This window comes from Elephas maximus, chromosome 3 (assembly GCF_024166365.1).
Source record: "Elephas maximus indicus isolate mEleMax1 chromosome 3, mEleMax1 primary haplotype, whole genome shotgun sequence".
Taxonomy (NCBI): Eukaryota; Metazoa; Chordata; class Mammalia; order Proboscidea; family Elephantidae; genus Elephas; species Elephas maximus.
In genome coordinates, this window is record NC_064821.1 from 81,339,324 (window position 1) to 81,483,502 (window position 144,179).

At 45.5% G+C, this 144,179-nt stretch overlaps 2 protein-coding genes and 1 pseudogene across 2 annotated transcripts; 1 reads left to right on the top strand and 2 right to left on the bottom strand.

Moving 5' to 3' along the window:
* The first annotated feature begins 35,626 nt into the window (after positions 1 to 35,626).
* Positions 35,627 to 42,571, top strand: LOC126071303 (peptidyl-prolyl cis-trans isomerase E-like; annotated as a pseudogene).
* Positions 42,572 to 44,912: 2,341 nt separating this feature from the next.
* Positions 44,913 to 82,088, bottom strand: LOC126071709 (bone morphogenetic protein 8A). The gene is made up of 7 exons (XM_049875942.1): positions 81,755 to 82,088; positions 63,672 to 63,861; positions 63,077 to 63,225; positions 51,584 to 51,778; positions 50,659 to 50,738; positions 50,038 to 50,148; positions 44,913 to 45,062 (listed from the first exon to the last, which is right to left on the bottom strand). The coding sequence occupies exons 1-7, from the start codon at positions 82,086 to 82,088 to the stop codon at positions 44,913 to 44,915; spliced, it is 1,209 nt and encodes a 402-aa protein (XP_049731899.1).
* Positions 57,350 to 58,918, bottom strand: OXCT2 (3-oxoacid CoA-transferase 2). The gene has a single exon (XM_049875941.1). The coding sequence runs from the start codon at positions 58,916 to 58,918 to the stop codon at positions 57,350 to 57,352; it is 1,569 nt and encodes a 522-aa protein (XP_049731898.1).
* Positions 82,089 to 144,179: the final 62,091 nt, after the last annotated feature.

A 144,179-nucleotide genomic window follows, 5' to 3' on the forward strand; every position in this document is an offset into this window, starting at 1 on the left:
CATGAAAATTTGAAATTGTGTTCTGCATTTTCCCCCTTTTGATTAGGATTCTTCTATAGAATCTTTGGTCAAAATGTTTAATAATTGTAGCCGGGCACTATCCAGTTCTTCTGGTCTCATGGCAAAGGGAGCAGTTGTTCATGGAGACAATGAGCCACACATTCCATTTCCTCCTCCTATTCCTGACTCTCCTTCTTCCTGTATTTCTCCGGTGAATAGAGACTAATTGTTGTACCTTGGATGGCCGCTTGCAAACTTTTAAGACACCAGGCACTAAGTATTGGCTTCATTCTTAAAAAAAAAAAGTTGTCAGAGAGTCAGTTATGACTTACAGCAGCCCCATGTGCATCAGAGTAGAGCCGTGCTCTATAGGGTTTTCACGGCTGTGACATTTTGGAAGCAGATTGCTAGGCCTTTTTTCCAAGGCACCTCTGGGTAGGTTCAAACTGCCAACCTTTTGGTTAGTAGCCAAGTGCTTAAACGTTTGCACCACCTGGACGCTCCTTTATTCCTGTCGTTGTTGTTGTTAGGTGCTGTTGAGTTGGTTCCAACTCACAGCGACACTATGTACTACAGAAGGAAAGAATGCCCAGTCCTTCCTTCGTCATCCTCACAATCATTGTTATGATTGAGCCCCTTGTTGCAGCCAATGTGTCAGTCCATCTCGTTGAGAGTCTTCCTCTTTTTTGCTGATCTTCTACTTTACCAAGTAAGATGTCCTTCTCCAGGGACTGATCCCTCCTGATAACATGTCCAAAGGATGTGAGATGAAGTCTCACCATCCTCACTTCTAAGGAGCATCTTGGCTGTACTTCTTCCAAAAAAGATTTGTTTGTTCTTTTGGCACTCCACAGAACATTCAATATTCTTCACCAACACCACAATTCAAAGGCATCAATTCTTCTTTGGTCTTCCTTATTCATTGTCCAGCTTTCCCATGCTATAAGGTGACTGAAAACACCATGGCTTGGGTCAGGCGGACCTTAGTCTTCAGGATGACATCTTTAAAGAGGTCTTTTGCAGCAGACTTGGCCGATGCAATGAGTCTTGATTTCTTGACTGCTGCTTCCATGGGCATTGGTTGTGAATCCAAGTAAAACAAAATCCTTGACAACATTAATTTTTTCTCTGTTTATCATAATGTTGCTTATTGGTCCAGTTGTGAGGATTTTTGTTTTCTTTATGTTGAGGTGTAATCCATACTGAAGGCTGTGGTCTTTTATCTTCATTAGTAAGTGCTTCAAGTCCTCTTGACTTTCAGCAAGCAAGGTTGTGTCATCTGCATATCACAGATTGTTAATGAGTCTTCCTCCAATTCTGATGCCCCACTCTTCTTCTTATAGTCCAGCTTCTTGGATTATTTGCTCAGCATACAAATTGAATAAATATGGTGAAAAGATACAACCTGGACACACACCTTTCCTGGCTTTAAACCACGCAGTATCCCCTTGTTCTGTTTGAATAACTGCCTCTTGATCTATGTACAGGCTCCTCATGAGCACAATTCAGTGTTCTGGGATTCCCATTCTTCGCAATGTTATCCATAATTTGTTGTGATCCACACAATTGAATGCCTTAGCATAGTTAATAAAACACAGGGAAACCTCTTTCTGGTATTCTCTGGGTTCAGCCAGGATCCATCTGACATCAGCGATAATATTTCTCCTTCCACATTCTCTTCTGAATCTGGCTTGAATTTCTGGCACTTCTCTGTCCATGTACTGCTGCAGCTGCTTTTGAATTATCTTCAGCAAAATTTTACTTGCATGTGATGTTATTGACGTTGTTCAATAATTTCTGCATTCTGTTGGATCACCTTTCTTGGGAATAAGTATGGATCTATTCCAGTCCGTTGGCCTGGTAACTGTCTTACAAATTTCTTGGCATAGACAAGTGAGCACTTCCAGTGCTGCATCTGTTTGTTGAAACATCTCAATTAGTATTCTGTCAATTCCTGGAGCCTTGTTTTTTGCCAATGCCTTCAGTGCAGCTTGGACCTCTTCCTTCAGTACCATCGGTTCCTGATCATATGCTATTTCTTGAAATGGTTGAATGTCAACCAACTCTTTTTTATATAGTGCCTCTGTGTATTCCTTTCAACTTCTTTTGATGCTTCCTGTGTCTTTTAATATTTTCCCTATAGAACCCTTCGATATTGCAACTCGAGGCTTGAACTTTTTCTTCGGTTCTTTTAGCTTGAGAAATGCCAAGCATATTCTTCCTTTTTGGTTTTCTAACTTCAGGTCTTTGCACATGTCATTATAATAATACTTTACTTTGTCTTCTGGAGCTGCCCTTTGAAATCTTCTGTTCAGCTTTTACTTCATAAATTTTTTCATTTGCTTTAGCTACTAGACATTCAAGAACAAGTTTCAGAGTCTCTTCTGACATCCATTTTGGCCTTTTCTTTCTTTCCTGTCTTTTTAATGACCTCTTGCTTTCTTCATGAATGATGTCCCTGAATAACTCGTCTGGTCTTCAGTTATTAGTGCTCAACCCGTCAAGTCTATTCTTGAGATGGTCTCCAAATTCAGGTGGGATATACTCAAGGTCATACTTTCGTTCTCTTGGACCTGTTCTAATTTTCTTCTACTTCAACTTCAACTTGCATATGAGCAATTGATGGTCTGTTCTGTGGTTGGCCCCTGCCTTGTTCTGACTGATGATATCAAGCTTTTCCATTGTCTCTTTCCACAGATGTAGTTGATTTGATTCCTTTGTATTCCATCTGGCAAGGTCCACATGTATAGTCACCATTTATGTTGTTGAAAAAAGGTATTTGCAATGAAGATGTTGTTGGCCTTGTAAAATTCTGTCATAGGATCTCCGGCATTGTTTCTATCATCAAGGCCATATTTTCCAGCTACAAATTCTTCTTCTTTGTTTCCAACTTTTGCATTCCAATCACCAGTAATTATCAATGTATTCTGATTGCATGTTCAATCAATTTCAGGCTGCAGAAGTTGGTAAAAATCTTCGATTTCTTCATTTTTGGCCCTAGTGGTTGGTGGGTAAATTTAAATAATAGTCATATTAACTGGTCTTCCTTGTAGGCGTATGGATACTATCCTATCACTGACAGCATTGTACTGCAGGATAGATCTTGAAATGTTCTTTTTGGTGAGGAATGCAACGCCATACCTCTTCAAGTTGTCATTCCCAGCATAGTAGACCATATGACTGTCCGATTCAAAATGGCCAAAACCAGTCCATTTCGGCTCACTAATGCCTAGGATATTGATGTTTATGTGTTCCATTTCATTTTTTACGATTTCCAATTTTCCTAGATTCATACTTTGTACAATTCCAAGTTCCTTTTATTAATGGATATTTGCATCTGTTTTTTCTCATTTTGAGTAGTGCCACATCAGCGAATGAAGGTCCTGAAAGCTTGACTCCATCCACGTTATTAAGGTAGACTCTCCTTTGAGGAGGCAGTTCTTCCCCAGTAGCTTTTTGAGTGCCTTCCAACCTGAGGGGCTCGTCTTCCAGCACTAAAAAAAAAACCCCACTATATCAGACAATGTTCCACTGGTATTCATAAGGTTTTCACTGGCTAATGCTTTTCAGCAGTAGACCACTAGGCCCTTCTTCCTAGTCTATCTTAATCTGGAAGTTCTGCTGAAACCTGTCTGCCATGGGTGACCCTGCCAATATTTGAATACAGATGGCATAGCTTCCAGCATCACAGCAACACGCAAGCTCCCACAGTACGACAAAATGACAGACGTGTGGGGGACTTTATTCTAGGATCCGCAGGAAGGTAAAATGTCTGCCAACACCTCTAGGCCAACACACTCTTAGGTTGGAATCCTGCAGAGAAGAACTTCTCTTCCCCAGTGTAGCCCGCCAAGATTCCTGGGCTGGCTCTCATTGACCTTGTTTAGAACCCATGCTAACCTCAGAATAAATCGCTGAAGACAGAGGATGCAGGGGTCTGTTTGGCCAGGGTTGAGTCATTTGCCTACCCCTAGAACGGGATGATAAAGTCAGCTCTTCCCAAAGCATGTGCACCCAAAGTCAGGTAGATGCTCCTACCAAGAAAGGAGTGAATAGATGCTGGGTAGCAAAACATCAGAGGTTCCAAAAGTTTATAAAAACACACAGAAGGTTTTACTATTGGGAGCTTATAGGAAACAGATAGCACATTCAAAAGGATGATTGAAGAAAGTTCAACCAGGGGGCTATTTACATAAGTATGGAGAGTGTTGAGGGAAATCAACAAGGTATTTTTAATCACCCAGGGACTAGCAACAGTGGAGAGCCAACACTGCCCCTGGCCTCAAGGCAGAGCTGTGGTTGTAGGAGATGGCCTTCCAACAGGCGCCGTGGCGTTTTGTAAAGCAACACAGCCATTACCAACGCATGGCCTCATAAAGACTGGGAGTGGGTGGACTAAATACCTTGACTTCTTTCTATTTCCAAGTGCCATTCTCTTACTTGTGTCTCCCATTGGACAAACTCAACTGGAAGACAGAGGCCAAGGAAGTCTAATTGATGAAATTCACAGGTAAGCCTCCTGGGACACAGAGCTGAGTAAATTAGGGTAGAGAACGGAGGGCAAATAGAGAACATATTGTCGTTGTTGCATGCCATCAAGTCAATTCCGACTCAGAGCGACCCTATAGGACAAAATAGAATGGCCCCATAGAGTTTTCAAGGCTGAAATCTAAGGAAGCAGACTGCCACACCTTTCTCTGGTGGAGCAGCTGGGGGGTAAGAACCACACTTAATCACAGTGCCGCCAGGGCATATAGTATATAACACACACACACACATATATATATGCATATAGGCTTTCAAGTTATACAAACCTTAGACAAGTTACTTAACCTCTCTGCAATTAGTTTCCTAGTCTGTAAATGGGAATGATAATAGGAACTACTTGTTGTGTGAGAATTCAAGAGGATAAAGTGCGTGGCAGAGTGCCTGGCACAAGTAAACAGTATATTCACATAACAATGTAAATTATGGTTGTTAAGGTGCTCTTTTAGTTTTTTTGTAAGGCTAAGATGCTGTAACAAATAGACCCAAATATACAATGACTCAAATGCAACTCATTTATTTATTGTTTACCTAACAGTCTGGAGTGGGTGTCGGGTTGATGGATGGCTCCCCTCTTTCTGGGGATTTGGAAATTCAGGCTTCTTCTTACCTTGTGGCTCTACCGTCTCCTACAGTCCCCAGCCAGTGAAAAGAAAAAGAGGGAATGGAGGAGGCACTACTGCTTCTCAAAGGCTTTGCTCTGGAAGTGGCACACATCACTTTCTCTCACATTCCAGGGAAAACAGAAACCATTCCAATACCTTAAGGAAGGAATTCAATACAAGAGATTGGATACAAAAGTATTAAAAGGGCTGGAGGAGCAAAACACAGAAGTTGAGGTTACCCAGAGATTTCTAATTGATGGAAACCAATGCCGCCCTTAAGCTGGAGGAGCAAAAGGGAAAATGGTGCTCTCCAGAGCCTGTGTTCATTGCAGGCAGAGCACCTGCTTTCTGCTGCCACTGGGACCACCACCACCACTGCACTGGAGGAAGCTAGGAGCTCACACTCTTGCTAATGCGGCAGTCAGGAAATCTGAAGTCACTTGTTGTTGTTGTTGCAGTCACTGCCAGAGCTAGAATTCCTGAGCACCACATTGCTGAGGCTGCTGGAGTGCCCGCTGCCCACCATCACCACGGGAACAGAAAGGAAGGAGTCTGTACCCACCTTACTGTTTTTGCTGCTGCAGCTGCTGCTACTTCTACCACTGTTGGAAAAAGGAAAAAGGCTTCCCTCGTTTCTTCCTCCCAAACTCCCATCCATGCCATTCATTAGTAAAACCGAATGGAAAAACTAGTTGGTAAAAGAATCTGAGAAATGTAGTTTGCAGGCTTCCAGGCCCTTGCAATACAGAGGAGAGGATAGTAGAGTGGGGGTAGAATTGAGAAGGAACAAACAAGTGACTGATACAGTAAATTCAGAGGACTGAAGGCTGTAGTTCCAGCCACCTTCCTGCAGTGTTTGCTGAGAGATGCCACTTCAGAACTAGTTCAAGAACCTCTCTACCCCCACCACTAGATTTCCATAAAGAGGGCTGGGGCTGGAGTGCTGTGATTGTAAAGGAAGGTAGACTGTCTTCACTCCTCATTCCTTGTAGGTGTACTTAGATGATTCCCTTCCCTAAAGCACTAGATGGGGGAGTACCCAAAAGAATTGACTGATAAAGTTTTGGGATATCCTCATAAAGAGGAGTCTGACTCTTATTTCCCAGGTGTATTGATCTTCCCTCAGTACTGCAGTAGCAGGGGTGGGATGAGGTGGAAAAAGGCCTTGAGGAGAGAGGATATGGTAGTAATATGGAAGGTAAGAACTATGTCCTCGAATTGTCAATTCCTGAGTTACAGAAGAGAGATCCTATAGCTCAGTGCTGACCGATAGAACCTTCTGTGATGATGGAAATGTTCTCTATCCATGTAGTCTAATACAGTAGCCACTAGTCACTTGTGGAGCACTGGTAATGCAGTGGTTAAGAGCTACAGCTGCAAACCAAAAGGTCAGCAGTTTGAATCCACCAGGCGCTCCTTGGAAACTCTATGGGGCCATTCTACTTTGTCCTATAGAGTCTCTATGAGTCAGAATTGACTCGACAGCAGTGGGTTTGGTTTTGGTTTTTATAGGGCCACCAATAACACGTGAGGGTCGTGCTTCATAGTTCAATCATATATACAAGATTAATGGGCACACCAGCCCCAAAGCAAAGACAAGAAGGCAGGAAGGGACAGGAAAACTGGTCAAATGGAAAAAGGGAAACTGGGGTGGAGAAGGTGGGGGAGTGATGACATATTGCGGGGTTGGCAACCAATGTCAAAAACAATTTGTGTATTAACTGTTTAATGATAAACTAATTTGCTCTGTAAACTTTCACCTAAATCACAAAAATTATGGGCTCAAGATTGAGGTAGGGATGGACGGAAGGGCCACAGGAGTCACCGCCCTTGACTCAAATGTCAGCCTCCTTATTGACCTCCCTCTCCTGTCTGCCATTGCCAATCCCTGGAACAGTCCCTTCTTTCACCCTGGCTCTGGGTTACTCGGCCACTCAGCCCATTGCTTGCCCCTTCCTCTGGCCACTTACACACACACACACACACACACACACACACATATCCTGGCATTTCTGGTGAGCCCTTAAGACCTCCAAGCCTCTTTGAGAATACAGGAACAGGAAAAGACAAAGGCATTCAGGGACCTACTCAGCCATTAAAGAAGTGAGCTACCCTGGAAGCCCCACACCCTGAGGCTGCACTTGTGGAAAATATCTGGCTCAAGCTGGGCTAATCAGATGATGTCTTCTGGGAATATGGAATTTTGAATGGAGAGGCATGTAAATCTCAGTGCTGTTACAGCAAAATCACACCGATAGCATCACTCTGGGAAGAAAGTCCTACCATCTCTTGCTGTGGGGGGTTCTCAGCCTGCCCTTCTGCCAACGATTTCTTGGTTGTTCACCCCTTTCTTTGAGTCCGTGAGATACTTCATGACGCTTCTAAAGTGTCATCCCCCCATCCTCTTTTTTCTCCCCAGCCCCTTGCCCTTTTTTTCCCCTTAAGTTAGCCAGAGCTGGTTTCTATGGCTTGCTGCCAAATGGCTCTTAACTAACAGAGGCCATTCAAGGACATTCAGGAGGTACAGTGAGAGGCACATGCCAGCAGAGGGGGCTGTGGGGTCACTGTGAAGGGGCCTTTGAGTGACCCCAGCCCCACCCCTGCAAAGGTTGTGAAGGCCTTTGAAGGGAAGATTCCAGGCAGTTGGGGGGGGAGGGGGAAGGCTCTTCTTTACAGTATTTTATTTTAACAAGGGCAGGGACAGTGTGCAAGGAGATGGTGCGATGAAGAGTAGGCCTTCTTTTCAATCACAGCTACAACAGACACCTTACTCACTTGTGGCCTTGGGCAAGTCTTACCTAACTTCTCTGGTTTGCTCATTTGCAAAACCGGGCTAAAATCAAAAGAGACCAAGCCCGTTGCCGTTGAGTCGAGTTCAACTCATAACAACCCCATGTGTTACAGAGTAGAACCACTCCACAGAGTTCTCTTGGTTGTAATCTTTATAGAAGCAGATCACCTAGCCTTTCTTCTGAGGTGCGTCTGGATGGGTTTGAACTGCCAAACTTTAGGTTAGAAGATTGCAAACCATTTGGGCCACCCAACCAAAGCCAAAAAACCCGTTGGCCGTTGAGTTCATCCCAACTCATAGCAACCCTATACTGGGATAAGACGAGAAGTATCTGGGGCACCTGGGTGCTGGCTGGAAAGGTGCCTGCGCATTGAGGTACTGGGGAGGGGAACTGTGCAGGTAGACAGCTGATGAAAAGGGAAGACTTAAGATTATTCTCCTCTTCCTGGTGGATAACAGGTGATAAGACTGAATTCTGGGGTCAGTTTCCACTCCATGTTCCAGCGCCTGCTCTTGAGTAGGCACATAGGAAGGGAAGGAACGGGGCTCAGAACAAGCCTGATTCAAATCCCAACTCTGCCTTGCTTTCCCTGCAAAGACTTCACTTTGCTAACACTTGTTTTCCTCCTCTCTGAAGCAGGATTAATAATGGTCCTGGCTCAAAGAATTTCTTGTCAGCATTAAATGAGGTAATGCATGAAAAAAGGCATGGCTGGTATCAGGCACATAGTAGGGGCTCAACAATAGAAGCTGCTTCCCAGTGTCTACAGTTAAGCTCTAGCTCCCTGATGAGACTAGATGGCAACCTGGGGCACTGTGGTCTGACTGGGACTGATGCCTCACACAGCCCCCCTTATTTGGAGACAGAGCCCGGTTGTTACTTTGGGAGTCTAGCCCTATTGAGTGGGGCTGGAGAGCGGGGAGCTAGAACGTGGAGAGGTAGCCTGGGGGCAGGGTGGGGTGGGGCTGGAAGTGACCTGAAGAGTATCTTCGGTGTTTCTGATACTTGCTCAAAATCGGAAATTTTCGGGGTGGCTCCTAGGAATCTGCACTTTGTGAACACTGAAGTTAGAGAACTCCTGACTCATCCATCTTATTTATCGTAAGTTCAGGGAAACAGGTGACCCAAAGCAGGTTAGTGAATGAGCTTGGGTGAGGCCTGTGGTGTGAGGTGAGCTTTGGGTGGTGAAGGACGGGCCCCCAGGATAAAACAAATGGGAAAGGGTGAGGACACAGGGTTTGGCTGAATCAGGGAATGTCTTTCCTGTGGAAAAAGAACAGTAGCAGCAGCAACAACGCCATCCTTCCATAATCTGAGTGGTGAAAGGAGCAGTTGTAGGTGGGGAGAGACCTCTAAATAGACCCAGTTCTCCTCCCCCTTCCCTCACAGCGGCTAAACTGGGCTGCTAAGCTGGTGTGCACCCTTAAGACTGTGCCAGTGGATAAAATATTGACATACTAACAGGTTAGTTGGCACATGGTAAATCGTAACTGCAATAAATAGTAAAATTAATCATTTATAAATATGAATTATAATATAAACTCATTACTTCAGAAGATACCGTCATTGATAAACGGGCCTCCTAAAATAGCTCCTTCTGAGAAACTTTAGTAGCACTGTCTGCTCATTCGCCCACGTCACGGCAGACAACGCACACTGCCCCGTTCATCCTTTATGAAGCGCTCTGCTTTAGGGGAATCATCAGGTTCTCTTTGTTCTCCAATTACTCACTTGCTAGTGCTTCTAAATAGGTTAGCCTTTATCGTGATTTTGTTGTTGGTACACTGTAATAGTTGTATAAATAGTAAGTGTTCAAGGTTTTGTTTTCTTTAAAAATCCAAAACATATAAAGTTTTAAAAAATAAACACCCAAGATAAAGAGACAATTATGTTTGGATAAGTGTTCTTTTTAACCATCATAAGTAAAAATCTTCTGAATTTTGGGGAAAAAATTTAAAAAAGATGTTAGTAAAGAATGGCAGCCGTTGATACTATGTAAAATCATAACAGCCTGGAAAAACCTTTGACACTATAGAAAATAAGTTCAAAATGAAAAAAAAAATTGAATTTTGGGAATAAAAACAGATTTATTATTTTAACAAAATTATGCATAGATTATTATTGCTTAGAGGAGGATGTGGAATGAAGGGTATCATTCCTGATGTCAGATGGACCTTGGCTGAAAGCAGAGAGTACCGGAAAGATGTTTACTTGTGTTTTGTAACTATACACATTTATTCAACTGTGTGGATCATAACAAATTATGGATAACATTGGGAAGAATGGGAATTCCAGAACACTTAATTGTGCTGATGAGGAACTTGAACATAGATCAAGAGGCAGTTTTTTGAATAGAGCAAGGGGATACTGCGTGGCTTAAAGTCAGGAAAGGTATGCATTAGTACTGTATCCTTTCACTGTACTTATTCAATCTGTATGCTGAGCAAATAATTCGAGAAGCTGGACTATATGAGGAAGAACGGGGCATCAGGATCAGAGGAAGACTCATCAACAACCTGCAATACGCAGATGACACAACCTCGCTTGCTGCCAAGTGAAGAGGACTTGAAGCACTTTCTGATGAAGATCAAAGACCACAGCCTTCAGTATGGATTACACCTCAACATAAAGAAAACAAAAATCCTCACAACTGGACCAATAAAAAACATTATGATAAAGAGAGAAAAGATCGAATTTGTCAAGGATTTCGTTTTCCTTGGATCCACAATCAAAGCCCATAGAAGAAGCAGTCAAGAAATCAAATGACATATTTATTGCAGTGGGCAAGTCTGCTGCAAAACACTTCTTTAAAGTGTTAGGAAGCAAAGATGTCACTTTCAGGACTTAAGTGCACCTGACCCAAACCATGGTATTTTCAACCGCCTCATATTCACGTGAAAGGTGAACAATGAATAACGAAGACCAAAGAAGAATTGATGCCTTTGAATTACGGCATTGGCAAGAATATTGAATATATGATGGATGGCCAGAAGAACGAAAAGATCTGTCTTGGAAGGAGTACAGCCAGAATGTTCCTTAGAAGCAAGGTTGGTGATGCTTTGTTTCACATACTTTGGACATGTTATCAGGAAGGACCAGTCCCTGGTGAAGGACATGATGCTTGGTAAAGTAGAGGGTCAGCGTAAAGAGGAAGACCCTCAACAAGATGGATTGACACAGTGGCTGCAACAAGGGGTCAAGCATAACAATGATTGTGAGGATGGCAAAGGGCCAGGCAGTGTTTCATTCTGTTGTACATGGGGTCCCCATAAGTCGGACCCAACATGATGGCACCTAACAACAATAGCAACAGTGAAGTAAATGTGAGATCCAAAGGTGCTTACAAGTTACTATAGCACCTTGTGCTCATCTTGTGTGGCACTTGTGCTATTCGGAATGGCAACAATGATACAGATTAAGGAATTTATTATATGTATTAGTTAGACCTTATGTAATTGTGGGGATTCGTTTAGGGCACAGTGGAGCCAGCTCATCTCTGCTCCTCAAAGCCTGGGGCCTCAGCTGGGGAAACTTGAGAGCTGAGGGTGGAAATCATTGGGAGGCATCTTCACTCACATGTCCAGTGCTTGATGCTGATGTCGGCCAAACCTCACCCGAGGCTGTTGAGGTACGGACATGTGTTTGAGATTTGGCCAGTGGAATGTGAGTGGAATTGTTGTGTATCTCTTCCAGGCCTGGCCCATACAAACCTCCCCTGCGTGATCCTTTTTCTTCTCCATCAATCGGCTGAAAGGAGAGGGCTTCGAGGACCTAGAAGAGAGTGAAACTTAAGGTGGGAGAAGCCTGGGTCTCTGAATCACTGTATGGAGCAAAGTCCTCACCAACCTGCATCAGGCAGTGACATGAATAATCTTCTATTTAAGTTAAGCCATAGAAATTTTGGAGTTTTTTATTATAGCAGGTAATGTGAATTTCCTTAACTAATAACCATCCTGGTTTATTTAAGTTACACATGACCAGAGATTTTGACTTGGTGTGAGATCTGGAGCTGTAAACATTCATGGTGATTCTTTTCACCATTACAACTGTTTTTGGGTGTGTGAGGGAGAGGGAGGTGAAAAGAATGATTCCTAGGCAGCTGCCATGAGCTGTTCGGTGGATGGTGGTGCCATTTACTGATGAGCCCTTTTTATAGTCACTATGTCAGGGGTTGATTTTGAATGTGTTTGACGGAATTTTGGTTATCGTGATGGTTAAGATTGTGTGTCAACTTGGTTGGGCCATGATTCTCAGTGTTTTGGTAGTCGTGTGATGTTGTGGTCACTTCCTTGTTGAGATTTGATATGTGATCACTCCCGTAATGGGATCTGCTGTGAGTAACCAATCGGTTGAAGGGGACTTTCTTTGGGCATGTAGCCTGTATCGAGTGTGGGTAGATGTTCTGGCAGGGGCTTGGGGGCTTTTGCTCATTCTGGATCCTGCAGCTGCCTCCTGTTCGTCTGACCTCGGGTTCTTGGGACTTCAGCTAGCAGCTTACCTGCAGTCTTGCCTGCTGATCTTTGGATTAGTAGATTTTCACAGCCTGTGACCAACAGCCTTATTCCCCGACCTGTGGATCTTGGGTTTGCCAGCCTCTGTGGCTACGTGAATCAGGAGAAGCCTCAATTCTGATCCACAGACTTGGGATGTTACAGCATCTACAAGAGTGAGCCATTCACTTGATGTAAATCTCTCTCTCTAGTATTTATACACTTTACTGGTTTTGCTTTTCTAGAGGACCCAGCCTAAGACAGTTATCTCACATGGCTTTTTCTGACTAATGGTTACAACTCAAGAGGTCATTCTATTGACATTTCATTAAGAAAAAAGATGAACTCCATTGTCTTTCTATCACCAGATTTACAAACCACTCACATCTGGATTCACCTGCCTGCACCCATGATAATGGAGAAGTATTCCCCTCCTATCTAAAGCATGTCTCTTCTGTGTTTGTTCTCAAATTCTTCCTTCCCAAAGATTTCGTTCTTGTTATCTTCTCTCTTCATCATTAATCTTTCTCTACTAAATCATTACCGTTAGCACATAAACATGCTCTGGTATGCCTCATTTCAAAAAATAAAACAAAACCGTCACCCCCAGTTCCTATATCTCCATCTAGCCATCAACCCATTTCTCGGCTTCCCTTATAGCAAAACTTTTAGAATGAGTCTTCATGTTTGATGTCTCAATTTCCTCACCACCTATTCACTTTTCACTCCACTCCAATTTGGCTCTGTCCTCACACTCCATTAAAACTTCTCTTGTCCAGTATGCAAATGTCCTCCACTTTACCAAACCCAATAACAATTTTCTATTCTTGTTCCTTTTAATCCCCTCCACAGCATTCAACTCCTCCTTTGTTCATTTGGCTTCTATACTACATCTTTTCTAACCCACTGGCCACAGCTTGGATCCTTTTGTAGACTCTCCATCTGGATATGTAATAGACTTCTCAAATTGAACAAGTCCACATTAGAACTCTTATGAACCCCTCTAAATCCGTTCTTCCTACAGGCATCCACATATCAACAAACAGCACCACTGTCCATTCAACAGCTCATGACAGTCACCTAGGAATCATTCTTTTCACCTCCCTCTCCCTCACACATCCAAAAGCTAATTAATCAACAAATCATATCAAGTATAGCTTTAAATCATATATAGGCAGTCCCCAGCTTGCGACATATTCGAGTTATGATGATTGCACTTATGACCATCTTTTTTTTTTTTTTTTTACATCTTATGGTTACTAATATGTAATACACACAATGTTAAAATATATCTATCAGTTTATATGTAATGTTTCTGACCCCCAAAACAAATAAAGATACTGATAATAAAAGTCAATAATAATGAAAACTGAAAAAAAAAAAAGGTATCTGATTTACATCAGAACCAACTTACAATGAAGTCATCAGAATGGAATCCGGTTGTAAGTCAGTGACTACTTGTGTATTAGAATCAATCAATTTCTCTCCATTTCTGTTTTCACCACTCTAGCTCAAACCACCATCATCTTTTGCCTGGATGACTGCAATAGTCTTGGAATTGGGTTGTCCTCCTCTACTTTTGTTCCTATATAGTCTATTCTCCACACAAACCAGGGTGATATTTTAAAAGCAAAAATCCTCCTTTCAGTTCCTCAAATATACCAAGTTCTTTCATACCCCAGGGCCTTTGCACTTGTGTTCCCATTTTCCTGGGGTACTCTTCTCCCTGCTCATTACATGGTTGAACATTTCTTATCCTTCAGGTCCAAACCTATACGTTACCCTCTCAGAGAGCACTTATCAGCCTGTCTAAACTAGGTTTTCCCTCTCTACTATGCTCTATCATAACATTGTTTATTTTTTAATAAGACTTATAATTATATTTTTGTTTACTTGTTTACATCATTAAATTGTTAATCTTCCTGAGACCATAGTCTCCATAAAGATAGGTTTACAGAGTCTGTTTCTACTTTTTTAACCACTTGCATTTAGCCTAGTGATCGGAACATAGTAAGCACGAAAAAAATTTTTTTGCTGAATAAATGAATGGATGCCGTACAAGCTTCTCCCACTTGCAGTATTGCTTCAGCTGTCTCTACTACCTCCACCTCAACCTGCAGATTCCCTACCTAGGCTGCTTAGAGGGAAGGACAGATCTAAATGACAGGCCCATGTCACAGGGATTTGAAATGAGGTTAAGAATGATAAATATCAGGCCCAGGAGCAGCTGCTCCTTTTCCTCTGCCGCTATCGGACCATCCAGTTGCCACCTAGTTGGCTTAGACTCATGGCGACCCCGTGTGTGTGAAAGCAGAATCGTGCTCTGTAGGGTTTTCAATGGCTGGTTTTTGGAAGTAGATTGCCAGAACTTTCTTCTGAGGTGAAAGTCTAGCACATTAACATTTGCACCACCCAGGGAATCCTGCCCTTATTAGAGACATGGCTAACGATTATAACACCCCTTACCCCTTGTCTACCCAGCACTACCCAGAGCCAAGCCTGCTTAATCGAGGTTGGCACATGAGATGAAATCTGTTTGCCCTCCCTAACTGTAACCAGCTCTGGTGAGAAAATGAGGCCTGTCCACTTGGCCCTCACTCAGGATCCGGTTAATCGGTAACGGGGTTTGGGGTTTTCCTGGCATGTTCCCGTTTTCTGTGAATAACTGCGGGTCTGAGGCATGATGGCCCTGTGCCATGAACGGGGCGAGGGGGTGTGGGTATTGCCCACTCTGTCTCCGGCGAGCAGAGGGCTGCACCTTCTATTGGGGACCCCGTTGGGGAGTGCAGGGTAGCTGGGAAAGGCTCCGTGGGAGGTTCTGAGGGAAGAGCACAGGACGGAGTCCTGGGCAGAGCTCTGCTGGTCTCCCTGTGTGGTCGTGGGTGAGGCCGGCTCAGAGCTGCCAGAGTTACATCTCCAGCCCGGGCCTCAAAGTCCAGACTTGGATATACGACATCTGAGAGGCATCTGTTCACTTCTCACCACCCACACCAGTTTGCTTCCCTCCCCAAGGCCCTCACCATGTCTCCATCACTTGCCTGGACCACAACTGTGACCTCTTTACTGGGCCTCCCACTGCTGCCCTGAACCCTGTGTGTTCTCCACACAGAAGCCCAAGGGAGACTTTAAAAACATAAGTCAGAGTAGGCCACAATTTTGCTCAGAATCCTCCAATAATTTCGCAGCCCACACCAAGGTCAAAGCCCTAACAATGGCTGTAAGCCCGGCTCCAGGCCCCGACCCTCACCTCTGACCTCATTTCGTGTTACTTACCCATCATTCACTCTGTTCACACTGGCTGCCTTGCTATTCCTTGAAGATAGCAGATGCAATCTTATCTCAGGGCCTTTATCCTACTGTCTGCCCAGATGCCCTTCTCCCAGATATCCACATGGCTCTACATATCCACACAATTCGCTCCGTCGTCTCCTTGGTCACATCAGTGATGCCTTCTCTGACAGACCTATTTGAAATTATAAGTCCTCCTCCAGCCCCAGCGTGCCCTATCCCCCCTGAAGGGTCTTCTCCCTGAGGAGAGAGACAGTCATCGGGTTGTAGGTTGAATGTATTGGACTCTTTCCATCATGGAGGAGTCGGAGCTATGTTCTCACTGGAGTAGATACATATTCTAGATTCAGCTTTGCCTTCCTATCTGTACTACCATCCGTGAACTTATTCACTATCACGAGAGTTTGAGCAGATTGCTTCTAATCTAGGAACTCATTTCACAGCAAAAGAAGTATATAACAACGGGCTCATGCCCATGGGATTCCCTGAGGGTTTGTTTGTTTGTTTGTTTTGTATATCTCCATCATCCAAAGCAGCTGGCCGATAGAATGGTGGAATGACCTACCAAAGAATCAGTTATAGAGTCAGTTTTGAGATAACATCCTGAGAGAATAATGTTCTGTCTTATGTTGTTGTTGTTGTCATTAGGTGCCGTTGAGTCTGTTCCGACTCAAAGCGACCCTATGCACCACAGAACGAAACACCGCCCGGTCGTGCGCCATCCTCACAGTTGCTGTTATGCTTGAGCTCATTGTTGCAGCCGCTGTGTCAATCCACCTCGTTGAGTGTCTTTCTCTTTTCCACTGACCCTGCACTCTGCCCAGCATGACGTCCTTCTCCAGGGACTGATCCCTCCTGACAACATGTCCAAAGTATGTAACACGCAGTCTCGCCATCCTTGCTTCTAAGGAGCATTCTGGCTGCACTTCCTCCAAGACAGATTTGTTCGTTCTTTTGGCAGTCCATGGTATATTCAATATTCTTTGCCAACGCTGTAATTCAAAGGCATCAATTCTTCTTTGGTCTTCCTTATTCATTGTCCAGTTTTCACATGCATATGATGCAATTGAAAATACCATGGCTTGGGTCAGGCGCACCTTAGTCTTCAGGATGACATCTTTGCTCTTCAACACTTTCAAGAGGTCCTTTGCAGCAGACTTACCCAATGCAATGAGTCTTTTGATTTCTTGACTGCTGCTTCCGTGGGTGTTGATTGTGGATCCAAGTAAAATGAAATCCTTGACAACTTCAATCTTTTCTCTGTTTATCGTGATGTTGCTCATTGGTCCAGTTGTGAGGATTTTTGTTCTCTTTATGTTGAGGTGTAATCCATTCTGAAGGCTGTGGTCTTTGATCTTCATTAGTAAGTGCTTCAAGTCCTCTTCACTTTCTTATAATGTGTGGTAAATGCTGTGAATTGGTGATCAGCATATGGTGCTGTTTATCCTATGACCAGGATACACGGGATTAGGAATCGAGTGATGGAAGTGGGTGTCAGGAATTGAATTGTGTTCCCCCAAAATATGTGTCAACTTGGCTAGGCCATGATTCCCAGTATTGTGTGGTTAATGTAATTATCCTATATGTTGTAAATCCCAGCCTCTCTGCCTGGGGTTATGATCCTATTTGGGAGAGAACACTCTGTTACGTTAATAAAGCAGGATTAGAGGCAGTTAATAAGACAGAACACAATCTACAGGATTAGGTTGTATCTTGAATCGATCTCTTTTGAGATATAAAAGAGAGAATTGAGCAGAGAAGAGAAGGACCTATTATTACCAAGCAAGAAATGCCAGGAGCAGAGTACGTCCTTTGGACCCCAGGGTCCCTACACTGAGAAGCTCCTAAATCAGGGGAAGATTGATGAAAAGGACTTTCCTCCAGAGCTGACAGAGAGAGAAGGCCTTCCCTGGAGCTGGCACCCTGAATTCAGACTTGTAGCCTCCTAGAGTGGGAGAGAATAAATTTTTGTTTGTTAAAGCCATCCACTTGTGATATTTCTGTTATAGCAGGACTAGATGACCAAGACAGTGGAAATGGCTCTTTATTACACCTAATAACCCACTTGAAGATTTTTTTTGCTTCTCATCCCAGAAACTTTAAAGCTTTGCTGGTTTGGAGGTCTTGGTTCCCAAGGAAGAAATGCTTCAACCAAGGGACACAATGATGTTTCCATTAAATTGGAAGTTGAAACTGCCATCTGGCTGATTTGGGTTCCTCAACCCATTAAATCAACATACAAAAAAGGGGGCTATTCTGGCTAGCGTGATTGCTCCTGATTATCCAGGGGAAGTTGGAATGCCGCTTCACGAAGGGGCAGAGAGGACTGTGCCTAGAATCCAAGGAATTCTCTGGGGTGCCTCTTAGTACTTCTACATCCAACAGTAAAGTTAATGGAAAACTAACGAAATAAAAGCGGGACTACTGAGGATTTGGCTGAGGTCCTTGCTGAAAGCAAAGGAAACATGAAATGGGTAGTGGAAGAAGGAAGTTATATATATTAAAATATATATCTCCATCCCTGGTATCAGTTAAAGAAACAAGGACTGTAGCAGTTAGGAATATTTTCTGCCTTGCTCATTATGACTATATATATAGTTAATATGTAATGTTCTTGTATTAACTTTTTTTTTCTTTTTTCTCTTTCTCCCACTTATAATGTTATGCAACCTTTTTTTGGAAGTTAATTTACAGTTTATTCTTTAGGTAACCGAATACTCATTTGGGATTATGACCAAATTTGAGGAGTAAATAATGTATCTTAGAAATAGATTGGTTCATTTTCCTCATCTGTAAAATGAAAAAAATAATATAAACTTTAAGAGAGACTCGGTTTTATATATTAAAAAACAAAACAAAAAACCAAATTCCATAAAGATTATAGCCATTCCGACTCACAGCGACCGTATAGGACACAGTAGGACAGAGTAGAACTGCCTCGTAGGGTTTCCAAGGAGCGGCTGGTGTTACTGAACTGCCAAACTGCCGACCTTTTGATTAGCAGCGGAGCTCTTAACCACTGCACAACCAAGGCGCCATATCTATTTTAGATAACGAAAATAATAAATAAATAAGCGTACCAAATTATGATCCATGACAGCCCCCTAGAGGCAAAATTAAAGTACTGACTCCATAAAAAACGCAATGCCGTCCAGCAGATTCTGACTCATAGTGACCCTTTAGGACAGCGTAAAACTGCCCCCTAGGGTTTCCAAGGCTATAATCTTTACGGAAGCAGACTGACACATCTTTGTCCCGTGGAGCAGCTGCTGGGTTGGTACTGCTGACCTTTCAGTTCGCTGCGGAGCACTTAACCACTGTGCCACTGGGGCTCCTTCACTGACTCCGTATCTATGCTAAATACGATCCAGGAAAGCATTTTTCTTCTCAAACGGTACAGCCAAAAACCCAGTTGTTTCTGCAAATTAAATAACTAATGAACAAATAGTCTTCGGTGTCTCTGATCTCTTTTAATTGCAAGATCAAATTTCCTCAAAGGTAACCAGGAAGGCTTGGCCCATTTGGGTTCCAGCAGGGCAGGATGGCAAACTGATTCCCATGAAAAATAAGTAACCCACCACCAATAACATTAACAACACACACACACACACGGACATTAGGCCCTGATAGTTTCACAAGCAAATTTCCCCCACTTTAGAGAAACGATTATGCCTACTTCAAAGAACGAAAAAGAGAGAGAAAGCTGCCCAATTCATTTCCTGAGGCTAAAACAGGTTCACAATCCTTTATTTAAACCTTCGTGGGTTAAGGGATTTAGAAAACAATGAGGTACATATGCTGTGTATAACTGTCAGAAGGTCAGTTTGTGGCTTACATAATTTGCTGTCTCAGCATCCATTCATCCCTCCCCGTTGTCCTTTCCCGAGTGCCTGACATGGCTGGTCCTATTCTGTCACACAGCCTCTCAACAGCTGCAGTGTCTAACGAGTCCTCCCTGCCACACCCGGTATGGTTTCCCATGACAAAAACCCACTACTATTTTTATAACCGAAGGAGCCCTGATGGTGCAACAATTAGGCGCTCAATGGTTCAAACCCATCCCGTGGTCCCATGGGAGAAAGACCTGGGGATTTGCTCCCATAAAGATTACAGCCGAGAAAACCCTGTGGGGCAGTTCTGCTCTGCCCCATGGGGATGCTAGGAGTTGAAATTGACTGGAAGGCACCTAACGACAACAACATTTTGTAACCCAGTCTTTCATTGACCATAATTCTCCTTGCCTCTCCCAGCCATGTCCATTGACTCCCTGTGATAAAAAAGTTCCCCCTTTTCCACGCTACTGTACTAAAAACTTGTAAACTGACCAATAAAATTTCAGCATGCACTGACCTGGAGACTTCATACTGCTTGTCATACAAAGCCCCCTCCTATAGTTTGTTGCTGCTTTGTCCCAGGGCACAGCCCCCTGTGTGAGCCTGTGTGGGGGTGTGCTGTAGTTTCCTCTCTGGGATCTGTGAGTACTAAATTCTATTTGTTTTCTGGTGACTCTGTGTGAGTCTCACTTTCTTGTGCTGCACCTGACAGACCATCCAAGACACCTACAGACTCCTTTGGGTCAAAACCGAAAACTATCACATAGCACCCCAGACAGTCAACCAGCTCCCATAACCAAATATGTTAATATTTCTGCAGCAAAACATGCTTAGCAGAATAAATAAAAACTATAAATAGACTTTCGTCATTTCAATCAAGTTTGCTGCCAAAAAAAAAAAAAAAACAGAAACTGCTAGCTTTCAGAATTTTATGAATTTAGAAATTGCAGATAAGGATTGAGACTAAAACCAGTCAGAGACAGTAGGAGAAAAGAAAATTTAGCCCAAACTTGATTATGAACATTCTTGTGAAAATCCTAAAGCAAAATACTAGCAAATAGAGACTGCCAGTGTACAAAAATAATATATCATGACCATTAGAACAGAAGGTGCAGCACCACAGCTGAGGTTATGGGTTCAAGTTGGCAAACGGACCCATGAAAAACAAATGGATTTTTTAAAAAATCATGGTGAAAATATACATAACAAAACATACGCCATCTCAACAATTTCTACATGTACAGTTCAGTGACGTTAATTACATTCTTCAAGTTGTGCACCCATCCTTGCTATTCTTTTCCAAATGGTCTCAAGGTGCCTAAGCAAAAACTCCCCTCTACCCCCTCCTTCCCACCCCTGGTAACCGCTGAGAATCTTTAGTTTCTACAAATTTGCTTATTTCATATAAACGAAATCATACAGTATTTGTCTTTTTGTGACTGATTATTTCACTCAGCATAATGTTTTCAAGGTTCTCCCATGTTGTATGTAGCATGTGTCAGGACTTCATTTCTCTTTACGGCTAAGTAGTATTCCATTGTTTGCATATACCACACGTTGTTTATCCATTCTTCTGTTGATGGACATTTCGGTTGTTTCCACCTTCTGGCTATTGTGAAAAGTGCTGCAATGAACATTGGTGTACAGGTTTCCGTCTGAGCTTGCATCTTCTGGGTATATACACTGTCTTAGTTATCTAGTGTTGCTATTACAGGAATACCACAAGTAGATGCTTTAACAAAGAGAAATTTATTCTCTCACAACCTGGGAGGCTAGAAGTCCAAATTCAGCTCCAGAGGAAGGCTTTCTCTCTCTGTTGGTTTTGGAGGAAGGTCGTTGTCATCAATCTTTCCCTGGTCTAGGAGCTTCTCCACGCAGGAACCTCAGGTCCAAAGGATGCGCTCTGCTCCTGGCACTGCCTTCTTGGTAGTATGAGGTCCCCATGTCTCTCTGCTTCTCTTTTATATCTCAAAAGAGATTGGCTTAAGACACAATCAAATCTTGTAGAGCTCATCAACATAACTGCCGATAATCCGTCTCATTAGTGTCATAGTGATAGGATTTGCAACACATAGGAAAATCACATCAGATGAGAAAATGATGGACAATCACGCAATACTGGGAATCATGGCCTAGCCAAACTGATATATATATTTTTGAGGGACACAATTCAATCCATGACACACACCCAGGAATGGGATTGCTGGATAATATGGTAGTTCTATGATCAGCTTTTTGATGAAACAAATGGATTTTAACGTAAAATACAAGGCTGGAGATACGGCAGATACTGTGTCTTTATCTCACTGGAAGGTCTAGTCCCTACCCCAAATACTTAGGTAATTTTGCCACTCGCCTTTGGGACATGTACAGCTGCCACAGAACAGCCAAGGTGTGGTGGTCAACTTGATTCATAGGAGCTGCAACCCCTATTTCCCATCAATTTTTTAAAAATTTATTGTGCTTTAAGTGAAAGTTTACAAATCAAAAGAGTCTCTCGTACAAAAGCTTACGTATACCTTGCTATGTACTCCTAGCTGCTCTCCCCCTAATGAGACAGCACATTCCTCCTCTCCACCCTGTACTCCGCATGTCCATTTGCCGGCACCTATCCCCCTCTGTCTTCTCATCTTGCCTCCAGACAAGAGCCGTCCACATAGTTTCATGTGTCCATTTGAGCCAAGAAGCTCACTCCTCACCAGCATCACTTTCTGTCTTATAGTCCAGTTCAATCCCTGTCCGAAGAGTTGGCTTTGGGAATGGTTCCAGTTCTGGGCTAACAGAAGGTCTGGGAACCATGACCTCTGGGGTCCCTCCAATCTCAGTCAGACCAATAAGTCTGGTCTTTTTACAAGAATTTGAGGCCTGTATCCCACTGTTTTCCTGCACCATCAGGGATTCTCTGTTGTGTTCCCTGTCAGGGCAGTCATCGGTTGTAGCTGGGCACCATCTAGTTCTTCTGGTCTCAGGCCAATGTAGTCTCTGATTTATGTGGCCCTTTCTGTCTCTTGGGCTCATATTTACCTTGTGTCTTTGGTGTTTTTCATTCTCCTTTGCTACAGGTGGGTTGAGACCAATTGACACATCTTAGATGGCCACCTGCTAGCTTTGAAGACCACAGACGCCACTCACCAAAGTGGGATGTAGAACGTTTCCTTAATGCATTTTGTTATGCCAGTTGACTTAGATGTCCCCTGAAACCATCCCATCAGTATTTTATACCGTTCTAGTGGTGTAAACTCAAGGCCTGCATGCCAGCTCACTACTCCTCCAAACTCACACGCAGTTCCACACAACAAAGGAGGCAGACACAACATCCTTCGTTTATCGTAACTCTGTGGTTTCCAAGTAAACTGTGTTGTGGGAGACCAGGCTCATTGTAGGGCCAGGCTGCATCAGCCCAGGCCTGATACTAATTACCCTTTTACTCACAGAAGGAAAATTGAATATTAGGAAATCAATCACTGTGACTGGCAATTAACTGGTAAAGGAGAATATCATATGACCCTTTCCAAAAGGCAGAAAAATCATTCAACAAAATCAAACACTGATTCATAATAAAAACTCTTAGCAAATTAGGAATAGAAGGGAACTTCTTTATAAAAAAAAAATAAGAATAAGTTATAAGTATTAGAAGAAGGCAACACTGTCCCTATTTGTAGGTGATATGACTGTCAATTTAGAAAATTCAAGAGAATCTGGAGAAAAACTATTTGAACCAATAAGAGAAATTGGCAGGGAAAAAAGACACAGGCTCAACATACAAAAATCAATAGAATATATATCAATATACAAAAAAAACTAGAAAACGTACTAGGAAAAAAGAAATACCATTCATAATATCAACAATGCTATAAGGTATCTAGGAGAATATCTTACAAAGAAGTGACAGACCTTTAAAGACACTAAAAAACAAAAACAAAAAACAGTTGCCATCAAGTTGTTTCCATCCCATGGTGACCAATTGTGTGTCAGAGTACAGCTGTGGCGCATAGGGTTTTCAATGGCTGGTTTTTCAGAAGTAGATTGCCAGGCCTTTCTTCTGAGGTACCTCAGGGTAGACTTGAACCACAATCCTTTCAGTTAGCAGTGAGGGCATTAACAGTTTGCACAATCCAGGAACTCCTAAAGACATAAACAACTTGAGTAAATGGAGAGATACAGCATGCTTATGGATGGGAACACTTACTATGGTATCCTCCCTTCCCCAAATAAACCCACAAATTCAATTAATCCCAATAAAAACTCATCAGGATTTTTTGTGGAACTAGATAAAAGAATTCTAAAATCCACATGAAAGAATAAAGATTCAAAAATAGCCAAGATAATTCTGAAAAAAGAACAAGACACCAAGATACGAAGGTTTATTTTTAAACTATAGAAATTAAATAGCCCAAACCAAACCAAGTCTGTTGCCTTGAGTCGATTCCGACTCATAGTGACCCTATAAGACAGATTTAGAACTTCCCCATAGGGTTTCCAAATCTGTAAATCTTTACAGAAGCAGACTGCCACATCTTTCCCCCAAGGAGTGGCTGGTGGGTTTGAATCGCGGACCTTTGAGTTAGCAGTCCAGTGCTTAACTGCGCAACCAGGGCTCCTTACAGAAATTAAACAGGGTAGAATTAATGCACAGAAATCTAAAGGAGTACAGAGCCTAGATACAGGCCAAACCTACTGGAGACTTGATATATGGCAGAAAGACCACAATCAATACTATGGGATGGAGTGGGGGGATTGGATTATACTAATACAGTAAATCTAATCATGTAGACGCCACCAACCCACTGGTGACTTCTCACAGGCGGATGAAGCCGTGGCGGTTCTACAGGCTCATCCTGCCAAGAAAGAAGCTTCCCAGAAGGTGGGCGCTGCTGCTGCTGCTACCTCTTAGACAAGGAAAAGTCCTATGCTTGGCTATTTTTATTTTCTGGAATGGCTTTCTTCCTTTCTTTTTTTTTTTTCTTGGCTGTAATTTTCTGCAGCGCCGCTGGGTGGGTTCCAACCGCCAATCTTTAAATTAGTAGTCTGAGCACAAACCGTTTGTGCCACCCAGGACTTTTCTGGAATGGTTTTGATATATGAACATCATCTCCTAGAAAGGCAGTGAGGGGCAGCAGTAGAGCCCAACTGCTGTTGACATTTATCCTGACAACGTGGGCAGGCTGTCACCACCTTTGAGCCTCGTTTGTCCTCTAAAGTTAGTAAGAAAAGGAGGAAACGTGAATTATACGGCACAAACAAAAACTTCTCACATAGAGAACACTTGGTCAGATTCTTCCTGAGAGTGACGTTGTTGGTCTGGAATAGCACTGGGGACACAGGAGTTCTTGTCATCCGATCTCAAAGCCTCAATTCTATGAGCATTATCTTCCTGGGTTTGATCCGAGATTGGTGAGGTCTGCCGTGTGTGCAGCCACTTGGCTCTGGGAACGCAATGGGCACAGGCCTTGGCATCAAGGATCTCGAGCTAGTGGGAGAATCCAGTACACATGAGTACAGTGAGAGGTTGTGTTCCAAGTGACTTGTGGATTTGGGGGGCTCTGGCTTCTCCCTACAGGAGCTTGGGTGAGTGAAGTTCAACTGAGACTTCCAACAAGGACTGGAGGTTACCTTCAGAGGGTGGGTGGGCGGGGCCTGCGAGTGCTGAGATTGGGTCGCGGGAGCGTGGGGCGGGGGTGCGGGCAGATGGGGCGGGGCGGCTGGGGCGGTGCTGGCCTGTGGGGAAGGGGTGGGAAAGTGCAGGAGCAAGATGGCCGCCGCCGAGCACGTGCTGTAAGTGGGTGAGCACGCACGGGTGGGAGGTGGAGTCTGGGCGAACCTCTAGTGGGTCTGGATGTGCGTCTGGACGCGTCTGTGAGCGGGAAGGGAGGGCTGCGAGCAGCTGTCTAGGCCAGGCGTAGGGCTGTATTGCTTTGCCTCAAGGCGTGATCCCAAGATGTCTCCATCATTCCGGACCCCTTCCAAGTCCGCTATGCTTGGGTAGGCGCCCCTTCCCCCTGGGCCGGAGCGCAGAGGAGTGGTGTAGAATTTTGAGACCTGATATTATGACCCTTCAAATCCTTGCTCGTATTTATTTTACACTCAGTGCAGCGATGGCTCAGTCCCAGCTCCAGGAATTGCCAGACTAGCCGAGTCATGGATATATCCTGAATAGCGCAGGCAGATGAGCGCTGTGATGTGGACGGACCGTGATGACATGGGCCTGCGTCAGGGGAGGAATGACCCCTTCATCTGGAGAGAAGGGGGCAAGCTTCCCCGATGTGGAGAAGCCGGATCTACGTCTCAAAAGACAAGCCAAGTAGCTAAAATATGGATAAGGCTGTTTAATGAAAGGGAGCAGCAACAGCAAAAGCCCAAAGGTGTGAAGCAGCCTGACAGTTGGGAGAAAATGAGTCATATTGCGGGAAACCTAGAGAAATGACGAAGCAAAGCGAAAGGGGCTGGAGAGGTGGGCAGGGTTTGTATTGTAAAGATCCTTGGGTACACTACTAAGGAGTCTGGACTTTATCTTGAGGGCAGTAGAAACCTTTTGAAAGTGAGAATGAATGGTTTCAAATATGCACTTTCCCAAGATCATTCTAGTTGGCTGTATGGTGGACTGAGGGAAGGTCAGTTATGAAGCTGTTGCGGTAACCCAGGGACTAGATGAGAGTCTAAAAGGAGAGTGTGCTTCGTACGTATGGATGGGAGAGTAGATGAGAGAGGGGCATTTGTATACCCATGGACTGAAGTATCTGTCCTCTCTCTCCCTCCCCTTGACTAGCATGGTAACTGGACTGCAGAGACTCATGCAAGAGTATGGAGGACAGTGGCTTGGAAGGCTCTTGGCGTCTTTGCAGGTGAGCCAGCAAAGGAGGTGGCCAACAAAGTTCGTGCTGCTTTTATTCCTTTTGGAGACATCACAGATATTCAGAGTCCTCTGGATTATGAAACAGGTAAGTCCTTTCAGTGTCTCTCAGGTTTGGAATCCTTCTTGGAAAAGGACTTTAGGAAAAAAACTGAAGTCATATCACCTGTTAAAAACCAGAACCCATCTTCTTCAAGTCGCTTCCAACTTATAATGATCCTATAGGACAGAGTAGAACTGCCCCATAGGATTTCCAAGGAGCAGCTGGTGGATTTGAACTGCTGACCTTTTGGTTAGCAGCCCAATGCTTAACCACTGCACCACCAGGGATCCAAGTTCACATCATAGTGCATTCTAAATATGGTTGATTGCCTTAGGCTGGGTTCTCTAGAGAAGCAAAACCAACAAAACATATATATAAAGAGAGATTTATATCAAGGAAACGGCTCATGCGATGGTAGAGGCTGGAACGTCCCAAGTCCATGGATCAGGATAGAGGCTTCTCTGGATTCACATAGCTGCAGGGGCTGGTGAACCCGAGATCAGCAGGTCAGAGAGCAGGGCTCTCCCTCTGGCTGTGAAGACCCACAAATCCCAAGATCTGCAGATAAGCTGATAGCTCAAGTCCTAAGAGCTGGAGGTCAGACAGACAGGAGGCAGCCGCAGGATCCAAAGTAAGCAAAAAGCCAGAACATCTGCTTATATTCGAATGCAGGCCACACCCCTAAGGAAACTCCCTTTCAACTGATTGGCTACTCACAGCAGATTCCATCATGGGAGTGATCACATAAAAACACTGAGTCATGGCCCAGCCAAGTTCACACCCAGTATTAACCATCACATTGATACAGAGGGGCACAGTTCTAATCTGCATGTAACACAACAGCACCTGTTTGGTTTTTTGGTTATAGAACAGTTCAGGAGGGTGCCTCAGTAGGTTAGCATGACAGTGATCATGATGCAGAAGGAATGTTCTAAGGCCACATGGTTCTGAGCTCTAATATACTTTGCAGAGAGTCACCATCTACTGACTCTCAGATAAGATAAATTTCTCAATAGACGAGTAGGAAGGTAGGTTTTTAACTATATAGAGATCTCGGTGTTGTTTCAAACTAGCTGTGGGGAACCCCGCACCTACCTTCTTGACAGCTGTGCTATTAATATTAAACAGGGCAGCAGGAAAGCCCAGCCCAAAAGTGGGGCCTTGGCTTCTGCTCATCTGAGTTTTCCTTCAATTGCTATCACAGTTACAATTCAGTTTTCTATTTTAGCCTTTTGTCGTTTTTACGATCAGAGTTTTAGGTGTAGCTTGTGTGTGATTATTAGCAAGGTCCCTAAACTTTTTGGGCCTGGAAATCTTTATCTGCAAAACTGAGAAAGCTATATTGGTTCTTCAAGGGTCTGTCCAGTCTCTGAGGTCTATAATTTAATAAACATTGTTGTGCTTGGCCTTTTTAGTTAGATCACCATTTTCCTGAGGATAAAGACTGGGCTCCTTATCAAGATTTTTAGGGTTCATGCTTTATGCATGGTTGATGCTCAGAATGTATATTTGGAAAGAATAATTGATAGGTTAAAAGACTTTTTCTGTACCACCAGCCCTAAAGTTAGCCATGCAAAGATTAAGGTTTAAATTCTGCTTTGGTAGAAGAACTGTATGCATATTTTAAAGATTAAAAATACTATTTAGCTCTGTTCACTAAAAATCAAAGTTTAATATTGCTTGAAATGTTGTTTGAACTAAGACTAATCAGACAATGCTATTCTTTTTTCCTGAGTAAGGATTGGGTAGAAATTCCAGTGTGACTAATTTCACTCTCCTTGTGTCCATATCTGTTTCTTTCCATTGCCCACATGGTAATGACTTGTTTCTGTTTTCCTTTTTTTCAGAAAAGCACTGAGGATTTGCTTCTGTTTAATTTGAGTCGGCAGAGGTGAGAAAATTCTGCGTTACCTATGTTTAGTCTTTGACTTGTGTTATTGTTGTCGGTGATTACAAAGGAAGCTGTTTGTCTCCTTTGCTTAGATTTCTGGGCTTAATGCTGATGTTCCCAGAGAGACACGAAGTTTACTTAGACATGAACTGTGGATATCTTGGACCCTCTGCTGGGCCCTGCCTCTCTTGCTCTTCAGAGCTCCTGGAGCCCTGCTCAGTGAGCTGAGTGCCTTCTGGCCAAAGTTCACTGGCAGAGTGCAGTGCAACCAGGTACTTATTGGTAGAGCTAAAGAGCTTTGGGACACTTACCCGAGGAGAGCAGAGGTGGGCAGTGAGGCCGAGGGGCCAAGAGGCCAAGGAGCCAGGAAGCAGAAGCTGAAGAGACAAGGAACCCAGGCAGTCTCAAGGGGTAGGACCATGACCTCTGACATCTCAAAGGGTGGAGTTGCCACTAAGATGGGCTAGGAGAATGGGGCCGCCCAAATGTGAGGGAGCAGTGTTGCCATTCCAGTGGGCCTGGAAGGCAGAGTTCAAGCCTAGGGCTGAGGGGTCTCCACCCAGAGTCCAGAGAGTGTGGCCAACACCCAGAGTCTGGAGGGTGGGGCCATTGCCTAAATGGTCTCAGAAAACAGGATTATTTTCAAGCCTTGAGGGCTAATGTAATGTGTTCTCCTGACTTGCTTGGTGCCTGTTATCCCTTCTTTCCCTCCAGTTTTGCCCATTTGTAATGGAAATGTCTAGCTTGTGCCTGTTCCACAATTGTACTTTGGGAGCAGGTAACTCGTATTCTGGATTTCACAGATGAAGAGGAATTTTTGCATTTTGGACATGGAGTTGAATTAAGATTTTTGCTATGATATGATGGGGTGAATATGTTTTACATGTGGCAAAGACATGAATTTTTGAAACCCAAAGGGTGGAATGTCATGGATCAAATTGTGTCCCTAAAAAATCCAAAAAATATGCGTCAATTTGGCGAGGCCATGATTCCCAGTATTACATGATTGCCCACCATTTTGTCATCTGGTGAGATTTTCCCAAGTGTTATAAACCCTACCTCTATGATGTTAATGAGGTGGGGTTAGGGGCAGTTATGTTAGTGAGGCAGGTCTCAATCTATAGGATTAGGTTGTATTTTAAATCAATCTCTTGAGATATAAAAGAGAGAAGTGAGCAGAGAGACAAGAGGACCTCATACCACCAAGAAGGTAGTGCCAGGAGAAGAGCATGTTCTTTGAACTCGGGGTTCCTGTGCTGAGAAGCTCTGAGTTCAGGGGAAGATTGATGATGAGGACCTTCCTCCAGAGCCCACAGAGAAAGTCTTCCCCTGGAGCTGACGCCCTAAATTTGGACTTCTAGCCTACTAGACTATGAATGAATAAATTTCTGTTTGTTAATACCACTTGTGGTATTTCTGTTATAGCAGCACTAGATAGCTAAGACACTTAGCGATCTACTTCCATAAAGATTACAGCCTGATAACAAAAAGTATTAAGAAAATGTGCAGCATCCCACTTTGGTGAGTGGTGTTTGGGGTCTTAAACACTAGCAAGAGGCCATCTAAGATGCATCAATTGGTCTGAAGCCACCTGGAGCAAAGGAGAATGAAGGACACCAAAGATATGAGGTAAAGATGAGCCCAAGAGACAGGAAGGGCCACATAAACCAGAGACTACCTCAGCCTGAGACTGGAAAAACTGGATGGTCCCCAGCTACAACCGATGACTACCCTGACAGGGAACACAACAGAGAATCCCTGATGGAGCAAGAGAACAGTGGGATGCAGACCTCAAATTCTCGTAAAAAGACCAGACTTATTGGTCTGACTGAGACTAGAGGGACCGGGAGGTCATGGTCCCTGGACCCTTTGTTAAGACTGGAACCATTCCTGAAGCCAACTCTTCAGACAGGGATTGGACTGGACAAGAAGACAGAAGATGATACTGGTGAGGAGTGAGCTTCTTCGCTCAAGTAGACACATGAGACTATGTGGGCAGCTCCTGTGGAGGGGAGGCAAGAAGGCAGAGGGGGACAGGAGCTGGCAGAATGGACACGGGGAATACAAGGTGGAGAGGAGGAATGTGCTGTCTCATTAGGGGGAGAGCAGCTAGGAGTACATAGCAAGGAGTATGTAAGTTTTTGTATGAAAGACTGACTTGATTTGTAAACTTTTACTTAAAGCATGATAAATTAAAAAAAAACAATTACAGCCTAGAAAACTATGGGGCAGTTCTGCTGTGTTACACAGGGTCACTAAGTAAAAAATGAGCTCCATGGCACACAACAGCAACGACATGTTGACTGTAAAAGTCTATACTGACTTATTTTTTTTATTCACTCTTCTTTTAATCTAAATTTTATTGTTGTAAAAATACATGTTTGTATCAGTTATGGTTTTCCAGAGAAACAAAACCAATGGGGTCTAGAGAGATTGATTGATTGATTTTTGAGGAATTGTCTCTCACGATTGTGGGGGCTTACAAGTCCAAGTCCCTGGAGCAGGCCAGCAGGCTGGAAACTAGGCAGGATTTCTTTCTCTTTTAACAATATTTTATTGTGTCTTTGGTGAAAGTGTACATGGTAAATTAGGTTCCCATTTGACAATTTCTGTAGAATTGTTCAGTGACATTAGTTATATTTTTCACATTGTGTCACTCTCTTTAACTGTGTTCTGGGTGTTCCATTTCCAGTATTCTAGCTTCCCTGTCCCCTTATCTTCTTATTTTTACTTTACAGTAAATGTCCTTTTAGTCTCATATAGATGGTTTTTTAGGAGCACTGTACTTAGGGGTAGTATCCTTTATTTTGTGTGCCACTTTGATGTTTTGCTAAAAGATGATTTTGGGATAGTTTTGGTTCAAGATTTAAAGAGTATCTCAAGGCAGTAGTCTCAGAGAGTCCTCTGGTCTCTACTGGTCCAGTAAGTCTGGACTAGGCAGGATGTCTGTGTTGCAATCTTGAGGCAGAATCCCTTCCTTCCTTCCTTCCTTCTTTACTTCAGGAAACCTCAGGTTTTGGTCTTAAGGCCTTCAACTGATTGGTGAGGCCCACCCACATCATGGAGGGTAATCTTTACTTGAAAAGTCAACTGATTGTAAATGTTAATCACATCAAAAAACCTTCATAGCAATATCTAGACTAGCGTTTGACCAATACCTGGGCACCACAGTCTAGCAAAGTTGACGCGTAAAATTAACCATCACATAAAGAATCAATTTCATTAATAGGAGAGGAACAACTTGGAAAAGGAGGGTAAGAACAGTTGCAGGACTGGAAGAAGGTATCAGTGTCACGGAGTTGCACATGTAAAACCTGTTCAATTGGTGTATATTTTGCTGTGTATATTCTCAACAACAAAATTAAAGGAAAATCAATTCTACAAAGCCCGTTTTGAAACACCAGCTGTCCCCTGGTGCTGTCCCCCACCCCTAGCCCTGCCACATCATTTGCTGCTCCTCAGTGGCAGCTGATTTCAACTCTTAGATGATTTTGTTTTTTTGGTTTTTATCTCTGTATTGCTAGATAACAGGTTTATATTACTGTTTCCTAGTTTTTCCATTTTAGGCATTATCTATTGACTTCCCATTTCAGAACATAAGCAATTAGCTTTTTAAAACCACCTTCTTTGCCCCCCTCATTTTCCCGCTATAGTTACCATAGATTTGCTTAGATTATAGATGACTTTAACTAGGCAAGCATCGTATGATAATAACTTCCTTTCACACAGACCATTTTGCTTTCCTTGGAGTTAATAATTGTTTTTATATTTGCTTTTATTTCTATATACTTATTCCTGATTCTCCCAAGTTCTCTGGTGTATAAATCTCTCATTATGCTGAAACACATCAGGTATTCTGTCAGTTTATTTTCCTAAAGAAGTTCCTCCTTAGAGCTGCTCCAGCCTGGACTGGTTGCTCTCCAGGCCCACTGAACAGCTATTGTCGTGGGATATCCCATTTTCTCCTCTTGCTTTAGAATCTCTGTCATCTTATTTCTTAGCTTGTTCCCTCATTTCAACAGTACACATATTCCTGTACCTTCTGGAGAAAAGAGCTAGGGAGGTAAGGTTTTTGAGACCTATGTCTGATGATATCCACGCTCCCATTTGATTGATAGTTTGGCAGAACATAGAATTTTAGAAAAGGCTAATGTCATTTTGACTCTTGGTTCTTTGTATAAACGAACAACAACAACAAAAAACCTGCTGCCCTCAAGTCAGTTCCAACTCATAGTGACCCTATAGGACAGAGTTGAACTGCCCAGAGGATTTCCAAAGCTTTAATCTTTACGGAAGTAGGCTGCCACATCTTTGTCTCGTGGAGCGGCTAGTGGGTTCAAACCACCAACCACTCGGTGAGCAGTTGAGTTCTTTAACCATTGTGCCATCAGGGTTCCTTGGTTCTGTGTATAAAAGTTTTTTTTTTCTGTCTAGAGTTGTACTGTCTAATATGATAGCCACTATCCACTTGTTCTATTTTAATTTAAATTAAAATAAAAAATCCAGTTCCTCAGTTGCATTAGCCAAGTGTTTAAAATAGCTGTTGGACAATCCTGGCCTAGAGGCATGTCGATTCCCTTTGGTCCCAGTATTTGGAAATGATTTGCCTTTGGGATAGACCTCCTTCCATCCATTATGGTAACTGCTTCATGGGCCCTTTTTCTGTAGTTTTTCTATTGTTGCTGTGACAAATTACAACAAACTTAGCTGCTAAAAACACCACAGATTTATTATCCTTAGTTCTAGAGGTCACAAGTCCAGCACAGGTCTCACCAGGCTACGATCAAGATGTTGGCAGGGCTACTGCGTTCCTTTCTGGAAGCTCTGGGAGAGAATCTGTTTCCAAGGGTGTTCAGTTTGTTGGCAGCATTCAGTTCCATGCACTTGAAGGACTGAAGTACCCACTATTTGCTGGTTATCTGCTGAGGGCTATTCCCGGTTTCTAAACACCCCTCACATTCCTTGGTTTATGGCCCCCTTCCTCCTCCTTCAAAGCCAGCAACCATGGATTGAATCCCTCTCATGCTTTGAGTCTCTCCTGCCTGTGTTTTTCATTACATTGCTCCAGCTCTCTCTTAGATGCCAGCTGAGAAAAGTTCTTTTTTAAGGACTCGTGATTAGATTGAGCCCACTGGATAATCTCCATCTCAAGGTCCATGACTTTAATCACATATGCAAAGTCCCTTTTGCCATCAAGGGTAGATTATCCAATACGCAGGGTAAGCATGGGCTTACTTGTGCTTACTTACTAATCTGTAGTACTTACTAATCTACAAATGGCTTCAAGCACCGTGCTTACCTCACCTATTGGATAATCTGCCGGTTTACCATATATAGTGTAACATATTCTTAGGTTCCAGGGATTAGGATGTGGACATCTGTGGGGAGGCCATTACTCTGTTTACGACATCCATCTGTCAGGAAGATTTCCTTGAACTATTTCTTTGCTCTCGGCCCCTGTAATCTCTTTCTTCTTGCTTTCTGGAACCTTTCTAAACAGTCTTTTATAGTACCCTGTGCTTATTCCATGAACATAGGATTTCATCTTCCTAGAGACATTATTAAAGTTTCTTCTGATATCATTTATTTTTCTTTATGTTGAGTTTACTTTGTGTTTGATCTGTTTGTGTGTTTTGGTCATTGCTTTTCATATTTTGATGCCTTCCTGATATCTAAGAACAGGACCCTAAAAATCTGCTTGGAAACTCCATGGGTATTAGAAAGGCTTGCTAACTGAGGTGTCCACTGCAAGGTGATTGGGTTGGGCTCTCTCCTTGACAGACCCCTGATGCCTGGATCTCTAAGTTATATTCTCTTTGAAGGACTCCCCAAGTCTCCTGCTGGAGGCTATATGTCCAGCTGCCTGCCTCTAGAAGTTGAAGGAAGGGCTGAGTGCCTCAACATTCAGTATATATACTTCACTCAGTCTCCACTGATTTCATTGTACTTGGATCCACAATCAATACCCATGGAAGCAGCAGTCAAGAAATCAAACAACACATTGCATTGAGCACATCGGCTGCAAAAGACTTCTTCAAAGTGTTAAAAAGCAAAGATGTCACCTTGAAGACTAAGGTGCACCTGACCCAAGCCATGGTGTTTTCAGTCACCTCATATGCATGCGAAAGCTGGACTATAAATAAGGAAGACTGAAGAAGAATTGATGCCTTTGAATTATGGTGTTGGCGAAGACTATTGAATATACTACAGACTACCAAAAGGACAAACAAATCTGTCTTGGAAGTAGTACAGCCAGAATGCTCCTTAGAAGCAAGGATGGCGAGACTATGTCTCGCATATTTTGGACATGTTATCATGAGGGATCAGTCCCTGGAAAAGGACATGATGCTTGGTAAATTAGAGGGCTAGCTTAAAAGAGGAAGACCCTCAACGTGATGGATTGACACAGTGGTTGCAACAGTGGGCTCAAGTATAACGTGATTGTGAGGTTGGTGTGGGACCAGGCAGTGTTTCATTCTGTGGTGCATAGGGTTGCCATGAGTCGGAACCAACTCAATGGCACCTAACGACAACAACAGTCTCTATTTGTCATTATAGTACCTCAGCCTCAGATGTGTGTAGGGCTCCCCAGTCTGATGACCTTCTGCTTTAACCTACCAGAAAGTGGCCCTCTAGCCTGCTACCAGGGTGGTGGGGGGGCAGGCCCCAGCTTCAGAGAGGGGAGAGCACCTGGGGAGTTAACTACTTAATTAAACAGGCTCTTGACCAGACTTAACATTTTTTTAGACCTACCTTCTCCCTTATAGGAGCCCTGGTGGCGCAGTGGCTAAAGTGATTGGTTAGCTGAGGAAGCACTATAGGGTCACAATGAGTTGGAATCAACTTCACGGCAATGGATTTGGTTTTGGCTTTTTTTGTTTTTTGTTTTTATTTTCACATGTCTGAGCTTTTGGGGGTTCTGCAACATAAATTGAGTTGCTTCTCAGCTTTTCCCAACTTGAGATTCTGCTTTCTTGGGTCTGCTGTGTCAGTTATGACTCAATGACTTGTTTCCCAGCTTTCAGAATTTTTTGTTTGTTGTCTTTTCTCCGTTTCCTTTTTCTTTTAAAAAACCACTTCACCACCAATTTAGTATGGTTTGGGGAGGGAACAGACCTAGAATCATGTGTTCATCTGCCTTTAACCAGAATGCCCTACAGTCCTTCAAGATGTCACTTTCACAAAGGTTTATCATGAGCATCTCTTATTTTAAAATGAGAATGTTAAATAAATATAATACACAGTTTTTCAGATACTAGTTAGAGAGGTTTTATTTTTTATTTACCTCAATGCCTTTTTCATTTTTAACCCCAGAAAATTTCTGCTGCCTGTGCACCCATGAAAAGGGCCTTGGCTTCAAGGGAAGTGGCTTCCACTGCATCATCCCCCAGTTCATGTGCCACGGCGGCGATTTCATGAACCACAGTAGCACCGGGGGCAAGTCCATCTGTGGGAAGAAGTTTGATAATAAAAATTTTATCCTCAAACACATGGGACCAGGTAGGACCCAGTTGGTGTCTGTGGTGACTGAGGCTGGACTAGGGCTAATACTGTGAAGGACACAGTGACAGGTGCAGCTCTGAGGAGTCACAGCTACTGAACACATGGGCAGTGTTCAGCCTTGCTGGAGCGGAGTAAGCTTTGGGCTTATAAAGATGATTTCAAGTGGGCATATTTATATACTTAACATTCGTGTACTGTCTATTCCTCCTCTCCCCCATTTCCACACTACCTATTAGTCTAGCTTATTCTTTGGTCTGCCACTGTAAGTTTTTTCTTATTCATTTCCTTGACCTCCACTGTCCCTCTCTAACTAATAAAATCCCAGTGGTTTGTACCCAAACAGCTGGAGAAAAACAGAGAACTGTGCTGAGTGGTCCAACTTAAAATTTATGACTCATTTCTTAAGGGGCCATCAGCAGTCTTGCTAGATTTCCAGTCAGAGCTGCAGATTCCATACCTTTCTTCAGTCCTGAAACCTCTGCCACTGCCCCACCCCACCTCACCTCAGCTCATGACTTGGCTTCCTGCATCTCTCTTCACATATGCGCTCTGCCTTCCTGCCAGTTACAGAGGGTGAACTGTCTCTGTTCCCACCTAAGGCCAGCTGTCCACTCATGGACCAGATCCCATCTCCTCTCACCAACTTAGGAACTCTGCTTCTGTAGTTGTCCCCTCTGTCTTGTAACACGCATTCTCCCCTCTCTGCTGCATGCACATAAAAGCATTTGGTATTAATCTTTAAAAAAATTCTCCCTTGATTCCAGCTGCCACTCCTGTGACCCCCTTTTTTAGCAAAAGTTGAAAAAGTTGTGTAGACTCAATGCCTTCCATTCTGCCTAACCCCCGCCCACCAGACTTGTATCTCCACTGAAACCACTCTTGCCAAAGAGGCCAACAGCCTCTATCTGGCCAAGAGCCAGTTCTCAGCCTTCATTTTATTCTACCTCTCGGTAGCATTTCATATTATTAACTGCCTGCCCCTCCAGTCTTTCACTTGACTGGCAAGACTCCTTCCTCTTCTGGTTTTCTGTTTATTTGTGTGGCTGCTTTTTCTCAGTCTTCTTTGCTATCTCCTTCTTTTCCTGACCCCTAGAAATTGAAATGGCCCTGAGCTCAGTCTTTTTTTCCTATTGACCCATTGCTCCCCTTTTACAGTCATATTTTGTGAGGACCCATTTTACTGAGCTAAACTGAAGTTCATACATGATATATTCTACCTACCCACATAATAACTGAAAAATCAATGTGATTCTATAACTAATAGAAAGTAACTTCACAAGAAAGTAAGTTATACTGAAAGAGTACATATTGTGTAATATAATATTCAAGCTCAGCTATACTAAAAGACAAGGTGAATTATTCAGATGTGTATACCTGTACTTGGGTGTGCACCTGTACTCAGATGCAGCAGTTAGAAATGGAGATGGGCCTGTTGACCAGCAGCTTGGATACCACAAACTGTATTGCTGGTGGTGACATGATTTGTGAAATGGTAAATGAAATCAGTTAAATTCTGAATAAACAAAGAGCAATTTTCTCTTGATTTATATAGCAGTTCCATTCCTGGAGGATTCAGTATGAATTAAAAACAAACAACAATAATTTCAAGCTTATATTAGGCTTTAAGTTCAGGTAATTATAAACAAGGAGTCCCTGAGTGGCACACAGTTAAGTGCTCATCTAGCCAAAAGGTTGGCAGTTGGAACCCACCTGGAGGTCACAGCCTTGAAAACCCTATGGAGCAGTTCTGCTCTGTACACATGGGGTTGCCACGAGTCAGAACTGACCTGATGACAGCTAACAACACAATTATAAACAGATTTTCTACCTACACCAATATCTGGCAGAACATTTGAAAGCCCAAGAGGATATAGGACAATCCCTTCACTGCAGAACATTTAGCCTTCCTGGGCCCTATCCACTAAATGCCAGTAGCATCTTCCAATATTTCTGATAATCAAAAACATTCGTATTTTCCAAGGTTCCTTAAGGGTGAGCCAAAAAACCAAACCTGTTGCCGTTAAGTGAATTCTGACTCATAGTGACCCTATAGGACAGATTAAAACTGCCCCATAGGGTTTCCAGGGAGCAGCTGGTGGATTCAAACTGCCGACCTTTTGGTTAGCAGCTGTAGCTCTTAACCACTGTGCCACCACCCCTAATAAGTACCACTGGCCAGGGCAAATTTGTGCAGTCCCAGGGCTTTCATTGGTATCTCTGTTAATGATGCCCACGTTTAAGTCTCCATGCTGATCCCACTTTGAGTTCCAGACTTCTGTCCAGTACCTTGTTTGTTATCTTTACTTGGATACCCCATGGGTCTCTCAGACTTCACATGTCCAGAACAACTACTTGACCTTCTTCCCTAACCTCTTCCTGCCCGAGGCTTCCATATTCAGTAAATGACAGCACCATCTACTTGGTTGGTCAGAAACTTAGGAATCATCTCTCCTTTCGTCACCCATGCATCAAATCCATCTATCTTCAAATTATATCCTGGTCCACACACTCTTCACCACTTCCTCCACAACCACTGTGGTCCTCCTAACTGGTCTGCTTCCACTCTTGCCTCTTCCCCCTCCATTGTCGGATTTTCACATGGCGGTCAGAGCAATCCTTTAAAAATAAATCCTATCACATCAATCTGCCAACAACCCCTCCATGGTGCCCACCATGCATGGAATCAGGGCCTGCAAGGGTGGCCTGACCTGGGTCCTGGCCCCCCTTCCAGGCTCATCAGAGGTCCTGCTCTCTTTGCCCTCTGCACCCACACTGGCAGGCTTGCTGCTCCGCAGATACACCCAGTTCCTTCCACCCTCAGGGACTCTGCAAATGCTATGTCCTCTCCTGGAGCGTTCTTCCTCCAGCATCCAGATGGTTTCCCCTCATTTGCTCAGGTGTCTCACATGGGTCGCCTCATCTGAGAGGCCTACCCTGACCTCTTTTTAAAATAGGCTTTCCTACCATCTCATTTTTCTCTTCACTCAGCTTTGCTTTTCTTCATACACTTATTACCTGAAAATATATATTCTTTTATGTGTTTCCTGTCTCCCTTCCTAGGATGTCGGCTTCATGAAAGCAGGACTCAGTCTTGTTCACCACTGTATTCTGAAACAGTGTATACCGAGATGGACTCTGGGGATTGAGAGTGGAGTGGAGAGAGCCTGTGGTCTAGAGGCTCCGCCATGAAGGGTGGGGTTTCTCATCACCACAGACGAGTGCAGCGTCTCATGGTACACCCTCTTCAGCCCAATCCAAACCCAGGCTTTTAGACTTAAACTCAGATCCCACCTCCTCCAGAAAGCCTTACCTGACAGTGCCACACATAGTGGTGGTGACATTGTATACACTGTCTCGCTGTTGCTCTCTCTCTCTCTGCTGCCTCCTGTGCTCCCTCCCATTCCCTGCACAGACTTCCGTGTCACTGGGCTTCATTGTGTTTCAGCACAAATGAGTGACTCTTCACTGGACTGAGCTCTACCACAGGGCTGGGGACTGTGTTTTGCTCACCAGTATCCCCAAGGTTCAACAGGGGCCTGGTTATAAAATAGACACTTGTTTGTGAAATAAATGAAAGAATGAAAGAACCAGTAGACTGAAACAACCCTGCTCACCCCCTTAAAGGAATGACAAGCTGGACACGCCCAAGTGGGCTGTGCGTCCAGTTTCTGAGCCTGCCTGGCTCCAGGGCCGTAGACAGGTCTGCACAGGTGTCCTCCGAGGCTGGGAGCCAGGGGCACAGGCAGCCAGTGTGGTCATTCCCTCCCTCAGGCCTTCTCTCCGTGGCCAACTCTGGTCCAGACACCAATGGCTCCCAGTTCTTCCTGATGTGTGACAAGACAGACTGGCTGGATGGCAAGCTCGTGGTGTTTGGGGAGGTCACCGAAGGCTTGGATGTCTCACGGCAGATTGAAGTAGGTGGATGGAACGAGCCTCCTCCATCACCACCACCCCATCACCCCCACCCTTGGCGCACAGCCCGGTGCGGGAGCTTAGGGGCGCTCCCTCTGAGGGGACAGGTTCCAGGGTGGGAGTGGGCAGGTGGGGTGGGTACCTTAAGCAGCTCTTTACCTCCACCACCTCCCTCCCGTGATTCCTCCTCTCCTGTACGAAGGCCTAGGGCAGCAAGAATGGGAAGCCAAAGCAGAAAGTGATCCCAACTGTGGAGAATGTGTGTGATCCAGCACTTTCTCTGCTCTGCCCTCTCCCTGCTCCTGCCCCCTGTCCAGGGGAACCAGCAGGGAGCCCTTCCTTGGTGACAGCTTTGAGTAGCTCCTCCCGCGGGCACTGCCAGGACTTCCCCTGGGCTCCTCCCAGTGTGTGGCTGTGGGCATGGGGAGGCAGCGCAGGAGCCCACCCACCCTACTGTGGACGGTCTGTGGACAGTCACAGGTTTCACCAAGCCTTTATGCCATCGCCTCTTCTGGTAAACTAAATCCTAGTTCTTGTATTGTTACCTCCAACTAGCTCCTGGGAGTTGTCAGAAGTTGCATCTATGGCTAAGTTGTCCCACTGAGGCAGGCTTTTCTTCCTTCTGTGGGTTGATTTCCTAAGATTCCAGTCAGATATCACTGTCAGACCATTGTCATGGACATTGTCAGAGGACATCAAAGGTCGTGGGAAAGTTCCTGTCCCCTGCTGTCTCTGCTCCTGAACTCGTGCTGGCCAATCTTATAGCCAACAATCATATTTATCAACAAGTCTCCATGATCACTTGTTTTATTCATTAATTCTACAGATATTTGTATAATTCAAAGTGCCTTCTCTGTGTCAGGTACTCATTTGTTAGGAGACAGAGGAGGTTGGCAAACTACAGCCATGGGCCTAATCCAGCCCACTGCCTGTTTTTGTGAATAAAGTTTCTTTGGAACAAGCCACATCCATTTGTTTGCATATTACCTGTGGCTGCTTTCTGTGACTGTACTGGCGTTTTCCTCTCTTTACGAGCACATCTGCCTCCATGTGTACCATTTAACAGTCGTGCGACCTCACAGCAACCCTCTGAGGAAGGAGTTGTGGAACCTGCTTTTTAGTGGAGAAAGCTGCATCTCGTAGAGTTCAGGTGACAGAAACCTGGAGAGCCATGTTTTCAAAAAATAGTTAATAACTGAAATTTTTACTGTATAACAAAGAGGAAAAAGCATGTCACAAAGCAATTTATATGGTATCTAAATAATGTATAAACATGTATTTGTACATATATTTGAAAGAAAAAAGCCTAGAAATAAATTCACCAAAACATTAATAGTGTTTATCTTAGTACTAGGACTATGGTGATTTGAATTGTATTTTATCGTTTGTATTTTCCTAAATTTCCTCAAGACTGCATTATTTTTGTAACAGATAAACACATTTTTAAAAAGGCACCAAGTGATTACTTAAGGCCTTCCGTAAGTAGTCAAACCCTGGCTGGAGAGTTCCCCTGTCCAAATTGCCCTAAGAGGCACCTAGTGGGTGTTGACCCCCCAGCAGGACGTGCCCCGTGGGATGCCGGCACCTCTGAGAGCAGAGGGCAGAGTTTCAGCGGCTACGGCTGGCCTGGGTATGTTCCTCAGGCCATTAAGGCAGGTGAGAATACAAGCCCTGCCCTCCTCCCCTTGGGGATGGCTGCGTGTAGATTCCTTAGAGAAGAGCACAGCACTGAAATAAAAACCCTGCCGCCTGCAGATCACATTCAGGAGGAGGTTTAATGGGACAGCACAGAGGTGGTTCAAAGTCAGCAAATTCGTTGGTAATAAAAATGCCAACAGGTGCCCATTGTGAACCACTTACATGCTAGTCACGGTGCTGAATGTTGTATACATGTCTAATCTTCATAATAGTTCTGGGCAGAAAGAAGCAATATCTTACTCTACACAGAAAGAAGTGAAACTAGGGTTCAAATCTATTTGGCTCCAGAAACCTGTACTTTTACTACACTGCCCCTTTTCCTATTTCTTAGAAGTTTTCTAGCTTGTGGTACTTCCCTACCTTAGCTGTTAGTTGTGTTGTCAATTCTGACTCGTGGCGACCCCAGGTGTGCCTGAGTAGAACTGTGCCCCACAGGGTTTTCTTTTGGAAGTAGAACTCCGAGCCTTTCTCTCAAGGTGCCTCTGGGTAGGTTCAGACCATCGTCCCAGCACTGAACTATTTGTGCCACTCAGGGACTCCTAGTTAGAAGACAGTGGGAACACGGAAACGTGATGACCTGGCATTGAGGTCAGTGTCGCACTACAAATACCAGGACGGCCGTGCACTTCCTCTCAGCCTTTTTTTAATACGTGTCCCAGGGGCGGATTAGCCAATAAGCAAAATAAACACAGGCTTACTTGTGCTTACTTACTATAGGGAACAATTTCACATTTTTTCACCACATCAAAGATTCTTCTTCTAGGTATGGCTGGCGTCTGTCTCTCTCCCAACCTCACAGCAACTTCCTACAGAATCAAAGCATCTTTTCAAATTTATAATCCCTGACAGGAGTGGATGACTCAGTCAGTAAGGTAAGCACAGGCTTACTTGTGCTTACTTACTAATCTGTAGTGAACAATTTCACGTGGGTTTCACTCTGATGTGGTATGGCCCGTGCTTACCTTATTGGCTAATCCACCCAATTGTGTCTTCCCTTCCTGTCAACTGTCATTGATTTCTCATTGCTGTCAATCAGTCTGAACTGACCCGCCTTATTTATCTTTCCAGTCTGGTGCAACCAGATGAACAAGCCATTCCCTGAGCAAGGGAAAGGGAAATGATGGCACCTACCAGCTCGGGCCACCCACTGTAGCCACCAGACTTGGCTCATCAAAAATAACTCTCATGGAATAAAATGCATGGGCTTTGTGTCCACATTTGTTTTCTGGCTCAAAGGCTTCTTCTGTTTGATTTCTATTTGGTGACCATCTGGATGCCAAAAGTGGATGGAAGTCTGACTGCCGGGCAGATAGGTGATGACTGTTTTTCATCTGTTCTGCATGAAAAAGGAGGATTGCAACTCCTACTCATTCCTGCTGGCACAGCATGATAGGCAAGGTGTGCTCAGCATCTTCAAACCTTGGGTTAATTTGACAGACACCTAACTGCCAGGTCACTGGCTGGACACTAAAAATATCAAGTAGAAATCCAGTTTTCCAAACAATTGGCTAATTTACAGTTCTCTACTCGCCTTGATATTGGGAAAAGAGAACTGTTAGGTAAGTACTAGGATGGCAAATAGATTCCATACGTGCTAACACTGATCCATGATGGCTACCCAAGTCTGGATTCAGGGCTGTAAGGCCAAGTCAGGACTCAGTGCGAGACAGGGCTGGTAGACACAGATTCCCTGACTGGAAGCCCCTCTGGAGATAGAAAAGTCCAATGCCTTCTGTTACAGATGGAAAGCTGAGGCTCAGATGCGGAAGCCACCCGCACGTCAGGTCTCCTACATCCAGGCCAGAGCCTAGGTCTCTACGCAGGTGATGAGGAATTCATTACCTCACGGACAGGCTAGGCCCCCACCCTCTGTGCAGGAGAGGGTCTCCCAGGTCCAGGTGGAGGGGCTGCTGTCCCGCAGCACAGCCCCAGCCCTGCCAGACCTGCTCTCCTGGAGGCCCCTCCTCAGAGATGCGCATCCCTGGGCAGGGCCTGTTGACAGGGCGGGCCCAGGAGCTGCTTTTAATGAAGGTATTTCAGGGTTCTTGCAGCTGGAAGTTGTCTGCACCAGCAGGTTAATTACAGGCTCAGCAAGTCAGAAATCTAATAAACACTCCAGCTCTCAGCAGCTGCTCCAAGGAGAACGAACAGTGGTCTCCCGGAACAGAGGAGGCCGAGACAAACCTCCCCACCCACCTCAGCTTAATTACTGCCTGTCACTCCCCTGGGACAGGGACCTTTTTGGCTTACAGGCCCCAAGAACCAGGACAGGGCTCCTGGGCACACAGGTGACACAGACTGATGACCAGCCAGTTTTTGACAACTCAGATATAACGCAGGTGCTGACAGGCCCCTGCCCTCGCCCCCTGCCTGGCCACTGGCTATCCAGTGTGGTAGATACAAGGCTCTGGGTAGCATGGGTTGTGCCCTAGCTTGGCAGGAGATGGCAGGCAGTTCTCACTTCACGTGCCCACTTAGATCTCTTGGCAGTGGCTGCCTGGAGGTCTGTGTTGACCATTTTGAGATTCTGTCCAGATCTGGGAGAGAAGACGTCAAGATTGATTATTGGTGGGTGCCACAGAGAAGGGAAGGGGAAATGATGGTGTTTGTGGTGTGCCACCCACCATACTTGGCTCAGCAAACAACTTCACAGAACTCAACTCCTGATGGTTGAACACAGTCAAGGGGAGGTATGAGTTAACTGGAAGCCCCCAAAAGGTTCTTTGATTCTCCAGAGGCCAAAAGTCCAGACACTGCACATCTTCCCCAGCAGCAGAGGCAGATGGAAACGCAGAAAGCAGGAAGATAAATACCACTGGCTTTGGCCCTGAATCATGCTGTCCATTCAGCTCTTTCTTGAGTTGCCCCACCCGCCTAAATGGTCAATTCAGATCAATGAGCATACAACACTGAGGGCAAGTCCATGCTGTTTATTCTCCAGAAATGCTCCAGTGTTGCAGCTGGGAGGGACAGGCATCAGGGGTGGACCAGAACCTGTCTACACATATCTGAACACTGTAATGGGTGGAGAAGAGCCTGGATGGGCCAGTCTTGGACTCCAGGTGCCTCTCAGGTCATCCTACAGCTTGAGATGGGCCAGTGATGGTCATGGACAGGTCCTCAGACAGGACTTCTATGCCAACCCGAGATAGCCCGGTCAGCAGGTACCTCTGGGGCAGGAAGGTGAGGTGGAACCCTGCCTGATGGCTTGGACCACCAGGGCTGGAGGCAGGACAGTTTATCACAGGCCTCAGGCAGGGGAAGGAGGGGCAGACAGTCCAGGAGAGGACACAGCCTGGCATGAAGGAGGCAGGGGCATGGACAAGGTGACCTCTGAGGGTCATCCCTGCCAACCCTGCCTGAGGTTTGGGGATTTCCTGCCCCTGGAGAGAGGTGAGAAGTCCCCTCAGGGCCTGACTAGGTGGGCCAGGAGGGGTACAGCAGGCCCAGGTGGGTGTGGCCTCAGTGGCAGCCACAGGCCTTGACCACCATGTTGCGGTGCTTGCGCAGGATGACGTTGTTGCTGCTGTCGTAGTAGAGCACAGAGGTGGCACTCAGCTTGGTAGGCGCACAGCACGCCTTGGGGACGGTCTCAGGCTTCATCAGGTGCACCTGGCCAGGGAGGGCAGCAGCAGAGGCATGAGCAGGGCAGCCTCCTCTGAGGACCCACCCAGCCTCCAGCTCCTGCCTGCTCCCTGCGCAGGCCCCGGCTCACAGCTTTCCGGCCCTGCATGCTCCATCCACCCCTGCAGCCAGAGCAGGTGCTAACGGGCACGACTGACCCTGCCACTGCCCTCCTGGGGCCCTTCACCCCACCCCGGGGCTCAGCCTGCCACTGCCCTCCTGGGGCCCTTCATCCCCCCACCACCCTCAGGGCTCAGCCTACCACTGCCCTCCTGGGGCCCTTCACCAACCCCACCCCCACCCTCAGGGCTCAGCCTGAGCCCCTGGCTTGGTGGTCCAGGCCCCACACACTTGCCTCACTGCTCCCCAGACCTCCGGCCCATGCCCTGCCATGTCCACCCGCTTCAGACATAGAAAGCCCGCTGATCACCAACACACCATGCACCTGGTGCCCGAGCCCTCTGCCTGGAACTTCTCTGCAGGACCTCCTCTGGGATCCCTCCACTCTGTCTGTCTCTGTATCCCTGATCATGTCTTGATGTGTTTGTGGGTCTGTCTCCCTCTCCAGAGGGTGAGCCAGTGAATGTTCATGAAATATTCTAGAAATCTGAGGTTCACCCTTGATGTGTTCAGCGCTCAGGGGCAGATTATCCAATAAGCAAGGTAAGCATGGTACTTACCTACAAGATCACCTGTCATGAACAATTTCACATGATGTGGTGAACACATAATATGGTGAAACCCATGTGAAATTGTTCACTATAGATCAGTAAGCAAGCACAGCTAAACCTGTGCTTACCTTGCTTACTGGGTAATCCACTTCCATCAGGGATTGTAAATTTAAAGAGAGGATTTGATTCTGTAGGAGGATGCTGTGGGCTTGGGAGAGAGAAAAATGCCAGCCATACCTGGAAGCAGAATCTTTGATATGGTGAAAAAATGTGAAATTGTTCACTACAGATTATCTGGTAAACAAGGTAAGCACCGTGCTTACCTTGCCTATTGGATAATTGGCCCGTCAGCACTATTATCTCTCAAAGTATTTTCTGCTTTCATGACAACTTCTTTGGCAAGCGCTGCTGTGTGCAGATGAGGAAACTGAGGCACAGGGACCACAGGGCGCATCCAGAGTCACATGCCATTGATGGTGTGGCCAGGATGGGGCCCAGGATGTGAGATCTCCGCCATACCCCAGAGCGGCTTTCACCCACCACAATAGCCTGACTGAATGAGCCAGTCATTTTCAGCCTCCATAAAAATACTGGTGCTGAGACTTGGCTGGATGAGCTGCCGTTTACGCTGAAGGTCCGCACGGTCAGCACCACCGTCCATCAAGAGACATGGAGACAGGAGGAAACCTGCTCCTGGCAGTGCATGTGGGCTGCTGAGCTGGCCAGGACCTCCAGCCCTCACAGGTGCTGCTGCTGTGCAGGACCCAGACAAAGCTGTCTGACGGGGCCTCTCCCACAGCCCTGCCTCCTCATCCCTGTCGCCCCCATCACCTTTGTCTGGAAGCCCCAGCAAGGTCTCTCCAGGGATGCCCACCCAGACTGGGACACAGGGCCGCTGCTCCCCACTTTCCAGTCTCCCCATGTGGGGCTGGGTTCTCGGCACTTATGGGCCCATCTGAAGAGGCCAGGAGACACCACCCACCAGTGCTGGCCACGGGGCTCTAAGGCTGGGAACTGGGGAGGGTCTCTGCTGAGCTGGGACACTCGAGAGAGAAGTGAGCACCACCAGGCACTGCCATTCTGCGACCCCCCACCCGAGAGCAGAGCTCCATCAGATGAGTGACAAAAAGAGACACAGCCTTTTATATCATCCAAACAGACTGATGAAAGATTTGTGAAGTCTAATGTGTCACTTATTCCCAAACTGATGGCTCAGTGGTTAAGCACTCAGCTGCTAACAGAAAGGTCCCACCAGCCACTCCACAGGAGAAAGATGTGGCAGTCTGCTTCCTAAATATTAAAACCTGTTGTCGTCGAGTTGATTCCGACTCATAGCGACCCTACAGGACAGAGTAGAACTGCCAGATAGGGTTGCCAAGGAGCAGCTGGTAGGTTCAAAATGCCGACTTTTTGGTTAGCAGCTGAGCTCTTAACCACTTCGCCACCAGGCTCAGTCCGTAAAGGCTTCAGCCTTGGAAACCCTACAGGGCAGTTCTACTCTGCGATATAGGGTCACTATGAGTTGGAACTGACGCGACGGCAATGAGTTTTTGGTTTAACGAGTCACTTGGTTCCATTAATCTTGGGTCAAGGAGTAATGATATTTTTGCACAATTCCCATGTGCCAGGCACTATGCTAAATACATATGTTCTATTAGAAATGAGTATTGTTACCTTTTTGTATGTGAACATGTATGTGTGTACATATTGATTTACAGACCTTTCAACATACTGATGTCTCTCAAATTCATAGCTTCAGCTTGGCCCTCTCCCCTTAGCTCCAGACGTATGGATCCAACTACCCACCCAATGTCACCCTTGAAAATCTAACAGGATCTCAAACATATTGTGGCCAGAGCAGAACTACCGATTTCCACCAATCCTCCCCTCAATTCCAATGACAATTCTGCCCCATGCCAGGCCTTCCCTGTCCTTGTAAACAGGGTCCTCATCCACCCACGTTGCTTAGGCCACACACTCAGAAGGCACCTGATCCTCTCCTTCCCCACCCCCTCCATCTGCGCCTTGGGAGCATCCTGTTGGTCTACGTCCACCATCTATGCTCCTCTGACCACTTCTCACCTCCCACCCAGCTGCCCTGTCCAAGCTGTCACCAACTCTTGTCAGGAACCACAGCAGCCTCCTCACTGGCCTCACTGCATCCTCCACCCTCAACCCCCCATGGTCCATTATTCCCACAGCTGCCAGAGAGATCCTTCTAGAGAGTAAGGGAAACTATGATGCTCCTCTGCTTAAACACTCCACCAGCTTCTCGGTTCACTTGGTCGAACTTGGTCCCTACTGACTGGGGACCACAGGCCCTCCATGACCTGGCCCTGCCCAATTTCAACTTCACCTCCCTCCTCTTTGCTTACTTCATGCCAGCCCTGCCTCCCTGCTGGCCCTAAGCTCAGTCCTGTCTTAAGGTCTGTGACCTTGCGTCTCAATGGTTTGTTCAGATACTGGACCAGCTACTGTAATGTAATATAATGTAGTATAATGTAATCATCATCCATGATGTGATCTAATGTGATCAACCAATCAGTTGAAAGGGGAGTTTAGTGGGATGTGTGGTCTGCCTCCAGAATATAAGTGGATATTCTGGCAGAAGGTGCTCTCTCTCGACCCTGCACTCTTCTACTTGCCTGATCTCTGGATCTTAGGATGTAAGCCAGCAGAGGTATCCCGCCTGCTGCCTGACCTGCTTATTGTAGATTCTCCAGCCCCCACAATCCCATGAGCCAGCAGAGGTCTGCTGCCTGGCCTATGGATTTGGGACTTGTCAGGCCCCACAATTGTGTGAGCCATTTTTTTTGAAGTAAATCTCTCTATATTTATATATATACACATACACCTCACCGGTTTTGCTCCTCTAGAGAACCCAACTAAGATGAGGCTTTTGTACTGGTTCTGAGTCTCCCTGGAACATTCTCTCTCCAGCTCTTGACTTGCTCCTCCTCCTGCAGCAGCCCCGCCCAGTCTCCCTCTGCTGAGTGGCCCACACTCCTTTTCCTCACAGAAGGCATCAAGTCCCCTTTGTCTGTGAGTTCAGGGCACCAGCCCCAGGAGGCAGGAGCTGTCTGGTGTGTTGCACACACATGGGGTGCTCACATCTATGGCTGATGCCATGGGAGGGGCTGAGGGCCTGGGCCAAGGTTGTGACAGAGCGGCATGGAGGCGACAGATTCTTGGGAGTGCAGGTGAGATCGTCACACCTGGTAACCCCTGACAGGGGCCATGGGAACCACATCACATAGAGGACAGGCTGGGCAGGATTGCTCCACTCGTGTCTTAGCATCACCCGGAGCTTTTCCAAAGGAAGTCAGCTGCTGGGTGCCCGACAAACCCCATCAGACCCTTGGGAAAATAAGCATTAGCATAACATCAACGCTGCTTTTGTTAATTCATTTGCTCCTAATCTAAGTCATTGATTGAGTCTAGAAAAACATAAGGCTCTGGGGTCCTAGGAACTAGGATTCCAAGTTAAATGTTCTAGAAAGACGATTCAACACCAGAATCAACAAACACAGAAAGCACTAACAATAAGCAGGAGCAACAATGTTCCCATTAGAAAAAATTTTAATCATTTAAAGTTCCCTCAGAACCTGGGGCATCAAAAAGCATACAGTCTATAGAAACCACAAGGAGCTAGGAAAGGACTAGGGAAAAGTCTGTGAAAGGAAACTGAGGAGCTGAGAGCCACAGCCCACAGCACATTAGTGCCACACCCTAGCGTTCCCTGGCACACGCCAAGGCAGAGGCACACGCCAAGGCGGAGGCACACGCCAAGACGGAGGGTGTGCAGAGGCGCACGCCATGAGAGAGGGTGTGTAGGGGGCCCACACCATGATGCAGGCCCATGCCAATGACAAAAGGTGTGCAGAGGCACACACACACACACCACTCATGCCTTGTACTTGCGCCACAGGAGGGCAGCACACACCGGCGCACATGGGCAGACGTGTTAAAGTTCACACAGGTACCAAGTGGGTATGCGTGTCTGTTACTTATGTCTGTGCATCTGACCACATAGAAGTGTACCTGAGTAAGTCCATGAATGTCCCATGCCTGCATGTGCTGTGCATAGATTGTATGTGTGCGTGGCTTTTTAGTCGATGTCTGCGACACACGCAGGTTCCAATGAATTTAACTACACGCGCGAATTCCATGCAAGAAAACTCCAAGACACGGAGCAGGTGCTCTCACTCACCTATGGGCTGTACGAGTCCCCTCCCCCTGCCCCCGGCTCCCACCCCCACCCAGGGTGCAGGCAGGATGGGCAGAGTACTGACCAGGGACTGCAGGATGGCGTGGTTGGTGGCATTCATGCAGGAGTCTAGCGGGAAGGCGCACTCCCCCTCACAGTAATAGGCCGAGTAGCCTTGGGGGGCGATGACCCAGTCCTGGGAAGGAGGGAAACAGTGAGTCCACCATGTGCCCCTCCTGGGCCCCTAGGTCCATCCCCGTCACAGGACAACTCGGGGCTGTGCCTCTCTGAGCCACAGGGCCCATCAAACACCCTTGGGCCCCACCACCACCCCAGAGGCCTGAAAGCCCCCAAAGACCCTCAGTGGACAGGGCTAAGCACTGACCCCCCCATACCCTGTGAGCGCCCCGCCAGCCTCCCCCGCCCACCCGCCCCACGGCCACAGCTGTAGCTGCAGCAAACACACGGAGGCCCTGCCCACCCTGCCTGGGTGCCCTGTGGCAGCTCTGACATTTCAGTTGCCTGAGGATTCAGTCTTGCTCACTATAAAAGTAGCACATTCTCACTTTAGAAAACTTGGAAAATACCGAAGATAAAATACATAAAAAAGAAAAAATCACCCATAATTCTACCTCCTCTCTGGAGGCACGCTTAGGATTGCAAGGTGGGGTTTGTCAATTAAGAAAGGAGCAGAGTCAGGAGTTACCAGCCAGCCCAGATCCTGGAAGCTGACGTAGAGCTCGTGCCGCCGGCACACCTGACGCCCAACGGAGCCGTGGATGTCATCTGAGGGGACAGAGAATACAAGATCTTTTCTGGGGTCCGGCTCTGTCCAGCTATCCTGTGGGTGATCCCAGGGAAGGGGCCACCCTGACGGGCATATTTGTTAAATAAACAAATGATGGGAATCTAAAGCATCTGATCTCATAAAGCCCAACCCTGGAGCTCAGCTTATGCCACAATCCAGCTCAAGAGCCTTCGATGGCTCCCGATGACTGCTGAGTAACCCCACGCTCAGCCTGGCCCCTCCCCGTCAAAGAGGACCCTTGGCCACACCAAGGATGGAAGACAAGCACATCCTTTTGCCTCCAGAGACAGCTCCTGCACCCCACCCCCACCCTCTCCAGCCACATCCATTCCATACGTTCAAGTGTGCTCAGCTGAGGCCAGCAAAGGGCAGCACCCATGAAGCAGGGAACATGGCAGGTCAGGCCTGTCCCTGACACCAACGGGCTCTGCCCAGTGCGGCGACCTTCACATAAACAACTGCAGATCCTGCAAGTGTCCAGGGAAGAACAAAGGGCCAAAAGGGCCTGTGGCTGCCCAGAGGAAGGGGCGATTCACTCTGAGCGAGGTCTGGGGAAGGCTCCTGGAGAAGCCAGGGGAGGGCAGAGAAGTGACTTCCAGGTGGAAGCGTGGCCAGTGCAGAGGCTCAGAGCCTGAGAGAAGGGAGTGGCCAGTCACCCCGTGCATGGGGCAAAGGCTGGTGTTGGGAGAGGTGGCTGGAGGGAGACTGGTCACTTGAGCCATCCTGAGGGCCCAGAGGGCGCTGTCCCACCACCTGCCTCCTGCGCAGCCTCTCTAGGCAAACGCCTGCCAGAGCTCAGAGCCAGGCCAGCCCCGGACCTCACCAAAGATGCCGGGGAGCCTGTGTGGCTGCGGCAGCTCGTTGGTTTTCTTCAGCGGCCTCCTCTTCAGCGGCCTCACTGCCCGCGGGGCTCGGATGGGACCTGGGCTCACCCTGAAGAAAGTGACCACAAAGGGCTGTTTGGGGCGCGGCGCCCGGCTCCCCAGCAGACCGGCCAGGCCAGGGTCCACGCTGTGCCCTGAACAGAGAAAGGACAGAGGGCGGTCAGTGAGGGTGGTGTTCTTGCATGTGGACTCTCAGCTGGGGCCTGGGCAGGCCCAGGAGTACCGAGACTGAGACCTGAGGGGGACCTGCTGTGCCTCAGTTTCCCATCTGAAGACCTGAGTCCTAAGTCCAGCCAGGTCCCTGCAGGCAGGTCTGAGAGAGGCGGTGGGTGGAGGTTCCTTGGGGAACCGGGTACCCTTATGAGTGATGACCATGAAATGTGACATCTGCAGAGCATTCTTCCCATTTCAGTCATTTCACACGCTCACCTCACTCAATCTTTACAGTAATCCCGTACTTCATGTTTACAGAAGCTGCTGCAGTCAGGGGCCCTCAGCCTCAGGGTTCCCCCCTCCATCTGAGGACTCTGAGGCCCTGATCAATCTCCCACCCCATGCTTTCTGGGGATGTCTGGGTATGCTTTATGGGACCACCCAGCTCGTTATAGGAACCACTACCATTAGTGATGGCTACTCTGATCCCCACAGATGAGACACCAAGGCTCAGGGGGTGGAGACACTTGAAGGAGGTCCCAGAGCCGGGGCTCAACCCACGGAGGTCTCCTTCCAGCGACCAAGTTCTTATCCACTCAGAGGGATTTATGGTGAAAAAAGAGGAAAGGCTGTAGGAAGGGACATGGTTTGGGCCCAGCCCTGGGAATAGCAAAGCCTATAAAAATGGGGTTTTATTCCACAGTTGTTGAAAAGCTGAAGATGACAGGAAAAACCTAAGCTAATTAGCCCTGGGAATGTAAAGATGCCACCAACAAAACCACCTTCCCGCACCTTTTTTATTTCCAAGTAACTTTTTTTTTTAAATAATTTTTATTGTGCTTTAAGTGAAAGTTTACAAATCAAGTCAGTTTCTCACACAAAAACCCGTATACACCTTCCTACCCACTCCCAATTACTCTCCCCCTAATGAGACAACCTGCTCTCTCCCTCCACTCTCTCTTTTCGTGTCCTTTTCGCCAGCTTCTAACCCCCTCCACCCTCTCATCTCCCCTCCAGGCAGGAGATGCCAACATAGTCTCAAGTGTCCACCTGATCCAAGAAGTTCACTCCTCACCAGCATCCCTCTCCAACCCATTGTCCAGCCCAATCCATGTCTGAAGAGTTGGTTTCGGGAATGGTTCCTGTCCTGGGCCAACAGAAGGTCTGGGGGCCATGACCACTGGGGTCCTTCCAGTCTCTGTCAGACCATTAAGTCTGGTCTTATGAGAATTTGGGGTCTGCATCCCACTGCTCTCCTGCTCCCTCAGGGGTTCTCTGTTGTGTTCGCTGTCAGGGCAGTCATTGGTTGTAGCTGGGCACCATCTAGTTCTTCTGGTCTCAGGATGATATAATCGCTGGTTCATGAGGCCCCTTCTGTCTCTTGGGCTCGTAATCACCTTGTGTCCTTGGTGTTCTTCATTCTCCTTTGATCCAGGTGGGTTGAGACCAATTGATGCATCTTAGATGGCTGCCTGCTAGCGTTTAAGACCCCAGATACCACTCTTCAAAGTGGGATGCAGAATGTTTTGTTAATAGATTTTATTATGCCAAGTGACTTAGATGTCCCCTGAAGCCATGGTCCCCAGACCCCTGCCCTGGCTACACTGGCCTTCGAAGCATTCAGTTTATTCATCCAAATAACCTTTTTTTTTTTTAATTGTAAAAGCAATATAATAACCACAGTAAAACAATTTTTGAGAAAAACATATCATTCATATGCTTCCTCCTCAACTCCAGCACATTCATTTTGATTTTCTAGGGTATTTTCATAGGCTGGTTTTTAAGTTTCACACAGTTGTCAGCACAGTGAAGAAGTCTGCATTCCCCACCCTCCCCCCAACTTTTTCATGTATTTTCGTCGTTCTCAAAATAAGTCTCAATAACAAACATTTCAAAAGCGGAAAATTCCTTTGAGTAGCTATTAACTTACTGTTAGACATTTAGGTCATTTCGTTATAAAGATGAAAATGCAATAGATCCTCTTCAGTTTTTTTCCCATGAAATTTCTTATACGAAATTCAGGAGCAGGATTACTAACTCATTTTTTTGTCTCTTAAAACACAGTATGAATTGTTTAATTTACATGAAGGTGCACTTTGCATCAATGTTGGAAGCATTCACACATATAAGTACATGCACGAGTATGCATGTGTGCGTGTGTATACACATGTATATACAGACGTACATTTATAGACACATTATATATCTATCTATTTGTTCCATGTGATTGTTGCTGTAAGTTGCTGTCAGTTGCTGTCAGCTCTGATTCTTGGAGACCTCACGTAGAACAGAACAAAAATGTTGCCCCATCCCACACCATTGCCATGACCTTTCATATGTTTGAGCCCATTGTTGAGGCTATTATGTCAACCCATCTCATTGAGGGTTTTCCTCATTTTTGCTGACCAATTTGTTCCACAGCAGATCTAAAATAGTTCTCCATTACAGACTACAGGTCAAGGACATTGTCTGCCTGCCCCACCCATGGTCCCACTCAAAGGCCAGCCCTTAGATAGCAGTGCTTTAGACCAGGTGTCCACTGGCCACCACTGACTGAACAACAATGAATCCAGAGACCAACCTTTGACCTATGACATCACCTGCCACACACTAATGAACTGGGCTGATTGGAGGCTCACTGTCAGGAATGTGAGTAAGAGCTGCTGAGACAGGGAGAGTGTCAGCTGCAGGAGTTGACCCTAAAGAAGTACGAGAGTGAAGCCATTCAGTAGAGTTTGGGAAACGGCAAGTCAAAGTTATGAGGAGGCAGTGCTATGAGGAAACAGAAACCATGAGAAAAGTAAAATAAGTGCAGAGCACAGGGGAAAGGTGACTGAGGTCACAAAGATGATAAAGTGGAACGGACTTGAGAGGGGAGCCAACAGTCATCAATGCCAGACCCTGGAGTGGAGCTCCACTGACTCGGGGACACATGGCAGGGGAAGTGGCCGTGGAGCCAGGGTGGGCCCTCCAGGCCTATCTGTGCCACTGCTCTGTCCTTTGAGTCCCAGCAGGCCCCTGTCTACCTTGGGCCCATGGAGGTGGATCAGTCCTCTAAGGCTTTGCCCACCATTTGTCTTCCTTTTGTGCAACTGTCTGTTCAGGGATCTCACTGGGGTCTCCTGGGTGCAGAACAGAAGGACAAATAGGCTCAATGATGCCACAAAGTCTCACAGAGCCCCAAGGAACCAAGCCTTGTGTTGGGTATTGGGGAGCCGTTTGGAGGCTCTCACAGGCCTGACTAGCCTGCCTGAGGATCCTTGGAAGCATCTAATCCTAATTTCTATTTTACAGAAACAGAAACTGAGGTCCAGAGACAGCAGTCCCTGTTCAAGGTCTCAGAGCAAGCTGCAATAGAGTCAGGATATTTCTACCCTTCCCCAGCAAACTGGGTGAGGTGCGGGGTGGGGAGGGCAAAGTGCTAACATTTGGTCTCTTTCAGAAGTCCTAATCTAGCAGTCCTGGGAAAATGCCTCTGTGCCCCTCCTTCCACAGTCAGGGATCCCCCTTCCCACTGGCCCTGCTTTTTGCCCAACCCATTCTTAGGCAGGATTCCTTGTCTCCAGCTGACAGGTGGTGAGCCCCTAGGCTGCCCAGGTCTGGGCAGGCTGCTTCCCAGAAAGATAGAGGTTGGGGCTGCAGGAGCCTCTGGGGGCCCAAGGTCCGTGTCTCTAGACCTGACCTTGTGAGGGAGCTGTCAGGCATCCTCTCCCCTTTGCAGGTGACAGGCCATGCTGTTGGCATGCCTCCAGATGTGGGCCACACTGTGGTCTTCCACCTTAGGCCCAGATGGAGCTGCTGTTCCTCTGAGCCCAGGTGGGCCCAGTGAGGCCCCCAGCCTCACCCCATTTCTGAGCGGCCCCATCACACCCCAGAACATTCTGGCAGCTCACCTGCCCTGTCCTTTACCCAATGCACCCAGGCCAAATATTGCCTCTCCCCAAGGCTTCTCTCTGTTCTAGGTGCCACCTGACCCTTCCCTGCAGCCCCTGCCCCATGTCAGCCTGCAGTCAGGGAAGTAACCATGTTGTCGCCACGACGGACAATCGGGATGATTGGGTTAGAACCCTTGAAGGGAAATCCCACTGTGGACATGTTTAAGACCAGGATTATTTTTGACCCCATAGGTTAGTTCTTAAAAATTGTTCATATGAGAGACACAGCATTTCCTTCTCTCAACTATCTTAACATCCCTTCACTTGTCTGCTTCTGGAAACCTCTGTGTTCTCCACCTGCTGCTGGAAAATTCCTGATGCCCAGGGAAGATCACATTACCCTCTCCTCACAGGCCCCAAATGATGCCCTACTGTCCACTCAGTGGCATTCCATGCCTCCATCCCATGGTCAAGGTCGCTGTCCTTCCAGGCTGTCCCCTCAGTGAGCACTATCGCCGCCGCCCTGCCGCCCCTTCCTTCCAGTATCTGCTCCTTCCTTCAGGGTGAGGCTGCTTGACCTTCCTTGATCAGCTAGAATTTTCTGATCTTAACATCTCCTATCAGTTGTGCACACCCTGAGAGCTACCTGTATAAAGCCCAGAGTCCCTGCAGGCGTTTTTAACACTTTACACATACATATTGAGTTTTTCCTTTTATTTTTTGAGACTCTCGGTTCAGGATAAAATAGCTGACAGACCCTCTTGGGTTAAGACACAGTGTTACACAAGAGGCTAGTTAGAGCCCCCACACAGAGAGGAAGGATCTAAGCGTCTGGTCTGGGTAACACAGGAACACTCCGATTTAAGATGAGAAAAGCCATCCATCGAAGTCCACCAGTTAGGGTCCTAGCGCTCCTCCTCTCACAAACCACAGCCTATTACGAGCACAGGTGGATTGTGTACTCACACAGGAAGCTTCCCAGTGGAACGTCAGCGCCCAGAGTCTCTCCTCCTGCAGGCTCTCCCAGCGCCCGGTTCTCTGTCCCACCGAGATGGTCCTGCCTGCCTTCTAGGGACATCTACTGAGCTATAAGGAGGAGGAGTGTGGCGGGAGGAAGTAAGGATATAGGGAAACAAAATCAGCAACACAATGAAAGGGCCCAGAGGAAAAGTCAGAAGAGCCAAAGGAAAAGGGAAATCTTTAGGGATATTTCTGTCGACCACTAATTCACATGTTTGTATATTATTCTTGATATTAGTAAAATGGGGCCTTCAGTAGACTCTGGGTGGAGTTATTTTCTCCCTCGTTTTTGTCTCTATTTTATGATTGAACTATGAGGGAAAGCACGTCAATCAAACCCTTCCTAAGTGATCCTCTAGGCTACATATACCGGAATGTAAATATCACAGAAAGTGAGGGGGCCACCAGTGTCCTCACCGATTATCACAGAGCTTTCTCAGCACCAACAGAACATCCAGGACAAGCTTTTGTTTTTTCTCCGGTTTTTAATTAGATTCATATCCCTCTTGAGAGAACAAAGTCTATCCAGCTGTAGAAAGTCTGAGGGACCAGGAGGAAAACTAGTCAAACCGCTTGTGAAACTTGCAAATGTGATGACCAACTTCCCGTGAGGTGAAAATGAAACCCACATTCCATGGTAAAGGCCCATGTCACATCTTACATTGTAATTTGCTGCATTGGCTTGAGGTCCGGTGAGACTGCGAAGGCACACCCTGTGCACTTTTTGATGTCATCCACTGTCAGGCCTTCCCAGAGCTCAATCAGCGTCAGTCCTCTCTTGGGGTGCACGTTGAACACGGCCCTTTCTGTGATGATCCGGTTCACACAGCGCTTCCCAGTCAGCGGCATTGTACAGTTGTCCAAGATTTTGGGTTCATTTGCCTTTGAACAATGCTCCATAGTGACCACGACTCTGGTTTTGGGACTGGACACTAGATCCATGGCACCTCCCATTCCTTTCACCTTCTTCCCGGGAATCATCCAGTTGGCCAGGTCACCGTATTTGGAAACCTGCATTCCTCCCAGCATCGTCAGACCAAGGTGCCCCCCCCTAATCATTGCAAATGACTCATCACTGGAGAAGAAAGAAGCCCCGGGAAGAACAGTGACTGTCTGCTTGCCAGCATTGATGAGATCCGCATCCACCTCACTTTGTACTGGAAATGGCCCCAAGCCCAGGACCCCATTTTCACTCTGAAGATGAACAGTCATATTTGGGCTGATAAAGTTGCTGGCCAGGAGAGGGATTCCTATGCCCAAATTAGCATACATGCCATCTTCAAATTCCAGAGCCGCCCGTTTGATGATGCGAGTCCTCAGATTATCTTCGGATGTGTGTTTTCCCGCTCCCTCTTGTCGGACTGCTAGGCGCTCAATTCTTTTCTCATACTTTTCTCCCTTTATCAAGCGGTCTACATAAATGCTAGGAACATGGATGTCTTCTGGGGAAAATGATCCGACCTCCACAATTTCTTCAACCTCCACCACTGTGGTTTCTGCAGCTTTGCACATAGGCACGTTGAAATTCCTTGCACTCTTCCTGAAGATAACGTTTCCCGAGCGGTCGGCCTTCCACCCCTTCACCAAAGAAAAATCTCCTCTGATGGCTTCCTCCAGAAGATAATGGTGGCCATGAAACTCCCTCACCTCTCTGGGCTTACTGATGACGGCGAGGTGGCCATCGTCATAGTACCTGATGGGCGCACCTCCTTCCTGGACCAGGGTCCCGTAGCCCGTGCTGGTGTAGAAGGCGGGCACCCCGGCGCCCCCCGCGCGGATCCTCTCGGCCAGTGTGCCCTGGGGCGTCAGCTCCAGCTCCAGCTCCCCGGCCAAGTACTGGCGCTCGCAGAGGGCGTTCTCCCCCACATAGGAGCAGATGATGCGTCTAATCTGCTTGCTCGCCAGTAAGAGGCCCAGTCCGAAGTCGTCCAAGCCCACGGTGTTGCTGACCACGGTGAGCCCTTTCACTTGGGTCTTCAGCAGGGCCCCGATCAGGTTCTCGGGGATCCCGCAGATGCCGAAGCCTCCCATCAGGACGGTGGCGTCATGAGGGATGTCCTTGATGGCCTCCACCGCGTCTGCGTAGAACTTGACCCGGTGGCTGGCGCTGGTGGAGAAGCAGCGAGCACCACCCTCGGACAGAGCGGGGCCGATCCGGGCGCCCCCCGAGCGGCCTGCGAGGGCGCAGAGCCGCAACCCCGAGGAAAGGAGCCTCAGGGCCGCCATGTGGGTGCGCGGTCCAAGGTCCCGCAGGCGAGAGGCTGGGGGCGCGCCTCTGAGCCCCGCGTAGGGGCGCCACGGCCGCGTCACAGAGCCAGAGCGCCCGCCGCGGTGACGTCCCCGGGCCGCGAGGGTGGGAACGGCCTAGTGCCGGGGCAGCGACCCTCTCCATGTTGCACGTGAGGACACAGGCACAGAGAAGCCAAGTAGGTGCCGGCCACAGGGCAGACAGATTGGAACTTGACTGTCCCGCGCCGCGGAGCTAGCACGTGACGCTACCGCGGCCCCGCCAGAAGGGAATTGCTCACGGGGCCGCGCTCCAATGACTGCGGGTTCAGGTTTGGGGAGGCCCAGAGAGAATTCTGTGCCGGTGGCCCCCAGTCAGCTCACCGTCTCTGTCCCCAGCATCCTGACTTGCAGCCCTGGGTTCAGTCCCCGTCTCAGGCCCACAGGCCCTCACAAAGCTGAGCAGAGCTCAGGGCCTCTATTGGGACATGGACCCAAAGCCTCTCCTGACCCTGCCTGACCCTCTGGAGCCTCTGCCAGAAACTCCAAACCCTCTGGAGCTTCCAAGACACTGATAGCTACTGAACAGCTATCCTCACTGAGCACCGACTTTGTGACCTGTTTAATCCTGTTGACAACCTCAAGAGCCAGTGCCTGCCCCACTCATTTCATTGCCCTGGAGGAGCTCAAGTTCACCCCTCATCATGACAGCAGGGATGCAGGTCCTGCCCAGCCATCAGTCACAGCAAGGGTCCCTTCTCCTGAAGAGGCTGCCCCTCCTTGTGCTTCGAGTCCCCCCACTGGGAACTAGTGGAGGATTCTGCACTTCTCCTCGCTCCACTGAGTCATTCCCATCGGCACACCACATGCTCTGCTGCCTCCTAGTCTGAAAAGGCCCTCCCTGACCCCACATTTCCCTCCAGCCACCCCATTTCTTGGATCCCTCCTCTAGCATAAGTTCTACAAAGAGCTGTCTAGTGTCTCAACCACCTGCTTTGGTTGTCCCTCCAGCTCCCCAATCAGGCTACATCCCCACCCTCCACTGAGCTGCTCTGGTCAAGGATATCAGTCACCTCCATGTGACTAAGCCCTCTGGTCACTTCTCAGTCCTGGCCTTTCTCAACCTCTACAGAGGACAGGTGACACTCCCTCCTCCTGGGAAGGCTTCTTTGCTTCCTTCTTTCTTCTCTTGGCTTCTGGGTTACCTTGCTCTCCAGTTTTCTGCTTCTCCCTGGCTGGTCCCACTCAGTCTCAGTTGTGGCCCTTCCTTGGCAGGACCTCTGGATATTGGAGGCCCCAGGGCTCCAGGCCAGTCCCTTCTGCTGTATTGCTATATTACTTCCCTGGGTGCCCTTGTCCAGTTCCATGGCCTTAAATCCACTTATACCCAGTGGTTCCCACACCTGGGTCTCCGGCACTCACCTTTCCCTGGAATGGCATTTGCACGTGGATCTCTACCAGGGTCTCAATAATACCATGGCCAAAAGAGAGCTCTTGATATCCTACCTGAAGCCTGCTCCTCCTCTAGTTTTCCCTAACTCAGGCAAAACAAAAAAAACTATTAAGAAATCCGTGATTCCCCCTTTTCTCATCTACACGCCCAGCAGTAAATAACCTAAACCAAACCCCCTGCTGCCGAGTTGGCTCTGACTCATAGAGACCCTACCGGACAGAGCAGAGCTGCCCTATAGGATATCCAAGGCTGTCGTCTCTATAGGAGCAGACTGCCACATCTTCCTCCCCGAGCGCCTGGTGGGCTCCAACCACTGACCTCTCAGTTAGCAGCCGACTGCTTAGCTGCTGTACTGCCTCGGCTCCTTCTGCTAGAAATACATCCTAACGATTCTACCTCCACAACATATTTCTGATCTATTCACTTTTCTCCATCCCAGATGCTCCCAACAAGCGCTTACAGCTCTCCCCTGGACCACGGTGTGGCTCCTGACAGTTCCCTCTCACTTCAGTTTGTCCATTGTACCCACTGAGCTCAGAGGGCTTTGTTTTATACATATATTTAAATAGACTTTGTATTTTACAATAGTTCAGCGTTACAGGAAAATTGCAGAGACAGTACGGAGAGTTCCCATGTGCCTGGCACCCAGTGTCCCCTGTTAACGTCTTATGTTGCTATGGTACATTATGAACAAATATTATTACTGCTAACCAAACACCATACTTTATTCAGATTTCATTAGTTTTCCCCTAGCATTCTTTTTCTGATCTAGGATACTACATTGCATTTATTCATTATGACTCTTTAGGCTCCTCTAGGATGTGACAATTTCAAAGTCTTTACTTGTTTTTGAAGCCTTTTAAGTATTAAGAGGAAACCCTCGTAGTGTAGTGGTTAAGTGCTACAGCTCCTAACCAAAAGGCTGGCAGTTCAAATCCACCAGCCGCTCCTTGGAAACTCTATGGGGCAGTTCTACTCTGTCCTACAGTGTCACTATCAGTTGGAATTGACTTGATGGCAATGGGTTTGTTTGGTTTTTGGCTAAGTATTAAGAAGTAATCGTCAAGACTTAATGGTTTGACAGAGACTGGAGGAACCCCTGAAACTATGGCCCCCGGACTCAATATTAACCTAGAACTGGAACCATTCCTGAAGCCCACTCTTCAGACAAAGATTAGACAGGACTACAAAACAAAAAATAATACATGTCAGGAGTGTGCTTCTTAGTTGAACTGGGTACAAAAGACCAAATGAGTGGCTCCTGTCTGGAGGCAGGATGAGAAGGCAGGAAGGGACAGGAACTGGTGGAACAGACACAGGGAAGCCAGGGCAAAAGGGGGAGTGGGGATTGCAACTAAGGTCACAAAATAATATGTGTATAATTTTTTGTATGAGAAATTAACTTGAGATGTAAACTTTCACCTAAAGCATAATTTAAAAAAAAAAAAAGAACCCCCCCAAAAAAAGAATGGTCAGTTACAATAATAAGATATTTTTTAAAAATACATACAAACTAATCCAAGTTACTAAATTTAAAAATTATAAGATGAAATATAACTAATAATTCTAATTTTTAAAAAGGAAATGGCTAGGAATTCTGTAGAGCATCTTTCAATGTGAGTTTGTCTGATGCTTTTCTCATGGTTAGACTGGAGTTAGTGGGTTTTGGGAGGAAAGATCACCAAGGAAGTACCATTCTCATCACGTCATATCAAGGGTACCCACTATCAACATGACTTAACGCTGTTGATATGAACCTTGGTCACTGGGCTGAGACGGTGTTTGTCAGCTGTCTCCAGTGTAAAGTGACCTGCCCATCCCCTTTCCATACTGTGCTCTTTGGAAGCAAGTCACTAAGCAAAGCCCATGCTTAGGGGTAGTGAGTTATGCTCCAACTCCTTAAGGGAGGAGTGTACCAGAAGGTTCTTTTTTAAAAACCCACATCACTTCTTGTTATACTCCACTACCATTAAAAAAAATAATAAAATACCCTAAAAACTCCAACTTGCCCTGGTCTACCCTAACTCAAAACCACCCCTGCTGACCTCTTTCAATCTTGTCTTCCTCTCTTCCTCACCTGCTCTGCTCCAGCCATGGCAGCCATCTTGCTATTTGTCCAACACGCCGATCTTGTGCCCACCTGAGGCCTTTCTATCACCAGTGCCTTTCTCTTTCCCCCAAAATACCTACTGAAAGAATGAATGAGTGAATCCTCATTCTATAGATGAGAAAACAGAGGCTTAGAAAGGTAAGTACCTCCAACATTACCAAACTACAAAGTTACAGAGCTGGGATTCAAACCCAGGCCCCTCTGACTCAAAGCCTGAGGGTTTAACCACTTCACCCTACTGCCCCTCCCCTGGGTAGGAACTCCCAGTGTAGAGAAGGTTGCTCTGTAGAAAGAATTTCCCAGCTCTTGGGAAGAAAAACATTGACTCACTCTCTTAGCAACTCAAATGTAGGCTCTGCAGAAAGAGAAGAGGGAAAACACCATTGTGTGAGGGCCTACTATGTGTCCTGCACTGTGCCAGGAACCTTACTCACTTTACCTCATTGAGTCCTCACAGTGGGGAGGGGGTATAACCCAGTGTTACGTTTGAGAAAGCTGGGCACCGAGGGCAAAAGCGAGGCAGACCACCACTGCCCCTGACATGGCCTCAGAGGAGCCCGAGGAGAATATCCGCTGCACAGAGCCCCAGTCTTACCATCCTCCGTTTCCACATAGAGGCGGAGTCCGAGGTTCTTGTTATGGTTCAACAGCCAGCGGTCACTGGCTGCTGTGACATCCAACACCAGCCAGCCCTCGTTACCAGCTCGGAGCGTCTGAAGATCCAAAAAGAACAAGTCAGACTCCCTGTGGACATGAAAGAACAATTAACTGAGGCCAGCACAGCTGCCTTGTGTTTCTAGTGCCTGCCTGGGGGACATTTGTGGAGCATCTACCCTGCTCATGGTTCTGGGCTGGGTGCCTTAGTGTACTTTCTTGCTGTATCAAAGGCATTACTGCACCCATGTACAGATGAGGAAACTGAGGCCCAGGAGGCTCTGTGACCTGTCCACAGCCCCATAGCCAGGACTGGCAGGGCCAAGATTTGAAACCAGGACTGCTGCTGGGCTCCTTCCATAGTGCCAAGAGGCCTCTGAGGTGAAGCATATTTCCCACCTCTGAGGCTGGTCTCCCCAGGAAGTTCCTCTTTCTGTCCTCTGGGAAATGTACCCCCCTCCCCAGGGCTAGGCAGGACACACCAACAGTCACTTGTCTGTGAGGGAGGGGGAGGCACAGGGTTGAGGGTAAGGCACCTGTTGGACTGCTCCTTGACCACCTCAAACATGCTGATGTGGAGGGTCTTGTTGATCTGGTGGATGTTCGGCACCTTATAAATCCGGAACTCAGCAGCTGTAACCGCCTCCCCCACTGGGATCTGGGTCAGGTCAAACCAAAACTCCTTCCAGTGGGGTTCCTGGTGGGCCAGGGCGTGGTTGCGCTCCACTGGAAGACAGAGCAGGGCAAGGCGGTCACTCAAGGCACCCGAGCATAGCAGACGCAGGCTCAGGCTCACTGCCCACCAGCCATGTGGCAGGGCATGGCACCCAGCCTGGGTGGGGCTGTCTCCTCCTCTGTAAACAAGCTCTGCCCCCCAGGGTGTTAGGAGGGTTCCATCAGGTCATTAGTGAGGCGCTCCCTGCACAGAGCTCAGCAAGGGTAGGCTTTCATTCTTGGCCCTGTGTCTCACGCCCCAAACACTGCCTGCCCCTGCTCAGCCCCCTGCTGGCTCCTTGGCCCACAGAGGAGACAGGACAGGTCCTTTCTCTGGGACCCAAGGCTACCGGGGAGATGAACATCGGATCCTAGGGAGAAACAGGGCCATGGTCCCAGTGACAAAACCTTGTGGACAGGGACACACATGACTGTGTTTTACCAGGAAAGTGGCTGTCCCCGATCTGCCCAAAGCGGCTGGATGGGAGAAGGAGGGCAGGAGAGAACTTGGAGCTGACATTTGAGCTGGACCTTGAGGGGTGAGTGTGAATTTGTCATGATGTCATGATGCCAGGGAGAGCAAAGGGACCAGATTGCTGAAGACCTTCAGGGCACATGGGAAAGCCACCACCACAAAACAACAGCAAAAGGTGAAAGGATCAAATGGAACAAGGTGAAGGAGGAAGAAGAGCCACAGAGAGACTGGAAAGGAATAAGGAAAAACAAGGTAGGAATAACAAGCTCCTTGAGACCCAGATCAAGTCCTGGGGGGTGTGGGAGGATCCCATCGGTGTGGTGAAATCTGAGAGGGCTTCACGGAGGAGATGACATCTGAGCTAGGCCTCGAAGGATGAAACGGGGTCTTGATAGGCAGCGAAGGTGACAGGGATGGCCTTCCAGGCAAAGGGGACTCCTACGCACAGGCATGGAAGCAGCTAGGAGCCACACGGAGGTCAGCAGAGTGGGGTGCAGGCCAAGAGTGTGGTTGTGGCCTGACTGCAGAAGACCTGACTTCCGGGGTTGGCACGTGGGCTATGCTTGCCAGTGGGAGGAGCAGGGTTCCGGGCCAGCAGCGGAGTGGTGTGGTTTGAGTGGAGTGGTGTGGTCTGAGTGAAGGGAGACGTCCGGGGAGGCAAGGGTAGGACAGGCTGGAGGTGATGCGGAGCGGGTTCAGAGGTGGGGGCTGGTGTAACAGCCTGTGGGGGAGGTTGCGGTTGTGGAACAAACCCCACATTTCTCAGCTGCACAGAAATGCCCAGGACAGAGTATTTAGGGCAGTCTCACACTAACATCCTGTCACTTGCCAACACCAAAAATCTGTGACTCCAGAAAGCAAGGGCAGGAGCTGCCCAGCGCCTTCCTCAAAGCCTAACCCTGAGATTTTAATTATATGTCTGTGAGTCTTTTTAAAGATTCTCTCTGTGGCTACTGGGCTCAGTGACACAGGTTTTAAAAAGGCCCAGGATGTGTGGCCTGAGGCGGATGTGGCAGTACGTCCTGTCCTCGCAGTGGGGACTTGGTCCAGTGATAGGCAGGCAGGCAGCTGTGATGGGCGGGCGGTGGGACAGGACATGTTCGGGCAGGAAAAGAGGGACTGCACATCCCCAGGCCAGGGAGGAGAAGAGCTAGGATGTCCCTCGTCCAGCCACACCTTGGGCTGGGCATGCTGCAGTTGCCCACCTGAGAGCCAGGCCATTTCAGGTGCAGTGTGATACAGGGTAGGACCCGGTCCCTCCCAGACAGGCAGAGAGCATCCAGGGCAGCGTTCAGGATCTTTGCTGGGTGATGCCCGTGGATATCTACACACCTCTGCCCTCCTCCGACAGACACGCACTCACACGCACAGTCAGTGGACTCAGGCTGCACAGACTACCTTGTTATGGGGCTGGGCAAAATCTTGATTTGCAGGAACGTGTCCTGTGGTTAACAGGTGCGGGCTGTTGGCTGTCACAGGGTGTGGGACAGAGTGAAGGAGGGTCGCTCAGAATGTCCGTCATGGCCCACTCCTCAAAGCATCATTAAGTGCATCCGTCCCCACGGGGGGCTGACAGGTGGGTGCTGGGGGCATACTGTCTGCACGCCTGACACTGGTTGCATGCTGGATCTGGGAACCAAAGGAATAACCCATGAACCTACCAGCTCCACGCTCCCTTGTTGTCCTGCAGGTAAGGATGAAGCCCAGGGGTCACCTGGGCTGGCTCAAGACAGCCTTGCTCAAATGAACTGACCCCACTTCGAAACTTCCACCCTGTGTGTTTGTGGAACTGATAAGCTACCCAGGAATGCCAGCACAGGAAGTAGTCTATCCTGGCTGCTCTAGGCAAGTGCTAGAAAGTGCGAAATTTTCAGAATGGTGGTTTGCAACAAAAAATTGATGAAATTTTCAGGGGTGTGGATCTGGACAAAGGAAGTACCCTTTTCTCTGAAAGTCAGTGGGGAAGGTGGGCAGAGGTCACCTGTGGAGCAGCTTTTTCAGTGCATGTTCCTTTGAGTTAGAACAGATATTTCCCAAAAGCTGGTTTTGTGGAAGAGCACTATCTGGCAGCTATGTTTCCCCCTCGTTAACTGTGCAGGCTGATCCAGCTTTAGCCAGAGAGGCAGCACTGGGCAGCACAGACAGCTCTGGCTGGTGGCCGGGACTCTCACCACAGGCCTGGCTCTCCCTGCACCAACCTCCTATTGTCCCTCTTGGCCTCAGTCTACTCCTCCATGGACTGGGGATCAGGATATTGCCCAGCTTTCCTCACGGGGCTATAAAAGGGCTCTGTAAACAGTTGGGGTGATGGACTGGGAGCGGTGGCAGTCAACAGGAGTTCTGAATAGATATGACTTACAACATCCCAACTTTGTGCTAAGACAAGGTATAATCAGGAGGCCGTGTCAGAAATTCCAAAGACTCTGAATTAGTCTTTTTCTAACTAAGTGTATTCTCTCACACATTTATTTATTCACAAATTTATCATGTTCAATTTATAATCAGATGTATCAAGCTTTTACTCTGCGTAAGGCACTGTCCTGGCACTGGGATAGACAGTGAACAGTGAACACACAAACCAGGTGTCTGCACTCTGGAGTTTACAGTCTAATGGGGAAGACAGAACGGCAACAACAACAACAAAAAAGTGAAATATATGCTCCATCATTTCTACTGTGGTAAATGCTGTGATAGAAATATGGAGGGTTATGGGCTCAAGAGTAAAAGGGAAGGGGTAGGGGCTGTGTCTGAATCATCTAGTGCTGCTAAACGAAAATACCACAAGTGGATGGCTTTAACAAAGAGAAATTTATTCTCTCACAGTCTAGTAGGTTCCAAGTCCAAATTCAGGGTGTCAGCTCCAGGGGACGGCTTTCTCTCTCTGTCAGCTGTGGAGGAAGGTTCTTGTCCTCAATCTTCCCCTGGTGGAGGAGCTTCTCAGGCGCAGGGACCCCAGGTCCAAAGGACGCACTCTGCTCTTGGTGCTGCTTTCTTGGTGGTATGAGGTCCCCAACTCTATGCTTGTTTCCCTTTCATCTCTTGAGAGAGAAAAGGTGATTCAGGCCACACTCCAGGGAAACTCCCTTTACCTTGGATCAGGGAGGTGAACTGAGTAAGGGTGGTGTTACAATCCCACCCTAATCCTCTTAACATAAAATTACAATCACAAAATGGAGGACAACCACACAATACTGGGAATCATGGCCTAACCAAGCTGATGCATATGTTTTTTGGGGGACATAATGCAATCCATGACAGGATGCACCTCATAGGGTGCTCATGGCCTTTGAGAAATAAACAAGATCAGGCATGAACATTCTGCGTAGAGGAATTTGGCAACGTCCAGCAAAATTATGACTCAAAATGAGAAGAAATAGCTACAAACATCTATTAATAATCAGAATGTGCAATGTATGAAGTATGAATCTAGGAAAACTAGAGTCATCAAAAATAAAATGGAAAGCATAAAGATCAATATTCTAGGTATTAGTGAGCTGAAAGGGACTCGTACAGGCCATTTTGAATCAGACAATTATGGCCCACTATGCCAGGAATGACAAATTGAAGAAGAGTGGTGTCACATTCATCATCGAAAAGAACAGTTCAGAATCTATCCTGAAGTGCAACGCTGTCAGTGAGAGGGTAATACCCATATGCCTAACAAGGAAGACCAGTTAATACAACTATTATTCAAATTTACACATCAACCACTAAGGCCAAAGATAAAGAAACTGAAGATTTTTATCAACTTCTCCAGGCTGAAATTGATTACTGGTGACTGCAATGTGAAAACTGGAAACAAAGAAGAAGGATCAGTAGTTAGAAACTATGGCTGTGGTGATAGAAATGATGCCAGAGATCGCATGATAGAATTTTGCAAGACCAACAACTTCTTCATTGCAAATACCTTTTTTCAACAACATAAACTGCGACTATGTATATGGACCTTGCCAGATGGAATACACAGGAATCAAATCAACTACATCTGTGGAAAGAGATGATGAAACTCCGTATCATCAACCAGAACAAAGCCAGGGGCCAACTGTGGAACAGGCAATCAATTGTTCATATGCAAGTTCAAGTTGAACTTGAAGAAAACTAGAGCAAGTCCATGAGAGCTAAAATATGACCTTGAGTATATTCTACCTGAATTCAGAGACCATCTCAAGAATAGACTTCACACATTGAACACTAATGACCGAAAACCAGGCAAGTTACAGAAGGACATAATATATGAAAAAAGTAAAGGTTATTAAAAAGACAGTTAAGAGAGACAACGCCAAAATGGATATCAGAAGAGACTCTGAAAGTTGCTCTTAAATGAAGAGCAGCTAAAACAAAAGGAAGAAATGATGAAGTAAAAGAGCTGAATAGAAGATTTCAAAAGGCGGCTCAAGAAGATGAAATAAACTATTTTAATGAAATGTGCAAAGAACTAGGGTTAGAAAACCAAAAGGGAAGAACATGCTTGGCATTTTTCAAGCTGAAAGAACTGAAGAAAAAATTCAAGCCTCGAGTTGCAATACTGAAGGATTCTATGGGGAAAATATTGACAATGCAGGAAGCATCAGAAGATGGAAGGAATACACAGAGTCACTGTACCAAAAAGAACTGGTCAACATTCAGCCATTTCAGGAGGTAGCATATGACTGGGAACTGATGGTACTGAGGGAAGAAGTCCAAGCTGCACTGAAGGTATTGGTGAAAAACCAGGCTCCAGGAACTGATGGAATACCAATTGAGATGTTTCAACAAATGGATGCAATGCTGGAAGCATCCACTGGTCTATGCCAAGAAATCTGAAAGACAGCTACCTTGAAGGACAGCTATCAGGCCAACTGACTGGAAGAGAACCATATTTGTGCCCATTCCAAAGAAAGGTGATCAAACAGAATGTAGAAATTATCGAACAGTGTCACTAATATTACGTGCAAATAAAATTTTGCTGAAGATCATTCAAAAGAGGTTGCAGCGGTACATGGACAGGGAACTGCCAGAAATTTGAGCAGGATTCAGAAGAGGGCGTGGAAAAGGGGATATCATTGCTGCTGTCAGATGGATCCTGGCTGAAAGCAGTGAATACCAGAAAGATGTTTCCCTGTGTTTTATTGACAATGCAAAGGCATTTGACTGTGTGGACCGTAACAAACTACAGATAATACTGAGAAGAATGGGAACCTAGAACACTTAATTGTGCTCACAAGGAACTTGTACGTAGAACAAGAGGCGGTCATTCAAACAGAACAAGGGGATACTACATGGTTTAAAACAAGGAAAGGTGTGCATCAGGGTTGTATCCTTTCATCATACTTATTCAATCTGTATGCTGAGCAAATCATCCAAGAAGCTGGACTATATGAAGAACATGGCATTAGAACTGGAAGAAAACTCGTTAACTGCATTGTGCAGATGATATAAACATGCTTGATGAAAGTGAAGAGGACTTGAAGCACTTACTGATGAAGATCAAAGACTTCGGTATGGATTGCACCTCAACGTAAAAATCTTCACAAGTGGACCAATAAGCAACATCTGATAAATGGAGAAAAGATTGAAGTTGTCAAGGATTTCATTGTACTTGGATCTTCAATCAACACCCACGGAAGCTGCAGTCAAGAAATCAAATTACGTACTGCATTGGGCAAGTCTGCTGCAAGGCCTCTTTAAAGTGTTAAGAAGCATTTTAAGGACTAAGGTGTACCTGACCCAAGCCATGGTATTTTCAATGGCCTCATATGCATTCGAAAGCTGGACAATGAATAAGGAAGACCAAAGAAGGACTGATGCCTTTGAATTACGGTGTTGGTGAAGAATACTGAATATTCTTGGACTGCCAGAAGAGCGAACAAATCTGTCTTGGAAGGAGTCCAGCCAGAATGCTCCTTAGAAGCAAGGATGTCAAGACTTAGCCTCATGTACTTTGGACATGTTATCAGGAGGAACCAGTCCCTGGAGAAGGACATCATGCTTGGTAAAGTAGAAGGTCAGCAAAAAAGAGGAAGACCTTCAATAAGATGGATTGACACAGTGGCTCCAACAATGGGCTCATGCATAACAATGGTTGTGAAGATGGCACAGGACCAGGCAGTGTTTTGTTCTGTTATACACAGGGTCGCTGTGAGTCAGAACCAACTCAATGACACCTAACAACAGCAAAATTACATATGAATTTACCCTTTGACATTGATAATCCCAAAGACACACAGACAATATGAAAAGACATATGCCCAAAGCTTTACTGGGTACAGAGAATAGGCAAAGCTATGCCTGGTTCCATGGGTACTTCTAAATATTTTTCACAAAATTATAAAAGCTTCCAAAAATGTTCAAAAACACTGAACCAGCTTCTGTCTGGGGGAGCAGTAAATTAATTTGCTTTCTGAACCACCTTAATATGGCTCCCGGGACAATGAACAACACAGGGCCCTCGGCCTTCTCCTCCAACCTCTGGTAAAACTATCTTTGAACCCATGTTTGCAGGAAAGGTCCATTTTGGATGAGAGGATAGCTGCCATCCACACTCTGCCTGTCCATTTCTGAGGCCCTGGGCTCACCACTCAGGCTAAACCTCCAGATGCCAAGCCCTGCATCCATCAGTCTGACACCAACAAAGGCTTCAGCTATTTTTGTGCCATGGACAAAGTTTAGAGTCACCCAGACAACCTAAATCTGTCTTCTTTCTGACCAAAAAGTAAGACTTCAAAAGATACCCTCTTCCTCTAGCCTAGAGCAGCTACTAAGAGAACAGAACCTTCCTGACCTTGTCTAACCCATCATCCTTCCCCTCACACCCGTCCCCAGCCCATGAGGCCCAAGGAGAAGCCTAACCTCACTCTGTGGTCCAGGCTCTCTGTGGTATGGCCCCAGCCATCTGCCCTTCACGTCTTCCTGTGCCTTCTGGCTGCAAACACCCCCAACCCAGATTGTCTCCTCGAAGCTGCTCTCTCCTGGGTTATCCCCCACCCTGCCATGTCCTCTACTCCACCATGTCTCCCTACCACGCCATGCCCCCTACCCCAGCATGTGCCCCTTCCCACTATATTCCCCACCCCTCCATGTCCCCCACCCCGCTATGTCTCACTCCTCACCATGTCCCCTTCCCCATCATATTCTCCACCCTGCCATGTACCCCACCCTGCAACGTTCCCCTTCCCTGCCATATTCCCCTCTCTGCCATGTCTCCTTCCTCACCACATTCCCCTCTCTGCCATGTCCCCCACCCTGCCATGTCCACTCCCCACCATGTCCCCCTCCCTGCCATGTCCCCCACCCCTCCATGTCCCCCACCCTGCCATGTCCAAAGGCTACTTCCCTCTCAGTCCAGCTTTAAGAGCCTCCTCGTCCCTCCTCTGACCCCCTCACAGAGCAGGCCTGCACCAGGGGCTCCAGGAGCTTATCTGCTCCTCTGAACAGTGAGCTATTAGAGGGCAGGGACCAAGCATGGTGCGGTAGAAACAGGAGGCTCTCAGCGATCCACTCCCCAAGGCCCCTGTGTTCCAGAGGCCCAGAAGAGATGCCACGCGCATTCTTCCCAAGGGTTCCTGGTCTCCCAGATGGCAGCTCAGTATCTAGCACCCACTGTCCCTGGGCTGGCTGGTCTGAGGTGGCTTACGTGTCCCTCACAGTGTGTCTCCGTGAGAAGCTTCTCTGTGGACTTGTCTCCCTTCATGGCCCAGCCCGAGGGTGAGGGCAGACTTCCCCAGGCCCAGGCGGCAGACGGGCTGTGTGCCCTTCTAGCTGGTCCTGCCAGGAACAAAGGCTAAGGGTGGGGGTACTTCAGACCCAAAACAAGACCCGGTCTCCCCAGCCTCTACAGGTCCACAGAGCAGCCACGGAATTTACTACCTGTCAATTCTGCGTTCTGGAGGGGCATCCCCCACCCAGAAATCTCAGCACTGCCGAGAAGAGGCCCAGGCTTCATTTCTGAGGAAATTTTGGTTTTCATTACCCACTTTTGTCAAGAGTGTTTCCATAAATGGCTCTGCACTCATAATTACTGGTCTAGGCCCCAGACGACTTCAGACCCCAAATTAAAAGGGAACATCCACACACTCAACCACATCAAGCCCACCAAGGCCAAAAATACATTCACGGAGATGTGAGCAAGAAAGAAGCAATTTCTCTAGCTGAAACCTGGGGCAAGAATGGAACTGTGGGAGTTTTCCAGAAAGACGTGATCACGTTTATTCTCTCACCCTGGCAGGGAAAGAGGATCCTTTGAGGAGGATGGGCTAGGTGTACTTCCTTACCTGTTCCTCACCCCTTGAGGAGCCCCCAGCAAGGGCAGGGGGTGGGGATATCTTTTGGTCAGAGCTTTAAAGGTCTTCAAGGCAACCCTGCATAGATGGGGAAACTGAGGCCCAGAAAGGGCAGAGACCTGCAGGGGTCACAGGTTAGGTTAGGGGCCTTTGTATAGACTTTCAGATTTGGAGCCAATGTAAATGACTGGCCCTCAGATTCCTCTGGGTGGTGATACCGGGATGGGGGGTCACCAGCCAACAAGGGTCTTCTGTCAACAGGTGTCCTGTGAATGCCTAAAGCCGCTTTCCTCCAGGCAAGGCCTGCGGGGACACGGGATCCCAGGGGAGGGCCAGAGGAGATGTTGTACCTGTTGTCAGCTTCCAGCAAAGACACAGAGGGCTGGCCCTGCTTCTGTCCCACCTAAGCAGCCCAGGCTCCTTCACCTGGCTCTCAGCACTCCCCTGTCTCCTGCCACATTCCTCTTTCCTTCAACTTCACCAGTCTGCCCTGAGCACCTGCCACTCAGGAGCTGGGGTACATGGTGGGGTGCAGGCTTCCAAAAGTCAGATTTGCCCTCCATTTTCAGGTGGCTCAGAGAGTAAGGGAAAAAGGGGCCTAAACATGCACCCGCATCAGACAAGGCAGAAAATGACTAGAATCCTAGGAGAAACACACACGATGAAGGATGGGGGCTGTAATCAGGTAGAGTACCTTGGGGAAGCAGGGTCAAAGGAAACTTTTCTAGAAAGCAAATGTGAGAGTGGCGGAAGAATTCTGACATTCAGAAATAGAAGGAGGTACTCTAGCCAAAGGCAGAGAGATGGGAAATACGTGCCAGTTCCCTTTTTTATAGCACTGAACTGTGCATCAGGCACCACACTGGGCATATTTCTATTATTTCTATATTAGCCATCACTGCATAACAAACTACTCCAAAAATGTAGCAGCTTAAAACAAAGACATTTATTATCTCACATAGTTTCTGAGAGTCAGGAGTCCAGGAGCTGAGCTGGATGTGTTGGATTAGGGTCTCTCATGAGATTACAGTCAAGCTGTCAGTTGGGGCTACAGTCTCTGAAGACTTGACTAGGCTGGAAGGTCCACTTCTAAGCTCACTCGCATGGCTCTTCGCAGACAGCTTCAGTTCCTCACCATGTGTGCCTCTTCGTAGGGTTGTTCACGATATGACTTGTCCCACAAGTAATCCAAGACAGAGAATGAGATGGAAGCCACAGTCTTTTATAACCTGATCTTGGAAGTGATATATCACTACTGTCATATTCTAGTGGTCACACGGATCAGAGCTGGCACGGTGTGGGAGAGGACTACACAAGAGTGTAAATACCAGGAGGCAGGATCATTGGGGGCCATCTTACACACTGGCCACCACAAAAACCCTGTGAAGGAGGCCTTACTTGTCCCACTTTATAGAGAGAAAACTGAAGATCAGGGGAGTTAACTGATTTGCACACCAAGTAAGCATTCAGGCTGGGATTCAAGTCTAGATGTATTCACATTCTTTCCACTCATCTACGGCCTCCCCAAGTGGAAGACATGCCAAGTGTTTCTCCTGGACTATCACGTGGAACCCTGAATGCCAGGCTAGGGGAATATGACTTTTATTCTGGCATGAAAGAATACACAGAAAGAATGGTCTCCCACAAAATAAGAGAGGGAACTGTCTGTCTTTTGGACCACTGAACCCTGTGCCCATATCTGTTGACTAAGTGAATGGCCATTTCTCCTATTCCGCAAAGATTTATACTGAGTTGTCTGTGGACCTATCTTTTCCACTATAACAAGTGGCTCTGGGGCTGGGCCTATGCTTTCTATTAGGCCTCTGGGATAACCAGGAAAGGAAGAGCACACAGTAGGTTCAGAGTAGTATTTGTTAAGGAATGACTACAAACACATCTGTACCTCTTTAAAGCTCTAAAAAGCAAAGATGTCACTTTGATGACTAAGGTGTGGCTGACCCAAGCCATGATCTTTAAAACTGCCTCATATGCATGGGAAAGCTGGACAATGAAAAAGGAAGATAGAAGAAGAATGGATGCATTTGAATTGTCATGTTGGCAAAGAATACTGAATATACTGTGGATTTGCCAGAAAAGCACACAGATCAGTCTTAGAAGAAATACAACCAGAATGCTCCTTAGAAGCAAGGATGGTGAGATTCTGGCTCACTTACTTTGGACACGTCATCAGGAAAGACCAATTGCTAGTAAAGGACATCATGGTTGGTGAAGTGGAGGATTGGTGAAGGGGAGGGAGGCCCTCTGTGAGATGGACTGACACACTGGCCGAAATGAAAGACTCAAACATAGCAACAAGCATGAAGATGCTGCAGGGTTGGGCAGTATTTCGTTCTGTTAAACGTAAGGTTGCTATGAGTTGGATGGAGCCAGCTCAACAGCCATTAACAACAACAGACACATCATTCAACCTGCCTGTCAAACCCTAAACAACTCAACTTTCTCCATACCCAGGTCTTGTAGTCTTAAGCTTCCCCAGAACACTGACTGTGTTATGCAGGGTACTGGACTGTCCAGAAGGAATGGCTGCTACACAGGGGACAGGGCCAGCAGTTAAAGGAAATATACAGATAAAGGAAAACACAGGTTTTACTTCTGGTCTGCCACTAACCAACTGGCTTTGGGCTAAAAATGAACAGAGATAAAGCTGACATTTATTGAGCACTTACTTGGCACTGTTTTCAGAGCTTTACATCGATTAACTCATTTCATACTCATAGCCGTCTCGTAAGTTTTTAAAAAAATTGCTATGGAATCAATTCTGATTCATGGTGACCCCACGTGTATAAGAATAGAAATGCATTCCATAGAGTTTTCAATGGCTGATTTTTTCGAAGTAGATCGCCAGGCCTTCCGAGGAGCCTCTGGGTTGACTTGAACCTCCAACCTTTTGGTTATCAGCCAAGCGCATTAACCATTTGCACCACCCAAGGACTCCTCCTATAAGATAGAAACTATTACCTCTCTTTTTACAGATGAGGAAACCAAGGCACAAAGCATAAACTTACAGAAAATCATATAAACTGTGTCTTAGTTTGGGTTCCCTGGTCGGGGCTGAGTTGGAAAGTTTATTGGGGAGTGCTCTTTGTAAGGGAATGAAGGGAGCAGGGCTGGGCAACACTGAATAGTGATGCAGTCACAACAGAGGCCTCAGCCAATTCTGACTGTACAGGGAGCTCTGGAGTTCAAGGCCTTTCAGAGTTATCCCTCCTTGAGGCAAGGGGGGCCACCAGTCATTGGATATGAGCTGCCTCCAGGGAGGGTACCTAACCTTGGGCAAGATAGTTCCTTTGGGCCCAATCAATGCCTGGAGGACTCACCTGTGAGGCATCAGCAGCCCACAATCCAGGCACCTAGGACAATGAGTGACTAACCCTGAAGAGAAGATCTGGGTAGCCTACTCCAGCATCTACCACAAGTAGTAAGCAGTGAATGGGGATCTGAACATAGGCAGCCTGATCCCAGAGCTGTGCTCTTCACCACTACAGTAAATGATGGGTGGGGCTACAGAGAAACACAGAGGGCCTTTCCCTCATCATCAAGGCTTCCTTTTATTGAACAGTACTAAACCAAAACCAAATCCATTGCAGTTGAGTCAATTTCAACTCATAGCAACCCTAAAGGGCAGACTAGAACTGCCCCATAGAGTTTCCAAGGAGTGCCTGGTGGATTCGAACTGCAGACCTTTTGGTCAGCAGCTGTAGCACTTAACCACGACGCCATCAGTGTTTCCTGAGCAGTACTAGACACATGTTAATCTTTGCTAAGCCTTAACCTATTAGCCACCACACTATTATACAAGTATTACCATCCTAATTTTAAAAGGGAACGGATGCAGAGACTTTAAGTAACCTGTTAAACATTTCACAGCTCCCAAGTGGAAGACAAAGGGTTAAAACCCAGTGTGCCCTGGAGTGATTAACCACTTTGCCCTCCCACCTCCAGGGCCAACCTGACTCACGGCTGTGGTCCTATTTTCATATCTGCTCATGTGGATCTGAGCGCCCACAAGGATGGGCCAGTCACCTTATTCTTTGAGACTCAGCTTCCTCCTCTATGAACTGAAGATGATAATGGTCATTTGCCCCTGGAAAGTGAGAAGACACCAAGAAAGGCGAGTCAGCAGAGACCCACAGGGCACATCATGCTGATGGCCAGACAGGGTTTGGGGAAAAGAGACCCACCTTCAACCTCTGGGAAAAGAAACATTTTTGGCATGGGGTCACTTTAATAGTCAGCTAAAGTATTTGTCGTTAGATAAAAGACAAAGAAGCAAAACAGTGGGGATTTATGTCCCACTTTGTAAAAAATAATACAGATGTTAGTATCTTTGTTGATAAAATACCAGGGTTGGGGCAGGGGACCACACCAAAGGATGAAAACACTGGTTTTCTCTGAGATAGTGGGAGGATTACTAGGGACTTCTATGTTATATATTTCTAAATATATGGTCTAAATTTCCTATAATGAAATTATATGGTTTGAATTTTCTACAACAAACAAGGATTGTTTCTGAAAATCCCAAACAAAAACACTTTTTACATGGGATTCTCGATTTATACCACACATTAACGTTCAGTATAGTCCAACTCACCTGCACTTACTGCATCTAAAGATGGGCCAGGCTCTGGGCTGGGCTGACAGGTGCTGCAAGGGGAAGAACACAGGATGTGGAGGCAGGAAGACTATATGCTGTGTGACTTTGGGAAAATCACTTAGCTTCTCTGAGCCTCATTCTCTTCTTTTTAAAACAAAGAGGTAACAATAATTGGGAGATGCAAATGAAAGAAGAGACATGGAGGTTTTAGGCATGTGGTCACTACTAGGCATCATCTCCTATGATCCCTGAACAGCCCCCTGGGGTGGCTACCATATTATCCACTTTTACAAAGAGATAACTGAGGCTCCTAGAGGTGGACTAGAGAGGCCACAATCACACTGAGAGTAGGTGGTAGAATCAGGACACAAATTCTGTCTGAGTCCTAGGTCAGAAACCCCCAACCCAGGTCTATCCACCCTTATACTGTTCAGCCTCTGGTTTCCAGATTGAGGTGAGGGTGTCACTAACTGATACTTTATAATAAGCTTTGGGGTTTACATATTTATCAGTTGTCTCATCCACTTGAAGGTCAATGCATGAAGACAGGGGCTTTGGTTCATTGCTGCATCCCCAGCAACTAGAGCTGTGTCTGGCACATAGTAGGTACTCCATAACTATTTGTTGAATGAATGAATGGGAAACGAATGAACTTACTAAGAAGAACCAAAGAAACTTACCCTGGGGCTCAGAGAGGTAAAGCACCACTTCTTCAAGGTCCAATTGATATGGACAGAGAAGGACCCAGGCCAGGTCCCTAACTCCCATTCAGCCCTGCTTCTCCCAAATCCAGCAACCTCAATTCACAAACTCATCAACTACCTCGTCCTCGGCCACCCAAGATCAAGGGAACAAACTAGCCTGGTTCAGGGAAGGGTCAGAAGCAAAGTAAAGATGGCTCCGTTCTATTCTTGGCTAGACTTCTACCTGCTACTGCTTTTTCATCTCAGTTACTCAATCTGGAACATGGACATCTGCCACTTGGCTGACACAGGGTGGAGAAGGACTTGGGAAAACAATCAGAGTCGGTCCTTCATGCTTCCTTCCCTTTGCCCTCAGTTTTCCAGCCAGTCAAACCCATGCTCTGACAGAGAGGATGTGGTGGTGCTGGTGAGAACCACAGGGTCAGGGCTAGGAGGCACTTCATTTTTCTGATACTATCACTGTAGACAAGATGAGAAAGCAGAGGCCCAGGGAAAAGAAGCACTTGGCTAAGGACATACAGGAAAGTGATGGTGGGCCCAGGTGGTACAAGAACCTGGTTCTTCCCTCCCATTTCAGGGCCCTCCTCTCCGTGAGCACAGGTGAGGCCAAGGAGGGTGTGGTGCAAAGTTTCTCCACGTGCCCTTTTGTCTTGTGTCTTAGGTTGTGTTCTCTATAGAAGCAAAGCCAATGAAACCTATATATATGTATATACACACACAGAGATTTATCTCAAGGAAATGGTTCACGCAGCTGTGTAGGCTGACAAGTTTCAAGTCCATGGGTCAGGCATCAGGCTGGAGGCTTCTCATGACTCATGTAGCTGCAGGGGCTGATGAACCCAAGGTCAGCAAGTGAGATAGCAAGCCACTGGCTCACAGGCCGCAGAGGCTGAAGAATCCCAAGACTGGCAGACAATAAGGGAGGCAGCTGGCTCAAGTCCCAAGAACTGGAGGTCAGATGATGACAAGCTGGATGCAGGATCCAGAGCAAGCAAGCAAGCTTTGCAAGAACATCCATACATATTGGATACAGGCCACATCCCTGAAGAAATTCCCCTTAGAACTGACTGGCTGATCACATCAGATCACATCATTACATAATTACTAAATTACATCATTACATAACTGCCAAACCACTGAGAATCATGGCCCAGCCAAGCTCACCATAACCTTAACTGTCACACCTTGGTCCTGTGGAAAAGAGATAAAAATAAAACAACTTGGGACACTTTTTCCCTGAGCACTGAGGAGTTGTTACTTTTGCCCAGGGAAAAAGCCAATCCCAGCCAGCAGAAAATGTCAGTTACTATGTTTTTTTTTTTTTTTTTTTTTTATGCACATAGAGCCACTTACGAGGAGATTGGCCAGTTTAGCCCAGAGAGATTGGTAAGTTATATTAGGAGCCTGTCTTCAGGGGGCCTAGAGGAGGTCTGCACAGCCGAAAGAGAGAGAAGAGAACTGTCCTACACTAAACCCAAACCAAACCAAACCAAACCCATGGCTGTCAAGTCGATTACAACTCATAGCAACCCTACAGAACAGAGGAGAACTGCCCCACAAGGTTTCCAGGGAGCGGCTGGTGAATCTGAACTGCTGACCTTTTGGTTAGCAGCTGAGCTCTTAACCACTGCACCACCAGGGCTCTGTCCTAGACTAAAGAAGGGAGGGATGTGCTCTCCACTTTGGGAGTGCCTTCCAGGCCTTGCCGTGTGCTTCCTGACATTGATCCTGTTACTTCAAGTTAATCCCGATCCCATATTACTTCCCTAATAAACCATATAACTTTAAGTATGGTCTGTGAGTTCTGTGTGGCCACTTCAATGAATTATTAAATGCAGCAGAGAAGTACAGAGTGCCGTTGGGAGGACGGCTGATGTCAGAATTGGTAGAAGGGTTGGAGAATGGAGGTATGTCTGACCTCCACCTCATAGGAATCAGCTTTGGGTTGCTGCTGATGCTGATTCTTATTCTCCCTGAAGTCAGACGATGTCTGACACTACCACTACTGCTACCACATTCCAGATAGGCTGCATCTGTGTCCTGAACAAAACAGTCAAGTCTACAAGGCTGAGATTGACTGATAGACAAGCCAAGTAAGGTTGCCAGCTCAGAACACAGCCCTGGCCTCCCAATTCAGTCCCTGGAAACCACGACACCGGCTTCCTAAAGCATCTGCTCAGACACAGACGGCCTGGCTTACAGCAGGAGGCCTATGAGAAGCCCCAGGGCCTCTGAGCCCTACAGGCTGCCATTGATGGTCAGGTGACCGGCCAGCACCAGGCCTGGCTTCTCAGGAGCCAGAAGAGGTCAACAGGAGAGGTGGAGCTGGGGGCCCCAGGTGTGCGAGCCTGGGGGTGGGTGCTGATGCCGCAGTGATTCTGCTATTGGGCTTCACAGTGGTTTTCGGGCCACTGATCTTCAGGGCCCTGGGGCCTGGGCCTCCAAACATGGAAAGGTTCCTGGTATGTGTCTAATCCCCATATACCCTCCTAGGTAATTACCAGTTAAACTACTCTAACTCAAAAAGTTGTACTAGTGCAATTAGTACTTCAGAATAAAGAAGGCCCTCTGACAGCTGGCTGCGCCCGCCCACAGGCTGAGCTTCCACTCAACAAAGATCTGTTGTTAAACCCGTAGCATCGGAAGCCTTGGATCTTTAATGAGACACACAAAGATGGGGTGGGAAGCCCTAGGTTTTGGAATCCACAGCCCTGGATGATGCCCTGGACCTGCTGGGTGGCCCTGGGCAGGCCATTTAACCTCTCTGGGCCTAATCGCCTCACCCCGGAAATACAGCTGGCAAATCAGCTTCACATGCTGTTGCATGGATTGATGATGAATTATAAGCCCTGATAGTTCAAATGCTAATTTTTATTCTAAAAATAGGTACAAACACCTTTTGGTTGCCTTTTACAATCTGCCTCTGGGTTTCACATGTGCACAAAATACATGGGCAGGTTCCTGTCACATCCACACCAAGATGGGACAGCAGTTCGGAGGGATGAGGTAAGCAGAACCCCTCCCAGGCTGACCTTCCAAGGTAAACCCCTCTATCAACCAATCGCACAATAACTCTGAAGGATCAATCATTAGAAGCTCCATTTTACAAGGAGGGCTTGCCTGGGAGATCAAAGAAGGTCCAGGCTGCACACTGGGTCATTCCACAGGCCTGGACATTCATTCCATGCCAGACAATGTCCCAGGTACTGGGGCCCAGGATGACAAGATCACAGTCCCTGCCCACACTTTTCTGTGGCTCCAGCACTGGGCAATAGCCCACGGTGACCCAGGACACCCAAGTCCTCAACACTCTGATGTGACCAGTGGTTTCAGGCTGAACTTTGTCCCTGTCTTCAGCACTGCCCTTATTACAGAGACAGCATCACAGCCTGTTTAGTCATCCGTCTCCCCAGGACCAGGCTGTCATCCAGGCACTGCCCAGGTCCGCCTGCACATGACATAAGCCTTACTCTTGGGTGTGTTAGGGGCGAGGTGAATGCACGGCCCCTGGGAGTTCACGGTCCCCCCTCTGCGCGTACCCACCCACAGCTTAGACCTTGCTTCCCCACCAGGCACTTCACACTCCCCTGCGCGGTCCGTGTCCACCGACTCGTGGCTCTTTGAGCTGCTGCCAGCCACTCTCGGCTGACCGCCAGGCGGCTGACCCTGCCCGACGCAGTGCACAGCCGCCCCTGCAGCCCACGGTCACACTCGGCCCCCACTCCGCACTTCCCAGGGGGCACCATGACCGGCGTGGGGACACTCAGCCCGCCGCCCACGCACCGCGAGCCCACGCGGAGTTCGCACGCCGCCGCAGGACTCCCGACGCCCACCCCCGGCGGCCCACGCTCACCCATGTTGACGAAGCTCATGACCAGGTCAGCGCGGCCGAGGCCCGGCTCCGCGCGCCCGCCGTCGTCGTCGTCGTCGCCGGCCATGGCGTGGTAGAGGTCCAGCATGAAGAGCGGCGCGGACGCAGGCAGCCGGGCGGCGGCGGGCGGCGCGCGGGGCCGGGGCCGCCCGGGCAGCCCGAGCACCGCCAGGATCTCGCGCTGCATGTCGCGCCGCTCCCGCGCGCCCAGGCGACGCTGCGGACAGCCGGGTGCGGGCCGCGGGCCGGGGCTGCCGCCGCTCAGCGCGCAGAGCGCCAGACCCAGGAGCCAGAGCGGGCCGGGGCGCGCGGCCATGGCGCCGGGCCGGGCTCAACAGGCGCGCATCCGCTCACGGCCGGGCCGGGCCGGGCCGGGCCGGGCCGGGGCCGCCTCCACCGGGAGCGACGGGCCGGGCTCTGCGGACGGCTCGACGGGCGGGCGTCGCCCCAGCGCCGCAGCGAGGTTCCCAGAGCGCGTCCTCGAGCGGCACTTGTCTCGGCTCCGGGCCCTGGGAACCGGGCGCCACCGCTGAGGTGCCAACCCGTGGCCGGGGACTGTCGGCTAATCTGTCTGTCCCCACTGTGGCCGCCGCTCTGGCTGCTGCCGAGGCCCGGCTCAGCAGGCGGGATGGCGCGCGGAGCTCCCGCGGGGCGCTCAGGCGGAGGGGAGCCCAGGCGGAGAGGAGCCCGCGAGCTGCTGCCTCGGCCCCGCTGCCGTCTGTGGAGTCGGCGCACTTCGGTCCCGCCAAGGCCCGTGAGACCCCGCCCCCTCCCCGCGCAGGACCAATAGGGGTGAGGGGGCGGGGCAAGGCTGCTTAGAACCGACCCCGGGAGAGGGCGGGGCGAGGCGCGTGGAACCGATGCCCGGGAGGGGGCGGGGCGAGGCGCGTGGAACAGACGCCCGGGAGGGGGCGGGGCGAGGCCCGTGGAACCGATGCCCGGGAGGGGGCGGGGCGAGGCCCGTGGAACCGACGCCCGGGAGGGGGCGGGGCGAGGCGCGTGGAACAGACGCCCCGGGAGGGGGCGGGGCGAGGCTGCTTGGAACCGACGCCCGGGAGGGGGCGGGGCGAGGCCCGTGGAACCGACGCCCGGGGATTCCCTCGACGCGCCCCGGCGGTGAGTGAGGGGCTGGTCCCGAGAGGGGTGCGCCGCGCAGGCGCGGGGCGTCGAAGTCGCCTCACCCAGCCGCTGGTCGTGCGGTCGGGCGCCGAGCGGGGACCTCCGCTCCGGGAGCCTAGCGTAGCTACGCCGTCGGGAGAAAGAGCTGGCGCTGCCGCGGGAGGGTGGCCTTGAGCGCCCTCCTCCGACCCGGATCCCGAGTCTCGGCGGGGCCAGCGGTGGGGCCCGGCGGTCCCGCCTTGTTCGCGCGCTGCCGCCTCAGGTCCCGAGAAGCGGCCTCAGTCGGGCCTGGAGGGGCGCTTTCCTGCGCCAGTAGCAGCCGGCGCGGACTCCCCGCCAGCGCAGCGCCTCCCCCGCGGCTCCCTGGCGGGCGCTGCCTGGGGCTTCTCGCTCCGACTCCCCTCAGGCGGCGCCTCCCGGCGTGCGCACCCCCGGCTCCCGCCAGCTGCGGGCAGCGCCCCCGACGCCGCCACTGCCGGTGCTCCCCGTGCGCCCTGCGGAACCGGCGCTGGCCCAGCGCGCGCTGGAGACGCGCACCGCCTTCCTGCCTGCCGCCGGCCGGGTAGCTCTGTGCACCCCGATTGCCGTGGTGCCCACTGGCTGTCAAGAGGAGGCGCCTCACGGAAACTCCTCGGCTGACTGAGCCCCTTCTGCAGACGGGCTCTTCCCTGAGCGCTCTCCCCGTTCCTGGACGGCTAGTCCCCGACTTACGACGTACTGGAGTTGTTTTTGGTACATCTTATCGTTAGTAATATGTATGTATTAAAATTTAGCTGTAAGTTTATATGTAATGTTTCCAACCCTCAAAGATAAAGATCGGATTTATAAAAATACTAATAATAAAAGGCAATAATAATGAAAACTGAAAAAACAAAATGAGGTATTTACATCAGACCGACCTAAGAGTGGTAAGTCAGGGACTAACTATTGCGTTAAGGGAAAGCCTGGTGGCGTAGTGGTTAAGTGCTATGGCTGCTAACCAAAGGGTCGGCGGTTCAAATCCACCAGGTGCTCCTTGGAAGCTCTATGGGGCAGTTCAACTCTGTCCTATAGGGTCGCTATGAGTCGGAGTAGACTCCACGGCACTGGGTTTGGTTTTGGTTTTTTGGTTTAAGGCGTTAAGCTGAGAGGAAGTGACACCTAGGCTGGGCTCTGAGGGCTGGAAGGAATTGGCCTGCAACAGGGAGGAGAAATCGATGGGAGGGGAGTGTTCAGGCAGAAGGAATAATAGTTTGTGTAAAGGCCCTGAGATTAGATAATAATGGCAGCTAACGTCGCTTACTATGTGCCAGGCATGTTAGGAGTGCGTGCCCTGTACCAATTCTTTAATGCTTGCACACTCTCATAAGGTAGACACCATTTAACCCCTCTCTTTTTAACTGATAGAAAACTTACTTCCCTAAGGTCACACAAATGGTGGAGCCGGGCTGGGGCAGGTGGCCCTGCAGGTTAGCTGTTCAGTGTTGTTGGAGCCTGGAGAGCTGAGTTAGAGGGGCAAATGGTGAGGGCAGAGACTGGAGAGGCCAACAAGGAAAGGACCACAAAAGGCTTGAAGGGAGGTCAGATGGGGGAGGGGGGCTTGAAGCACCTAAATGAATATGGTGCCTCTCTCCCCATGTGGATTCAAGGTTGAACCTCGAAATAAGTGTAAGACCACCGACCGCTCTTAAAGAGATCACAATAGAGGTTCCCAGACAGAGCAGGAGAAAAATGTAGAAGAAAATTCAAAATTCACAAAAAAGACCAGACTAACTGGTCTGACAGAGACTGGAGGAATCCCCCAAAACTATGGCCCCTAGACACCCTTCTAACTCAGAACTGAAGCTGCTTCCGAAGCTCCTCTTTCAGCCAAAAAGTCTTACAAAACAAACCATAACACCCATGAGGAATGTGCTCCTTAGAACAATCAAGAATACAAGACTAAATGGGCAATACCTGCCCAAAAGCAAAGATGAGAAGGCAGAAAGGGGCAGGAAAACTGGAGGAAATGCTGACACATTGCAGGGATTGCAACCAATGTCACGAAACCATTTGTGTATAAATTATTGAATGGGAAGAAGTGTAAGAAGTCTAACAAAATTCAGAATTTCCCATGATCACTTCTTAGTTTTAAAAAATACCGTATAGAAAAACAGAAATCCAAATAATCATTTGCTGATGCCTTAAGCACAACAGGTAATTTCCATACTGTTTATAAGTCCCATTGAGGATACTGAACTTTATTCTAAGGATAATTCAGATTAGCCATTGAAACTGCCCAAGCATGATCAGAGTTTAGATGCAGAAGGGAAATATGGATTGGAGGGTGAGAGACTGGAATGAGGGTTTGGCAGTTGGAGACTGTGGCGGTAACAACGGGATGGGGTAGGACGGCCAGTGGCCATGGTGACAGGGTGTAGGGCAGAGGAGAAAGCTGTTTAGGAGGCTGAATCCACAGGGCTGGGTGACGGACAGCAGGCAGAGGTGGAAGGCAGAGTCAAGGGCGTGTCCCCATGTCAGGCTTGGTCAGGGTCTCTGAATCTCCTGCCCACTCCCCTGCCCTTCACTGTCCTTCCCTGCACCCAGGACATCCCCCTGCATCCCTCTTTTGAGCCCATACCACATCATAGAGGGCCCAGAGCTCACCGTGATGCTCAGGTTGTTTATCATGCAATGCTGGCCTCCCAGCTAGACTGCAGGCAGCCCATTGCTGGGACTGATTCTTACAATTACAAAAATCACTTATCTCGATTTAGGATGAGTGGAGATAACTGTGTTCTTTCAACAATAGGCCTCACACCCCCATAAACCTAAACAGAGGCTTTAGCCATTCCAGAGGACCTCAGCATCACAATTCAATTCAGCAACAGCTGGGCTGCTCTGTGCTGTGCCCTGAGCCAGAGATGAAGCAGACCAGGTCCCTGCCCTGAGCCGTTCCCGCAGTAATGGGGTGACAGCTGGGTAAACAGTCATTTCAAAAGACAGAATTAAAGTTGTGCTCTGACAGAGGGGCCAGCAAAGTGCCTGGAAGGGCGATGGAAGAAGGAACCAGGATGTGGAGGTGGGCAACAGAATCCTGGAATGCCAGAACTGGAAGGGCACTAAGGTAGGGAAGGTTTCTCAGAGAAAGTAGTGTCAAAACAAGGGCTATCCCTGGCCCCTGGCAACTCTTGGGTGTGTTCCAACCAAACAACAAGCTGCTGTCAAGTCGATTCCCACTCATGGTGGCCCCATGTGTTTAGAGTAGAATTGTTCTCCATAGGGTTTTCATGGCCATGAATTTTTGGAAGCAAATTGCCAGGCCTTTCTTCTGAGGCACTGGGTGGGTTCAAACCACCAACTTCTCGGTGCTTAACCATTTGCACCACCCAGGACTCTATACTTATCCTCTCTCTGGCTCATTTTCTTATCTATAATATGGGGCTCACATATTAGAACTGTAATGTGAATTAATTTTTTTTTTGTATATAGAGCACTTAGCACAGTGCCTAGCATATAGTAAGCAATCAATAAACACTAGTTGAGGTTATTATTATTATTTCACCATTCAAAGTACTAAGAAAAATACTTTTTCCCAATTGCAAATGTAACCTGTTTATTGTAAAAAAAAAAAAAACTTTTGAAATATCAAAAAGTGAAAAGAGAACAAAAATCACCCAAATCTACGTCCCAGAGAAAACCACTGCTCATACTTGGTATATATTTCCCTTACACACATCTGTATGATTTTGATTATATAGGTAACTAAATTTGCTTTATTCACTCTGTATTATATCGTACAATTCCACCATGCCATTAACTATCTTACGTATTTTTTTTACTGGTTATATGGTATTTTTTTATGGTATTTTTTATCATATGGCTATTATAATTTATTTAACTAAGCCCATTGTATTGGATAATACGTTTATATTTTTAATATTATGTACAATGCTGTAAGGAGTAATATTTGCGCCCATCCATGGTGATTTCTTTTTTTTTTTTTTTTTAAAAAAAAAAAATGGTGATTTCTTTAGGATAAATTTCTACAGATGGAATAGTTGGGTCAAAGGGCATGTACACTTTTTTATGTTTTTTTTTTTTTAAGGTTTTTGATACATACCATCTATGGCCCAACTAGTTTGAGGGTGCCCGTTTTCTCTCACCCTTGCCAACACGAAGTTATTATTATTAAATAAATCTTACTCTCTTCCCTTGGCTTCAAGAACCCCTACCCTCTTGCCTCTCCTCCATCCTCCCTGACTACTCTTTCCATCCCCTTTACTGCTTTGGTTTCCTCACCCATTTCTTTAACAGTAACTCCCCCTGGAAACCCTGGTGGTGTAGTGGTTAAGTACTATGGCTGCTAACCAAAGGTTTGGCAGTTCACATCTGCCAGGTGCTCCTTGGAAACTCTATGGGGCAGTTCTACTCTGTCCTACAGGGTTGCTATAGCATCACTATGAGTTGGAATTGACTTGATGGCACTGGGTTTGTTTTTTTGTTTTTTAGAGCCTCCCCTAGGTTCTGTCCACAGTCCTGAAACCCTTGTGGTTTCAGCAGTGAAATTCATGGATTTGCACTTGAGCTGATGTGCAAGGGCTAGCTAAGGAGTGACCATTCCTGGCCACCAGCCCCCATACAGCCCTGTGCCTCTGTTCTTTGTCCCCCACGCAATAGTGATCACTTCTCATTTGAAAGATTCATGAAGGTTGTGAGACTAGTAAATTCAACAGGTACCTATTGAAACCCTAAGTATGAGCTTGGCTCTGGGATCCAAAGGCAAATTAAAATGACAGTCCCTGCCACGAAAGGTTTGTAGTCTAGTGGTAGGAGCACACATGTGAATAAATAAATGCCTTGTTCAGTTTTAAATAATGTGTGAGCTGAAGAGCCATGGAGAGGAGAGGTCTCTCTACCCCTAAAGGTACAGCGAGCATCAGGAAAAGGGAGCATTGCTTCAGCTGCATGTTAGAGAGAAGTAATATTGACCAGGCAGGCCAGGGGGATCTAGAATTCTCGGTACAGGAAACCACATGTTCAAATGAACAGCAATGTCCACAGCAGGACAGTTAGGGGGAACCAGCCATTGTCTCAGGTGACTGCAGCAAAGTGTACAATGTTAGTGGTCAGACAAGACTGAATACGGGTCAGCAGGGACTAGGTGATGGAGCCAGACCACTGAATGCTGGGGGCTTGAGAGACAGACCGACTGTATCTGAAAAGACACAGCACTTTAAAAGAGCAGAAAGAACAGTTTTCCATAAAAAAGATACTACAGGAATGGAGATGAACCACTTATCACTGGCACATTTAATTTTGGCATTTTTTTGTGATCTGAGGATCTGTTTAATCTTATCACAGGATCCTATGTTATGACCATGTCAGACCCCAGGCCACCATGGGTTAGGTGCACTGTAATGCCTCATTAAATGCCCGCCCAGAGGCCTAAAGGGTGCCTTACTGGCTGGGCACATTCAGGATGCTGGGAAACTCTAGCTCATCGTGTTCCCAAGTGTGGTTATGTGTCATTAAGAAAGCAAATAAACATAACGAGACAGACCTGTCTTCACAGCGAACCTCCAGCCAATGGGTCATGTCACCTCATTAGTAGACAATTAATGCTCCAATTAAAAAGCAGAGATTGTCAGATGGCTTAAAAGAAAAAAAAAAAAAAAGGCCAAACTGTATGTGTCTATAAGAGATGCAGTGTAAATATAATGACATAGGTAGGTTGAAGGTAAATGGGTGGAAAACATATCATGCAAAGAAAAGAGTAAGAGGGCTAGTGCAGCTGTATTAACATCAGGTAAAATAGACTTCAAGACAAAGACTATTAGAGATAAGGAGGGACATTTCATAATAATAAACGTGTCACTTCATCAGAATCCGTCTGCTGAAACAGGCTACACTCAATATTGGTTTGTCTGTTACAAAAATGGTTTAAATGTTCTCGTATTTATTTTGGAAGTCAATGGAAATGGGTACTTTTGACAGTTTTTACCTGAAATTAAATTCATTTTATGTCCCAAATGAAAGGTGACTGGATGAGGGGCGGGAGCTCTCGAAGTTTGTTGTTGTTGTTGTTAGTTGCCGTTGAGTTGGCTTCAACTCATGGAGACCTAATGTACAACAGAATGAAATGTTGCCCGGTCCCGTGCCATCTTCACGATTGCTGGTATGTTTGAGTCCATTGCGGTGGCTGTTGTGTCAGTCTGTCTCATTGAGTGTGTTATGGATTGTCACAATAGCCACCGCGATACACTCAAACATTAAATTGTGTCCCTCCAAAATATGTGTTGTAAATCCTATCCCCTATTCCTGTGGTGGAAACCCTGGTGGCATAGTGGTTAAGTGCTACGGCTGTTAACCAAAGGGTAGGCAGTTCGAATCCTCCAGGCGCTCCTTGGAAACTCTGTGGGGCAGTTCTACTCTGTCCTATAGGGTTGCTGCGAGTCGGAATCGACTCAACGGCACTGGGTTTGGTTTGGTTTGTATACCTGTGGTACAGCACTGGTGGTTAAGAGATTGGCTGCTAACCAAAAGGTCAGCAGTTCGAATCTACCAGTCACTCCTTGGAAACCCTATGGGGCAGTTCTATGAGAAGGAATCAACTTGATGGCAATGGGTTTTTTTTGTTTTATACCTGTGGTTATAATCCCATTTGGGAATGGGTTTTCTTTGTTATGTTAATGAGTCAGTATTAGTGTAGGGTGTGCCTTCAGTCAGTCCCTTCTGAGATGAAAGAGGAGCAGGTTAAGCAAGCAGAGTTGGGGGAAGATAGATACCATCCACAGGAAGATCACCAAGGAGCCAAGGAACAGACGATGAAAAGAGACAAGGACCTTCCTCCAGAGCCAACAGAGAGAGAAACCCTTCCCCTACAACCAGCACCCTCCTAAACTCAGAAAATAAGTTTCTGTTTGTTAAAGCCACCCACTTGTAGTGTTTCTCTTGAAGAAGTACTACATAATTAAGATAGACAGTTTTCCTGGTTTTCGATGATCCTTTACCCTTCCAAACATGATGTCCTTTTCTAGCAACTGGTCTTTCCTGATGACATGTCCAAAGTAAGCAAGCTGAAGTTTCTCCATCCTCACATTGCCAAATCTCTGAATGTAACCAATTTTGGTAAATGCTTTGTGACTGATACAGAACCCCAGCAACAGTTGGTTTAAACACAGAGCAAGGACTGGCCTCTCTGACAAGCAGAGACACAGTCTCCGTCAGGCTTTCTCTCTCCTAGACAGTTAACATAGAGCAAAAGGCACTTACCTAGGGGATCAAGCAGACTTCCCTCCACTCGGCCCAAATCTTGCCCCTCACCTTATGGGCATCCATGAGGTTCATGACAAGGTTGAGGTCCCCATACACAGGCTGGTCCTTGGCCAGCTGTGGCCCTACCTTGTACAACCAGTCAATGAGGGCCTGCAAAGTGTCCATGAGCTGGCCTGAAAATAGCAGGGCCTCCTCCACCTTGTGCTGCCTGAGAAAAGCACACAAACCCTACAATGTTTACAGATTATTTTTATGAATGGTCCACAGTTCTCACTGCTGAAAGGGAATATTGCTTGAACTCTATACAGAGAGACACCTCATGCTGTAACAGTTAGAAATTCTGTAAAAAGTGACTAAAAGAGGTCCCCAGGTGTTTTTACTCAGACTGCTCTCTAGAATGGGTTAAGCGTAGTGCAGGGGACAGGTATAAAATCCATTGCTGTCAAGTCGATTCCAACTCATAGCGACCTATAAAACAGAGTACAACTGCCCCATATGGTTTCTAGGGAGCACCTGGTGGATTCAAACTGCCAACGTTTGGTTAGCAGCCGAACTCTTAACCACTACGCCACCAGGGTTTCTGGGACAGGTATAGATGCTATAAAACGGTGGGAGGAATAGTAGCATCAGAACCTGTCTAACTTCAGAGGAATAATGATGAGGATCAGTCCAAAGCTGATTCGTATGAGGTGGAGGTCAGACATACCACCGCTCTCCAACCTTTTTACCATTTCTGACACCAGCTGTCCCTCCCAGGGCACCCTCTACTTCTCTTCTTGGTTCAGTAATCTGTTGCAGTGGCCACACAGAACTCACAGACCATACTTACAGTTAAGTGGTTTATTAAGGAAGTAACAGGGTACAACTTGGGATCAGGATCAGGAAGCATGCAGGCAAAGTCTCCCTTCTTCAGTGCAAGACAGCTCTCTGAGCTCCTCTCAGCTGTGCAGGTCTCTCTCCCCCTTTCAGGACAGTCCCCCTTTCAGCCCCCTGAGGACAGTCTCCTCTTGGCCCTGCCATCTGTCACTACCAACTCTGCTGTAGGGCCCCTTCCGACCTGTCGCTGCTGGCTTTTCCACTGGGCCCCTTCTGGGCCTTCTTGCTGTCTTCAGTGTCACAGCCCTTGACTCATGTTACAACTCTTTTAGGAGTCTCTTTGGCCTCCTTTCTCTCTCTGCTTCTTCTCTCTTGGCTTTTCTTCTTTCTGCTTCCTGTTTTCCTGCTTATTTCTGTCTGAAAAACCTCTGTGGGATTGGCTGCTTATATATACAACTCCTTGTCAATTTCAAGGCACGGCCCCTCTCAGTGGGGCAGGGGGGGGCGGGGAGGGTGGAGGGGTAGAACTGACCGGTCTCCTCTCAGCAGGCCACAAACACTTCATTTGCATAGTTGGCTACAGACATTTCATTTGCATAGTCTTTTGGCAAACCCCTGGTACATACCAATCACAGGGCAGGCTGTAACCCAAAACCAAAAAAAAATAAACCTGTTGCTGTCAAGTCAATTCCGACTCATAGCAACCCTATAGGACAGAGTAGAACTGCCGCATACGGTTTCCAAGGAGCACTTGGTGGATTTGACTTTTTGGTTAGCAGCCATACCTCTTAACTACTATGCCACCAGGGTTTACCAAGGACCAGACGATAAGTATCAAACCAAGTTTACAGCTTACCCAGGAAATGTCAATCAACCTGGACAAAAGTAACAAACACTGGTGTAGAAAACTAGAACCAAGGTAACTCCTCAAGGCTTAGGGGGAAAAATCTCTCAAGTTGTTTTTTCCAAAGAGCCAAGGCAAAAAGCCACATAAAGGAACTCATTTCACTGCAGATGTCCTTCTGACATCAAATAGTCCAATGGCTATATGCATGGCCTATATGCATATATATGACCCAAGGTCTGCACTGATTACTTTATACCAGTCATGCAGTAGAAGGCAATGGATGAAGACAAGTGTGATCATTTAGGCTGTCTGTCAGCTTGGCTGGGCTATGATTCTCAGTGGTTTGGCAGTTATGACGTAGTTTGGCAGTCGTATGATGATGTGATCACTTCCATGATAAGATTTGATACAATGTGATCACCTCCATGATGGGATCTACTGTGAGTAGCCAATCAGTTGAAAGGGAGTTTCCTTGGGCATGTGGCCCACATCAAATATAAGTGGACATTCTAGCAAGGCTCGCGGGCTTTTGCTTGCTCTGGATCCTGCAGCTGGCTCCTGTTCATCTGACCTCTGGTTCTTGGGACTTCAGCTAGCAGTTTACCTGCTGTCTTGCCTGCCAATCTTGGGATTCATAGATTTTTGCAGCCTGTGAGCAAGAGCCCTGCTATCTGATCTGCCAATCTTGGGTTTGCCAGCCGCTGTGGCTGTGTGAATCAGGAGGGACCTGTATCCTGACCCACAGACTTGGGACATTCCAGCCTCTATAATTGCATGAGCCATTTCTTTGATATAAATCTCTGTATATTTTTATATGCTCTGTTAGTTTCACCTCTCTAGAGAAAATAGCCTAACACAACAAGGTAAGGGGTAACAGCCAGCATGGATTCTAGAATCAAATAGAAAGGTCATATCAAAGGTCCACACCAGCCATGTGAAACTTAACTTTTGTCAACCTTCTGACTTCTCATGTGTAAAATGGGATCATAATTGTACTGATCTATACAGCTGTGGCCACCACCCATCAGTTTGTCATACTATGGTGGCTTGCATGTTGCTATGATGCTGGAAGCTATGCCACCAGTATTTCAAATACCAGCAGGGTCACTCATGGTGGTAGGTTTCAGTGGCGCTTCCAAATCAAGACAGACTAAGAAAAAAGGCATGGGGATCTACTTATAAAAATTAGCCAAAGAAAACCCTATGAATCACAACACAATATTGTCTGATATAGTGCTGGAAGATGAGCTACCTAGGTTAGAAGGAACTGAAAATACACAATGGCCCCCACAATGGACTAGAGCATACCAACAATTGTGAAGATACTGCAGGACCGAGCAATGTTTTGTTCTGTTGTACAAGGGGTCTCCATGAATCAGAGCCAATTCAACAGCAACTAACGACAGTGACATACAGCTGTGGTAACAACATTACAGCCCCACCCTCTATAGGTCCAGACTGAGACCATGCCCTGCACAAATGAAGAGGTAAAATAATTGCCCCAAAGGAAGAGACCTTCTTGAAGCAGGTGTGGGCGTCATGGCCTGAAATCCAACCAATCCCCAGCTCTACCACTTGCTGGATGTGGGAATCTCTGCAGCTCTCTTCCTCTTCTGTAAAATTGTTATTAAAGATACTTGCCTCACTTGGTTGCTGACAACATGCTATTAATAATAACGATAGCAACAACAACAATTATATATTGTTGTTGTTAGGTGACTTTGAGTCAGCTCCAGTTCATAGTGACCCTATGCACAACAGAACAAAATACGGCCTGGTCCTGCGCCATCCTCACAATTGTTGCTATGCTTGAGCCCATTGTTGCAGCCACGGTGTCAATCTATCTCTTTGAGGGTCTTCCTCTCTTTCGCTGACTTTCTACTTTACCAAGTATGATGTCCTTTTCCAAGGACTGATCTCTCCTGATAACATGTCCAAAGTATGTGAGACGTAGTCTCCCCATCCAGGGTATATTCAATATTCTTCGCCAAGGCCACAATTCAAAGGCGTCAGTTGAAAACACCATGGCTTGGGTCGGGGGTACCTTAGTCCTCAAGGTGACATCTTTGATTTTCAACACTTTAAAGAGATCTTTTGCAGCCGATTTGTACAATGCAAAATGTCTTTTGATTTCTTGACAGCTGCTTCCATGGGTGTTGATTGTGGATCCACATAAAATGAAATCCTTGACAACCTCAATCTTTTCTCCATTTATCATGATGTTGCTTGTTGGTCTAGTTGTGAGGATTTTTGTTTTGTTTATGTTGAGGTGTAATCCATACTGAAGGCTATGGTCTTTGATCTTCATCAGTAAATGCTTCAAGTAGTCTTCACTTTGAGCAAGCAGGGTTATGTCATCTGTATAACTCAGGTTGTTAATGAGTCTCCCTCAAATCCTGATGCCCTGTTCCACTTCGTATGGTCCAGCTTCTGGGATTATTTGCTCACCATACAGACTGAATAGGTATGGTGAAAGGATACAAACCTGATGCACACCTTTCCTGACTTTAAACTATGCAGTATACCCTTGCTCTGTTCAAATGACTGCTTCTTGATCCCTGTACAGATTCCTCATGAGCACAACTAAGTGTTCCGGAATTTCCCATTCTCTGAAATGTTATCCATAATTTATTATGATCCACACAGGCAAATGCCTTAGCATAGCCAATAAAACATAGGTAAACATCTTTCCGGTATTCTCTGCTTTCAGCCAGGATCCATCTGAGATCAGCAATGACATCCCTTGTTCCACGTCCTCTTCTAAATCCTACTTGAATTTCTGGCAGTTCCCTGTCAATATACTGATGCAGCCGCTTTTAAATGATATTCACCAAATTTTGCTTGCATGTGATGTTAATGATATTGTTCGATAATTTCCACATTCAGTTGGATCGCCTTTCCTGGGAATAGGCATAACTATGGATCTCTTCCAGTCGGTTGGCCAGGTAGCTGTCTTCCAAATTTCTTGGCATAGATGAGTGAGAACTTCAGCACTGCACCCATTTGTTGAAACATCTCAATAGGTATTCCATCAATTCCCAGAGCCTTGTTTGTCCCCAGTGCCTTCAGTGCAGCTTGGACTTCTTCCTTCAGTACCATCGGTTGTTGATCACATGTTACCTCCTAAAATGGTAGAACGTTGACCAGTTCTTTTTGGTATAGTGACTCTGTGTATTCCTTCCATCTTTTTTTGATGCTTCCTGCATCATTTAATATTTTCCCCATAGAAGCCTTCACTATTGCAACTTGAGGCTTGAATTTTTTCTTCAGTTCTTTCAGCTTGAGAAATGCCGAGCGTGTTCTTCCCTTTTGGCTTTCTATCTCCACCTCTTTGCACATGTCATTATAATACTTAGTCTTCTTGAGACACCCTTTGAAATCTTCTATTCAGCTCTTTGACTTCATCATTTTTCCCTTTTGCTCTAGCTACTTGACGTTCAAGAGCAAAGTTCAGGGTCTCTTCTGACATCCATTTAGGTCTTTTCTTTCTGTCTTGTCTTTCTAATGACCTCTTGCTTTCTTCATGTGTGATGTCCTTGATGTCGTTCCTCAACTCATCTTTGATCATTAGTGTTCAAAGTGTCAAATCTATTCTTGAGATTGTCTCTAAATTCAGATGGGATATACTCAAGGTCATACTTTGGCTGTCATGGACTTCTAATTTTCTTCAATTTCAACTTGAACTTGCATATGAGCAATTGATGGTCTGATCCGCAGCCAGCCCCTGGCCTTGTTCTGACTGATGGTATTGAGCTTTTCCATCGTCTCTTCCCACAGATGTAGTTGATTTGATTCCTGTGTATTCCATCTGTAGAGGTCCATGTGTATAAAAAAACCCAGTACCATAAAAAAAAAAAAAAATCCATGTGTATAGTCAGCATTTATACTGTTGAAAAAGGTATTTGCAATGAAGAAGTCGTTGGTCTTGCAAAATTCAATCATGTGATCTCCAGCATCGTTTCTATCACCAAAGCCATATTTTCCAACCACCAATCCTTCTTTGTTTCCAACATTCACATTCCAATCATCAATAATTATAAATGTATCCTGATTGTATGTTCAATCAATTTCAGACTGCAGCAGCTGATAAAAATCTTCAATTTCTTCATCTTTGGCCTTAGTGATTGGTGTGTAAATTTGAATAATAGTCATATTAATTGGTTTTCCTTGTAGGTTTATGGATATTATCCTATCACTGACAGTGTTGTACTTCAGGATAGATCTTGAAATGTTCTTTTTGATGATGAATGCAACGCCATTCCTCTTCAGGTTGTCATTCCTGTCATGGTAGACCATATGATTGTCCAATTCAAAATGACCAGTACCAATCCGTTTCAGCTCACTAATTTCTAGGATATCAATCTTTATGTGTTCCATTTCATTTTTGACGATTTCCAGTTTTCCTAGATTCATACTTTGTACATTCCAGGTTCCAATTATTAATGGATGTTTGCAGCTGTTTCTTCTCATTTTGAGTTGTACCACATCAGCAAATTAAGGTCCTGAAAGCTTGACTCCATCCACTCATTAAGGTCAACTGTATTTTGAGGAGGTAGCCCTTCCCCAGTCATTTTTTGAGTGCCTTCCAACCTGAGGGGCTCATCTTCTGGCACTATATCAAACAATGTCCCGCTGCTATTCCTAAGGTTTTCACCAGCTAAATCGTTTCAGAAGTAGACTGCCAAGTGCTTCTTCCCTGTCTCTCTTAGTCTGGAAGCTCAGCTGAAACCTGTCAGCCAAGAGTGACCCTGCTGATATTTGAACACTGGAGGCATAGCTTCCAGCATCACAGCAAAACTGTATGACAAACACACACTACCAATTTTAAGAAATTTCTTCTGTTTTAAGTATTTCATGTTAATCCTCAGATAGTCCTATGAGGGAGGCTCTGTCCTCATTTTACAAATAACTTATAATTGTTGTTGTTAGGTGCCATCGAGTCTGCTCAACTCATAGCAACCCTATGTACAATAGAACAAAACACTGCCCGGCCCTGCGCCATCCTCACAGTCGTTGCTATGCTTGAGCCCATTGTTGCAGCCACTGTGTCAATCCATCTTGTGAAGGGTCTTCCTCTTTTTCACTGACTCTCTACCTTACCAAACATGATGTCCTTCTCCAGGGACTGGTCCCTCCTGATAACATGTCCAAAGCATGTGAGTTGAAGTCTCATCAACCTCACTTCCAAGGGGCACTCTGGTTGTACTCCTTTCAAGACAGACTTGTTCGTTCTACTGGAAGTCCATGGTATATTCAATACTCTTCTCCAACACCATAATTCAAAGCCATCATTTCTTTTTGGTGTTCCTTACTCACGTCCCACTTTCCCATGCATGTGAGGCAACTGAAAATATCATGGCTTGGGTCAGATGCACCTTAGTCCTCAAAGTGACATCTTTGCTTCTCAACACTTTAAAGAGGTCTTTTGCAACAGATTTACCCAATGCAGTATGTTGTTTGGTTTCTTCATTGCTGCTTCCATGGCTGTTGATTGTGGATCCAAGTAAAATGAAATCCTTAACAACTTCAATCTTTTCTCCGTTTATCATAATGTTGCTTATTGGTCCAGTTGTGAGGATTTTTGTTTTCTTTATGTTGAAGTGTAATCCATACTGAAGGTTGTACTCTTTGATCTTCATCACTAAATGCTTCAAGTCCTCTTCATTTTTAGCAAGCAAGGTTGTGTCATCTGCATATTACAGATTGTTAATGAGTCTTCCTCCAATTCTAATGCTGCGTTCTTTATATAGTCCAGCTTCTTGGATTATCTGCACAGCATACAGATTGAATAAGTATGGGGAAAGGGTACAACCGTGATACACACCTTTCCTAATTTTAAACCATGCAGTATCCCCTTGTTCAAATGACTGCCTCTTGGCCTATGTACAGGTTCTCCATGAGAACGATTAAGTGTTCTAGAATTCCCATTCTTCTCAATGTTATCCATATAATGACTTAGTAATAATGAGCCTTACCCTGAAAATGGCAGCTGTATCCTTTTTGAAGGAAATAGTAACTTAAGCATTTACAAATTGTATGACTTTGAGAGTGGGGAATGAGGGCCCTCTGAAGCCTAGGAAGCCCACCAGCTGGATCCAGAGCCCCAGCCAAGGTTGTGACCCCCTAGAAACTCCTCACCCTCCAGTGCTGAGGATAACCTGAGTCTAGGCCTGGGGTCAAAGCTGTTGGGAAGTTAGAGTCCTGGGCTCTGGCCCCAGTTCTGTCCTTGATCTGCTCTACCACCTAGGTTGGGCTCAGTCCCTCCCTGGGTCTCAGTTTACTCATCGGTAAAGTGAGAAATAGAGGTCAGACCCCTTAATCACCAAGATCTCTTGCCACAAAGACAGGCTAAGAGAAATTCAGAAAAACGTGGAGCCTGTGTTTGAATTCCTGGCTTCTCCCTGCTACCTGGTGGACACCAGCAGCCTAGCACCCAGAGGGAGATGATGGCTCCAACTCTTGAGAGGCTCACAATGGCTGAGGGACTGACTTTGTGACCTCTGCCCAGCTGCTCATCTCTCTGAGCCCCAGTCCCCATCTGCTAATTGAGAATAATAATAATATTTTTTTCTCTGGCCTTTTGTGAGGATGCAATGAGATAGTACACGTGGACTGCTTGAACAGAGGCAGGTACAGTGTATCCAATCAACAGAAGATAAGTCCTACCACTGGAATGCTGAGTCCTGCCATCAGGAAGCATTTAATAACAACAAGCTTATAAAACATGTTTGTTGTTGGGCACCAAAGTTGTTTACTTAAGGTGTAAATGGACTCAGTCCCTGCGATAATTAACCCACCTCTGGGTAAATAAGCTCACTAGCATCTATATTTTATTAATTTTTTTTTTCAAAAACTCAAGTTAAAAATATTTTTCAGTGTTTTATTTGTTCTCTTTCCTTGATTTCTAGCCTCATCTTTATTAATTTTCTCTTTATCTTTAGCAGTTTGTTTTATCGCTCTTTTTTCACCTTGAATTGTGTGCTTGGTTTGTTTATTTTTAACAGTGTTCAGGTATAATTTACACACCATAAAATTCACCCATTTTAAATGTACAAGTCAATGGTTTCTAGAATATTTACAGAGTTGTGCAACTATCACCATCATATAATTCTGGAACATTTCCATCACCTTCAAACAAATGTCCTATCTGTTTGCAGTTTATCCTCATTTCTACCCCCAACCCTAAACCCATTGCTGTGGAATCGATTCCAACTCATAGCAACCCTATAGGACAGAGTAGAACTGCCCCACAGAGTTTCCAAGGAAAAAAAAAAAAAAAATAGAACTGCCCCACAGAGTTTCTAAGGAGCACCTGGTGAATTCGAACTGCCGACCTTTTGGTTAGCAGCAGGAACACTTAACCACTACACCACCAGAGTTTCCACACATCCCCTCCCCCGCCCCCTGCCAACTTTAAAAAAACTTTAGGCAACTATTAGTCTACTTTCTGTTTCTATAGATTTGTCTGTTTTGGACATTTCATAAAAGTGGAATTATACAATTATACAATGACATTTTGTGTCTTGTTTCTTTTGCTTAGCATGATGTTTTTGAAGTTCATCCCTGTTATAGCATATATCAGTACTTCTTTCTTTTTTTATTGCCAAATAGTATTCTGTTACGTGGATATGCCACAATTGTTTATCCATTCACCAGTTGATGGACATTGGTGTTGCTTTCACTTTTTGGGTATTTTGAACAATGTTTGTGTGAACATTCATGTACAAGACTTTGTGTGGGTGCATGTTTTCATTTCTGAATTTAAAGGTATAAATTTACCTCTAAGTACTACTTTAGCTGTGTCTCACAAACTTTGAAATGTAGTTTTGTCATTATTAGAGCTAAATATCTTAAATTTCTTTATGACTTCCTTTTTCATCAAAAGTTATTTATCAATCTGATAGTTTCCAAACATGCTATTTGTAAGCCATCATTTTGTTACTGTAATATTTACTAAGCCGTGGTTGGAGAATGTGGTCTGTGTGACATTAATTTTTTATAATTTGTTGAGGCTTCCTTTATGACCTTAAAATACATGCCCTATTTTTGTAATTGCTCCGTGTGTGTTCCTTGGAACTACTTGAAATAGCAGTGTTTCTAGAAGATTCTAATCTAAACACAGTGTAAAACCTCATTCTTCCACACACTCCTCACTTAAATGCTGCCAAAATTCTCAAAAGTTTCAACCTGCAAAGGCACAGGACCATTGTCCATCACTCTTCCCTCTCTGGCTTGTCAGTTCCTTATCTCCTCAACACCAATGAACTCTTTCTGTACTTCACTGCACCCCCTAATACCCGTGACAACCCTCTGCACCTTGCCAAAGCCCAGGACTGCTCCTGTCTTTTCAGCTTGCTTGCTCCACATGTCAAGCCACTCCTCTTCTTAGATCTCATCAAAACCTCCAATCCACTGAACCTTCCAATTTTTCCCTATCCATCAACCCTCTTCTGCCTTCATTTTTCTCATTTTCCAGCTTAAATTTCATGCTCATCATTTCAATCACTTCTTTGCAAATACCTTGAACTCCTTCACCCTCTCTTTACCCCTCAGTACCTACCTATCAAAACCCGAAACTCTGGACAAACCCAATTATCTATCTTCTTTGTGCCTGCATTCAGGCTGGTAAGCACTGCTGAGAAACAAAAACTACTGGGCATATAAGTGACACTATAAATTCAGTCACCAACCTCAATGCTGCTAAACAATTCTACTGTGTTTTGCAGTTCAGAAACGCTTTCCTCGGACTTGTAACTTCCCTTCTACCCCTCCCACAAATGACCTGATGTTCTACTTGACAGAGAAAATCGGAGCTATCACACAGTGCTCTATCCTCCCTTCCTTCCCTTTTGTCCAAGAACAGTCCTTCCTCCCATGCCCAGAATTCCATCTCTTTGATCTTCTCAGGAGTTTTGCACTATTGATTGATGAGATGTAAGAACTATGTGGGGGGAGATGACTTAGGAGACAGTTTCAGAGGTGCTTATTTTAATGTGCACACCTGGTTATGCTCCTTCCCAACAAATAACCCTTCAATACCTTCCCATTGCTCTGAAGATTAAAAAAAAAAAATCCTTGACAAAGTCCTCATGCATAGATAGGTCATGGAAAAAGAGATACAAGTAACCTTTAGTTTACTGAAATATGCTCAACCTCACTCATAATAAGAGAAACGCAAATTAAAATTACACTGAGCTAAAATTTCTCACCTCTTGAAAGAGCGAAAATCCAAAAGTTCGACAACATAGCCTATGGTGAGGCTGTGGGAAATACACACTCAGAAAATGTTGATGGGAATGCAAAAACTTTATGGCCTCTATGGAAGGCAATTTGGAAATGTCTATCAAACTTTCAAATGCATTTACACTTTGAACCAGCAATCTCTGAGAACTTATTTTATATATATATATATATATATATATATCTGTACTAAGAAATGATATACACTAAAACCTGTGAAAGCCTGAACCTATGTAAGGCAGAAACCTGTCAGAGAAGAAAAACTCAAATATTTTCTACTAATAGAGAGTGATAGAAAAGCGGTAAGACTGCACCCTGTCAAAGGTGGGAAACTTGGGAGACTCGGAAAAAACCATTGAGTTCTAGCTCTCACAGGTTTCACTGTATGTGTAAGGCTGATATTCCAAATATTTGTTCTTTATGTTTGCTATGCATTCCTGATTAAAAAAAAAAAAATTACTCCAAAATTAGCTGTTTAAAATAATAGACATTTTTTATCTTATACAATGTCTGAGAGTCAGAATGGTTCTGGTTCAGAGTCTTTCATGAGGTTGCAGTCAAGATGTCCTCTACGTTTTTAATGAGGTGGAGAAACAAATCATCAACTTTATACGGAAAAGGAAGAGCCCTCAGATAAGTAAAAAAAAATAAAAGTAAAGCATTACTGAAAAAGAAGAACAAAGTGGGAGGCCTCACACTACCTGATTTTAGAACCTATTATACTGCCACAGTAGTCAGAACAGCCTGGTACTAGTACAACAACAGATACATAGACCGATGGAACAGAATTGAGAATCCATACATAAGTTCATCTACCTATGAGCAGCTGATATTTGACAAAGGTCCAAAGTCCATTTAATGGGGAAAAGACAGTCTCTTTAACAAATGTTGCTGGCATAACTGGATATCCACCTGCAAAAAATGAAACAAGATCCATACCTGTGCACAAAAACTAACTAAAAATGGATCAAAGACCTAAATATAAAATCAAAAACAATAAAGATCATGAAAGAAAAAACAAGAGCAACACTAGGAGCCCTAATACATGGCATAAACAGTATACAAAACAATACTAACAATGCACAAACACCAGAAGAGGAACTAGATAACTGGGAGCTCCAAAAAACCAAACACTTATGCTCATCAAATGACTTCACCAAAAGAGTAAAAAGACAACCTACAGACTGGGAAAAAAAATTTGGCTATGATGAATCCAATCAATGTCTAATCTCTAAAATCTACAAGACACTCTAAAACCTCAACAACAAAAAGACAAATAACCCAATTAAAAAATGGGCAAAGGATATGAACAGGCACTTCACCAAAGAAGACATTCGGGTGACTACCAGACATATGAGGAAATGCTCATGATCGTTAGCCATCAGAGAAATGCAAATCAAAACTACAATGAGATACCATCTCACCCCAACAAGGCTGGCATTAATGCAAAAAACACAAAATAATAAATGTTGGAGAGGTTGTGGAGAGACTGGAACACATATACACTGCTGGTGGGAATGTTAAATGGTACAACCACTTTGGAAATCGATTTGGCGCTTCCTTAAAAAGCTGGAAATAGAGCTACCATACAATCCAGCAATCCCACTTCTTGGAATATATCCTAAAGAAATAAGAGCCTTCACACGAATAGATATATGCACACCCATGTTCATAGCAGCATTATTTACAATAGCAAAAAGATGGAAACAACCAAGGTCCCCGTCAATTGATGAATGGATAAACAAATTACGGTATATTCACACAATGAAATATTATGCAACAATAAGGAACAATGATGAATCCGTGAAACATCTCATAACATGGAAGAATCTGGAAAACATTATGCTGAGTGAAATTAGTCAGTTGCAAAAGGACAAATATTGTATGAGACCACTAGTATAAGAACTCAAGAAAAGGTTTAAACACAGAAGAAAGCATTCTTTGATGGTTATGAGGGGGAGGAGGGAGAGAGAGGGATATTCACTAATTAAGGTAGTAGACAAGAATCATTTTAGGTGAAGGGAAAGACAACACACAATGCAGGAGAAGTCAACACACTGGACTAATCCAAAAGCTGTTTCCTGAATACAACCAAACACTTCAAGGGACAAAGTAGCAGGGATGGGGGTCTGGGGACCATGGCTTCAGGGGACATCTAGGTCAATTGGCATAACAAAGTTTATTAAGAAAATGTTCTACTTTTCATTTTGGTGATTGGCATCTGGGGTCTTAAAAGCTAGCAAAAGGCCATCTGAGATGCATCAATTGGTCCCAATCCACCTGGAGCAAAGGAAAATGGAGAACACCAAAGACACAAGGAAAATATGAGCCCGAGAGAGAAAGGGCCACATAAACCAGAGACTACAACAGCCTGAGACCAGAAGAACTAGATGGTGCTGGGCTACCACCAATGACTGCCCTGACAGGGAACACAACAGAGAGTCCCTGATGGATCAGGAGAAAAGTAGGGTGAAGAATTCAAATTCTCATAACAAGACCAGACTTAATGGTCTGACTGAGTCTGGAGAGATCCCAGAGGTCATGGCCCCTGGACTCTCTGTTAGCGCAAAACTAAAACCATTCCTGAAGCCAACTCTTCAGACAAAGATCAGACTGGACTATAAGACATAAAATGATACTGGTGAGGAATGTGCTTCTGAGCTCAAGTAGACACATGAGACTATGTGGGCAGCTCCTGTCTGATGGCAAGATGAGAAGGCAGAGGGGCACAGGAGCTGGTTGAATGGACATGGGAAATACAGGATGGAGAGAAGGAGTGTGCTGTCACATTGTAGGGAAAGCAACTAGGCTCATATAACAGTGTGTGTAAGTTTTTGTATGAGAGACTGACTTGAATTGTAAACTTTCACTTAAACACAATTAAAAAAAGATGTCCTTTAGGGCTGTAGTCATCTGAAGAGTTGACTGGGGCTGAAGGACCTGCTTCCAAAATGGCTCACACACATGCCAGGCAAGATAGTGCTGGTTGTTGACAGGAGGCCTCAGTTTCTTGCTTTGTGGACCTCTCCATATTTCTTCTTGAGTGTCCTCCTAACATGGCACTGCCTTCTCCCAGAGTGAGTAATCCAGGAGAGAGATCAAGGAGAAAAGCACAACACGTCTAATGACTTAGCTGCACACTGTCACTTCCACTTTAGTCTGTTCATTAGAAGCATGTCATGAAGTCTAGCCCATACTCAAGGGGAGAGGAATTAGGTTCCAGCTCTTAAAGGGAGAAGTATCAAGGATTCTGTGAACATATTTTAAACCCACCACAGGTGTTAAGTAGGATGATTTTTAAAATATTTTGTCCAGATATTCAGTTGTCCTCAGGAAGAGGACTGATCAGAATTACACAATCCATCATTACCTGAAGTAGAAGTCTATAAATTTGTTTTTTATTCCAGAAATACAAATTGTTTTATTTTGTACCGGTTCTTGTACACTATCAAAAACTATTCTAGACTCCTCAGATTTTTGACATGGCACCAAAAGATATTCCAGGCTGCGATTCATTATTATTATTATTCCTTCTTCCCTTCCTCTCCTAGAAACAGAAGAGTCTCATCTTTAAGATATTTAAAAGAAGAATTAAGAAACTTATCCAAAATTTTTTTTCTCTTCATTCTGGCATTTGTTTTTAATGGTTTATTATAAATCTTCAATTTATAAATATTGAAACACTATATTCATCCTACTTAGCAAGAAGTAAAATGAACCAATAAAACCTCAGTATAAACTATTTACAAGTCCATGGGTTATGGAAATGGTTAAAGCACTCGGCCGCTAACTGAAAGCTTAGGGATTCTAGTTCACCCAGAGGTGCCTCAGAAGAAAGGCCTGGCAATCTATGACCCCAAAAAATCAACAATTGAAAACTGGGGTAGATATTTATGTGAAATATTCATGAGTTAGAATTGACTCCATGGCAACTGATTTTTTTATTTACAAGCAGTCGCAACTAAATAATTTGAGGATAAAGACAAACTGGCAAATACAGTTTGTCTTTAAAAATACAGAGTGCTTCGTAAAGCACCAAAGTCCCAGATAGTACTGCTAATATTTCTCAGATGCCTGTATGGCAGGAGGCCCATTGAATAAGTCCTGACATCCTACAACCATAGCTTGAAATAAAGAGTTCATAATAGAATTTATATTGTTAATTAAGTTTGATTGTCATAGTTGCAATTGTACTATGTACCAACCACTGTGAAAGAATTTCAATATTTTAACAACTGGTATAGCCATGCCCTTGATATTCTTGCCTGATCATCAGCCCTGTGTACATGTGGTTATTCATTGTTTGTCATAGAAAAAGTCTTGAAACAATCCAGGTGTCCATTAATAAGGAGAGGACTGGTTAAACAAATTATGGTACATCCCACAATGGAATATTGTTGTTGTGTGCTGTTGAGTTGATTCTGACTTATAGCGACTCTATAGAACAGAGTAGAGCTGCCCATAGGGTTTCCTAGGCTGTAATCTTTAACAGAAGCAGATCGCCAGGTCTTTTCTCCGAGGAAGTGGCTGGTGGGTTCAAACCACTGACCTTTCGCTTAGTAGCCTTGCGCTTATCCACTGTGCCACCAGGGCTCCCAGTGGGATACCAGGCAGCTGAAAAAAAGAACAAGAAAGTTACGGACTGATACAAGTTATAAAACGCATTGTTATGTGAAAAAAGCAAGATGAAGAACATAGTATTTCCTCCTTTTAGTAAACCATTTGTGTAATCCTAATGAGAAGCCCTGGAGGCGCAGTGGTTAAGAGCTCTGCTGCTAACCAAAAGGTCAGTAGTTCAAAGCCACTGGCTCCTCCTTGCAAATCTTATGGGGCAGTTCTACTCTGTCCTATAGGGTGGCAATGAGTTAGAATCGTCTCGATGGCAATGGGTTTTTTTTTTTTTTTTTGGTAATCTTAATGAAGTTCCTTCCCTCATCTCAACCTTAATTTCCCCAAATGGACTGCAGGACCATGGTGGGCCTCCCCCTCATTGGCTTCCCTACTTCCTGTACAGGCTCTTAGGACTCCAGTCCACTGCTCTGGCCTCAACCCTGGCAGAGGGAGGGAAGTGACTCCCCTTGGTCGGTGCTCCTGGCCCATGACAAGTGCTGTCATGACTGTCAGTACTTCAGTCCCAGCGCTGCTTGTTGGGGCTACCGAGCCAGAGAGATTGTTCTCCACCTGGCCCTGCAGTGGGGTGGGGACAGTAAGATTGGCATTGCAGGGCCAGTCAAGCTCTGTGTTCTGCCCAGAGGCCATGACTGTGCTCACTCTCAGAGTGTGCTGCTGTCAGGTTTGGGTCTGTGGTGGGGCCTCGGCGCTCTCTTCACATGCCACTTAAACAGAAGATTGAGACGCCCCACCACACTCTGATGGCAGAACCCTCCATCCCAATTATAGGCATCTGGCTTCTGCTGAGTGGCTACTCTGACCCAAGTGTATTACCTCTTTTCATACTCACATCAAGCTCATTTGGCAGATAAGGAAACTGAGGCCTACAGAGGGTTTGGGGCTACAGCAGAGGTGGGAAGAGGGAAGCAGAGGCCATTAAAGTAACCTTTTAATGGACCCACCAGGAGGCAAGACCACTGGGCCTGAGCAGAGGGATGCTAAGAGCTGAGCATGGTCAGAATACAGGGGGCAGAAAGGGCTTGGTGTCACTGGGTTTGCAGAGGCCCGTGGTGGTCAGGCTAAGGGGCTTGGACTACTGTAGGTGGAGCATTTGTAGGTCTGGTCTTAAGGAGTGGGCAAGAAGGGTTCACTGCGTGGAAGTGCAGGAGGCCTGAAGGGATGGGGGAGGAGGTGGAGAAGCTATTGGGAGAAGACAGGGAGAGATGGTGAGGCCAGATCTAAGGTAGGGAGGGGAGGTGAGAGGAGCAAGAATCTGTAAGACAGGTCAACAAACAAAAATCAGTTGGGTTTCTATACCTCAGCAACGAGAAATCTGAAAGGGAAATTAGGGAAACAATTCCATTTATAATAGCATCTAAGAGAATAAAATACCTTGGAATAAATCTAATCAGGGACATGGAGGACTTATACAATGAAAACTATAAAACACTGCTGAAAGAGATTAAAGAAGACTTAAATAAATGGAAAAATGTTCCATGTTCATGGATTGGAAGACTTAATACAGTACTACCCAAAGCGATCTATAGATTGAACACAATCCCGATCAAAATTCCAACAGCCTTTTTTACAGAAATAGAAAAACCAATCCTCAACTTTATATGGAAAGTCAAGAGGTGCTGAGTAGCTAAAACAAAGAGAAGAACATAGAAGGAGGACTCATACTTCCTGATTTTAAAACATACTATACAGCTACAGTAATCAAAACAACCTGGTACTGGTATAACAATGGACACATAGAACAATGAAACAGAAGTGAGAGTCCAGAAACAAACCTACACATCTATGGTCAAGTGATTTTTTACAAGGGTGCTAAGTCCATTCTGTGAGAAAAGAACAGTTTTTTCAATAAATAGTGTTGAGAAAACTGGATTTCCACATGCAAAAAAGTGATACAGGATCATGCCTCACACCATACACAAAAACAAATTCAAAATTGTGCAAACTAAAACCATAAAATTCTTAAAAGAACAAGCAGGGTCAATGCTGTCAGGCCTAGTTTTCAACAATGGATTATCTAAGATAATAACAAAAGCAAAAACACCAAAAGACAAGATAAATAAATGGGACTTCATAAAAAAAAAAAAAAAAAAGACAAGATAAAAAAATGGGACTTGACGGCACTGGGTTTTTTTTTTTTTTTTTTTCCATAGAAATTAAAAACTTTGTTCATCAAAAGACTTTACCAAAAAAGTGAAAAGACAAGCTACTGACTAGGAGATTATCTTCAGAAACCATATATCTGATAAGGACCTAATAACAAAAACATGTATAAAACTTCGACAACTTAACAAAAAGACAACCCAATCATAAAATGGGCGACAAACTTCAACCAAAGAGAACACTCAAATGGCCACCAAACACATAAAAACACGCTCAGTGTCATTAACTATAAGAGAGATGCAAATCAAAACCACTTTTTTTTAGTATGGCTAAAATTAAAAAAAACGATATAGCAAATCTTGGCAAGGACATGGGGAAATTGGAACCCCTATCGATTGCTGGTGGGAATGCAAAATGGTAGAGTCGTTGGGGAAAACTGTGTTGGTTCCTCAAAAAACAATAGAACTACCACATGACCAGCAATTCCACTCCTAGGTGGTGGTGGTATTAGATACTATTGAATCAGTTCCGACTCCTAGTGACCCTATGTACCACGGAACAAAATACACCCTAGTCTTGTGACATCCTCATGATCCTTGCTATGCTCGAGCCCATTGTTGCAGCCACTATGTCAATCTAGCCTGTTGAGGGTCTTCCTCTTTTTTGCTGACCCTGCACTTTACCAAGCATGATGTCCTTTCCTAGGAACTGATCCCTCCAGATAACATGTCCAAAGTATGTGAGATGAAATCTCACCATCCCTACTTCCTTCTTCCAAGGCAGATCTGTTCATTCTTTTGGCAGGTTGTTAATGAATCTTCCTTCAATCCTGATGCCCCGTTCTTCTTCATATAGTCCAGCTTCTCGGATTATTTGCTCAGCATACAGATTGAATAAGTATGGTGAAAGGATACGACCCTGACACATACCTTTCCTGACTTTAAACCACGCAGTATTCCCTCGTTCTGTTCCAAGGACTGCTCCTTGACTATGTACAGATTCATCATGAGCACAGTTATGTGTTCTGGACTTCCCATTCTTCAAAATGTTATCCATAATTTTTTACAATCCACACAGTCGAATGCCTTTGTATAGTCAATAAAACACAGGTAGACATCTCTCTGGTATTCTCTGCTTTCAGCCAGGATCCATCTGACATTGGCAATGATATCCACCGTTCCACATCCTCTTCTGAATCTGGTTTGAATTTCTGGGAGTTCCCTGTTGATGTACTGCTCCAACTGCTTTTGAATGATCTTCAGCAAAATTTTACTTCTGTGTGATATTAATGATGTTGCTCACTAATTTCTGCATTCAGTTGGATCACGTTTCTTTGGAATAGGCATAAATATGGATCTCTTCCAGTCACTTGGCCAGGAAGCTGTCTTCCAAATTTCTTGGCATAGACAAGTGAGCACGTCCAGTGCTGCATCCGTTTGTTGAAACATCTCAATTGGTATTCCGTCAATTCCTGGAGCCTTGTTTTTCACCAATGCCTTCAGAGCAGCTGGGACTTCTTCCTTCAGTACCATCAGTTCTTGGTCATATGCTACCTCCAGAAATGATTGAACATTTACCCATTCTTTTTTGGTACAGTGATTCCATGTATTCCTTCCATCTTCTTTTGATGCTTCCTGCGTCTTTCAGTGTTTGGCCCACAGGATCCTTCAGCATTGCAACTTGAGGCTTGATTTTTTTCTTCAGTTCTTTCAGCTTGAGAAATGTTGAGCGTCTTCTTCCATTTTAGTTTTCTACCTCCAGGTCTTTGCACATGTCTTTATAGTACTTTACTTTGCCCCCATGAGTCTGTCAGTTTGTTATACTGTGGAGGCTAGATTGGAGGAAGACTCATTAACAACCTGTGTTATGCCGATGACACAACTTTGCTTGCTGAATGTGAAGAGGACTTGAAGCACTTATACTGAAGATCAAAGACCACCGCCTTCAGCATGTATTACACCTCAACATTAAGAAAACAAAAATCCTCACAACTGGACCAATAAGCAACATCATGATAAATGGAGAATAGGTTGAGGTTGTCAAAGATGTCATTTTATTTGGATCCATAATCAACACCCATGGAAGCAGCAGTCAAGAAATCAAAAGATGCATTGCACTGGGCAAATCTGCTGCAAAAGACCTCTTTAAAGTGTTGAAAAGCAAAGGTGCCACCTTTAAGACTAAGGTGCGCCTGACCCAAGCTATGGTGTTTTCAATCACCTCATATGCGTGCAAAAACCGGACAATGAATAAGGAAGACCAAAGAAGAATTGATGCCTTTGAATTGTGGTCTTTGGCGAAGAACATGGAATATACCATGAACTGCCAAAAGAATGAACAAATCTGTCTTGGAAGAAGGACAACCAGAATGCTCCTTAGAAGCAAGGAGGGCAAGACTACGTCTCACATACTTTGGACATGTTATCAGAAGGGCTCAGTCCCTGAAGAAAGACATCACACTTGGTAAAATAGAGGGTCAGTGAAAAAGAGGAAGATCTTCAACAAGATGAATTGACACAGTGTCTGCAACAATGGGCTCAAGCATAGCAATAATTGTGAGGATGGTGCAGAACAGAACAGTGTTTCGTTCTGTTGTGCATAGGGTCACCATGAGTCGGAACCGGCTCGACAGCACCTAACAATACTTTACTTTGTCTTCTTGAGCCACCTTTGAAATCTTCTGTTCAGCAATTTTATTTCACCATTTCTTCCTTTTGCATTAGCTACTCAACATTCAAAAGCCAATTTCAGAGTCTCTTCTGACATCCATTTTGGTGTTTTCTTTCTTTCCTGTCCTGCCAATGACCTCTTGCTTTCTGCAGGTATGATATCCTTGATGTCATTCCACAGCTCATCTGACCTTCAGTCATTAGTGTTCAATGCTTCAAATATATTCTTGAGATGGTTTCTAAATTCAGGTGGAATATACTCAAAGTCCCCCACGTGTCTCTCGGTTTGTCATACTGTGGGGCTTCCGTGTTGCTGTAATGCTGGAAGCTATGCCACCAGTATTCAGATACCAGCAGAGTCACCCATGGAGGACAGGTTTCAGCTGAACTTCCAGACTAAGGCAGACTAGGAAGAAGGAAACGGCAGTCTACTTTGGAAAAGCATTAGCCAGTGAAAACCTTATGAATAGCAGCGGAACATTGTCTGATATAGTGCTGGAAGATGAGCCCCCCAGGTTAGAAGGCACTCAAAAGATAACTGGGGAAGAGCTGCCTCCTCAAAGTAGAGTCGACCTTAATGACGTGGATGGAGTAAAGCTTTCAGAACCTTCATTTGCTGATGTGGCCCAACTCCAAATGAGAAGAAACAGCTGCAAAAATCCATTAATAATTGGAACCTGGAATGTATGAAGTATGAATCCAGGAAAATTGGAAATCGTCAAAAATGAAATGGAAGACATAAACATCAATATCCTAGGCATTAGTGAACTGAAATGGACTGGTATTAGACATTTTGAATCAGACAATCATATAGTCTACTATGCTGGGAATGACAACTAGAAGAGGAATGGTGTTGCATTCATCGTCAAAAAGAACGTATTGAGATCTATCCTGAAGTAAAATGCTGTCAGTTATAGTATAATATCCATATGCCTACAAGGAAGACCAGTTAATACCACAATTATTCAAATTTATGCACCAACCATTAGGGCCAAAGATGAAGAAATAGAAGATTTTTATCAGCTCCTGCAGTCTGAAATTGATCTAACATGCAATCAAGATGCATTGAAAATTACTGGCGATTGGAATGTGAAAGTTGGAAACAAAGGAGAAGGATCAATAGTTGGAAAATATGGGCTTGGTGATAGAAACAATGCCGGAGATCGAATGATAGAATTTTGCAAGACCAATGACTTCTTCATTGCAAATACCTTCCCTCACCAGCATAAACGGCGACTGTACACGTGCACCTCGCCAGATGGAACACACAGAAAACAAATTGACTACATCTGTGGAAAGAGACGATGGAAAAGCTCAATATCATCAATCAGAACAAGGCCGGGCTGACTGTGGAACAGACCATCAATTGCTCATATGCAAGTTCAAGCTGAAACTGAAGAAAAGCAGAACAAGTCCACGAGAGCCAAAATATGACCTTGAGTATATCCCACCTGAATTTAGAGACCATCTCAAGAATAGATTTGACGCACTGAACACTAGTGAAGGAAGACCAGCCGAGTTGTGGAATGACATCAAGGACATCATACACGAAGAAAGCAAGAGGTCACTGAAAAGACAGGAAAGAAAGAAAAGACCAAGATGGTTGTCAGAGGAGACCCTGAAACTTGCTCTCGAACGTCGAGAAGCTAAAGCAAAAGAAAGAATTGATGAAGTAAAAGAACTGAACAGAAGATTTCAAAGGGTGTCTCAAGAAGACAAAGTAAAGTATTATAATGACATGTGCAAAGAGCTGGAGATGGAAAACCAAAAGGGAAGAACATGCTCGGCGTTTCTCAAGCTTAAAGAACTGAAGAAAAAATTCAAGCCTCGCATTGCAATAGTGAAGGATTCCACATGGAAAATATTAAACGACCCAGAAAGCATCAGAAGAAGATGCAAGGAATACACAGAGTCATTATACCAAAAAGAATTAGTCGATGTTCAACCATTTCAAGAGGTGGCATATGATCAGGAACCGATGGTACTGAAGGAAGAAGTCCAAGCTGCTCTGAAGGCACTGGCGAAAAACAAGGCTCCAGGAATTGATGGAATATCAATTGAGATGTTTCAACAAACAGATGCAGTGCTGGAGGTGATCATTCGTCTATGCCAAGAAATATGGAAGACAGCTTCCTGGCCAAGTGACTGGAAGAGATCCATATTTATGCCTATTCCCAAGAAAGGTGATCCAACCGAATGTGGAAATTATAGAACAATATCGTTAATATCACACGCAAGCAAAATTTTGCAAAAGATCATTCAAAAATGGCTGCAGCAGTATATCGACAGGGTGCTGCCAGAAATTCAGGCCAGTTTCAGAAGAGGACGTGGAACCAGGGATATCATTGCTGATGTCGGATGGGTCCTGGCTGAAAGCAGAGAATTCCAGAAGGATGTTTACCTGTGTTTCATTGACTATGCAAAGGCATTCAACTGTGTGGATCATAACAAACTATGGATAACATTGCAAAGAACGGGAATTTCAGAACACTTAATTGTGCTCATGAGGAACCTTTACATAGACCAAGAGACAGTTGTTCGGACAGAAAAAGGGATACTGATTGGTTTAAAGTCAGGAAAGGTGTGCATCAGGGTTGTATTCTTTCACCATAGCTATTCAATCTGTATGCTGAGCAAATAATCCGAGAAGCTGGACTATATGAAGAAGAACGGGGCATCAGGATTGGAGGAAGACTCATTAACAACGTGCGTTATGCAAATGACACAATCTTGCTTGGTGAAGGTGAAGAGGACTTGAAGCACTTACTAATGAAGATCAAAGACCACAGCCTTCAGTATGGATTGCACCTCAACATAAAACAAAAATCCTCACAACTGGACCAATAAGCAACATCATGATAAACGGAAAAAAGATGGAAGTTGCCAAGGATTTCATTTTACTTGGATCCACAATCAACAGCAATGGAAGCAGCAGTCAAGAAATCAAAAGATGCATTGTATTGGGCAAATCTGCTGCAAAGAACCTCTCGAAAGTGTTGAAGAGCAAAGATGTCACCCTGAAGATTAAGGTGCACCTGACCCAAGCCATGGTACTTTGAATCGCATCATATGCATGTGAAAGCTGGACAATGAATAAGCAAGACCGAAGAAGAATTGACTCCTTTGAGTTGTGGTGTTGGTGAAGAATATTGAATATACCATGGACTGCCAAAAGAACGAACAAATCTGTCTTGGAAGAAGTACAACGAGAATGCTCCTTCGAAGCACGGATGGCGAGACTGCGTCTTACATACTTTGGACATGTTGTCAGGAGGGATCAGTCCCTGGAGAAGGACATCATGCTTGGCAGAGTACAGGTCAGTGGAAAAGAGGAAGACCCTCAAGAGGTGGATTGACACAGTGGCTGCAACAATGAGCTGAAGCATAGTAACAATTGGAAGGATGGCTCAGGACCGGGCAGTGTTTTGTTCTGTTGTGCATAGGGTCACTATGAGCCGGAACCGACTCGATGGCACCTAACAACAACAACATCATACTCAAAGTTGTACTTTGACTCTCGTGGGCTTGTTCTAATTTTCTTCATCTTCAACTTGAACTTGCATATGAGCAATTGATGGTCTTTTCCACACTCAGCCCCTGGCCTTGTTTTGACTGATGATATTGAGCTTTTCCATTACCTCTTTCCACAGATGTAGCTGATTTGATTCCCATGTATTCCATCTGGTGAGGTCCATGTGTATAATCGCCATTTATGTTGGTGAAAAAAGGTATTTGCCATGAAGTTGTTAGTCTTGCAAAATTCTATTATGTGATCTCCAACATATGGCAAAGGCCATATTTTCCAACTACCGATCCTTTGTTTTCAGTTTTCACATTCCAATCACCAGTGATTATCGATGCTGAAGATGATAATACTGGTTAACATTTACTGAGTACTTTGTATGAACATGGCTCAGTGGCAAGTGTTTCACTTCACATTTGCTATCGCTTAATTCTCACAACATCCTGATGGAATTGGTATGGTTATTATTCCCATTTAAAGATAAGAATCAAAGAGATGAGGCTCAGAGAGATGAACAACTGGACAGAGGTCACAAAGTGTTTCCTACAGTCCTGGGAGCCACTCAGGGCTGGAGCCGTCATCTCTCTGGTGCTTGGCTGCTGCTGTCCACCAGGGGGCAGAGAGAGCCAGGAATTCAGACACAGGCTGCATGTTTTCCTGAACTTCCTTTAGCCTCTTTTTGTGGCAAGAGATCTCCGTGATCAAGGAGTCTGACCTCTTCACTTTACCATAGGGTAAACTAAGCCCAGGGAGAGACAGTGGCCCACCCAGGTGGCAGAGCAGATCAGGGGCAGACCTGGGGTCTAAGCCCAGGACTCCAACATCCCAGTAACTTTTACCTGGAATCTAGAGTCAGTTTACCCCCAGCACTGGGGTGGGGGTGCAGGGGAGTATGGGGTGGTTTTAGAAGTCACAACTTTGGCTGAGGTTCTGGATCCAGCCTGTGGGTTTCATAGGCCCCAGACAGTCCTCACTCCCCATTCCCCAAAGTCACACAGTTTGTAAATGCTTCAGCTGCTGTTTTCTTTCAAAAAGGATACAGCTGCCATTTCCTGAGCAAGGCTCATTGTTACTAAGTTATAAGTTATTTGTAAAATTGGGAGAGTGTCTCCCTCATAGAACTATTGTGAGGATTAAGGTGAAGCACTTAACAGAGAGGAAAGTTCTCAGTAAGGGGTAGCTGTATAATTGTTGCTGCTATTCTTAATAGCATGTTGCCCGGCAACCAGGTGAAGTAAGTTTCTTTAACATTGGTTTTACAGAAGAGGAAGTGAGCTTCAGAGAGTCCCACATCCAGCAAGTGGTGGAGCTGGAGGTCAGCTGGACTCCAGGTCATGACACCCACAGCTGCCTCTCTGACCCATTCACGTGTGGAGTATTTGTGCAGGGTGAGCTTTGAGCCTGGCCCTGCAGTGGGCATGGGGAGCCATGTCCTGGGCCTGAGGGGAGTGAGGGGTGGCAGAACAAGCAGAAACTGAGGCAAGGCAGGCCAGGCCTAAGCCTATGGATTCCCTGGATCTGGGCACTGAGCTTCTGGGGCCAGAAGGCCAGGCCTGAGAGGCCAGCTTGGTGCCACCTGTGCCTGACCAGGACTTGATAATCTTTCACACAGAATCAAACACTAGAGGTCAGCACAACCTCTGTACAGCGTTCTGCCCTCAGGGAGCCTCAGAGGTACCTACAAGATGGGAGCTCCCTCAGCCAAGGCCAAAGCATTCTTCCTGGGAAGAAGGCTCCCACCAATGGTGCTGGCAGCTGCTTCCGGGGGATCCTCCTGAGTCCTTGTCCTGCTGTCTAAGGCTGGTTTGGCCCAGTGAAGAGGGGCCACCTATGGATTGATGTCCTTTTGTCCAGCCCAGGGCAGATCTAGGGTTTGACCTGGGGATCAAGGGCCCAGAGTCTTGGATTTGGATTCTCCTAATAGGCATTGCCTCTGTACAAAACAGTGCAGGTTGGGTCTGCACAAGATAATAAAGACGAGAGGCAAGTGGGGGTTGAAGTCCAGTCCGGTGTCCTGCTCCACTTGGCGCTGCTGGGGGCCCTGGAGTAGGGCTGTGTCACCTGGAGGAAATAGCTTCTTTTTCTAAATCATCAAAGGCACCATATGGGCTGGCGGCCGCCCTGATGGTAGCAGTCACTGAAGCACAGATTTGGGAAAGACTTGATGCTGACCTGGGGCTTCAGGGCCAATTCCCTTTTGAATGAAAGAACTCTAGTGAAGTAATGTCTTGTCCAGATCCATGCCCCTGAGGTCGTACGCAGGAGAGAGAAGGAAGGAAGGAGGGAGGACTGGTCATAGGCTGGCCAGTCCCTCAGGAGCCTGGACCTCCCCTCTGAGGAGTTTCCTGTGCTCTGCTGAAGATAGGTCCACTGAGGCCTATACCACACCCTTGGGGTACCAGAGTCTTTCGTTCTTCCAGCCCCCAGTCTAGATTTATTCTCCCAAATGTCCATCATTGATTATGCTAGAATTCCTTTGCCGTGTCATTTCTCATTCATCTGCCTGGTCTGCCCCTTTGAGAAGCCAATGCTATGAGGTGAACCTGGGGGGATTCTAGGCCCTAGAGCTGTGAAGCCATCTGCCTAGACATGGGATGTCCTGGACACCATGCAGGAGGGTGGCAGTGACAGGAAACTCAGGAAGCCCAGCAGAGCCCCTGGGAGGAAATTGGCCTGGAATCCTGGGCAGCCAGGAAGGTGTTCCAGGTTGGGCATCGAGGCCTCTCCTCAGCCTCCAGAGGCCGTGTAAGGACCTGGCCTGGCCTGGCCTGGAGGTCAGATTCCTCAGCTGAGGAGCTAGAGGGACAAGGAGAGGTGGCCAGCCGTGGCGGGAGGACTCCTTTGTTCCAGGTATTTTCTCAACGGTGGGGCTGGGCTGCCTGCCAGGTGCCAGGGTGCGGCTCTGGCCTCCCGCCGCAGAAGCAGCTTTGCCGCCAAACCCTGTATCTGGCTCAGCAGCTCCTTCCCGCGCTTCCTTTGCCAGGCCCGGCAAAGTGAGAGGCAGGGCCTGTGGGGCAATCAGCCAGCAGCTCATTTCTCTGACAGGGACCCTGAGCCCAGACAAGAGATAGGACTCACTCAGGCGTTTTGCATTTAGAGCTGCATTCATCCAGGAGAATGGATGAAAGAATAAAAAAAAATTTTAAACATTTGCTCAACAAAATAGGATAAAGCTACAATGTTGGCCATGGACTGCCTAGGTTTGAACCCCAGCTCCACCATTTATTAGCTAGATGGCTATGGAAAAGTTACTTAAACTCCTTGTGCCTCAGTTTCCTCATCTGGAGAACAGGGATGATAGTTGTACCCACCTCCTTGAACTGTTGTTTGTGACTTAAGGAGTTATCATATGGATATCTCTCAGAACAAAGTCTGGAACATCGTAAGAGCTGTGACATTGATGAGGATGTTAGTCAAGACTCTTGGTTGTACAAAACAGAAATCCACTCGGGTAAGCTTCAGCAAAAGCCTCCAGAGGTTCTCATGGAACTTGAGGGCAGGGGGCAGCCAGGCCTCAAGAGGAACAAGAACCAGCATCTTAAAAGCCATTGAGAAGCCAGGCAGCTCCTCCCCCTCTCTGGGCCTCACTGTCTCCTACTCGTCTTCTTTCTGCATGTCTGTTCACTCTTGCCCTCTTGGCAGGTCTACTTCCTCTGCTTCTCTGAGCCCACGTCCAGATAAGGCCAGTGCTCAGCCTTCAGGTCAGGCGAACAGCAGAAATAGGCCAGCATCTCTGAATCTCCCCAGCAAAATTATGGGAGAGGGAACCTGATTGCCCGATTTGGTTCACGTGACAAAAGCCAATCAACAATAGCCGAGGGGACTGCCAGGGTCTAGCACCCAGCCAGAGCAGCATGGGCTGGGCAGACGTCCTGAAGAGCACTTACTCCAATGGCGCTCTGGCGTGAGAGTCAAGCGATCTGTGCACTAGTCTGGTATTGCCCCAAGAAATCCCCTCTTGACTTTTTCCCAGAGGCTTGGGGGTGAGGGGGCAGGGCAGAGAGGAGCACTTGCCCCTGGGAAACAAGTCCAAGGGGGCACCAGACAAAAGGTAGAATGACATTCTGAGGCGACACAAACATGAAAGGTGCCTGAGGCAGCCAGACAAGAGGTGAGAAGGCGTTTCTGGGGACGTCGCCACTAGCAACATCTATTTATCTTGAAATCAGGGGTGCAGGGGTGGGGGGCAATTTAGAGATTGCCCCTGGGGACTCATTACCTTCGCTAACCCCCTGCCTTTTCCTTTTCTGTTCTCTAGGGGCTTTCTACAATCCTTTTGTTGTTGTTGTTGTTAGCAGCTGTCAAGTTGGCCCTGACTCATGGCAACCCTATGCACAGTGAAACGAAATGCTGCCTGATCCTGTGCCATCTCCATGATCTGTTGCAGATCAGACCATTGTGATCTATGGAGTTTCCATTGGCTGATTTTCAGAAGTAGATCACAGGCCTTCCCCGTCTGTCTTAGTCTGGTAGCTCCACTGAAACCTGTTCAGCATCACAGAAACACACACGAGCCTCCCCTGACAGACAGGTGCTGGCTGTGTATGAGGGGCATTGGCCAGGAATTGAATTTGGGTCTCCCACAGAGAGGGCAAGAATTCTACCATTGAACCACTACAGTCCTTTACCACAGAATTCATGTTATATTATAATTATTCATGTATCGGTCTTCCTTACTAGACTGATTTTCATGCATTCTTTCAATATAGTAATTATCTACCAAACATCAACCATGTGTTAGGGATACAGAGATAAAGCCAACACAATGTGTGCTGCCCCCCAGAGGCTCAGACTGGCTTGGAGTATAGTCATGCAAGCCTCACCACTGTCCACTTCCTCCCAAGTTCAGATGCTGGGGACTCTTTTCCACACCATTGATGACCAGTGTCAAGATCCCACCCTTTGTTTTATGAGGGTTAGAGGCTCCTGAGCTATTATGAAAAGCAGATGTCCCCACAAGATGGTTCAGATGGACCATGGCATGGGTGGGCATCACTTGTGCTGGACAAGCCAAGGGCAACAGCAGGCAGCTAAGAGAATGCTTTCACCAGCAAGTGAGGAGCAGGATAGTGGTTATAGCTCTGCAGTACAGGTGATGAGCAGTGCCAACTCAAATGGCCATGGATGGTTACTGGTATTGGCTTGGCTTCCATACTGCAGCCCAGTCCTGCTGCTGGGTAGGCTGTTGATGTTGACTTTGCTCCTTTCTACATCTTTCTTTCATCTTGGACCACTCCAATCTCTTCCAAGACCAACTCCTGTCCTCATTCACAGTCCGGGTGGCCCCTAATGAACCTCCCCATGGCAGGATGGGCCAGATACCCTTCCATGCTCTTTCCAGTCCACTGCTGAGGCATGAACTCTACACCCTGCTTCCTTCAGAGCCATCCCTTCGGGTCCTCAAATCCCTTCTTTCCATAAAGCCCAGCACTTGGCTTTCAAAACTGTTCATGTGTATGCCCACACAGAAACCTAGTTTGTGAACTCAAAAACTAAGCATAATTTTTTTTCCCTTTGCATTCTTACTATAAAAATCTTAATTCTTTACATGAATGCCTCTGGATGACTAGGGGAAGGGTTATATACAAGGAAGTGTGGAAAAGGAAAGCACAAATATTAATATTTCAGTGTGTTTCCCCCTACGCACATAACCAAATACTTATAAATGCAATGTGATAGGCTCTAAAGTTAGGGTTTACAGAGTTCAGAGTTCAATGGCTACAGAGGAGAAAGTAGCCAACTCACTTGGCACATGGTGGGAGGACACAGCTAGCAGGACTTTGCAGAGGAGGTGATGCTTGAGCTAAGCCTTGAAGGGATGAGTAAGAATTTCCTGGTAAATAGGGTGGGGAGAGCATTCTAGGTGGCTTTGGCAGGACTGAAAGAACATAAAGTACAGAGGAAAAGCTACCATTTATTAAGTGTGGAGTCCCTGGGTGATTAACATGCCCAGCTGCTAACCAAAAGGTTGAGTCCAAGTCTACCCAGAGGTGCCACTGAAAACTCTGTGGAGCACAGTTCTACTCTGACACACATGGGGTTGCCATGAGTCAGAATCAACTCGACAGCAATTGGTTATTGAGTACTTACTATGTGCTGAGCACTGTTTTAATCAGAAAATTTAATTTAATCATCACAACAACTTTTGAGGGTCAAACTTTTAAAAAGATAATACTAAAGCCCAGAGAGAGTTACTGGCCCAATAATTCATATGTGGCAATTGATAGACCTGGGATTCCAGCCAGAGAAGTTTGGCTTCAGAAGTTTTGTAACCAACTACTCTTTATCTTGAGGAATTGAAAGTAGCTTTGTAATGGTTGGTGGAAGATTAACTGAAGAAGTGAGCAGAAAAGAGACCACAGAAGACCTTGTACCTCATCCAAGGAGCCTCTTAAACTATGAGAAAATGATTTTGTGTTTGTTAAAGCCACCCACTTGTGGTATTTCTGTTATAGTAGCACTAGATATCTAAGACAGGAGTCAGTGAAAGCTTTTAATCAAGAGAGACACAGACGAGGCAATTAGAAGGATAATGGATTGGAGGTGGCAGGACCAGAAGCAGAGATCAATTAGGAGGCTGTTTTAAAGGTCTAGATGAGAGATAATGTGTTCTGAGGAGCAGTGACAGTTCGAACAGGTAAGTTTAAGGAATGTAAGTAAGTAGGATGTAAATAAGATGTCCCCAAATATGTCTATGTCTTAATACCCAGAACCTGTGAATGTCATCTTATATGGCAAAAGGGACTTAGCAGATGTGATTAAGGATCTTGAGATGGGGAGATTATCTTGGATGATTTGGGTGAGCCTGATGTAATTACAAGGGTCCTTATAAGAGGGAGCCAGGGGATCAGAGTGCATAGGTCCCTGGGTGGCACAATTGGCTAAGCACTTAACTATTAACTGAAAGGTTGGTGGTTTTTCACGGCTCCTCAGAAGACAGACTTGACAATCTACTTCTGAAAGGTCACACCCTGAAAACCCTGTGAAGCAGTTCTACTCTACATAGGACCGCCACGAGTCGGAATCAAATGTACTTATCAACAATGGTAAGAGGAAGGCAATGTGATGATGGAAGCTAAGATCGAAGAGATTTGGCCACAAACCAAGAAATGGGGGTAGCCTCTAGATGCTGGAAAAGACAAAGAATGGATTCTCCCCTGAAGCCTCCAGAAGGAACCAGCCTTGCCAGCGCCTTGATTTTGGCCCAGTAGGACTCATTTCACACTTTGGACCTCTAGAACTCTAAGATAATAAATTCATGTTGGTTTAAGCCACTAAGTCTGTGGTAATACAGTACAATGGCAATCGGAAACTAATACAGATGGTTAAGATCTGGTGACCAGGTAGTTATAAAAGAATGGAAGGGACAGGTCACAGAAAGGGTCAAGAATGATGGCCAGGATTTTGGCTTGGGTGATGGGGCTGATAGTGAGACCACTAAAATCAAGACTGGGAATAGTAGGGAGGGGACAGTTTAAGGAATGGTTGTAGTGGCCAGTTGCAATGACCTAATCCCAGGCAGAGGGCTGTTCTCAGAGACAGGGTATGGAGTGAGGTGGACAGGTTCCTTGCATAGGTGCCCTGGAAAGCTATTGGGGTGCCTTCCTTGGTGTGTTTAGTCTTGGACGTATTGAGTTTGAAAGTGCCCATGGGGCACTCAGGTGGAAATGTCTAGGAGGAAAGTCTGGAGCCTATGAGGGAATTTGGGAGCCATATGTGTGCACACGTCCTGGTCTGCAAGTTGTTGGGAGAGTCTCGTGGCCAGGGACATGGGTTTCCCTTTCTAGCTCATACTCTGTGAAGTGAGGTCAAAAGCCTCTCCTAAAATGTTCTTAAGTCCCAGTTCTAGCATCCTCCGCATACCCTTCTTTGGACTGGGTGGCAACTTATTCCAGATGATGAAAACCAAATGGACTCTTCCAAGGAGCTGTCCAGTTCCTCATCTCTGGTGGCACAGGCAGCCTCACACCAGCCAGGGTCTTACAGGCAGCTCAAAGGCCAAAGGTCCAAGTAGATCACCTCTGCTGAGTCAATTCAGAGCAAGCTCTATTGGCTCCTTAAGGGTTACCCTTTCCCACCGGTCCATCTGAAGATGCCTTTTAGTGTATAAGCGAATTTCACCCAAGCTCTACCTGTGAACAGCACTAAGGCATTTCTGACAGTGACTCAAATGTCTCAATAGTTTCCCATGGGTCAAAGTGAAATATGCAAACACTGGATGCAAAGGGCATGGGGTAAATGTCACGTATCACTGAAAAACAAAGAAATGAAAAGCCTGCTCATCCTGCAGAGCAGGTGGGGGCTAAAGCCTGAGATAAGATTGTTTAGAGAGACTTGTGGCCTGACAGGAGAGGAGGGCAAAGGAGGGGAAGGGCAGGGACCCTGAAATACTCACCTTTATAGCCCCAGTGCTGACAGATGGTGGGAACACAAATGAGATTTGATGAATGAATTAATCTGTATGATATTTTCCGTACAATATAAAATGGAAAGAACGAGAATGTGGAAAAATACATGTGCAACGAAACAAAAACCAAAGAAACGAGATACCTGTTTATTATTCCAATAACTGCGTGAGATATGTAAGTGTAAAACTGGATTCTACTGAGAAAGAGATTAAAATATAAACAATGTTAATACACAGTTATCTCAGGAAAATGACGGTCGTACCAGTAAATAGAATGCAAATTCAGTTATATTATGATAATAATATAGGCTCATAAAATTAAAAAAAAACTTTAGAAGTACTAAAAAACTTAGTTGGTGGGGCTGTGACGACCAAGGGCGCCCCAGCAGCCACAGGGTGAGGGCCATGTGGCCATAAAGGACAGACAGGAGCGATAATAATATGCACACATTGTAACAGGGGTCCTTCGGTTGCACAGAAAAGAAATTCACTTAAGCAAAAATGGGGGTGTTTTATAAGAAAACAGAAGTATTTCAGGAGCCCAAGGAAACACAGCTGGGCCTCAGGAGGATCGAGAACCAGAAACCAAGAAGTCAACAGGAATCTCTCTTTCTCTCTCTCTTCCTTGTCTGGACTTCCTTCACAGGAAGATCAGTTTTCTCTCTTTTATAGTGCACCCATTCATACAACAAATATTTATTTTGTGTGTATGTCCAAACATGACTGTTACAGTTGTGTGTTCAAGTGTGCCCAGCAAAGAGGGAGTTGCAATTTGAAATTCCTAGGAGAAAGTCTGATTGGCCCAGCTGGGTCCTGGTCCTCCACTAGGCTAATAAGCTAGGACCCATAGAGGCAGGGTCACTTGGTTCATACTGGTGGCAGTGACCTGATCCTGTGCAGAGGGCCATTCTCAGAGAGGGGTATAGAGTGGGCTGGACTTGCATTGGTGTCCTGGAAAGCTACTGGGGTGCCTGCCTAACATGAACCCTCCCCAACCTTTCCTACTACTGACCTCGCCTCTCCATCCTATCCATACCGTAATGGTAGTAGAGAGTCCCAGAAAATATGCTCATACCACGTGACTCCGCCACCTCCCTTCAGCCCTCCTCTCACACTATAGTTGATTGGTTCAGAAGTTGGAACTTGACCCAAACTGGGCCAGTGAGCCTTTCTCCTGGGAATCTGGCATTGGAACTCGAAAATATCAGCCTCCTATGGACACTCTCCCAAACGGAAGAGTTGTAAAGACTAATAACCGTCCAGATGGGGAATCAAAAGCTGATTTGCACTAAAGAGATGAACCGATGCTGCAGCTGAGTGGAGCCGGAAGGAGACAGTGGAAGCTGCTCCCACCCCTTTCCCCAGCCAGCACCCCCTCCCCCGCCCCCCATTACCTAAAGAGGATGGAGTGTCCTGAGGCCATGGGTTCTCTTCTCTGGCTTTTTTTTTTTTTTTAAGTTGACTTTTTGGTGAAAGTTTATACAGCAAGTTAGCTTCCCTTTTGACATTTTCCACATTTCCTGACTTTCTGGAGATGGCATCACGCTTTGCTTCTGGCTTCTCAGGAGAAACAAAAATCTTTAAATTAGTTGTTCTCAAATTTGGTTGCATACTGCAATCACCTGGCAGCTTTTAAATATACTGATGCCTGGGTCCCACCTCCAAGTCCTCCAGGTTCAAACCCACCCAGCAGTGCTACAGAAGAAAGCCCTGGCTTCCGTAACAATTATAACCAAAAAAACCCTATGGGGCAGTTCTACTCTGTAACAAATGGGGGTCACCATGAGTCAGAATGGACTCCACAGCAATGGGTTTGGTTTGGTTTTGGTTGAGTCCCATCTTCAGAGATTCTGATTTAATTGGTCTGGGTACAGCACCAAACCAAAAACCCGTTGCTGTTGAGTCAGTTGATCATAGTGACCCTACAGGACACAGAGCAGCTGGTAGGTTTGAACTGCTGACCTTCTGGTTAGCAGCTGAGCTCTTAACCACTGTGCCACCAGGGCTGCACAGGTATTGGAATTTTTAGAAGCTCCCCAAGGGACTCCAAGGGGCAGCCAAGTTTGAAAAGCACAGCTTTAAGCTAAGTCTTTGGAAGAACTGCCAGGTGGTACCTGTCACTGCTCAGCTTCCTGCAGGCAGTGGCTGTCCCAGGCTCTAGTGATCAAGCATTGTAGTAACCTATCCGACCCTAGGACCTCCATCCCCACCCTCACCCAGTGCTTCATGAGTGCTTCCAGAAGGGAGCTCCTTCTCTCACAGGGGATAATTCAGTCCTGCCCAGCTTAGCATGCAGCCACTGCGTGCTTTAGTCACCATCAGCTGTTTGCTGTGCCCCACACAGGGCTTTCCTCAGCTAGCCTCCAGTTGGTCCTGAGCACTTAGCCACCTGCACTCTCCTTCCTATGGAGTTCTTCTCAGGGTTCCCAGTCCTCTCTTGCCCTTGGCCCTCAGTCAGATCTACTTTAACTACCAGACATGTTATCTTAATATCTCTAATGGGGTTAAGATCTCTGATCCCTGTTCACAAGAAGGATCCTTTATCTCTCTGTAAACGAGTGGGTATGATTAGATATACTGGGAAGGGGTGCTTCAGGACAGAGAGACAGCTAGCCTTGTTGTTGTTGGGTGTCGTCTAGTCCATTCCGACTCATAAGGATGCTATAAGACAGAGCAGAACTGCTGCAGGTGGTTTTCAAAGCTGTAATTTTTCTGGGAGCAGATCTCCAGGTCTTTTTTCCCCCAGAGCTGCTGGTGGGCTCAAACCAACCTTTCAATTAGCAGCCCAGGACTTAACCATTTCACCACCAGGGCTCCTCAGCTAGCATCCCACCCAAAATTTCTGAGCTCCAGACCCTGGTTCCAGCCAGAACGTACTATTAAATGTTTTATTGTTTCCACATTCCACATCATTATGTCTTATAGTCCATTCTTCACAAAGGATCCAGGCTTACCTTTTAACACATAAATCAGATCATATTCTTCCCTTTCTTAAAAACAAAAAAAAAAACAAAAAAAAAACACAACTCTTCAGCTCCTTCCTATTGCAATTAGAATAAAATTCAAAATCCTTACCATGGCCTATTAGGCCCTACCTGATCTAGTCCTCCAGCTACTTCTATCTTTTATAATCGCCACCTCAGTCACTCTGTTGTAGCCACACTGATTTTCTTTCTAGCCGTCAAATATGCCAAACTCATTCCTACCTCAGGGCCTTTGCACTTGCTGTTCTCGCTGCCCTAGATAGTTGCATGGCTGAGTCCTTGCCATTCCAGACTCAGATGATATTATCTCCTCAGAAGTCTTCCCAGACTCTCACTTAAAATATAGGTAGTTCCTGACCTATGACGGGGTTCTGTTCTAAGAAATCCATCGTAAGTTGGTTTTGACTTAAGTCAAGTACCTCTTTCTTTTTTAGTTTTCATTAGTATTGGCTTTTAGTATCATTATAAACCCGATCTTTGTCTTTAGGGGTTGGAAACATTGCATATAAACTTACAGATATATTTTAATAATACATATATTTTAAAAATACACAAATCAATTTATTCTGACAATGAAGAAGAGTTGGACAGGGTAGGCATTATGTCAGTTGTGGTAATAACTCCGTTTGTAGAAAGTTCTGGGTCATCTGAATTATCCCTGGAGATGGGGATGGCGTTTCTACTCAGAAAATTAGTAAGGATTGTCTGTATGGTCTTTTTCTTTTTTTCTTCATATATTTCACCGTAACATCTCACTGCGCCCGCTATCTGCCTCCTGACTTTAGCAAAGTCATCAGCATTTGTGTCCATGTTTTCAAGCCACTGAAGCCCCTGATTTTGCTTAGAAAAAGTCTTTTCACTGTAAAAATCAGCTAATCTTTTCACTGTAAAAATTTTTGACAACTTCTCTCTTTCCTCTCCCTCATTATTTCTTACTTCTTCAGCATTTCTTTCCTCTTCAAAATCCATTAAATCCTGATCTGTCAATTCCCCTTACTCATAACCTATGAGCTGCTCCACATCGACGACATCGAGTTCTAAATTCAGCATTGTTGCCATATGGATGATTTTTCTACCCATCTCTCCACTCATATCATCCTGATCAAATCTGTGGAGTGTGTTCACATAATTGAGCAATTTTTTCCATATCCCTTGCATGTATTTTCCTGTGACTTCCTCCCAGGGAGATGTACTAATGACACGATGTACGAAAAAAAGAACGGTCATGAGGTTTGTCCGTAACTTGAATACATCGTAAGTTGGGGACTACCTGTAGTAACGCTCTCTCCTCCCTCCAACACGTATACACTAGACACTCTCTATCCTGTTTTTCAGTCTTTTCTTCATAATACTTAACATTTGCTGGAACTCTCTTGTTTGTTTTCTTGTGTATTTTTCTTTCGTTCCCTATTTGAATGTAAGCTGCATTTGAGCCAGGACCTAGCGTGTCTTGCGCTTTCATTTTTTCCCAATAGCACATATGACCTTGGTATTTAGTAGACACCAAAAAACACAAGAATGAATGCCCAAATAACTGGTTTCAATGCTGTATCACAGGCATTGCAGCGCAGCACATCAGAGCAAAGCTTTGGAGTTGGATCGACTGGGTTCACCAGCTCCCCTGCTCCCTACCTGGAGAAATTTGCACTCGTCTGACTTATCTGTGTTTCAGTTTCCTCATATGCAAAATGGGGAGGATAACAGTAACCATCCCACGGTATTGCTATGAGGATTAGATGAGTTCATACACGAAAGGGCTTAGAAAAGTGCTTGCCACAGAGTAAGCATGAAACATGTTTTCACTTTTATTATTCATTATTAATCACTAGCCCATTCATTTTTTAATTCTTAGTGTTCATCTTTCGTTGCTCTGCCCTTGATATCTCTTATCATATATTTGTATCTTTATCATTTTCCTCTGCGTTCTGGAAAGCTGTCTGAATTTCTTTCTTTTTTTTTTTTTTTACTAAATTGATCTCTGCTCAACCTGGCATTCACTGTTTCCACGCAGTTTTTAATTCAGCAGCCACATTTTCAATCTCCTAATCCTTCCTTGTCTCAAATCATATCATTTGCAAGATTGCTGGTTCTAATCATGTATCATCTTTTTGCATCCTACTGAAACGCCTATCAGATATTAACCTATATTTTCTTCTGTCCCTTGCAACAAGTCTTTTTCTGAGGCAGGCAGTTCCTCTAAATCTTCAGAGAAATGATAAACCTATTATGTAATATTTCTTACTTATCCTTACAGAAGCAGGTCTTACACCTTGGGTGACCAATGTCCCAGTTTGTCCAGGACTGAAGGGTGTCCCGAGACAAGGTAGTTTCAGTGCTAAAAACAAAAAAGTCCCAGGCAAAGAGGGAACAAGTTGGTCATCCTACCTCCTCCTGTAGGCTTGGAGTCAAGGAGGAATTCTGTCATATTGTACAGATGCTCCCCCAAATCATTCATAAAAGGAGGAAAACATTAGAACTACTGGCCCCTTTCATATAGCATTAGAAGTACATGAAAGTCGCTCTAAAATAAAGGGAGAAAGTTTCTTTCCACTCTAAGCCTCCCTCTAGCAACCACCTCTCTCCTTCCTTTTATATCTTAAAGAGTAGATCACATTCACTGTCATTACTTTCTCTTCTCCCATTCACTCCTCAAACCACTGAAACTTGGCTTCCATTTTCTACCCCTCAAACAAACCTTCTCTTACAATGGTTACCGTTGATGTCCTGTCATGAAAATCCAACACATACTTCTCATTCTTATTGTACATGGCCTCTCTACCCATTCTACACAGTCAATGACTACTCTCTTCTGAAAGCTCTTTCCATTCATTCCCGTGACCCCAGCCTCCTGGAGTCTGCTCCCCTCTCTCTCAATCCTGTTTCTGACACAAGATCTTCTTCCGTAACTGTCAGTGTTCTAGGTTCTGAACTAGACCTTTTCTTTTCTCACTACACTCTCTGCTCAGGTGACCTCATCTTCTACAGCTTTAAATGCTATCTACACAGATGACTTAGAAATCTCTATCTCCAGGCCAGATTGTTCCCTGAACTCAACCTGAATATCCCCTTTCTTATTGTGATTTCATAAGGATTCTCCATAGACATCTCAATCTCAACAAGTCCCAAACTGAACTCATCCTCTGTTCCTGGCCCTGCTCCTCCTCCAGTGTTCTCTATCTTGGCCAAAGGAACCACCATCCAATCAATAACTCAAGTCAGAAACCTGAGGGTCATTCTTTTTTTTTTTTTCCTAGTTCATATATTTTTTACTTAGTATTATTTTTTTAATTGTGCTTTAAGTAAAAGTTTACAGTTCAAGTTAGTTTCTTATACAAAAATTTATACACACACATTGTTATGTGACCCTAGTTGTTCTCCCTATAATGTGACAGCACACTCCTCTTTTCCACCTCAGATTTCCCAGGTCCATTTAACCAGGTCCTGTCTCTTTTTGCCTTCCCATATTGCCTCTGGACAGGAGCTGCCCATTTAGTCTCATGTATCTACTTGAGCTAAGAAGCACTCTCTTCATGAGTATTATTTTATGTCTTATAGTTTAGTCTATAAAACATAAAAATAGTCCAGTCTACCCCCACGTGTCTGTCAGTTTGTCGTACTGTGGGGGCATGTGTGTTGCTGTGATGCTGGAAGCTATGCCACCGGTATTCAGATACCAGCAGGATCACCCATGGAGGACAGGTTTCAGTTGAACTTCCAGTCCAAGACAGACTAGGAAGAAGGACCCGGCAGTCTACTTCTGAAAAGCATTAGCCACTGAAAACCTTATGAATAGCAGCAGAACATTGTCTGATATAGTGTTGGAAGATGAGCCCCCCAGGTTGGAAGGCACTCAGAAGATAACTGGGGAAGAGCTGCCTCCTCAAAGTAGAGTCGACCTTAATGACGTGGATGGAGTAAAGCTTTCGGGACCTTCATTTGCTGTTGTGGCCCAACTCCAAATGAGAAGAAACAGCTGCAAAAATCCACTAATAACCGGAACCTGGAATGTAGGAAATATGAATCTAGGAAAATTGGAAATGGTCAAAAATGAAATGGAATGCATAAACATCAATATCCTAGGCATTAGTGAGCTGAAATGGACTGGTATTGGACATTTTGAATCAGACAATCATATAGTCTACTATGCTGGGAATGACAACTCGGAGAGGAATGGTGTTGCATTCGTCAAAAAGAATGTATCGAGATCTATCCTGAAGTAAAATGCTGTCAGTCATAGGATAATATCCATACGCCTACAAGGAAGACCAGTTAATACGACTATTATTCAAATTTAGGCACCAACCACTAGGGCCAAAGATGAAGAAATAGAAGATTTTTATCAGCTCCTGCAGTCTGAAATTGATCGAACATGCAATCAAGATGCATTGATAATTACTGGTGATTGGAATGCGAAAGCTGGAAACAAAGAAGAAGGATCAGTAGTTGGAAAATAAGGCCTTGGTGATAGAAACAATGCCAGAGATCAAATGATAGAATTTTGCAAGACCAACGACTTCTTCATCACAAATATCTTCTTTCACCAACATAAATGGCGACTATACAGGTGGACCTCGCCAACTGGAACACACAGAAATCAAATTGACTACATCTGTGGAAAGAGACGATGGAAAAGCTCAATATCGTCAGTCAGAACAAGGCCGGGGCCGACTGTGGAACAGACCGTCAATTGCTCATATGCAAGTTCAAGTTGAAACTGAAGAAAAGCAGAGCAAGTCCACGAGAGCCAAAATATGACCTTGAGTATATCCCACCTCAATTTAGAAACCATCTGAAGAACAGATTTGACGCATTGAACACTGGTGACCGAAGACCAGACGAGTTGTGGAATGACATCAAGGACATCATACATGAAGAAAGCAAGAAGTCACTGAAAAGACAGGAAAGAAAGAAAAGACCAAGATGGTTGTCAGAGGAGACTCTGAAACTTGCTCTTGAGCGTCGAGCAGCTAAAGGAAAAGGAAGAAATGATGAAGTAAAAGAACTGAACAGAGGATTTCAAAGGGCATCTCAAGAAGACAAAGTAAAGTATTATAATGACATGTGCAAAGAGCTGGAGATGGAAAACCAAAAGGGAAGAACATGCTTGGCGTTTCTCAAGCTGAAAGAACTGAAGAAAAAATTCAAGCCTCGCATTGCAATAGTGAAGGATTCCATGGGGAAAATCTTAAATGACGCAGGAAACATCAAAAGAAGATGCAAAGAATACACAGAGTCATTATACCAAAAAGAATTACTCAATATTCAACCATTTCAAGAGGTGGCATATGATCAGGAACCGATGGTACTGAAGGAAGAAGTCCAAGCTGCTCTGAAGACACTGGCGAAAAACAAGGCTCCAGGAACTGATCGAGTATTAATTGAGATGTTTCAACAAACAGGTGCAGTGCTGGAGGTGATCACTCATCTATGCCAAGAAATATGGAAGACAGCTTCCTGGCCAAGTGACTAGAAACGATCCATATTTATGCCTATTCCCAAGAAAGGTGATCCAACCGAATGTGGAAATTATAGAAAAATATCATTGATATCACATGCAAGCAAAATTTTGCTGAAGATCATTCAAAAGCGGCTGTAGCAGTATATCGACAGGGAACTGCCAGAAATTCAGGCCAGTTTCAGAAGAGGACGTGGAACCAGGGATATCATTGCTGATGTCAGATGGATGCTGGCTGAAAGCAGAGAAGACCAGAAGGATGTTTACCTGTGTTTTATGGACTATGCAAAGGCATTCAACTGTGTGGATCATAACAAACTATGGATAACACTGCGAAGAATGGGAATTCCAGAACACTTAATTGTGCTCACGAGGAACCTTTATATAGATGAAGAGGCAGTTGTTTGGACAGAACAAGGGGATACTGATTGGTTTAAAGTCAGGAAAGGTGTGCGTCAGAGTTCTATTCTTTCACCATACCTATTTAATCTGTATGCTGAACAAATAATCTGAGAAGCTGGACTATATGAAGAAGAACGGGGCATCAGGATTGGAGGAAGACTCATTAACAACCTGCGTTATGCAGATGACACGATCTTGCTTGCTGAAAGTGAAGAGGACCTGAAGCACTTACTAATGAAGATCAAAGGCCACAGCCTTCAGTATGGATTACACCTCAACATAAAGAAAACAAAAATCCTCACAACTGGACCAATAAGCAACATCATGGTAAACGGAGAAAAGATTGAAGTTGTCCAGGGTTTCATTTTACTTGGATCCACAATCAACAGCAATGGAAGCAGCAGTCCAGAAATCAAAAGACGCATTGCATCGGGCAAATCTGCTGCAAAGGACCTCTTGAAAGTGTTGAAGAGCAAAGATGTCATTCTGAAGACTAAGGTTCGCCTGATCCAAGCCATGGTACTTTCAATCGCATCATATGCATGTGAAAGCTGGACAATGAATAAGGAGGACCGAAGAAGAGTTGACGGTTTTGAATTGTGATGTTGGCGAAGCATATTGAATATACCATGGACTGCCAAAAGAACGAACAAATCTGTCTTGGAAGAAGTGCGGCCAGAATGCTCCTTAGAGGCAAGGATGGCGAGACTGCGTCTTACATACTTTGAACGTGTTGTTAGGAGGGATCAGTCCCTGGAGAAGCACGTCGTGCTTGGTAAAATAGAGGGTCAGCGAAAAAGAGGAAGACTCTCAACGAGGTGGATTGACACAGTGGCTGCAACAATGAGCTCAAGTATAACAATGGTTGTAAGGATGGCGCAGGACCTGGCAGTGTTTCGTTCTGTTATGCATAGGGCTGCTATGAGTCGGAACCAGCTCGATGGCACCTAACAACAACAAAGTCCAGTCTAGTCTTTGTCTGAAGAGTTGGCTTCGGGAATGGTTTCAGTTTGGGGCTAACAGAGTCTGGAGGCCATGTCTTCCAGAGTCCTTCCGGTCTCAGTCAGACCATTAAGTCTGGTCTTTTCACTAGAATTGAGTTCTGCACCCCACTTTAATCCTACTCCGTCAGGAGGTCTCTGTTGTGTTCCCTATCAGGGCGGTCACTGATGGTAGCTGGGCACCATCTAGTTCTTCTGGTCTCAGGCTGATGAAGTCTCTGGTTTATGTGGCCCTTTTGTCTCTTAGGCTAATATTTACCTTGTGTCTTTGGTGTTCTTCGTTCTCCTTTGTACCAGATGGGTTGGAACCAATGATGGCCATGTGCTAGCTTTTAATACCCCGGGCACCACTCACCAAAATGGGATGCAGAACATTTTTTTAATAAACTTTGTTATGCCAGTTGACCTAGATGTCCCCTGAAACCATGGTCCCCAGATCCCCGCTCCTGCTACTCTGTCCCTCACAGTGTTTGGTTATATTCAGGAAACTTCTTGGGTTTTGGTTTAGTCTGGTTGTGCTGACTTCCCTGTATTGTGTGTTGTCCTTCCCTTCACCTAAGATAATTCTTTTCTACTATCTAGTTAGTGAATATCCCTATTCCTCCCTCCCCACGCTCATAACCATCAAAGAATGTTTTCTTCTGTGTTTAAACCTTTTCTTGAGTTCTTATAATAGTAGTCTCATATAATATTCGTCCTTTTGTGACTAATTTCACCCAGCATAATGCCTTTCAAATTCATCCGTTATGTTTTGAAGATTCATTGTTATTCTTTATCGTTGCTTAGTATTCCATTGTGTGAATATACCATAATTTATCTGTTCCTTCGTTGATGGGCACCTAGGTTGTTTCCATCTTTTTGCTATTGTGAACAGTGCTGCAATGAACATGGGTGTGCATGTATCTATTCATGTAATGGCTCTTATTTCTGTAGGATATATCCCAAGGAGTGCGATTGCTGAACCCTACGGTATTTCTATTTCTAGCTATATAAGGAAGCTCCAAATAAATTTCCAAAGTGGTTCCCACCAGCACTGTATTAAGTGTTCCAGTCTCTCCACAACCTCTCCAACATTTATTATTTTGTGTTTTTTGGATTAATGCTAGCCTTGTTGGGGTGAGATGGTACCTCATTGTAGTTTTGGTCTGCATTTCTCTAATGGCTAACGATCGTGAGCATTTCCTCATATGTCTGGTAGCAGCCTGAATGTCTTCTTTGGTGAAGTGCCTGTTCATATCCTTTGCCCATTTTTCAATTGGGTTATTTGTCTTTTTGTTGTTGAGGTTTTGCAGTATCTTGTAGATTTAGAGATTAGATGCTGATCGGATTTGTCATAGCCAAAAAATTTTTCCCAGTGTGTAGGTAATCTTTTTACTCTTCTGGTGAAGTCTTTGGATGAGTGTAAGTGTTTCATTTTTAGGAGCTCCCAGTTATCTAGTTTCTCTTCTGGTGTTTCTTCATTGTTAGTAATATTTTGTATTCTATTTATGCCATGTATTAGGGCTCCTAGCGTTGTCCCTATTTTTTCTTCCATGATCTTTATCGTTTTAGATTTTATATTTAGGTCTCTTATCCATTTTGAGTTAGTTTTTGTGTGTGGTGTGAAGTATTGGTCTTGTTTCATTTTTTTGCAGATGGGTAGCCATTTATGCCAGCACCATTTGTTAAAGAGACTGTCATTTCCCAAATTAATGGACTTTGGGCCTTTGTCAAATATCAGCTGCTCATAGGTAGATGAATTTATGTCTGGATTCTCAATTCTGTTCCATTGGTTTGTGTATCTGTTGTTGTACCAGAGCCAGGCTATTCTGACTACCTTGGCAGTATAATAGGTTCTAAAATCACATAGAGTGAGACCTCCCATTTTGTTCTTCTTCAGTAATGCTTTACTTATTCCGGGCCTCTTCCCTTTCCATATGAAATTGGTGATTTGTTTCTCCATCTCGTTAAGAAATGCCATTAGAATTTGGATCGGGATTGCATTGTATCTGCAGATCGCTTTTGGTAGAACAGATATTTTCACAACGTTGACCTTTCCTATCCATGAGCAAGGTATGTTTTCCCATTTATGTAGGTCTCTTTCGGTTTCCTGCAGTAGTGTCTTGTAGTTTTCTTTGTATATGTCTTCTATGTCTCTGGTTAGATTCATTCCGGAAGTACTCTGGGGACTATTGTTCTCTTTGTTGGTGTAGAGGAATCCACCTGATTTTCGTGTGTTTATCTTGTATCCTGACACTTTGTTGAAATCTTCTATTAGTTTCAGTAGCTTTCCTGTGAATTCTTTGGGGTTTTGTGTGTGTAAGATCACATCATCTGCAAATAGAGATACTTTACTTCTTCCTTACCAATTTGGATGCCCTTTATTTCTTTTTCTAGCCTAATTGCTCTGGCTAGGACCTCCAGCACAATGTTGAATAAGAGTGGTGATAAAGGTCATCCTTGTCTGGTTCCTATTCTCAAGAGGAATGGTTTCAGACTCTCTCCATTTAGGATGATGTTGGCTATTGGCTTTGTGTAAATGCCCTCTATTATGTTGAGGAATTTCCCTTCTAGTCCTATTTTGCTGAGAGTTTTTTTTATCATGAATGGATGTTGGACTTTGTCAAATGCAGTTTGTCAATTGGTAAGATCATGTGGTTCTTGTCTTTTGTTTTATGTGATGGATAACATGGATTGTTTTTCTAATGCTGAACCATCCCTGCATACCTGGTATGAATCCTACTTGGTCATGGTGTATTATTTTTTTGATATGTTGTTGAATTCTATTGGCTAGAATTTTGTTGAGGATTTTTGCATCCATGTTCATGAGGGATATAGGTCTGTAATTTTCTTTTTTTGTGGTGCTTCACCTGGTTTTGGTATCAGGGTTATGCTGGCTTCATAGACTGAGTTTGGAAGTATTCCATCCTTTTCTATGCTCTGAAATACCTTTAGTAGTAGTGGTGTTAACTCTTCTCTGGAAGTTTGGTAGAATTCTCCAGTGAAGCCATCAGGGCCAGGGTTCTTTTTTTTTGGTTGGGATTTTTTAAATTACTTTTTTAATCTCTTCTTTTGTTATAAGTTTATGTAGCTGCTCACCCCTGTTTTAGTTTAGGTAGGTAGTATTTCTAGAGATTTGTCCATTTCCTCTAGGCTTTCAAATTTGTTGTTGAGTACAATTTTTCATAGTATTCTGTTACGATTCTTTCAATTTCAGTTGGATCTGTGGTGATATTGCCCACTCATTTCTTATTTGGGTTATTTGCTTCCTCTCCTGTTTTTCTTCAGTCAGTTTGGCCAAGGGTTTATCGATTTCGTTGATGTTTTCAAAGAACAAGCTTTTGGTCTTCTTAGCTTTTTCTATTTTCTGTTTCATTTAATTCTGCTCTAATTTTTATTATTTGCTTTCTTCTTGTATCCAAGGGTTTCTTTTGCTGCTCTCTTTCTATTTGTTTGAGCTGTAGGGTTAATGCTTTGATTTGGGCCCTTTCTTCTTTTTGGATGTGTGCATTTATTGCTATAAATTGACCTCTGAATACTGCTTTTGCTATGTCTCAAAGGTTCTGGTAGTTTGTGTTTTGTTTGATTCTGTGAATTTCTTTACTCTGTCCTTAATTTCTTCTATAACCCAGTAGTTTTTCAGCAAGTTGTTGTTCAGTTTCCATGTGTTTGATTTTTTTTTCTTGTGTTTTCTGTTACTGATTTCTACTTTTATGGCTGTATGGTCAGAAAAGATACTTTGTAGTATTTCAATGCTTTGGATTCTGTTAAGGCTTGCTTTATGGCCTAATATGTGGTCTATTCTGGAGCATGTTCCATGTGCGTTGGAAAAGAAAGTACACTTGGCTGCTGTTGGGTGGAATGTTCTGTATATGTCTATGAGGTCAAGTTGGTTGATTGTGGCACTTATATCTTCCGTGTCTTTACTGAGCTTCTTTCTGGATGTTTGGCAACCCTGGTGGCATACTGGTTAAGAGATACAGCTGCTGCCCGAAAGGTGGACAGTTTGAATCCACCAGGTGCTCCTTGGAAACTGTATGGGGCAGTTCTACTCTGTCCTATTGGGTCACTATGAGTTGGAATTGCCTCAGTGGTGCCGAGTCTTTTTTTTTTCTGGATGTTCTTTCACCAAAAGTGGTGTGTTGAAGTCACCTATTGTTGTGGAGCTGTCTCTCTTTTCAATGCTATTAGAGTTTGTTTTATGTATTTTGGAGCCCTGTCATTGGGTGCATAAATATTTATTATGGTTATGTCTTCCAGGTGTATTGATGCTTTAATCATTATATAGTGTCCTTTTTTGTTTGTTGGGTTTATCCTTTGTGGTGGATTTAAAGTCTATTTCATCAGAAATTAATATTGCCACTTCTGCTCTTTTTTGACTGTTGTTTGCTTGGTATGTTTTTTCCCATCCTTTGAGTTTTTGTTTGTGTCTTTAAGTCTAAGGAGCGTCTCTTGTAAGCAGCATATAGATAAATATTGTTTTTTTAATCCATTCTGCCACTCTCCCTTTATTGGTGCAGTCAGTCCATTTACATTCAGCATAGTTGATAGGTATGAAGTTAGTGCTGTCATTTTGATGTCTTTTTTTGTGTGTGTGTTGTTGACAGTTTCTTTGTTCCACTTAATTTTCTGTGCTGAGCAGTTTTTATGTGTTTTCTTTTCATTGTCGTTGATTTTGTATTTGTTGAGTCTTTGTTTTTTGTTTTAATGTGTAGGATTGTTAATTTCCTTTGTGGTTACCTTAATATTTACTCCTATTTTTCTAAGTTTAAACCAATCTTTTATTTCTTTATATCACCTTGACTTCCTCTCCACATTACAGATCTATGACATTTTTAGTCCCTCTTTTTTGTTTTAATGTTGTCATCTTTTATATATCGATGCTTCTGTTTCCCTATTTTCAGCATTTTAGCTTTATTTTTGTGACTTCCCTATCTGGGTTGATATCTGATTGTTCTGTCCTGTGTTCTAGTCTTGGGTTGTTATCTGATGTTACTGATTTTCTAACTGGAGGACTCCCTTTAGTATTTCTTGTAATTTTGGTTTTTATAAATTCCGTATTTCTTGTAATTTTGGTTTTTATAAATAAATTTCTTAAACTTCTGTTTATCTGGAAACGCCCTACTGAAGCTCATTCTTCTTGAACTCTTCTTTCACCAACATTTAATCAACCAAATCTTAGAAATTACATTCTACCTGCTAAATACCTTAACTGTCCCCCAGCCTCTAGGCTGTCCCTAACCAATTCATTGTGTTGCACCAGTGATTTCTCTAGTACACACATCTGACATTATCTCAGGATCAGGGTGAAGTCCTCTAATGGTTTACAGGGTCCTCTACAGCCAAGGGCCAACGGACCTCTCCAGGCTTTTCTCCTACCACTTCCCTACTTGTCTTACTCCCATTATGCTTTCTGGCGTTTTCTTAGATGCTACTTCTTCGGGAAAGCCTTCCCTGACTCCTCTGGACTAGGTCTGGTACAATCATGGGTGTTCCCCTAACACCTCTATTTTACCACTTATCACATACACTGAAGTAGCCTAGAAGACTTAAAGACAAGAACTGTCTTGTTCACTGATAAATCTTTATCACCTAGAATAGTGGATAATAAGTAGTCTGTTGAATAAGTTAATAAACAGACATCCCTAATTACAAAACTCTTACGTATTTGTTAGATTGGGTTCCCAAAGTCTTCTTCTTGCCTTAGTCAACTTCGATTTTCTATGTATCTAAAGAAAAATAAAGCTACTTCGTTGGAGTGCTCATTCAAAATAGGTAGGTGAAGTAACATACTCCTGAGACAGGAGAGCAGGGTTCTAGTCTCAGCTCTGCTGCTGTGTTGCTGTGACTCGTTTAACCTCTCTGGGCCTCAATTTCTCCATCTGTCAAATGAAGTGGCTAATCAAGAACAGAAACCCTGGTGGCGTAGTGGTTAAGTGCTACGGCTGCTAACCAAAGGGTCAGCAGTTTGAATCCGCCAGGCACTCCTTGGAAACTCCATGGGGCAGTTCTACTTCATCCTATAGGGTCGCTATGAGTCAGAATCGACTCCAGGGCACTGGGTTTTACTGGGTAATCAAGATCAGCTGTTTTCAAAAGGCATCCCACAGGGGAGGAGATCAGATTAGAGAGACCAGATGACCTATGTACTCCACCCAGACCCCAAGATGCTCTGCTTTGATCTATATATTAGGGTTCATGTTAAGGTTTTATTTGGGGGGAGAAAAAAAAATTCCACAGCTAAAACAAGTTTGAAAATACCTGAACCAGATGATCACTGAATTCTCTACACCTTTACATGCTGACATTTTAAACATATGAATGGTACTGGTGTCACTATCAAGAAGATAGTGTCTGAAAAGCACTTGAAGATTCTGTGAAAGTTAAGGGGCAGGAGGGGCTGGCACTGCTGTCTATGTCAAGAGCCTACTGGTTTCCAAGCAACTCTGCCTCCTGCCTCATTATGCACATCTAGCAGGACATAGAGACAGTTTTGAATCCACAAATAACATTTATATAAAGGTCTTCCCCCTCAATCTCCTTGATATCAGCAAGGAAGCTGTAACAGGACACTTAGGTCCAAATGATTTTAAGTTTTGCTTTTAGGTAGCTCATTGTGATCATTAAGGTTGTGTGTTAACTTGGCTGGGCCACGATTCTCAGTGGCTTGGCAGTTATGAAGTAGTTTGGCTATAGTATAATGATGTAATCACCTCCATGATGAGATCTGATATAATGTAATCACCTCTATGGTGAGATCTGCTATGAGTAGGCAATCAGTTGAAAGGGAGTTTCCTTGGGGGTGTGGCCTGCACCCAATATACGCAGACTTTCTGGCAAAGCCTTCTGGCTTTTGCTCTGCTCTGGATCCTGCATTCAGCTCATTAGCATCAAATCTCCAGTTCTTGGGACTTGGTCCAGCTGCCTGCTGTCTTACCTGCTGGTATTGGATTCGTCAGCCTTTGCAGCCATGAGCCAGCAGCCTGCTGTGTGACCTGTGGATCTTGGGTTCATCAGCCCCTGCAGCTACATGTTTCAGAAGCCTCAAGCCTGATGCCTGACCCATTGACTTGGGACCTGCCAGCCTGTACAACTGCATGACCCATCTCCTTGAGATAAATCTCTCTCTCTATATATATGGTTAAGAGCTACAGCTGCAAACCAAAAGGTCGGCAGTTTGAATCCATTAGCTGCTCCTTGGAAACTCCATGGGGCAGTTCTACTCTGTCTTATAGGGCCTCTATGAGTTGGAATTGACTAGAGGACAATGGGCTTGGTTTTTTGGTTTGTGAGTACACACACACACACACACACACACACACACGCTCACTGGTTTTGCTTCCCTAAAGAACCCAGCCTAAGCAGCCTAAGACACTCATCATCCCACTTCTGGTGACTCAAAGGCTGAACCCAACCTCATACCTGACAATGCACCATCCCAGGATCCGTGCATAGATAGGGCCTTCATTTTGTACGGGAAGTACTCAGTTGTTAGTATGTACTATAGAATTGTAGTCAGAAGAATTGGGCTTGTCTCCTCATCGGCCACTTACTTGTTCTGTGTCACTGCTGTGAACACCTACTGTTTGGTCTACTCAGAACCAACCCCATCCCCAATCCCTTTCTGGAAACTGTTTCCCCTCCCAGCTCCATTCCAGTCATACAGCTCAACAGGGAGCTGCCATGTTCTTGGATGACTGGCTCTCCTGGCTGTAGCTGCTCAATCCAGAGGTGGACAATAGAATTCAGCTGAGTAGAGCCCTTTCCTGAGATTTTTTGAAACTGGGACTCAGGGTCCACTTCTTTGCAGTGGAGAAAAGCTATAAGATGCTAGGTGTGGAGAATTCCAAGGATCATTTAAAGAAATCTGATTTGTATGGAGAAAAAAGTGAAGGCAGCATGCAGAGAAAAACAAACGAGGGCAGATACAGTGCTGGCAGTGTCTGAGTCCCCGGGGGCAGCTGTTCCTGAGGCCCAGCTGCACTCTGCCTGCCCTTTGGGAGGGGCTAGGGTGTTCGCTGAACTCTACCTTGGATTCCATGAGCCAGTAAATCCTCGATTATGGCTAAATTAGTTCAAACTGACTTTTAGTCCCTTACAACTGAACTAACGCCGACTATATGTAAGCCACTTAAATACTGTGTTTCTTCGTTTGTAAAGCCTACTTCAAAGGCTCTTCAAAAGGACTAATGAGATACATAACTCTGTCAAAACCATACTGAAGTGTAAATTTGTAAGGAGTGACTACTACAGATACCGGATGATGAAGATAATGGCACGTTACCCAGGTGGAATTTGGATTTAGCATAAGCTCACCCCTGCTGCTGGAAAAACAAATTGTCTTACTGATTGCAAGGCAGTAACTCTACAGTGGATACCCACTGCTTTGTCTATCCACCATGCCCTTCCCTCCCACCAACCCCCACACCCTTCTTCTGGAAATCACATCACCTCCACTCCATCCATTTGGTTTCCACAGGAACTACCCTACTCCTTCAAGAGTCCATCCTCAGCCTTGGAACAGGCACTCGACCCAAGCTGGACTAATGAATCCCTGAGACTTTTCAACATAGAACCAGAGAAAACAGCACAATTTTTCTCCAGTTGTCAAAGCTGTAAGAAGTAAAGTTTAGGAGCTACTGGCAACCCTGTTTCCTACCATGTAGAGAAAGCCTGTTTGCAGTGAGAGGATGAGTTGATGTTCACAGAAAGACAGAAAGGCTCCACAGCATAAGATTAGGTAGTGCCAATAGTTCCTGGGGCCTAGATGTTTTCTTGCCCTTGAGTTTGACGAGACACCTCAGTAACTGTATCATAACTTCATCTTTTTGTTTATTAGAGTTGAGCTGTTGTCACTTGTAACCATGAGTCTTAACTAATATAAACATCTTAGTAGAAGATTTAGTTCTTAAGAAATCTCTTTTGCTTTTTTCTTGTCTTGATTCCTTCTTAGAAGTAGCTGTAAAGTAAAAACCCTAAAGGAATCCTCTTGGAGAAATATAACACAGTGGTTACAGCACGGGTTTGGAGCCGGCCCAACTTGGCTTCAAATCCTAACTCAACAAATGTTTACTGAGTGCCTTTCACACAAGCAGCCTCCTTCTAGGTGCCAGGAATAAAACAGTGAACAATGGCCAAAAATCCCTGCCCTCACAGAGCTTTCTTTCTAGTGCTCAGCAAATATTTATATCTACTCTGTGCCAGCCACTGTTAATTAAACTCTGAATGTTTGCTTATTTAGAAAATGGGGATAATAAAATACCTTGTACGTTTGTTTTGATTCTGACACATAGCAAACACTCAATAAAGAGGAGCCGGGCTGATATTTAGACTCACGAGATTTGCTTTTCTGGTAATTATCCCCCATCTATTGGGTGTCCACTACATGGCCCACACTAACCTTAAATAGGATTAACGTACTGGCAGAATTTGTTCTCCCAAGGGGCAAGAAATAGTTACAGGTGTATGTGCTATACAGAGTAAGGAAGCACTAACAGTATAGTGGATAAGGCCATAGACTCTGGAGCCACACACCTGGTTTCAAATCCCAGCTTGCTCTACTCAGTTTTCTCATTTGTAAAATAGAGCTAATAACAACAATGACTACACCACCTCATGGGGCTGCTGTGAGGATTTAATGAGTTAACACATGTAAAGTACTTACAACAGTGCCCAGCCCATAGTGCTATGTAAGTAGTTGCTAATATGAACTGGTATGGGAATATATAGGAAGGAGAAACTAAGCCTCCCTGGAAGAGCCAAGGAAGTTTATTCCAAGAAGACATGGGATCTGGGCCTTTAAGGATATGCAGGCGCTCACTAGGTGAAAAGTAGGGGAAAAAGCATTTCAGGCAATGAAAACGGCTCAAGAAAATGAGCTGATCTATGAAAGAAATCATATACATTAAAAAAAAAATTTTTTTTTAAAGAATAGCTGAAGCTTAGCTGGGTGAAGATAAAGCCTGAGGCAACATTTTTAACTATTAGCACGTTTTAATCTCACTCATTGTTTCTGGGGAAACGATCAGTTACTCTTCTGTGTCAGTTATGAGCTGGAGCTCGCCTGACAACTTTGGAGAACTGACACCATACCATAAACCAACACTTCAGTAGCATTAGCAATTTCTCCCCAATGAAACGAATAAAGCCAATTTATACCTACTGTTTACCGGCACTGAAGTGCCAAACAATATACTGTTTGGAAAAGGCCCTCACTCAACCCTGATGTCCCCTGTAATGGAGGTAATAACTCCATTTTATATGAGAAATTCAGGCTGCTTAAGCAATTTTCCCAAGGTCACACAGCTGGTATGTAGGACAGGGAGGAAGTATTCAACTGCAAGTACAACAGGAGTTTCTTTTTTCACATAAAAAGAAGTTAGTCATTAGTTAAATTATTCAACAAGGCCACCAAAACACCTTCCATCTTTCCTCCTCACCATTCTCAGTATTAGCCAGTGGCTCATGTTCCATGTAATACTTTATCCCACCAGCCAAGATTTTGTCAAGCTTTACTTTCTGAAGTATCTCAGAGGTCAGTTCATACAACTCAATAATTTCACAGATGGGTAAATAGAAAGATTTGCTCCTGGTAAACTAAAGAGCTAATTAGTTAAAAGAGCCTGGACTAGAACCCAGGTCTTCTGGTTTCCAATTCAATGCCCGTTCCATGATGTGCAGGCTGCAAACTGTCCACCAAAATCTGTTCTCCCAGTCTTTCTTGGCACATGGCTGGACTACATTTCTCAGCCTCCCTTGGAGGGAGGTGTGGCCATATGACTAACTTCTCCCAAGCGTGCCATGGCAGGGTCTAGGCTTTAGGCAATGGGTGTGCTTCCTCCATGTTTTTCCCCCTTCCCATTGGCTGGAACTAGAGTGATGACCCAGCTTCAGCCATGTAGGTGATAACAATGCCCCAGAGGATGAAGAAGCATGCAACATGATATACGGATCCTGTGTCCCCGAATGACTGCTTGGAGCAGAGCTGGCCCACTGCCCTGGACAGCTCACTTCAAAAATGTCAACTCCCCTCAGAGCTATTATGTGAGAAAGAAAACTATTTTTTCTTCAAGCCACTGTACTGCTGAGTCTCTTTGTTACAGTAGCTTAGCCTTTTGCCCTAATACAACCACGCAGCCTTCTCTGTACGTATTCAGAACAGCTTTTAAAAAGACCAGTTAGCTACCTTTTTAGAAAACAGGCCTAACCACCCAAGTAGGTGATAATCAAATAATGAAATTCCTTCCTGTGCCTACTATCCCAAGATTTCTTCATCCTGGTTAAAGGGATATAGAGACTGTTCTAAGCTTTTATTCATTCATTCAATTAATTCACCAAATATTTGCTTCTAGCTTGCTTTCTAATGTGTATATGTTTTTAATGCTGTGTTGTCTGTTCTAAGCAGAAAAATCTTCTTTGTATAATGTGGAACTGAGGCTAAGAGTACAAATAATTACTGAGTGTTACAGAGGCTCAAACCACATACCTGGACTATAGAGATGAGCTGTTCTCTTGCTTAGCCCTAGAATTCAAACAAAATATTTTTAAGACTAAGAATATAGTTCTCTTTTCAGAATCAAAGTATGTCCTACCCACTTAAAGTTATATACTCTGAACTATACGAAGTATCTAAAGCCTAGTCAAGATGTTCACTGACAGAGGTAGATGAACCTAAAAGCTTCCTGAGTGTTGGAATTAGTTACCAAAGTCGTTGCAATAGCGCTGCTGGTATGATGGACTGGAGACTCCCGGCACCTGAACTGAAGGGCTCCTGCTTGTCTGGGCATTAGCTGAGCCCAGATGATGCAAAATAACATTCCTCATCCTCAATCCAGGCGGAGCAAAGAGCACAAATCTGGTCCCTATGGTCCTTCCCAGCTCTTGAATGAATGAGATTTGTATGGTGTTTAGTAGTCAAGTGAGAGGGAGAGCTGAGGTTTGTTGTGACTTTGCCACAACTTGCTCTGAGACTGTGGAACATTCATGTTTTGGGGCCCA

What these genes read in the sequence shown, in the direction of transcription:
- OXCT2 (XM_049875941.1), bottom strand. Translation starts at nt 58,918, where the DNA reads ATGGCGGCCCTGAGGCTCCTTTCCTCGGGGTTGCGGCTCTGCGCCCTC.
- LOC126071709 (XM_049875942.1), bottom strand. Translation starts at nt 82,088, where the DNA reads ATGGCCGCGCGCCCCGGCCCGCTCTGGCTCCTGGGTCTGGCGCTCTGC. An exon ending in CATGAGCTTCGTCAACATGG is followed by an intron (nt 63,862 to 81,754) that starts GTGAGCGTGGGC and finishes TCTGTCTTCCAG; the next exon opens with TGGAGCGCAACCACGCCCTG. An exon ending in ACGCCATCCTGCAGTCCCTG is followed by an intron (nt 45,063 to 50,037) that starts GTCAGTACTCTG and finishes CTCCCTGGCCAG; the next exon opens with GTGCACCTGATGAAGCCTGA.